Below are 144,179 nucleotides of genomic sequence, written 5' to 3'. Positions count from 1 at the left end.
GTCCCTTGAATTGTGCCTGGTGAACTTGTTGAACATGAAGTAGAATTTGACTTGGGCGTCTCTGAAGTAGGGAGAATGGAGACAAGGAGCAGGATTTGTTGTTACTGTGTGCCTTCTAGTCATTCCTGGCTTATGGCCACCCTAAGGTAAACTGTCATGGGGTTTTCTTGTCTAGATTTGTTCAGAGGAGGTTTGACTTTGCCTTCCCCTGAGGCTGAGAGCATGTCACTTGCGCAAGGACACACAGTGAGTTTCATGACTGAGCAGAGAATTTAACCCTGGGCTCCAGAGTGGTAGTCCAGCACTCAAACCACTGGGCCAGGCTGGGGCTCACGCATACGGTTTTTGTGGGGTTTTCAGGCTGTGTGGCCCTGTTCTAGAAGAGTTTTTTCCCTGACATTTCATGCCCATCAGTGACATTTACACACCTGATGTACTGTGTATATGCCAGTGAGAAACAGGCTTCAAAACAGTAGTTCTGAATTTTGCCTCCAAGGGGCAGTGGCTGTTCACACTAGAAACTGTGTTTATAGCCAGCATTTTAGTTTTGAATTACAAGTTCCAGGTGTGTGCGAAGGATGTTGCGATGGTAAAGAAAATAGTTCAGCTCAGTCTTTGTTTTGAGGAGAAGCAAGCAGAGTGGACAAGACTGATGCTTTGCGGATTTGCCAGCGCTGGAGACTAATAAAGTAACCCATCCCACATATGTCCCTGGAGATGTTGAGTGGTTTTGTCACAGCTATATAAACTAAATTTCTGGACATACACATATGTCTATCTGTGATAGATCCCTTTGTGAGTTTGTTGCTGCTGGAAACTAGTAACCTGTCCTAGCTAGTTAGGTACAGGTTTCTAGTTTCCAGCAGCAACAAAGCTAGCTAGGTAGTTTGCTTTTGCTAGTTTCTAGATAGATAGCATGTGTGTCCAGAAATAGAGTTTAACTAGCTGTAACAAAAACTACTCAGTGGCCCACCACAAATCTGACACTAGGTTTTCTATTCCCACCTAAAGGAGCTTAGGTTTTCCTTCTTGAGCAGGAGCCTTTGGGATTTGACATGCATTTATCTCTCATTACCTCAGTTCTCAGAGGATCTGGAGCTGAGTTTCAGAATACAGGGAATGTAGCCACGGTCGCTATGAGAACTCAGAGATAGGCCACAGTGTCTTCTCAGATGAATTCAGGAATAGGCAAGCTTTGGTGTCTTGCAAAACACTACCCCACAAAGAGCTCTGTGACACTTTAAAATTTGCATGGGACTAGACAACCTAAATAGGTCTGATTTATAATGAATATTTAATAATGAACAGAAATGAATTTCAGGGATTTCTCTCTTCTTCTACAAATATGCCAAAAGGCAGGAGGCTGCGATTATGGAGTGCTGAGGCAGTTGGCATAGTCACTGAGAAATGCTTTCCCAGGCGGTTGATCTCTCCTGCTCTTCCTAGGTTTCTTCATCCTCGGTGGGATCTGCGTCTCATACGGCAGTGCCTCCTACCTGGTCAGCCTCTTCCTCCTCCGCCGCACCATGATGCTGTCCTTCTCCACGGCGCTTCTGAACTGCACCGCTGTCACCACAGTGGCCCTGTTCTGGCTGTGCGCCATCTCCCTCTACATCGGCCGGCTGGAGGTGGAGATCATCCAGGACGACCCCAGTGACAAATGCCAGGATAAGAAGAAGGAGGACGGCAAGTCAGAGAAGTGAAGGCCAGCTCAGTGTTTGTGGACAAACCCTTGGGAATGCAACAAACTCTGTGGACTGACTCTGATGGCAGCCTACGCGACACATTTGGGTCCTTCTGCCCCTTGGGGCAAAGGGCAAAAAGGAGAGATGGCAAATGACAGTAGAGCGGGATGTGTTTGCTGCTTTGTATTTATTTCTGGTTTTCCAGATGAGCTCTGGAAAGTGACAGTTGCAAAAATCAGATGATTGGGAAGACAAAGAATTGCTCAAAGGGAGTTCTGCTGAGCTGGTGAGCCAGCCTCCCACCTGGAAGCATGCATTTTGGCTAAGCTGGGGCAACAGAACAAGGGACTATTCTGTTGAGGTCCAGGCTCTTGCTCTGCCCCCACTTCCCTTGCAAATTCTGAAGCCATGTTCAACTAAAAATATCCACATAATGGCCCGTTTCATTTGTACCCCCGATACACAGCTTGCCTCTGCTTTGCTAGTGTTACTTATGCTCCAAATCCATCATCATTGCATGTCAGAAGTGTATCTCTTCTGCCATTGCAGCACCCCCTCTCTCCACCTGTCAAGATCAGTTGAAATTTGTATTAAAGATACTAAACTCTGTCAGTTTGTCTCTGCCTTTTGGGTGTGGGAGGGGCAGGAGATTGGAGATGCTGCTTCTTCATGTCAGTTAAGTCAAAATGGATATACAGTCACCCCTCATGTTCAGCTGCTAGAGGTTGGTCATACAATCACGCTGGAGGACCTACAAATGCCTAGAGAAGTAGGAACCTCTAGGTTCTCCAGCACTGCTCTGTGGTCAACTTCTGGAAAAAGTTGCTCTGTGGGACCTAGAGATTCCTAGAGAGAACATATTAATACAAATAATCAAATCAAAGCTGCAAACATGGAGGGCCAACTATATATAAATGGGCTAAAGCAAACCTTGATTTGCCATTTTATATAAGAGACACCATTTTACTACATCATTGTGTTTACTGGGACTTGCACATCCATGGGTTTTGGTATTCACAGTGGGTCCTGGAACCAAACCCCAGCAGATACCAAGGGCCCACTGTATATATGCCATGAAGTAGGGCAAAATCTTACTGTCTTAACATGGTGGCTACATAACTTTACACATACATAGCTACGTAGCAGAAGCCTTCCCTGTGTAGCAATGTCACAGTAGCCCCTTGCTGAATACGGATATTGTACAATTGCTCAGTTCTGTTTCCCACCGATGTAAACCCCCTTATGTTGGCACAAGCCCCATATTACATGCCAGCCAGTATCTTAAAAACCACAAGAAAGAGTTTACCAGGTCTTCTGAAATCTGTTCAGAAGGCAGGAGATAAGAGTCCATGTATGTTTTATTTTCTCTGAAATCCCAGATTGCCGAAAGAAGCAGCCGAACGTCAACAAGTGAACAGTGGAAACTACATTCATCTATCCAATGAGAACAGTAGGTTAATAAAAAGAAAAACATAAACACACACGCACAGATCTTTAGTGACCAGTTATACAGAAAAAGGCCACAGTGTCCCAAGTGCTACTGCCTTGCTGTGGGTCTTCCCCCACATTTCCCACTGAATTGTCTTATTCCTCACCTTGAGTAAGTGCTAAGCATTGGGGCTTACGTTTTGAAAACCTTTTTAAGTGCTGTTATACCACACAATGGTCTCTTTATGTGCCAAATAGGATGGTGGGGTTGGGAAGGAGTTTTGCCCCAGGGTCTGGAACGTGGGGGCTTTCTCTTGCCTGATTGCAAACTGAAGTGAGACCCAAATTTACACAAAGATGGGAGAAACAGGAGCAACCTTGCTGGCTGGCACCAGCATGTTCACTCTTAGCAGTGGCTAAGCAGATGTTTCCAAAAGCTCACAAACAGGACATGCTATTGGAAACAGGCATCTTGTTCTCTACAGCATCTGAGGCTCAAAGCCAGACTTACATTTTTTTTGACCATAGCTAGCCACTATTGATGGATAAACAGGGAAAATAAAAGGTCCAATGTAGTAATCAGAATAATGGGTGAAGCACTGAACCGCTCTCTAATATGGCTTCCCAATGGTTCAGAATTGCCCATTCCCAGCTGGCTGGGAGTAGAGTGCTTGAACAATTTTGTGATCTAGAATTAGGAGTGAACAGCAACGTGGCCAAGTTTCCTCATGATGCAAAATTACTCTTGGTAATCCCATTCGATCTCGGAAGCTAAAATGGGTCACCCTCGGTTAGTACACGGATGGGAGGCTGCCAACAAATACCAGGTTTTGTAGGCAGTACAGCCAAGCCCTCCTTATCCACGGATATTTTATCCATGGATTCAAGCATCCCCAGTTTGAAAATACTGGAAAAAGTCTAAATTCCAAATAGCAAACCTTTATTTATTACATAAGGGACACTATTTTGCTATGCCATTGTATTTAATGGGACTTGAGCATCCATGGATTTTGGAACCAAACCCCAGCGGATAACAAGGACCCACTGTATTTCAGAGGCGGGAACTGGCCATACCACCTCTTAAGGATTCCTTGCCTAAGAAAACCCTACACAATTCATGGGGCTGCTGTATGTCGACAGGCAACCTGAAGGCAGGCGCACAGTTTAAACCACAAGGGCGTGCAAATAGCTTGAATGGAATCTCTCCAAACTTTGAGAGAAATGAGCATTAAAAAGGCAAATGTGGCTCAGTAAAAGCTGGGCTATTTTAGGTTCTTATAATTACTGCTTCATCTGCACTGTATTTTCTCACTTTCAGAAAGCTTTTTGCTGCTAGGCTAGGAAAGTAAGGCTGCATCCACACTGCAGAAATAATCCAGTTTGACACTGCTTTAACTGCCCCGTCTCAGTGATAGAGAATTCCCAAGCACTGAGCCAGGGCAGTTAAAGCAGTGTCAAACCAGATTATTTCTGTAGTGTGGATGCAGTCTCTCACTCATATTCTCTCATGTACATTTCACTCAAAGGACTTGTAATCTGGTACCCCCAACACTCCCAGCAACAATGTGCATTGCATTGCAAGGAGAGGCAGTAAGGAACCACTCTCCTCACTGATTGAAGTGCCAAAGATAAAAGGATAAGCTACTAATCCCTGGCTTTCAGAAGAGGGAAAGTACCAATCCAGCAAAGAGAAGTTGCCAGAAAGGAAGTAGAATTTGGGCAGGTTCACGCACACTTAACACATTCACCCCATTTCCCATCATTCAATACCTTATAGCTGAACATGGGATCCAGTCCCAGGCATATACCAAGGGACAGTGCAATGTGGACTGAACAGAAGCAAACATTTAAGTGCTAATGTGATACACAATGTAAACACATGAGAGAAGAAGAGTTAAGGGTACCACTGCCCTGCTTTTCCTTTGCAAATCTACACATTATATTTGGGCAGTGGCTTGGATAACACAGGAATGCCCAAGGCCTGAACATAATCCTCCCCATCCACCCCTCTGTTGCCGGTTCCCCATGGCAGTGATAGAGGAATACATGGATCTGGAGTAGCAAGCAGATAGACAGACAGACAAACAAACCGTGTGGGAAACCACTTTCCTCTGCTTTGCATCTTTCCCAGAAAGGTTGCACCGATTCCCATTTTCTGTTTACACTGGGCTAACTCCTGAACTCACCCCACATCTCACATCACAACAAACAGCAGCAACAGCAGCTGGGTGGTTGGGGACCTGCAAAGCAAGGATCAGAAGCAAGAAGACGGTTACTCTACCCTTTCCTGTAGAGGCTTGGAAAGAGCTACAGAAAAGGTAGATACACAAGGATTTCTTGGAGGACAAATGATTTCTTCTCCCCGCTTTCAGAACACTTGGCGGAACACATTGGCACAGCACCGAGCTATCTTACAAAACGCTCGTGCGAGATCTTTTATCGGCAGCTCTGCCTGGTGCAGAGTTTGGCCATGGCAGAGACACGAAGTTGAGTACATTTCATTCTCTGTGCTCAGTCCTCCTTGCGTTCCAGAGCCGATGCACTATGGAGCCCACCGCCGGCCACCGAGAAGGGCAGCGTGGAAAACAAGGAGTCAGTAGCAGCAAATGTTCCCCCTGAAATCTGGGCCAGGCCTGCAGAGTTCCCAAAGGGTGCCACCATGTTCAGCCGCTGCAAGTGGTGGTACATGAGTTCCCGGGACGTCTTGGCCTCGGTGCTTCCGATGTCCATGAGACTGAGTGGGTGGGCGGGGGGCAGCATGTTGCTCTGCATGGCGAGGGTCATGTCGGCAGGGGCATACCGGATCGTGCTGGTGGTATATAGGCCCTGAGAGCCTGTTGCGCTGGCATGTGGGTTGCCAAGCTGGTGGACCAGCGGCACCACCACGTTGTTCGTGTGGAAGCGCTGGAGTGCCTCCATCTCCGCCGGGTAGACTAGAGGGGTGAATGGCGTCGACGTGACCCTTTCTTCGCAGGGGGAGCCTGAGAGTGGGGGCGAGAGAGTGTCCGCAGAGGAAGGGGCTGGCGGAAGGGGCCGGGGGGAACTGCCAAACGGCCCTTTAGCTGCACCACTCTCCATCTCAGGAGGAGTGAGTACCGAGTCCGGGATGGAGACGTACAAATGGGAAGATCCATGCCTCATAGCAGGCTTCTCCAGGCTAAGTGCTTTGTTCACAGTGTAAGGGCTGCCCTTCTGAGCAGTCGGACAGGTCCACAGGCCCCCCTTGACTCCGGGGACTTGCTCAGACTTGATATTAAGTGCTGGGTTGGCTTTGGGAGCCAAACTCTTCTGAGTCTGGATGACCGAGGTGAACTCCGATGTGCAGGAGCGGCTGGCACCTAGGGTCCTCCGTCCGCCAACCTTGCAGCCGTTGACTTTCCTAACTAGGGTCCCCCTGGGCTGTGGGAGGAGGTCCAACTCCGATGCACTGCCGCTGTCCGAATCCTCAGAGCTAGCCAAGGAGGCCTCCTTTGCCTCACCTGGTGGGCTCTCCGGCTGGAACTCCAGTTTGATGCGCTTTCCGGGGGGCCCTTCTACGTCGCTGCTGCCCCCTTCTTCCGAAGCCTCTTCGTCTCGGTAGCTCATTTCAGGACCACTGGAATCGGTCTCCACCGTGTGGGAATGGGCCCCAACCTCCATCGCACCCCTAGGATAGGCCTCTGCCAGGGACCCAGGTTTGTTGGGGGAGTAAAGCTTCCTTTGGCTACTCTCCTTAGCAAGGCTGCTCTCTGGAAAAAGAAGATAAAATATGGGAAAATTCAACAGGTAAGGCAGCAGGAATCAATAGACTTTCACATGGCCTAGAAGGTGGATAGGTTTAATTTGGCAAATGAAATATTTATCATCAATAAACCAGAGGGGACATTTTCGATTTTGGTTTTGTGCCACCTGCATAGCTAAGAATCATGACCGCAGGTACAGAAAAGCACAGAAGCATCCATTTTGGCAAAGCGGGAACTCAGTCCCCTACTTTTGAGGAGGGTAAACCCACTTGGGACAGTCTTCACATACTTTCCATGCAGCCAAATGGAGAGACATCGAGCAGATCTCAGGAATGTATGCTGCTTATTTGCAAATGGCAGGATGCTATTCAAGGGTGAATGACGTATTAAAATGACCCAGGGAAAAAACGCCAGAGATGGTAAGCTGTACTGGGACCGACCAAAGGCCTCTCCTCCAGCCTTGTGTAGCCACAGTGGCTAACCAATTGACCCATTAGGAAGCCCATGAGCTTAGGTTTATTCACCTTTGAAATCTGCCCCCATTTCAGCCGTATCCGTCTGCTTTGCAGGGATTCCGGACAGTTGGAAGACATCCAGCACAGTGTTCTTATATTCAGGTTTGCTAGAAATACATAAAATAAAAAACAGGAGTCAAGAAAGGGAAAGGAAAGGATTCGAAGGCAAACATAAAAAGGGTGGGTGCGCATTCAACATTTAAGATGTCTTGCTCCCATGTCCCAACAAAGTGCATTGATCTCACTGGTGGGACACAGAGAAGACCCCCTCAGCCAACCTCAATCCTTGGGCAGACATACATGGGGAAAGGCAGTCCCTCAAGTATTGCAGCCTAAATTTACACCAGACCTTCCAACTGTCTTGATTTGGCAGGAATTATCCCGATTCATCCTCTGTTATCTAACCTTTTCAGCTGCTTTTAAAATGTCCTGGTTTCTCTCTCCTTGAAGAGGAGGGAACACTGTCAATGAGTAGAAAAGGAGAGAGATGCTCTGGCGTTTCCTCCTTATCAGTGCTTGGTCATCAACACCGGAGCATCTCTTTCCTTTTCTACCCATTTTACCAACCTACAAACAGGATGGAAGGCTGAATCAACCTTGGATCAACCTGAGTCAACCTCTGGGATCGAACTCAGTTGGATCGGTGCATGTCCAATCTAGATCCCTTGAAGCAGGGAACTGTGGCTATGTGGGATCCAAGAATCTGTGGCCAAGCATCCTTTTCAGAATTGCAAAGGGCTGTGAGGATACCACTGTGGTGCCACACGAGGGCACCAAATGCGAGTGCAGCCCTGACTGTGAGGGCGGTGATGCTGAGAGACCGGGACGAAAATAAACCCAGGCACTATCGAATGCCACCGCCTGCCGGCCCCCTCCCTCCCTTTGCAAACCAGAAAAGAATTGCTGAAAGCAAACTTGAATGCAAGCTGACACAACCAGCCACCTGCAGGCTGGAATCAGCAGAACAGACGCAAAGGGCCATTGGCACTTTATTGTCCAAGAACAAGCAAGGACAGATTGAAATCGCAAAAAAAGAAGAAAGGGGGGGGGGGGGGGGGAAGGGGGAGAAAAATCCAGCACAGCCGGGTTGGGGGCTTTATTGTCAAGTCAGCAAAGTTGGAACCAGCCCAAGAAAGAGTGTCTCTCCCCAGACGCCTCTGGAAGAACTGCCGAGGCAAAAGGAAAGCCACTGGGGGAAATCTGGTCCCAGGCCGGGGGGGGGGGGGGCTTCCCACCTCTTTGCAAGACCTAGGACCCAGTCAACAGGGATGTACAACTGAAACATTTTCCATAGAAAATTGCATGGGGCTGCAACTCGTTGTTGTTACAATTGTGCAAGTTCGAGACATTTCTGACTTATGGTGACCTTAAGGCCAAAGGTTTGGAAACCAAGCCTTATGAGAATGAATGAAGGAACTGGGTAGGATTTACTTTAGAGAAGAGAAGGCTGAGAGGTGACATGATAGCTATCTTTAAATATCATGGGGTTTTCTGATCAGATTTTGCCTTCCTCTGAGGAGGAGGGGTGCGGATTAGTACTGTGTCCAGTTCTGGGCACGACAAACAGAAAAGGATGTGGACAAGCTGGAGCATCACCAGAGGAGGGCAAGCAAAATGGTGAAGCGTCTGGAAACCATGAAGCCCTATGAGGAGAGACTTAGGGAGCTGGGTATGGTTAAGAGATGATATGATAATATGTTTGAATAGTTGAAGGAATGCCATATGAAGGATGGAGCAACCTTGATTTCTGCTGCTCCAGAGACTAGGGAATGGAGCAGTGGATGCAAACTACAGGAAAGGAGATTCCAGCTCAACATTAGGAGGAACTTCCTGACAGTCAGGGCTGTTCGACAGTGGAACACACTCCTTCCTCAGAGTGTAGTGGAGTCTCCTTCCTTGGAGGTCTTTAAGCAGGGGCTGGATGGCCATCTCTTGGGGATACTTTGATGTTGAGTTCCTGAGTGGCAGAATGGGGTTGGACTGTATGGCTCTTGGGGTCTCTTCCAACTGTATGATTCTCCATACTCCGCGCTGACTCTCCTTGCCTATACTGCTGGAGCATTCCTGAAGTGACCTCTTCCCCCTTGACCCCTTGAGGATGGAGACATTGGGGATGGTTGGGGTGAGTACTTCATCTTCATGCTCCTTTTGCATAGCTCTGGAGAGCTCAAATTCTGCTCCCCTTGGGGCCGGACTCTGCAGACATCCATAGGCAAAGAACCACCATCATCCCCCTTCCCCATTTCTTTGCCACATGAAGAGGCTGAGGGATGGAGGAGAGGGAAGCGAGCAGGTTTCCATAGCAGAGAGGCTGCAAGGAAGTTAATTAGCCTCTAATTACAGCGCTAATTAACTAAAATACTAATCACCCTGACAAATCATACATTGGTATCGGCAATTGCTTACAGGATTAGCATGATAATGCTTCCCTTTGCTTTGGGGGGGGAGGGAGGACAAGAGGAAAGCAGTCATTAATAACCATCTGCAAGGGCCATTCAAGTATTTCTTTTATCAGTTTGGAAGAAGAACGGGTGGAGCTGCGAGGGAGACTTCGGTGAAGATGATTTTAAAAAGCGGATTTGTAAATAATGCAGATGGGTGGACTACAGATCAGACAGCAAATGGAACTCAAAGTTTGTTTCCTGATTGAATCTCCCAGTATCCACATGGCCAAGAGATGCATGCCACCTGCATGAATACCTTTCCATATCATCTGAACTGAACACAACAACTACAACGCCTTGACCAAATGCAGGGCTATGGCTAACACTGTCCACTTTCTCTCTTTCTCCTGTATCACTTTAAACACCTTTGCCTGATGAAGTAGCAAGTGGAGCTTTGAAAGCTTGAAACATATATAACGTGCCTTTTGGTTGGCTTGATGAAGTTATCATTGTTCTGCAGACTTTGGGATGATATTGTACTTTACTATATTTTCCCATGCTGCTTTATGTGGGTTAGAAGGGTGGCACAGTCCTTGGCATGCAAATAGCTGGCTGCCCAAATTGAGCCTGACCCAACTATTCACATGATGCCACAAATCCCCATGCTAGCCTCAGGGTGAAACACCAGAGCTTCCCATGAATTGGTTAATTCTGGGACAAAGTTGGGTTAACCAGGGAAACCCGTGGCATTTCAACAGAAGTCACTGTGTGTCATGGAGACAGACAGCTCCAGCCTTGGGTGAGAATGAAATTTATATGAATAATCAGATTGCATTTCTATCCCCCTCCAACTGTATGAATATGCTTTATGTCTGAAGCCTTACTCCCCCTCAGAACTCCATCCAAAGAAGTGAGTTGAGATCCAGGAAAGCCCATGCTGCAGTAAAAACCAGTTAGTCTTAAAAGTGCTAACACATTTCACCTTCTTCTTCTTCTCCTGCTCCCTTTCTCTTTTTCAGGCTGCAAGAAACCAAGGGTGTGTCCATGCATTCAAACTGGAGAAATAATGCAGTTTGACACTACTTTCACGGACATGGCTCCATCCTGGGATTTGTAGTTCTGTGAGGCACTCTTGGGCAGAGAAGGCTAAAGACCTTGTAAAATTGCAAAGCCCAGGAATTCGTCAGAAGGAGCTATGGCACTTAAAGTGGTCTTAAACGGCATTATTTCAGTGCAGATGCACCCTTTCACAGCTACATCTTTGAAAATGTCTGTACTTCAATTTCACCACATGGGGGTGGCCTTTCTATGAACAAAGAAGAAAAATTTCTTCACTTGATAATAGAACCAGAAGGAAGGAAGGAAGGAAGGAAGGAAGGAAGGAAGGAAAGAAGGAAGGAAGGAAAATTGTGAACTCCAACTTAAGTTTCTACCATCAGCATATTGAAGGAATTCCTGTTCTCTAAACCAGTGGAAATCTGTCCATAAAGCAATCAAAGTCAGTCACATAATTAGCAATTAATTATGTGGAACGACTTTGGGAGTTGGATATGTTTAACTTGGAGAAGAGAAGATGGAGAGGTGACATGATGGAACTATCCTTAAATTTCTGAAGGGGGGATACTGAAAAGATTGAGGCAGCTTGTTCTTTGCTGCTCCGGAGACGAGAACCAGCAGCAACGGATTCCATTTACAAGAAATGACATTCCACCTAAAAATTAGGAAGAACTTCTTGACCGCCAGAACTGTTGAAGAGTAGAATAGATAGCCTTGGAGAGTAGCGGGCTCTCCTTCTTTGGAGGACTTAAAACAGCAGTTGGGTGGGCATATTTCAGGAATGCTTTAGCTGTGTATTTTTCCATGGCAGGGGGTTGGTTTAGATGGCCTCTGACACGCCTTTCTATAATTCCTATGAAAACGAAAGGTACTGTCTCACCTGAGGATGTAGTTCACCCAAACCATGTTCTTCTCACTTGGGTTCTTGACGTTGACCGAGATGGTGGCACAGGACTGGACCCACACGAAGCCACCGTTCTTCTGCAGCCAGCGGTAATACCGGGTGACCACCTGCCCCTTGTTCAACACTAAAAGGAGTGCAAGGAAGAAGGAAGGACGACAGCTATTAACAATCGGTTGCAGTTGGCATCTCATTGACTGTCTCTTACCAAATTTTTAGGAGGGTACAGTTTACACCATCTGCAGAATCAAGTGGGAAAGCCATACAGAAAGTAGTGGAGGGGGGCATTTGAATGCTCCTCATATAGAAATGCCTTGCAGATATGGTCAAGGGTAAATCTGAGTATAGACAATTACGCCCCAAACCTTGCAGAGCATCTGAACCGGTCCAACCCAGAAAGAGCTTTATCACTCGATGTTGCTGGAATGGATCCTTTGAAAGTCTGCTTTTGGACCAGGACGAGGTGGGGAGAGAAATGGGACCAGAGGATGGCTAAAGTGGTTCACAAAGATTCACCTTCTTGGCTTATCAGAGTGACCACACTTTAGAATTGCTTGGCTACACCTATCCCGCTTTTCATCTGTGAAATACTGGAGGGTATGAAATATTTGGAAGGACTTATTGACTATAAGGACTGTTTGACAATGGAACAGACTGCCTTGGAGGGTGATGGACTCTCCATCATTGGAGGCCTTTCAATAGAAGTTGAGTAACCGTCTTTCAGGAGTAGGTACTCCTGCATGGCAGGGGTTGGATGAGATGCCTTTGTGGGACCTTCCAGCTCTATGACTCTATATGTCCACATGCGTCCATAGCCCAGGGAGGGCAACAGAAACACAAAAATGCTGGTACATCTCTATCTCATCCCCGAGTAGATGGTGTGAGCCAGCCTTTTGTAAAGTGTAACTCACTATGAGGTGCTATCATCATTACTAAAAAAGTCAACATACAGTCCAGGTGGCTTTGCCGGATTCCTTCCACATCCTCGCCATGGATGAACCGGTAACAGCTTTTGCCCACCAGCTCCGAGGAACACAGGTCCATATAATCGCTGATCCTGAAATAAAATGAGGAAAGGGCAAGATTGTGGTAGAGGTTCACCTCCACCCCTGATCTCCTGATCTGACAATCCTGGAAAATCAAAATCTAAAACCTACAGAGAAGCCCCTTAGATGCATGCAGGCATCTCTCCCGATTGCATTTTCTTTTCCTGGTTTAAAGTTTCCGGTAAGAATTTTGTGCCACGGCTGCTTTTTCTTTGTTTTGCTTCATTTTTAGTTTGTTCTACTTTGGATTGCTACAGACTTTTTAGATGTAGCTAAGTGCCTCAAAAACTACAATGGAGAGAAAGCCTATCAATATTCTGAACCAAACATTAAGCCCTTGTAAATATGCAATATTAAAAAGAGAGAGAGAATGCGGTACAACTCAGGAACCTCATGCAAGAGAATTACGTGGTGGATTATGGCCCCTGTATATGTGGGGAAGAGAAGATCATTTAAAACATTTATATATTGTTTTTTGTGGGTTTTTTGGGCTATGAGGCCATGTTTATTCCTGACGTTTTGCCAGCATCTGTGGCTGGCATCTTCAGAGATATACAATGTCCTCTCTCTCTCTTTCAGTGTGTATGTGTGCGCATTTTCCAATCAAGCCATAGCGTGTTTTAGGTTGGCCTTGTGGCATCCCCTCCTCCCTGCCAATGACTCAGACAACGGATGTGACGGTCCAACCCACAACCCACCTGCTCTCACAGTACACGATCTGCAGGTCCATGTTGACCCGGAAGACAAACATGTGGCACTCAATGCGCACCTCGCTGAGGGTGGACGGAGGCAGGGTGTGGGCCAGCGCCACCAGACCCATCACGCGGCCCAGTGCCGAATGGGAGTGGGAAAAGGACGGCAGGCGAGCGCGGAGGCGCCCCGTCACATGGATCACCTGCAGAAAGCGAGAAGGCATGAGACATAGAAACAGGTGGGAGATGCTCTCTTCCAAGGCATTTCAAGCTGTGACAATGGGAGAGATTTGGGACAAGGAATATATAGCCGGCCCTCCATATCCATGGACTCTTTACCCATAGATTCAAGCATCCATCGCTTGAAAATATTCCAATAAATATAAAACTCCAAAAAGCAAACCTTGATGTTGCCATTTTTCTATACAGGGCACCATTTTACTACCTCATTGTATTTAATGGGACGTGAGCGTCCATGGATTTTGGTACCCTGATTTCTGGAATCTCCTCCCTAAACATTATTACCTCCTTAGGTAATTTTAAGTCTGAATTAAATACGACTTTGTTGAAGGAGGCATTTCCGATTACAGCCTGATATTTCCGATACCTTATAGCCAGACGTTTTGACATGAAGCCCTCTCTTGGTCAGAGTGGATTTCAGGCGGATGAAGAAGGAGCGTTCCAAGGCATTGTCTTCTGCAGCGCGGGAGTCAATGGGATCTAAGACACAAAGACAAGTTACGCGTCACACTTTATGGAAAGAAATGTCCTCCTGGACCACGGAGGACCTGTTCTGCAAGGCAGGACAACAAAGGAGCATGGGGAGATCCTGACCGGATCATCTGAGTTTTGGCTATCAGTCTTAGATTTAAAATTCTCCCAGAATGGAAAAACCCACAGAAAACTATGGAAGCCGGCTGTGAAAGCCTTCGACTTCACATTATATTATATTAATTATATTATATTATTTATATGTTGCCTTTTCTCCCGGGCCGGAGACCCAAGGCAGCTTCAGTAACAACAAATTAAAAACCCTTACAAAAAGTTTCAAACCAGTTTTAAAAACACCACTTTTTAAACTTAAAGGTTTAAAACCAGTTTGAAAACACCACATTTTCCAAAAAAATGGAAAAGGAGCATCCATCTTCACAGGTTGATGGTAAGGCAAACAACGAGAAGCAGGAAGCAAAAAGGGAGCAAAATCTTTAAAGGCACTTTAAGGGGATGATGGTGCAGATAGAGACTAAAGTATTTGCATCTGCTTTTGCTGGAAAGATCTGGAAGAGATAGGCCTATCTATGCCATTGTTTTCAAGAAGGGCATTTGAAGAGCTGTGTCGACTGGAGGTGACAACGGATGAAGATATAGAGCTAATTGACAAGTTACAAGCTAACAAGACACCAAAGCCAGATGGCATTTGCCCAAGAGTCCTTAAATAACTCAAAAGTGCTGATCTTTTAACATATAAATGCAGCATTAAAATCCCAGGGGAATGGAAGCTAAACCTGTGGAGTACAGCAGACCCTCGGTATCCGCTGAGGTTTGTTCAAGTCTCATTAAATACAAGGGAGCAGTAAAATGGTGTCCCTTGTTTGTCCGCTGATCTTGTTTATTCTTAATCAAACGCATTAACTTGTCTGTCTCAATATAGTCATACATTTTCCATAACCGCTGTTACTGAGGGGCATTCACTGAAGTTTGCAGATGGTCCAAAAATAGCTGTAGAATACAATTATAAAGGAGAGGGGACTGACACCCTACGCAAACACACACCCACGCAGCCCCATAACAACTCTATGGCTGGAATGTGGTCCTACTGAATGGCAAGGGGGCAGATGCAGGAGTGTCTGGGAAGGAGGGACCCACATCTCCATCTCAATGGGAGCATCACATTGTCTGGGCAGCTCTGTTCCCGATTCACACTGAGACGCTCTGCTCAAGTGTTGCCAGAGATATATAACAGAGAGCCAATCCATCCCAGAGCAAGGGAGGAATGGAAAACGGTTTTGATATAACTAGTTATTGAATTGCCAAGGGATCTCGTAGCACCTTTGAGCGAAAGAAGTGATAGCATGCTCTATATACTCGCGTATAAGCCTGGAAATTTACTGGATATAGTCGTGTATAAGTCTATCCATCATGGCAACCCTTTTAATATGCTACCATATTTAATGGGACTTGAGCATCCAGGAATTTCGGTATTTATTGGGGGTCCTAGAACCAAACCCCGGCAGATACCAAGGGCCCACTGTACAAGGAAAAATGAAGAAGAGAAAAGTAGCTACTGGGACACTGGACAGACGTGCTCCAAGCTATATTTTGTTGTCGCCTTTCACAGGTTCCTGTCTTTCCTTTCTTCTCTTCTGGCAGTCCTGCTTTGGTTCCTCCCTTGCTTAGCCACTCTAAATAGATCTTCCATGTCCAGAAGCAGCATATCTCTGATTACTTGGATGCTCCAGATGTTCCAAACCAGAGGACCGCTTCCCTTCTATTCTGACTGTAGGTTTCCCAGAGGGACGGTGCCAGCTTGTGTTGAGAAAAGGATGCTGGAACTAGGTGCCCTGACCCTGGTTGAGGTCCAGCTGGATTCCTCCCCGCTTCTCTGTGTGTTTTTTCCGAGAAGACACTCAGGGCACAATGCTTATCTTGTATTCTCTTTTACTATCCAAGGTTTGGTATAAATCTTTCACAAGTTCCCCAGATAAAAGCCATGGAGGCTGATATCAAATGAGCGGAGGGGGAGAGCGCAGATTCTCTTTCATTCCCTGACTTTTTGCTTGTCCAGGCGGAAGGAGGAGGAAGAAGAGGTAGAAATGAAACCCCAAAGGCAGCGGCTGACACCAGTGTTGGGTCAACCTCAGGAACAGCAACAGATGGAGACTTAGAAGTTTGGTCCTTTGCGGCACCTGGGACACTAAAGTACATCCCAGGAATGCAGATAGGGACTTACTCATTGAGTAAGGAAGGATCAAGGCCATGCAGAAGCTGGAGTCAGTATTTGGGATGTTCCCCTGCACCCATGCAAAACATATTGTCCCCAAATCACCCAAACAATGGGTGCATCTACACCAGTGGTCCCCAAACCATGCCCTTTAAGAGATTTTGGACTCCAGCTTCCAGAAGCCTCAGCCATGTTGGTCAACAGTCTGGGATTCTTGGAGCTGAAGTCCAAAATCCCTTAAAGAGCACAGTTTGGGGACCACTCTGCTCTACACTGTAGAAATAATGTAGTTTACACCACTTAAACTGCCATGGTTCCATCCTACAGATTCCTTGGATTTGTAGCTTGGTGAGGCACCAGCCCTCTTTGTCAGAGAAGGCTAAAGACCATATAAAACTACAAATCCCAGGATTCCATAGGATGGAGCTATAGCACTACTACAGCTAAAGCCCCAACAGTAAGGAATTCTGGGAGCTGAAGTTCCAAATGGAGGACCAAAGTTTGGGAACCACTGATCTAAGGGATTGAATGCAGTGAACAGGTTTACGAAATTGGAGCTTGTTGTGACAAAGTCATTTCTGTAGGGATCTGAACTCAGCATTTAAGAGATGCCCAGCTGAGTTTGCTCAAGGGTCATACCAGATTCGGAGGCCTCAGACAGCCCAGAAGAAGCAGTGGCGGCAATGGCACCTGCCACATGGGATGTTTTGTGGCGATTTGGGCGCGAAGGGTCAGAGGGCGTCTTCAGACCCAGCTGCTCAGCGACTTCCAGGTGGTCCCCAGGATGGACATAATCGAAGATGCTGCTTCCAGTCAGTTCTACCTGGGAGATCAAGAACACAAAGGTGCATCAAATGGAGAAGTGTGTCCCAGTGTTTAGGTCAAGCTATGGAGAAGAGACAACATGAGACCATTGTCCCCTCAAACAAAAATTCTCCCCCATGAAACTATTCTTCAGTCCCCAAATTTCTAGCATTGCAATCTATACAGACTGAGTCTCTCTTATCTGATATGCTTGAGGCCAGAAGTATTTTGGATCTCAGATTTTCTCCCTAATTTTGGAATATTTGCTTATATATAATGAGAGCTCTTGGAGAAAGGAACCGAGTCTAAACATGAACTTCATTTATGTTTCATATACACTTTACACATGTAGCCAGAAAGTACTTTTATACAGCATTTTAAATCATTTTGTGCATGAAACAAAGTTTGTGTACACTGAACCATCCGGAAACAAAGGCATCGCTGTCTCAGTCACCCAGGTGGACCTATTTGGATTTCTGAATAGTCTGGATTTTGGAAGGGAGACTCAACCTGTATATATTTATTGAAGTGATTAGCAAATAGAACCACAAATATATGAAATGAGTAAAACGTTTCCGTTTCCACCTTATTCTATTGCTCAAAATGAATCCGAATGATATCTTGGAGCAGAGATCCAAGACTAAACACAAAATCCATTTATGTTTCATTTGCACCTTATACACGGAGCCTGGAGGTGATTTCATACATAACATTTTTAATAACTGTGTGCATGAAACAAGGTACACTGAACCAACAGAAAGTAAAGGTGTCACTATCTCGGCCACCTCTGTTTACAAGGTTGGATTTTGGAATATTATGGATTTTGGAATTAAGGATAAAGGAGACTCAAACTCTGATTTAAAAAAAGAATTCAGACCTAAATATAAACACTGGGAGTTTCTGTGGCTCTGCTGGGATTCGAACCCTGGTCTCCAAAGTCACAATCCAATGCTCAAACCACTACTCTATGCTGGCTCTCAGTTGCAAAACTGCTGCATTGTATTCCCCACAGACATAAATCCATTTATGTAGATGTAAGCCCTATACTCAATTCCAGCCAAGATTTTCAAATTTAAATCAAACCATCCCCCATTTTTGTTTTTTGAGTATTTTTGGCAGCTTGACTACTTCTTGGATGGTTCCCAGGGGTAGAAAACTTGTCTCTAGGCCCACTCTCTTGCCTCCTCCATTGCAACTGGATCCTCTTGTCGCTTCATAGCAAAACAAAAGCTTTATTTAGGCAAGCAGTTTTCTGTATGAGAGATGGAGGAGCAGAGTGCAACTCAGGATGGAGCATTAGCTGAAAAACCCTGCTTCCTGAGAAGGTCAGCTCTCATTTAATAACAACAAAAGGCAAGTTGCTAGTCCTCATGGCTACTAGGATAGGTTTGAAACAAAGGCAGGCCACATTTGGCAAAACTTTGAAGTGTGGCCAAAGAAGGGGGTGGACTTTGAAGTCCCATCCTCTTTCTGTTTGACTGAGAATTACATGAAGAAGTAGTGACCTGAAGGTATGATTTGCACAATTCAAGATATTACGGGAGCTATCCAAGGTGCTAAAAAAAAAGGGGGGGGGATCAGCTGTATTGCTAGACAATATTTTGCAAGTAAGCATCAGAATGCAGATGTTGTGGTTGTTGGGTGCCTTCAAGTCTTCTCTGACTCAAGGCGACCCTATTATGGGGGTTGCTTGCAAAGATTTGTTCAGAGGAGGCTTGCCATTTCCTTGCCCTGAGGCTGAGAGCATGCAACTTGGCAAAGGTCATGCAGTCCCTGTTTTTAAAAAGCGTTTTACCTTTGCTGGAGGTAGAAACCTCAAGGAGTAAAGTCCCAATCCCTTGGCTTCCCCTTTCAGACGCCCCTGTTGCAGCTAAAATGTGGTATCTTCACATCCATATGCTGTCTGGGAAATGTGTTCAAGAGCCTGGGGCAACCACTGAGATGGCCCTGCCTCCCATATTCCCACCAGATGTACCATGGGGATGATGGGTCAGAAAGAAGGGCTCCCCAGCATGATGAAAACCTGGCATAAATTCACTGCACCCCTGACATGGAAGCCACCAACTGGGCCAGCATAGCACATGAACTATTCCTTCTTTGGTGGAACTGGCACCGGTATGCTTTGGGTATCTGAGTGACGAAATACCTGAGCATCAACCAATGACCTGTGCAATGGTGGAAGAGGCATTTTGCTGTTCTTCTAATGCTTCTGTCCCCTGTGGCTGCTAATATACAACCCAGCCTTCCTTAGCTGGCATAGCCCTTCCTTTCTGGTGGCATTGGGAAGCGTAGTGACCTCCATAACACTCTGCCCGTCTCTGGACCGAAGGCACCTCATTGGCATGCAGAGGCCTGGGGGAGCTGCATCCGCAGATTTGAATACTAAAGGTCAGCGCTTCAGGTTAACGTTCCTCACATCATAATGAAGGGGAGGAGGTGGGGAGATCAATAAATAATAACGCGGAGGTATTGGCTTCCCCTGGCAGGAGGACAGTCAGGTGCGTTTAAAGGAGCACGTCTTCAGGAAAGAGACGCCGCTGGCGATGTGCAGTTTGGCAGAAAGAATAAAGGGAAGTGAGTAAAGATGGAAAGAAAGGAAGGAAGGAAGCAAGCAAGCAAGCAATACAAAGGTCACAATCCGAAGCAGCGGCAGAATTGGGCAGGCCAAATTTGCTGGCTCCAAGTAGCCTACTTCTTTCCTTCATGATCATGTTTTTACTTCCTGCCCCCATGGCTGATTTTGGTGGTGTTACACAAGTGTAGTGAACCAATGGGAATCCAGCCACTGAGAGTGTGAGGTAGAGGATTTGTTTTTTCCTCCTACAGGATCAAATGTTTTTGAAGACCAAACAAGTCCCATTAGGGCTTCACTTCTGTAGGAGGTTCTGGGTTCACTGCCCCATGGACACAAAGTCACCAGCCTCCTCTGACTCTGGGAGCCGGAGCCTTCAGACTGACCTCTCCAAGCAATGCTCCAGCTTTACTTTGAAATGTTGTCTTCATCAGCTTTCCTAGTTCATGTCTTCAGCAGTAACAAAACAACCACAGGCCCAACTATCAAATGTGGCAGCAAACACCAGCAAATGGAAGGAAACATCCTCCAGGTATTTGCAAAAGCTTTTCTGGCCTGGGCTACCAGGGGCTGACTGGCATCCAAAAACAAACATCAGGATTAGATAGCCTCCCTTGGGCCATGCTCCCCCTGGCAGTCCCAGCACCATGAATCCTACTGTTTGTTCAAAACAGAGTTGCTCTGGTTGTTGTTATAAGCTCTCATGTTGGCTGTGACTTGTAGTGACCCTCTATTAGGGTTTTCTTGGCAGGTTTTATTCAGAGGTTTGCCATTGCCTTCATTTGAAGTTGAGTGTGTGTGCTTTGCTTAAAGTCACCCAGAGGGTTTCAATGGGTGAGCGAGGGTCTAAACCCTTTTCTTCCAGTCATACAATGAAGCCACTGCCCAAGCCAGCTCTCCCTAAACACAGAAGACCCACTGAGGTTTACCTATGTGCTGACTTTGTTATTATGGTTTTTTGTGTGTTTTTCGGGCTATGTAACCATGTTCTAGAAGGGTTTATTCCTGACATTTTGCCAGCATCTGTGGCTGGCATCTTCAGAGAATGCCATCTTTCTAGAACCCTCCTCCAGCACACTGTAAATGGGTTGGATCCTCTTTCTGTCAGCTTTCTTCACTGTTCACCTTTCACATCCGTAGATCAAAATGGGAAATTCTATGGCATGGATGAGCCTGACATTTTATTTACTTCTTGTTGTGTACCTTCAAGTCATTTCTGACTTATGGCAACCCTACTGTGGTGTTTTCTTGGCAGAATTTGCTCTCCGGGGCTGAAAGAGCGTGTCTTGCTCAAAGTCACCCAGTGGGTTTCCACGGCTGAGCGGAGATCCGAACCCCGCTCTCCCAGTGTCCTAATCCAACATTTAAACCACTGCACCACACCGGCTTTGTATATCTTAATCTGGAATACCGTGCAACAATCGATTCAGTGCATCTACTCTAGCAGAGAATAACCAATAAAATGCAAGTCGAAAAAACGGTTGCATTTTAACAGAAATATTAATCTTGCCTGAGAAAAGGAAAAGGGAGGGAAAAGAAGAGATGGGGGGAAGAAAAACAGGAAGGGGAAAAAAGAAGAATGAAATCGAGGCTGGTGGAGGAGGGAGATGAAGGCCAGGAGTCTCCAGAGTGTCCAAGAAAGAGTTGAAAGAGGAGAGTCAATCAGTCAGAAGCATTCAGGGACACACACAACACACGACAACCCAGCTGTTTCCCAGACCTGAGAAGAAGGGCTTTGCTCACCAGCCTTGCTGCAAACTGATGGCAGGATGTGAGAGTCACCTTCCTCCCAGAGACACACATAGACACACACAGACACACAACCTGCACACTTCCCCCCCCAACGCACAATGCCGGTCCCCTCTGCCTTCTTCTCCAATGGCCCGCGGCAAGGTCTTCCCCATCACGATTTAATGCTGTATCAAAGGCTGCCTTCTCCTTGCCTGAGGTTTGCTCCGGGTTTGGAATCTTCTTTGCCAGAGAAAAGGTTGAAAGTGCCCCGGTTTGTAAATGGGGGCCTTGGGGAGCAGAAATCCACTTGAAAAGGAGAAGAGCCTCCCCCCAAAAAACATTCCCAATTCCTTCTCGCCTTCCCATCCCATCTCAACCACACACAGCCAAACTGGCGACAACGGAGAACAAAACAGAGAGAGAGAGAAACAACCATAGGAAGAAGGCGGTGGTTGTGGTGAGAGTGATGACGCAGCCCAGAACCCATCTATTTGTGTGCAGGATTTAAAAATCACAAAGGAAAGGAATAAGTTTGTGATTGTAATGTATAATAATAATAAAAAAGCCCAGCAACTCTAAATGCTAAGTCATTTGGGTATGGATTTTGGCTGACAGCAAAGTGCAGAGCCAGCCTCTTATTTGCAAACTTCAGTAACAATTCCCAAACCCACAGACTCCAAAATATTTAATTATTTTTTCCTGATTGATTTTCAAGCCCCAAAGAACCTCCTCCAAATTTAGCAATTCTCTTGTCTTAAGCTCTACAATCTCCCTCCGTGGCCAATAATGGCCCTAAGGCAAAGAAGTAGTGATGCAATTTCACTTCCGGTGGCAAAAGTCAGAAGCTGTCCTTCCAACAGTTGCCCACCTCTGGCTTGCAAGGCCCACTCCTTTGAGATATTCCAGATTAAGATATCACAAATAATCACAAAAAGTATAATCACAAAAAGTCAACATGGGTTTCAGAGAAACAAGTCATGCCAGACAAACCTAATCTCTTTCTTTGATAAAATTACCAGCTTGGTAGATGAAGGGAATGCTGTGGATATAGTATATCTTGATTTCAGTAAGGCCTTTGACAAGGTTTCCCATGACATACTTGCAAACAAGCTGGTAAAATGTGGGCTAGACAAAGGAACTGTTACATGGATCTGTAATTGGTTGACCGGCCGAAGCCAAAGGGTGGTCAGCCATGGCTCCTTTTCATCCTGGAGAGAAGTGACCAGTGGGGTCCCACAGGGCTCTGTCCTGGGCCCAGTGCTATTCAACATCTTTATCAATGACCTGGATGACAGAATTGGGAGCATACTTATCAAATTTGCAGATGACACCAAATTAGGGGGAATAGCTAATACCCCAGAGGACAGGATCAAGATTCAAAATGACCTGAATAGACTAGAAAGCTGGGCCAAAGCTAACAAAATGAAATTCAACACAGAGAAATGTAAGGTATTGCACTTAGGGCGGAAAAATAAAATGCACAGATATAGGATGGGTGACACCTGGCTGAATGAAACTACGTGTGAAAGGGATCTAGGAGTCCAAGTAGACCACAAGTTGAACATGAGTGAACAGTGTGATGCGGCAGCTAAAAAGGCCAATGCTATTTTAGGCTGCATCAATAGAAGTATAGTGTCTAGATCAAGAGAAGTAATAGTGCCACTGTATTCTGCTCTGGTCAGGCCCCACCTAGAATATTGTGTCCAGTTCTGGGCACCACAATTCAGAAAGGACATTGAGAAACTGGAGCGTGTCCAAAGGAGGGTGACAAAAATGGTGAAGGGTCTGGAAACCATGCCCTATGAGGAACGACTTAGGGAGCTGGGGATGTTTAGCCTGGAGAAAAGAAGGTTACGAGGTGATATGATAGCCCTGTTTAAATATTTGAAAGGATGTCATATTGAGGAGGGAGCAAGCTTGTTTTCTGCTGCTCCAGAGAACAGGACCCGGAACAATGGATGCAAGCTACAGGAAAAGAGATTCCACCTGAACATTAGGAGGAACTTCCTGACAGTAAGGGCTGTTCGACAGTGGAATGCACTCCCTCGGAGGGTGATAGAGTCTCCTTCCTTGGAGGTCTTTAAACAGAGGCTGGATGGCCATCTGTCAGGGATGCTTTGATTTGGATTTCCTGCATGGCAGAGGGTTGGACTGGATGGCCCTAGTGGTCTCTTCCAACTCTATGATTCTATGATTCTATGATTCTATATACAAAATGCAGGAGCTTCATCACTTTGATGCAATGTGGCTTTATTGATGAATAAAGCTGTGCAACCCAATGAGCATGTGCTCATTTTGAGACATGTGCAACTCTGCCCTTTAATTCCATGGCTCAATGCTATGCAGTTTTGGAAAATCTAGCTTGTTGTGGCACCAGAGCTCTCTAGATAGAGAAGGCTAAAAGTCTTACAAAACTACAGTTCCCAGAATTCCATAGCATTGCACCATGGCAGCTAAAGTGATATCAACCATGATTGTTTCTGCAGTGTGGATGCAGCCATTATCTCTGGGTTGCAAGTTGCTCCTGGTTTTCCTGAAAGCAGAAGTGGGAGACAGGAGATGGAAATCAAGCTCCAAAGATGCGTTTCTTATTTCAGCCACCTCTCTCCTCACTACAATCAGTCAATCCCAGCTTGGAAGAGAGACCGATCATCAATTATCAGACAAAGCATGTTAAAGCCCTTGGTCTGTAGTGGAGATAATTACTACGATTAATTATTCATGCGTGGGAGATGGAAACCAGCAGGCCAAAACAACCCAAGACTGGCATTCGTCTCCATTCATTGGCAGGTGAGAAGCAGAGAGGTCGAACACAAGAAATGCTCTGTTAGGAGGCAAAGATACAGCTAGGGACAGATTCAGGTTTTGCTGGAAAGGTCCTTTTAACCAATACATCTAAGTCAAAGGAAGAAGCCTGTGGAGCTCTTAAGCTAACACCCCGAGTTGTAACACTGGTCTGTCACTCTTTCCAAAGAGAGAAAGCAAAAGAGAGACCTGCCAGATTATACCTCTTACATAAAAGCGGGATCGAGCTCTTTGCTAGCCCTCAACATAATACTTTTCAGAAGAGCCCCAATCTCTTCCAATTCCCATTTCTGAGTACTTTGCCAAGGAAATATAGCAATACAGTCGTCCCTCTGCATTTGCAGTTTTGACTTCTTCGGATTTGATTATTCACAGATTTGATTAATATGCTCTTTCTTGGAATCTCTAGGTTCTCCGGCGCAACTCTGTGGTCAACCTCCAGCAAAAGTTGTCCTGGAGGACCTAGAGATTCCTAGAGAGGATACTTCTCTAGGCATTTCTAGGTCTCCCAGCACAATTCTATAGACAACTTCCATTAGCTGCTGACTGCAGAGTTGCTCTGGAGGACCTAGAGATTCCTACAAAGGTGATCTCTCAGGTTAAAAAAATACTGTTTGCAGTTTTTCGGTTGGCCAATAAAGGTATCACTGATGGATTTTTGTTTTCATTACTGTACGATGTAAGCCAAGACTTGGCTCTTTTCTCCCAATGTTGCTGAGAAAAACTGGTTCACTGGTCACCATGTAAACAGGTCCAAGGTACAGGATCCCAGTATATGGGACCAGCAAAGTTTTCTGGGCATGATGGCAACAGGGTTGAAGTCTCCTAGCCACATATGGCCCAATGCTGGGCCAGCCACAGCTGTTCCTGGCTGGCCACATCGCTTGTCTTATGGCATCCAGCTGCAGGTCCTAAAGTATTTTTGTCTGAATTGCAGGTCTTCTGCTATGGAAACACTGCAGACAATCATCTTGGCTATTCTCAGCACACAGCCTGGCTGGCTGCATTACTCATGCGCTGTACATCTGGCCCTATAGAGTGGGTTGTGTGTGTGTGTTTTTATTTCCAGTCTGCGCATGCATTATTCAGGTTTTAGTACCCAGCTCACACAGCTCCTACCTGCGAGAGCCCGAGGTAAATAGACACCGTCTCAGAGATGTAAAGGAATTTTCCCTCTTGGTTCAGCACAAACACAAACCCATCCAGGGACTGTGGAGAGAAAGAAAAGAAACAAGGAGGAGATATATATATTTCAAACAATGCAGGTCACTTCTTTTGTCAAGAAGAGTGGGGATGGAAGCTAGGTGTTGCAGGGAGATTGCCAAAATCCTATTTCAAAATGGTGGGTTATTCTCTCCTAAGGACTAGAAATCCTATCCCAAATCAAACTCTTGGAGATCCACTTTTTCATGTTGGGTTGGTTGCCTCAGAACTGATCCCAAAGAACCAAGATATAGACCAACATTTTAAAAACAGCAGAGTGGAGCAAGTTTTAAACTGATTAATTAGTACATTGATTAACCATAGAATAAACCTAGTGCTCTGATTAATTAACTAGCAGGATAAACACCTCTTTTACGCTTTAGATTCCTTTTACTACTCCTTCATCCTACTTTTGCCCTGTGTTCATTCTCTTCCATTCCTTTCATTCCTTTACCCTTTTCTTGTTCTCACATCTCTCCTTTCATTCTCCATTAACTCCTTCCTAATACACTCGGCCCTCCTTATCCACGGATTTTTTTATCCACAGATTCCAGCATCCACAGCTTGAAAATATTCCAAAAATTAAGAATTACAAATAGCAAACCTTGATTTTCCATTTTTTAAAAGGGACACCATTTTGTTGTGCCATTATATTTAATGGGACTTGAGAATCTGTGCATTTTGTTATCCATGGCAGGTCCTGGAACCAAGCCTCAGCGGATAACAAGGTCTCACAATACTTTATCCTTTTCCCTTTCTCTTCCTACATCTCTTTCTTCTTCTCCTTCTCCACTCTTCACTTTCACCATCACTTACTCCAACCTTTTCCTACATACTCCTGCCTTCTTCTACAGAGGATAGTAATTTCAAGAGGCGGCAGCAGTGAGACAGTGGGGGAGAGAAGAGCCATAGCCAGCTGCCCCATTTCCAGAAACTGTTCTAGGAAGCAGGAAACCATTCCCTGGAGAGACCTGGGACGGAAGCCCTGGTCAGACAGTCCTTTGAGGCTTACCATGGCAAATGTTAACCAGTGCCAAGAAATGCCTGTTTTTAGGTTGCCGGCCAGCACTCTTCAGCTGGAGATCATGCACTCTTTTTCTTCCTTCCTAGGACAACTTTTGAGAAATCAAGTGCAGATAGGTAGGCAGGAAGAGAAGGATGGTTGCAAGGTATCATGCAGTCTAGAAGTGGGTCTAGGGAGGAAGCAGATTTTCTGCCCTCAGTATCCCCCATGAGTGACAGGATTGCTAAAATACGTTTGTTTAAAGAAAGGAAAAATGCCAAGAAAACTAGTTGCAATTAGAAGGAGTTGGGCTACAGCAAAACCAGCAATTATGATTAGTTCCATACAGGAAGGAAGGAAGGAAGGAAGGGTCAGTGAATATAGAATGACCGAATCAAGGGGCCACAGGGGCCCTTATCCCTCCTTCTCCCATGCAGAAATATACCATATATATGCGATTATAAGTCAACCTCATGTATAAATTGAAAGCAGGTTTTGGTACCAAAATTATGGATTTTGATATGACCCATGGATAAGTCAAGGGTAAAACTCAGGGGTATGTAACAAAGGATCTAAAGGATGACGCAAAGGAAAATGATGCCAAAGAACTTAAGAAATTCCAGCAGCCACAGTTTGTTTGTGTTCACACTGAAGGCTGGATGGATGAGAGAAGTAGTGGTGGATCAGTGCTTCCAGGACACATTACACTCTTGCTTTCCATCAGGAGATAGAGAGTTCCTTTATTAAAATAAGGAGTTAAAGTACAGCACTTATACTGAACCGTGGATAAGTCGACTCTGTTTTTTGGTCCATTTTTGGACTAGAATTTCTAGACTTATACATGAGTATATACAGTACAATATACAATAGACTGCTTTAAAAAGCATTTGTTCTGAGGTTGAAAAATGGGTTTCCCAAAAGTCAGGAAATCCCTTTGGGAAGAAAAACGGATGAGCCGGATTCTTCTGCAGTCTTTTCCCATTCAAATGTCCCAAAGTGTTGCAGATAAATTATTGTGCATTGGGGGTGAGGGTGGGGAATATATATATATATATTTTTTGGGGGGGGGGAGGTTTCAAAATCCTGTTTTCAAAGCATTACTCTCACCTCCTCCTTGCTTTGGGGAGCAAGAAACAGGGTCAGGCCCTGAAAACCGGGGACCCCAGCTGGTGATCCTGCTCCCTCCCAAACAAACAAAGTATCTTGTGTCTACAAAAATTTTGGACATGTCCCTAGCCCCATCCCTCCCGATGGAGAAGGGAATCCCCGAAAGCTTCTCTTTCTCTCTCCCCCATTGCTAAAGACCTGCCCTAACAATGCCCCTTTATCCTGCCAGAATATATTTGCACAATTACGACATTCCCTCCTAAAGGGGGAGAAGGGGAGAGAAACAGCAAGAGATGAATGGAAGCGACAGTCACTTTAACGTTCAAGCGCGTTAATTACGGCTGACAGATAAAATTGCTTTAAAAAAATAAGAAATAAAATAAAATCATCAAGCGTTTTCGATGAGACACTCGGAGGTCACTGCCGAGGCAATTAAACAGTTGACACTCCATGATGGGGACGTCTCTGTAGGGATAAAGAGACGAGGAGGAAGAAAGGTCCGCTTTGATTTACTTGGTTGGGATGAGCAAGTGACCCATCCATAATGCTTAGGACAGGTAGTAAAAGTAGAGGAATTCTAACAGGAGCAAGTCTAGATCTCGTCATTTCATAACAACAACAACAACAAACGCACACACACTGCCTCCATCCTTTATGGCACAGAGAAAGAAATAATTTTTCCTGCTGCTTTTTCTAATTTGTTGTTGTTCTTGGCTATTAAGTTAGCTTTTGCTTACAAGAGACTTGCTCAGGTCTTGCAAAGCCAAGACTGTGGTCCAAGATGCACTGTAGAAATAATCCAGTTTGAAAACCGCTTTAACTGCCCTGGCTCAGTCCTGGGAACTGCAGTTTTGTGAGACATTTAGCCTTCTATGGCAGAGAGCTCTGGTGCCACAACAAACTACAGTTCTCACAATTCCCTAGCATTGAGCCAGGGCAGTTAAAGTGATCTCAAACTAGATTATCTCCACAGTGTGTTATGGAATCAATCCATCTATAAAGTGGTCTTCCACTTTTCCCATTGCCTTCAACTTTATCAAGCGTTATCAGCCTTTTCCAGTGTCATGTCATCTCATGACATGTCCAAAGCATGACAGCCTCTATTGAGTCGGATTGGTTTCTAGCGAGAAGTCAGGCTTGATTTGTTCTCAGATTTGTCTTTTTGGCAATCTAGGGTGTTTTTACTAATCTCCTCCAGCACATTTCAAACCCATATTTTTTTTACTCTGGCAACCATATCTCCACCCCACCAAGAAAAGGATAAGACAGGAAAAATCATTGGCCCTGTAGGTTTCCAAACAGAGTCCTGCAAACTTCTTCTCCTGTGCTCAAAAGGGTTGGTGGAGTTTTCTTTGTACATGGAGGGGTAGGCCATGGAGCAATTTTCTGCCAACCATCTGTTGAATCCAGGTTCTCCCCCCCCCTCCAATAACATTGCCCCCACATCAAGCAAGCTGCCAAATTTGATTGCTTCCAAATAAAGCTGAATTAGCCCCATGGCAGCCGACAAGGAGCTGATGAAGACCCCCGGCCATACAGAGGCGGACAAGTGGAGGAATATATTTTGGAAAGGAAACGATCACACCTGGCCAAGGTGCCAAACGATATTAATGCCTCGCTTCACCGCTGTGCAGGGCTGCCGTGCCCAAGCCTCTAACTCAATTGATCCAGCCGCTGGCATCTGCACAGCTGCTCCTCCGGCCGTGGGTAAAATTAGGTTCACTTTGAGCTGCTGGGACCAGAGAAGGAGGCCGTCACTAGTGCTCTGCAAAGCGATGTCCTGGGCAAAGCAAAGAAGAGTAAGTCTTCATGCCATTTGTCATGGCAGGGGTGAGGAGAGGTGTGTAGTGGTCAGAGGAATCTGGCGGACATATCCTCCAATATGTCATAGATGAAAAGCAAGATGTATAACCAAGCAACATTCAAGTGTTAGAATTCAAAGGTATAGCCATGTTAGTCTGTAGAATCAGTATGTAGAGAGATCTTGAAGCACCTTTGAGACTAACTGAAAGAAAGAAGTTGGCAGCATGAGCTATCCTAGACAAAACTCTCCTTCTCCAAATGTATCTGAGGAAGTAGACTTAAGTCTACGAAACCTCCTGCTGCCAGCTTTTTCATTTAGTCTCAAAGGTGCTAAAAGATCTCTCTGCATATTGATTTTACAGACTAACACGGTTATATCTTTGAATTCTACCATTACGGAAAACACCAAATTTAGCCGAACTGAGTGGAAACCCATCAACCTCTTTATTTTTTGGCAAAGAAAAAGAAGGAAATAGAACATATTGGTAGAGGGGATTTGGAGTCCAAATGAACTCTCAGATCAGGTCCCCAGAAGCTTTTGCAAACCCAGAGAAGCGTTCTTCTTATCGACTCACCCTCCTCTGCCTTCCTGGCCCCGGGAGTCCTCCATCGATGCCAATCATCCCGTCAAAAGCAGGGCAGAGATGGCAGACTCCCGGATGGAGGCAGACCCTGGGTCAGCAGCTGTCTCTGGTTCTTCTGCCCAAGACAAAACCATGGCATTTTAAAAGCAGGATGGTCAGATGAACTGCAAAGGAAGGGCGGGAGGAATAGAGGGATCGCTGATGGACCATAGCAAAGGGGCAACCTTGGGTGGGAGGCCCAGAATCCCCAGGGAGAAGCTGCAAACCAGAGAACTGCTCTTCCAAATCTCACTGTCCATTTTTGACAGCGGAGAGTTGCAAACAAAAGAGGAAGAAGCTGGAGTGATACATTCGGTTCCTGGCACAGGAGAAGAACATGAGAATCCCTCTTGCAAGTGATGCACAATGCCGTCAATAGAAGGAAACTGCAGAGCTTAGAAAACTGGCCCTTCTTGAATGGTGATAACAACAACCCTGGCTTAGCCACAGTTGTTATCGTAAAATATATACTGTCTATACTCATGCATAAGTCTAGAAATTCTAGTCTAAAAATTGACCCCAAAAAACAGAGTCAACTTATTAAGTGCTGTACTTTAACTCTTACTTTAATAAAGGAACTACCGTATCTCCTTTATTAGTACATTCACGAAAGGCAAGAGTGTACTCTGTCCTGGAAGCACTGATCCACCTCTACTCTCTCATTCATCCAGCCTAGTGTGAACACAAACAATTGCGCCTGCAGGAATTTTTAAAGTTCTTTGGTACAGTTTTTCCTTTGCTTTATCCTTTAGATCCTTTGTTACATGCCCCTGAGTTTCACCCTCGATTTATCCATGGGTCCCATCAAAATCCATAATTTTGGACCCAAAACCTGCCCTTGAGTTATACATGAGGTCAACTTATATTCGAGTCTATGCAGTACATTCCAAAAAAGCATACCTTGATTTTTCCATTTTATATAAGGGACACCTTTCTACCATGCCTTTGGGGCTTCAGTATCCATGGGTTTGGGTACCCACGCCATGGGTGGGTCTTTGAACCAAACCCCAGCAGATCCCAAGGGCACACTGTATTTTCAAGCCATGGATGGTGGAATTGGTGGATGCAGAATCAGTGGATACAGAGGTCTGGCTGCATCTGTGATTTTAAAAATCTTTTGATGAAATTCTCTTAATGCTCTTAATATTCTTGAATATTCCCATGGTTGGTGGGTGGGTGGGAGAAGTGTGGTGACCCAGAGCCATTGCCCCTTCCCCGCTCTCCGTTTGCCTGAGCAAGCAGGTGGGCGTTGGCTGGGGATTGATAAATTGCCATTTAAACCATTACCATATGCCACTTCTGATAATTAGCTAACAGCCCCAGGAGACAGCGGTAATGAGAGCTCTCAAGAAATAATTAGCCCGATCCGTCCGCTTCACCGGCGCTTGCCCTCAAATGTCACGGCTCCCGAGTTACACTTGCTGCCATCTCCGCCATTGTGGCATCTGGGCACAAATGGGGTGGGTGCCGAGTCCCTGTGGCTGCATCTTCCTATCTTTCCACAAGGAAGCACCTGTACACTCACAAAGGTGGTACTAGCCAGGTAGGCAACTGAGTGCCGCTAGGCCAGTAACATTGGATCATGTCACGAAGATGATCCAGCTCCTTTTACCAAGGGCAAACAGAGATGGTCCTTAGTTTTCTGTGGGTTTTTCAGGCTATGTGGCCGCATTCTGGAAGAATTTATTCTTGATGTTTCACTTGCAACTGTGGCTGGCATCTTCAGAGGATGGTGGCATGGAAGAGAGTGAAGTATATATACCTGTAGGACCCTTGTTTTGGAGGAAGTGGTTCTACATGTTAATGGTGGAGTTAGTTTATGTGTTGCACTGTGGTGAATGGTGCAGCCTGGAGGTGTATTGTGTGGACGATATGCAAGAGGGATTGATAATTGTGAAGTCGAAGGCTTTCACGGCCGGTATCCATAGTTTTTTGTGGGTTTTTCAGGCTATGTGACCATGTTTGAGAAGAGTTTATTCCTGACGTTTCATGAGCAGGTGTGGCTGGCGAAACATCAGGATTTGCACAGGATGCAACTATGGCAGTGGAATCGTAACAATTGATCTGTATCCTGGGAAGGGTCTCCTAAAATCCTGTCTTAAATGGAGTATAGACAGAGGGATGGGCAGCCGGCCTCAGTCGGACTCACCTGCAGGATGTGGCCCCCCAGGTGCTGTTCAAAGAGCTCCGTCAGGAGTGGGTTCACGCTTCTCCGGCCCGAAGCTGTAGGAGGAAAACAAGAGACCCAACATCAGAGAAGCCATGTCTCAAACACCTCCGTTTCCTGCACTAATACCCCTCCAGATCGACTCCATGATGTCCACAATTCCTGGAAAGATGGGGGGACACATTGCAAAGGCCACTATAAAGTTGTTTCTTCTCTGACTCCAGAGAAGGTGGCTGTGGGTGGTTCAATGTACACACACTTGTTTCATGCACCAAATTATTAAAAAATATTATGTATAAAATTACCTTCGGGCTAGGTGTATAAGGTTATACAATTCAAAGATATAGCCATGTTAGTCTGTAGAATCAGTATGTAGGGAGATCTTGTGGCTTCTTTCTTTTGAGACTAAGAAAGAAGCTGGCAGCATGACTTTTGTAGATGCATCTGAGGAAGTAGGCTCAAATCTACAAAAGCTCATGCTATCAACTTCTTTACTTCAGTTAGTTTCAAAGGTGCTACAAGATCTCTTTACAAGATGTATACAAAACACAAACAAATTTCGTGTTTAGTCTTGGGTCCCACCTCCAAGATTATGCAAATATTCCAAACTCCCAAATGTAAAACATTTCTGGTCTCAAGCATTTTGGAAAAGGGAGCCTCAACCTGCATCCTTTTTTTAAAAAAAAACGATGAACTGCATCCTTCTGAGATGCAGGATAAACTTGGGACAAGGACTGTTGGTTGGCTTTTTAATCTCTCTCACACATACATATATATATATACACGCACATATTGAAGTCTAGGATGGCGCACACTGTGATGCACTCGGCATTCACTTTGGGGAGACAACCAGGATGGAGTTGGGGGTAGATTAAAAGGACGGGAAGCACGGCGGTGCACTGGGGGGAACACAGGACATGCCTTTGTGTTCTGCACATTCCTGGGAGACGGGATTAGAATACTTATCAGCTCTGTATTCACAACTCCCCGGGCAAAGCTGAAAAGCTCACAAGACCCCGGCTTAACCTTCCTTTCAGCCCACTTTGCTCATTGTAACTCAGGACGGCCAAGTTTCCCGGGCTCAGGATCTGAGAGAGGATGAGGAAGGAAGGGGAGAGAGAGAGAGACACCATCATGAGGATGGAGGGAAGGAGGCAGCAGAGGAAAGGAGGAATCGGTGCCAAGAACTCTTGGAAAGCTCTCCTTTTGCAAGGAGAGGCGTTAACACATGTTATGGTGGAAGTGTGGAAGGGATGCTCATCGCTTGTAGACGGATGCTGGGCATTGGCAGGCTCCAACTGCATCCCCTCCAACATTTCACAGACAAAAACTGGAACATATGTGGCCAAACAGCATCAGAGTGTGGTTAAAATGGCAAAAGTTATGAATGAGGAAGAAGTTGCAAGCTAGGAGAGGCTGCAGCAGTTTGCTTTTGCCTGAGACTCTTGGAAAGGACATGGCTCTGCTCCTTCCTCTTCTCGCCTCCTCCACTGAGTTAACAGGTCCAAAACACACTGCAGAAATAATCCAGTTTGAGACTGCTTTAACTGTCCTGGCTCAGTGCTAGAGAATCCTGGGAAATGTAGTTTTGGGGGACATTTAGCCTTCTCTGTCAGAGAGAACTCTGGTGCCACAATGAACTACAATTCTCAGGATTCCCTAGCACTGAGCCAGGGCAGTTAAAGAGGCCTCAAACTGGATTATTTCTGCAGTGTGCTTTGGACCCGAGTCAGCTTGGTGTAGTGGTTTGAGTGTTGGATCATGACTCTGGAGACCATGGTTTGAATCCCCTGTACATGAACTGCCTCTGTACATAAACTCTCTGCTGCAGAGCTCCTATAGGATCCAGGAGTATAGCTATGGGGAGGATGGGGCAAAGGATATTGCCTCTCCAAATTAGTATTTTGCCCCCCTGCACCCAAAATACAATTACTGTATATTTTGGTCTGTTGCAGTAGTTTGAACATTGGACTGTGACTCTAGAGATCAGGGTTCAAATCCCACTGGGCCATGTAAACCCATTGGGTGACCTTGGGCTAGTCATACTCTCTCAGCCTCAGAGGATGGCATTGGCAAAGAAGAAACTTGCCAAGAAAACAACAAATTGGGTTTGTCTTAGGATCACCGTTAAGTTGGTAATGACTTGAAAGCACACAAGAACAACAAACTGTTTTGCATTTAAAACTCCATTTGCAGCAACTAAATGAGCTCAAAACAACGGGGCTCACCCTCTTCATCCTCCCTAATTTCTTCTCACAACAAAGTACTTAGAAGTCCTAGTCAGAGTATTCTGGTGCCACACCAAACTACAAATCCCAGGATTTTACAGTTACAAATTAAATCACAGCAGTCTAATTGCATAGTGTGAAAAGGAGGAGCAATTCACCTTTTAAACACCTTGCAAAATCCACGCTGCACGGTTTTTAACACTAGTAAATACCTCTCAAAACAAGAAACTATTTCAGGTCTTGTTTTTGTGTGGGGTTTTTCTTCATATTTTTGGGCACCTTTGTATGGCCACTTCAGAGGGTCAAAAATAAAATGACCCCTGGACCTGAGACAGTTACTTATACCTGTCCTAGATGGGTCCGCACTACTGCAGTAATCCAGATTGACACCACTTTAACTGCCATGGCTTCTATAGCTATGGAATTCTGGAATTGTATTTAGTCTTCTCCATGCTCTGGGAATTGTAGCTTTGGAAAATGTTTAGTCTTCCCCATGAGAAACCTCTGGTGCCCCAGAATTCCATAGCATGGAGCCATGGCAGTTAAAAGTGGTATCAACCTGGATTATTTCTGTAGTGTGGATGCAGCCGGAGAGGCACAAAGCACAAATCTGGATTTAGAAGAGAAAAGGGAGGTGTGCAGAGGAAAGCCATCTTCCCCAATTGCATCTCAATTTCAAGGAGAAATATCATTTTTACAAAGAGTGTTTCGTTCCCCCCTTCTTTTTCTTTCTTTCTCATTTCTTTTCTTTTTTTCTCTTTTTGTAAAAAATAAAGGAAAATCGCTGTAGCACCCGGCAGCCTCAGAGATGGCATTTATAATGGTTGTCTCCGTTATCTGTACGAATTTACTTGTAACTAACAAACAGAGAACTCCCTTGACAGACGCACAGAACAATACCAGCCCCGCTAATTGCGGCAATTTGCTCTGTCATTTCCTTTAATTCCTTCATTTTCCCTCTCTGGAAATAACCCCACAGGTCAGACAGAATGCTCCTATAATTAAAAGCATTTAATGCAAGAATTAGAAAGCTGCAAGGATTACGGAGAAGGGAAGGGTAGCCAGCCTGGGAGGGTTTCATTTTATCTTATTTTATATGTTTCTGCAACTTGCCAGCTTTGAAAGCCATGAAGCAATTCCGTTTCCAAAGACAAAAAAGAGAGAGAACTTGGAAAACATGCACACATTTTAAAAGGGGGGGGGAACCCACCCTAAAAACTTCAGAGAGAAAGAAAGGAGAAGCATCATCGTTATGAAAAATCTGGACTCCTAAAATGATCAGGGCAGAGATGCAAGAGTAATACTGTTCAATGGTTAGAGATAATGGAGCAAGACCACAATTGCAGAACTGGGCATAGGGAAAGGATCACCACTACTTCCTCCTCCTCCTCCTCCTCCAATTATTATTATTATTATTATTATTATTATTATTATTATTATTATTATTATTATTATTATAGTTGGGCTTCCATATCCACGGATTCGTCATCCATAGATTCAAGCATCCATGGCTTGAAAGTATGTGTGTGTGTGTGTGTGTGTGTGTGTGTGTGTATATATCCTGCTCTTTTCCCAGGACTGGGACTCAGAGAGGCTATCTATCTATCTATCTATCTATCTATAATATAAATTCCAAAAAGCATACCTTGATTTTGCCATTTTATATAAGGGACACCAGTTTACTACCTACCCCATTATATATAATGGGACTGGAGCATCCACAGATTTTATCATTGGGGGTCTTGGAACCAAATCCCAGCAGATACCAATGGAGGAGGAAGAGGAGGAAGATGATGATGATGCACCATTATATATAATGGGACTGGAGCATCCACAGATTTTGGTATCCATGAGGGTCCTGGAACCAAATCCCAGCAGATATCAAGGTCTAATAATAATAATAATAATAATAATAATATCCCATTGTATGTAATGGGACTTGAGCATCCCCAGATTTTGGTATCCATGGGGGTCCTTCAACCAAACACCTGTGGATTCCAAGGGCACATTGTATCATCATCATCATCATCATCCCACTTTTTCCCCAGGCCAGGATTCAAGTCATTTTACAACCACTAAGACAAACATACTGTAGTTTGAAAACCAAATAAGATACGCAAGTTGAAAACTTGGAGTCAAAGTCAAAGATTTGGTGTACTGGTTCCACAGCCATGAATTAAAGGACAGCCAAAGAAAGTGAGGCAGTCCATTGTTCAACAGCTGTAATAGCGAAGGGTTGGATGCAGAGACAGCATGAATTCACACACACACACACACACACACACACACACACAGAGTCAGCCCTCCTTATCCACAGATTTGAGCATCCATGGCCTGAAAATATTAAACAAATGATAATTATAAATTCCAAAGAGCAAACCTTGATTTTCCATTCTATACACAGGAAACCATTTTGCTCTGACATTATATTTAATGGGACTTGAGCATCCATGCATTTTGTTATCCATGGAGCATCCTGTAACCAAACCCCAGTGGATAACAAGGTCCCACTGTATATATTAAAAGCCCTATACAATTATGAGGTCTAGAAACTTAGAAGCTTATAGTTGGAAGGGAACACATCCAACCCCATGCCATGCAAGAATGCGCAGCTAAAGCACTCCTGAATGATGTCCATCCAACTTCTGTTTAAAAGGCCTTCAGAGATGGAGAGTCCATTACCCTCCAAGGCAGCGTTTTCCACTGATGAACAGCTCTTGCAGTCGAGAAATTCTGCCTAATGTTTAGGTACAATCTCTTTTCTTGTAATTTGGATCCACTGCTTCGTGTCCTAGCCTCTGGAGCAACAGAAAACAAGTTGGCTCCATCGTCTACATGGCATTTCGAGAGAGGAACTGAAACCACAAAGAAAGCAAATTCTCCATCTCCTGCCTAGTAGGGTTTTTAATACCTCCACAAGGGCTAGAAGCTTGCTCTAGAATGATTTGCAGCTTTGATTTTTCTCTCCCGAAAGACATTTTTGAAGAAGCTGCATTTTACAGATCCTGCGGAATGACCCAAGATAAATTAGCTTTGCCTTCCAAACTCTCATCTCGAACGCTGCTAGAATATTGTTAAGAGGTTGTTGCTGTGCTATACAAACAGGCACTTGCTTGAAATGCAGATTGGCATTGCGTGTAACACACTGTCGATTTCCACCCATTTCTTGCTGTCATTTAGGGCTCGCTTGCTGCCTTATCTACGTGGGTTGTTTCTTTAAGGCTCTGCAACCAAGGGAAAAACAAGATTTTGCAATCCACGAAAATTAGGGGCGTTTAAGTGTATTTCATCCTATATATCTCTAGCACTCAGCTCCAAATCCTTGCTTTCTTTCAGAAATCCTAGGAAAACAATTTTTTTAAAAAAAGAAACCAAACAGGTTTTTTCTCTTTATTGTTATTTTATGAGAAAGATTTAACCTATTTTTAAACAATGGTAAAGTGTGCCTATCTCACCAGCCATCCTTCAACATATTTCCTGGGCACAAAAGCAAAACCTCACACCTTCCCAACTTCCCAAAGCATCATCATCATCACCACCACCATCAGTTCATGAAGGAAATGAGAAGAGGGGAGCAGGGTTGACAAACCCCACTTGAAAATTTGGAACTAAATTCATAGAGATCTGGGGTCAAAATGGAGCAAGGCATTTCAAACGGGAAGTTCATACATTCAAGTCCTATTTGATTTATTGCTACTCATATGGTATAAAGTCTATTTCTGGGTATAATTCAAAACGCTAGTGTTGTCCTACAAAACACAATATGGCATACATCCATACTCTCTAACTGTCCCAGTTTGGCAGAGACAGTTCTGGTTAATTCTCTGTCACCCCACTTTTTCAGCCACTTTTTAAAAACCCCAGTTTCTCCTTCTTCCTCGCACTTTCCTCCTTTGTTCACAGTTTGTTGCTGCAAATTGAGTCTAAAGTGCAAAAATAGTCTGTACTCAGTTAACTCATTACAGGGAGAGGAAAGGAAGGGCAGGTGAAGGTGGCGACTCCTTCAAGTCTGTTTTTCCTGCCTATTTCGGAGCAAGAGATAGAATCAACCCATGTTATAGGATGTTTCCACCTCCATCGCTGGAAAACTTGCCCTTCCCTGTAGTCTTAGGCAAAAGCAAACTGCTGCAGCCTCTCCTACTTTGTTCTTTCTCATTCATAACCTTCACCTTCTTGACCACATTCTGATATTCCTTGGCCACACATGTCCTGGTTTTCATCTGCAAAATGTTGGAAGGTACGCAGTCAACCATCCACCTCTGAAAAGACTCTGATAGTGAATCGCACAGATACTAGCAAGTTTCTTATTGGAGCCTTGCGATCTGCAAGAGCGTTCCATATGGCAAAAGTAGAAAAGTTGGGAATGGGCTGAACTCTGTACCCCAAATGAGACCCTCCAGATGCAAACCCGCTTTGCTCTTGAGCCCTGCCTAGCCTAATCCATCAAGCCTTATGTCTTCTACAAGAACAGCCCACTCCAAAAGCTTCGAGGGGGTTAATGTCAAAATCTGGCGGGATTATTGGAGTCGCAACAGAGCAAATTGTCCAGCGCTGGAGCAATCACCGAATTCTTCCCCCAAGTGTGTAATTATGAGGGAGAATAAAGCCGGCGGAATTGCTGCGGATTACAGCAACGCAGCTGCAGCGTGTCTTTTGCAGAGCCGAGCGGCGGCAGAATTAGCCGCAGCTGAATGCCAAAAGAGCAGCCTGCCTCTCAGCTCCTTTCTGGCAAAGTTAGAGGACTGAGCAAGGCAGGATAAAGGACTTGGGATTCAGAGAGGCAAAGAAAGGTGGGTTTGGAGGGGAGCAAATAAAACTCTGTGTGAGAAAATATCGCAGCAATCCTGTGATCAGTTTCTTGGAGCCAACGGATTTGCTGTTCCAAGTGCGGACACCAGATACAGAGAGATAAGACATTGCAAAATAATTAGCTTTCACCTTCCATGCTTCAACACTCGCACTTTGGAAATGTTCAAGGTACTTCTCATGCATTCTTTATCCTCTTTACAACAATCTGGCAAGATAGGATGCTCCTTTGCAACCAGTAACATAGCATGGTGTACTAGTTTGGCTGTTGGACTACAACTCCCGAAACTGGGGTTCAAATCCATGCCTGACCATGGAAATGCCCGGAGCAATCTTCAGCAAGTCACAATCTCTCAGCCTCAGAGGAAGGCAAAGGTAAACCCTCTCTGAACAAATCTTGCTAAGAAACACCATGATAGGTTTGCCTTAGGGTCAAATGAAGATGATAGTCAAGAAATCAAGAAATCTAACTTCCTATATAGAAGATTATAACTTATAGATGACTATAAAAGTAGTACAGTATTCCTAATTTCCACATATGGTTGCAAAAGCCAGAGAGTGAAGAAAACCGATAGGAAGAAAATCAAATAACCTGAAATGTGCTGAAGGCGAATTCTACAGAAACCATGGACTGTCAAAAAGACAAATAAATAGGGCTGAGATCAAATCAAGCCCAAACTCTCCCTGGAAGCTAAAGACTGTCATACTTTGGCTGTATCTTGAGAAGACAGGACTCACCAGAAAAGAGGATAACACATGGTAAGGCAGTAGGAAAAAGAGGAAGACTGCATTCCAGGTGGATAGATTCCATCAAGGAAGCCGCAGCTCCTCTGAGTTTGCAAGACCTGAGCAGATGACTACTGAGCAAATGGCTGCAAATCTTGGAGATCTCTCATTCATAGGATTGCCATAAGTCACTGCAGCCACTAGGATGTGAGTTCATTCCCAAGCAGGGCTCCAGGGTCCACTCAGCCTCACATCTTTTCACAGGTCACTAAAATGAATACCCAGCTTGGTAAGGGCAATTGGCTTACACAATGTAAGCCACTCAGGGAGTGTTAGTTCACTGCTAAGCGGTATAGAAATGTACTTGCTATTGCTAAAAATAGAGACTGCTACACATTGCTCTGAGTTCCTTAGAGGATTTGCAGGACAAGAAGAGGACGATGACAACAAAACCGTCACCATGTCCCTCAAAGTAAGCAGAGTAACATGGAAGGGCACAGCGGAGCGAGACGGATGGGGACAAAATGGGCTACTTTTCAACCCCTGTCTCTGCCCTTCTGTTCCATGCCACCTCCTGGGCAGTCCTTTAAACCTTCTCCTTGCTGCTCCCCACTTTGCAAGCCAGACGCATCCATCCTTCACAGATCTCAAGGCAGAGGCGGTGAGGAAGTACAAGAACAAGGGGTCTCCCAACACCTTGCCAATACAAGGCAGTCTGAATCCATTAGCTGAGTAGCTGGTGTGCAATCGCTCTCTGGACCGAGGCCAAAACTTGGGTGATTCACCTTTCTGGAGGGGGGATAATCCAGGCAGTGACTGTCGCCAACCCTCATTTTCTCCTTCTGACCATCTGCAGCTCTTTGCCGGACCAAAACGGCATTCACACTGCAGATATAATCCAAGTTGGCACCGCTTGCCATGGCTCATTACTATGGGATTTTGGGAATTCTGGTTTTGTGAGACCTTTACCTTTCCCTGTCAGAGAGCTCCGGTGCCACAGCAAACTGCTTTGGCCGAGTGACTCAGGAGGAGGAAAATGGAGAAATTAAATATTAGTCTCCCTTTTTACCCATTAATCTGAACAATTGGTCCCCCTCCAGATGTTTAATAAACCACTGATTGATTAATCAACCCGACCTTAATTTCTCTCCCCGCCAAAGCCAGCAATAATGGCGGAAGGAGCCAGGGGCAAGACTTGCTGTCAGGCATTTAAAAAACGCTGCTAATTGCACTAATGTGATTGATTAGGAAATTGGCCCCAGGTTAAAGATGATAATCAGGACAAGGAAAAATTTGGACAACAGTCTCTTTGGGAGAAGCGGTGGAGGGAGAATAATTTGCCAGTCAGGGAAGGCCTTGCGAATCAGGATTGCAGGGTTCCATCTCTTGTCCGGAGGAAAGAACGGTTTCCAGCACTTAGTGCGGTAAGAAGTCCCAATAAAAACAGTTTTCCAAGCTCTGCTTTGAGCAGAAAGTCTATAGTAGCTGTTCCAAAACATTCTGCAACATGGGGCAATAGACAGATCATTTTTAAGATGATGCACTTGTCCTGAGGTTCCTCTCTATTGCCAGAGAGGCCATACCTGGAAACCAGGTAGCCTTAGCTGGGCACTACAGTTCAAGAACATCTGCAAGGCTGCAGAATTCCCACTGTTGTTGCAAAAGATGGCTGGAATCTTGTTGGGGATTTACATCTTCGTAATGTAAGAAAATAATAATAATAATAATAATAATAATAATAATAATAATAATAATAACAACAACAACAATAATGATAGCTAGCACAAGCAATGAGGGACCTCCACTCAGGCCTCTATGGTGTGCAAACAAAAACATTTGGAAGCTCCTGACTCTCCAATTCCACCTGGGTCTGTGTGTGACCAGAGTTTCAGAAAGTTACTTTCTTGGACTACAACTCCCACAATCCTCGGCCAGCCTGTCCTTTGTGCACCCTTCTATTTTTAAACTCTCTCCTAAGATACAGCTGCAGCACAACAATAGAGGGAAAAACCCCTCCATGGCGTTGCGGAGTATTTTTTGCAAAAGTTCTGGGTGCTAATTTTTCAAAAGCCGACCGTTAATAGAATCTTTTCCCGACACATTTGGCTTTTTTCTCTGCAAGTGGGGCAGAGTAAAGGGGACGGGGGGGACGGGGAGGGGATCAAAGGACAATCGCAAGATGGCCCCTTCTCAGTGCTGGAATCTGGACTGGGAAGCGGGAGAAAAGAGGACCGACCCTCACCCAGCCTCCCAAAAACAATAGGCAGATGTTTATCCCGATTTCATAGAACACTCGTTATTGGGCTGATAATTACCCCGCGGCTAATGATAGTAATCAGAAATTGCTGCAAGCCTGTATTCTTCCAAGGCAGTTAATTTATTTAATTACACACTTTGCAGCGGCATTATTTAAATGGTGATTTATTGCATGGCTAATCAATGCTATTTTATCTGGGCAAGTGCCTGGGTGCGGGTGTGCTTGTGTGTCGGAATGGAGCGTCGCACCCGCCTTTGGGAGAGGATTTGGAAAAACGGGGGCAGAAGAGGCAAAGGAACGGACACAAGGCTTGGGGAAAGAGTTTCTGGAGAGATGAATGGTCCTTGGTTAATGCCAGAGCAAAGATGCCGTTGGACTGGAAGAATCGCTGGCCTAGGGTTCCAGACAATGTTGGCTAGTGTTTGCCTCCCTCCCAATCCCTGGCCTGAAAGACAAAATGGTGACATCTGCACCCAGGACTATTTATACCTTTAACAAATGTAGTGTAGTGGTTTGAGCATCCAACTACAACCCTGGGGACCAGGGTTCGATTTCCTACTTGGCCATGGAAACCCACTAGGTGACATTGATTGAGTCACATTCTCTCAGCCCCAGAAAACCCAGGGACAGGGTTGCCTTAGGGTTGCCGTCAGTCAGAAATGACTTGAAGGCACACCACAACAACAAAGCTAAGCTAAGCTGGTATAATGTAAGAGGAACAACTGCGATACTTGGGTATATTTAGCTTGGAAAAAGAGAAGACAGAGACATAATTCTTGTTGTTGTGTGACTTCAAGTCATTTCCGACTTATGGCAACTCTTATCATGGGGTTTTCATGGGCAAGATTTGTTCAGAGGAGGTTTGCCATTGCCTTCCCCTGAGGCTGAGAAAGTGGGACTTGCCCAGGGTTGCTCAGTGGGTTTCCATGGCCAAGCAGAGAATTGAACCCTGGTTTCCAGCGTTGTAGTCCAGCACAAACTACATCCTATGCCATGTTGGTTCTCAGAGACATGATGGCTATTTTTAAATATCTGAAGGGATGACATGTAGAAAACAAAGACAGTTTGCTTTCTGTTGAGCCATGGATTCAAACTGCAAAAAAAGAGCTTCCACTTCAACATTAGGAAGCACTGCCTTGGGGAGTGATGGACACCATCTTCCTCTCCAAAACCATGTACCTTTGCCAGCCGAGGAAGGGCCTTCCGCTCGCAAACTCCAAGGTGGGTCTCCATGGTTGGCAAAATCCCGCATCTTGAGGTAACTGATGGTGAGGCGGACGATGGAGGCTTTGTCCAACTGGCTGGTGATGGCTCCGGGCAACGGCAACATCTTGGCCAGTTCGTAGAATTCGAAGTTCTCCTTGCCCCGGCGGGAGCGTGCCGCGTTGCGAGATTTCTCCTTCCGCAAGGCCTGAAGGCTGGAAAGGAAAAGGAGAGAAGGAAGACGATAAGCAGCCATGACACTGAGGGATACTCTCCTCCCATCTTGAAGGCACTAGGGAGCCATCTTGTCCCACCTCCATTGGTAGCCCATGGCAAAGCACATGGCAAAGCAAGTTCTGCAATGACTGTTTTTATCATCATCACCACCATCATATATATATATATATATATATATATATATATATATATATATATCACATCACATGAACACATGAATAGTATTGTCAGTGTGATACATTCCATTGTGCTATGTTGTTGTTGTGTATTTTCCAGTCATTTCCAACTTATGGCGATCCAGTCTGGCACCACTTTAACTGCCATGGCTCCATGCTATGGAATACAGTACTGGGATCTGTAGTTTAGTGAGACATTTATCCTTCTCTGCCAGAGAGCTCTGGTGCCACAAAAGACTACAATCCTCAGAATTCCATAGCATTAAGCCATTGTAGTTAAAGTGGTGTTGAACTGGATTATTTCTGCAGTGTGGATGCAGCTCTGGAAGTACAGTCCATTTTCCCAGCTAATAAATTATTATGCCAAACAGCCTGCTGGCACCATCTTACCAGGGCACCGGTTGATTCTTCACCAAGAGGCCCTGCAGGAAGTCCCATTCGACGCTGACGCATTTCACCTCACTTCCGTACAGAGCCGCCATCTTGGTTCGGGAACCATCCAAATTGGTTGCTCTGCCTCAGAGCATCCTGCGGTCATTGGTTTCCTTGAGGGAAAGCCACAACCTAGTGAAAGAGAAAAAGAAAAGTTGTGGTCTGTTTTCCTTTCCTCTTTCCTTTCGTTACACATACACAACTCATTGCCCAAGATCTGCACAATAAACTTAATTATTTTATCGACTGGTCAGGAAAGAGTTTGCTTTACAGGTTGGGCCTCCCTTATCCGAAATGCTTGGGACCAAAAGAGTTCTGTGTTTTGGATTTTAGAATATCTGTATTTGCGTATACATAATGAGATATTTTGAAGATGGGGCCCAAGTCTAAACACAACATTCATTTATGTTTCAAAGACACCTTATACACATAAAAATACAATAGTTTTAATAATTTGGGGCACAAAGCAAAGTTTGTATACACTTAGGTAGACACCTATCCAAACTGTCTACAATTAACTTAATTCTTTTAGTAGTTCCACAAGGTTTGCATTACAGGTTGAATCTCCCTTATCCAAAATGCTTAGGACCAGAATTGATCCATATTTTGGATTTTAGAAACCTGCATTTGCATTTAATGTACACATTGAGATCTCTTGGAGATGGAACCCGAGTCTAAACACAACATTCGTTTATGGTTCATATACAGCTTATAAACATAGCCAGAAGGTAATTTTACCAATATTTTAAATAATTTGGGGCATGAAACAAAGTTTGCCTACATCAAACCATCAGATAGCAAAGGTGTCACTGTCTCAGCCACCTAGGAAAACCAAGTTTTGGTTTATGAAGTGCTTTGGAATTCTGGAGAAGGGACACTCAACCTGTATTTTATTGATTTATTCAATGTATTTCCCACCTGTTTCCCACCAAGAAACCTAAGCATCTTACAAAATTTAAAATGGAAGTTAGCCACAATGTACGTTGCAAAAGTTTTCACGAAACAAACAACTCCACAACAATTAAAAGCATATTATTAAAAACAGATAATTAAAACACAGCTTAAAATACATTCACAACAACGATGGACAACTGTGGAAGGCTGGGGGTCTGTCTGAGAACCCTAAACCCCTCTCTCTAAACTACAAATCCCAGGATTCCACAGGATGGAAGCATGAAAATGATAGTGGCATCATAGTGCTATTTGTGTGTGTGTGTGTGTGTGTGTTTCCAAATCACTTGTCAATTTATGACAATCCTATGAATTTCATAGAAGTTTCTTAGGAAAGGAATACTGTACATGAAGGAAGTTTTGCCCGTTCTTTCTAGTATCCTTTGTTGGTCTCCCATGCAAGTACTAACCATGGCTGAACCTACTTAGCTTCCACAATCAGACAGGAGTTGGTGCTTTTAGGGTACTTAGGCCACAACTGCAGTGCTACACCTGGGCAAAGTGAAAGGAGCAAAGTTGCTTGCATGCTCACAATTTTTTAAAAGACATCTATAGGGTGCATCTGTAAAACTAATGCATTTTGGCACCGCTTTAACTGCCATGTCTCCATCTGACAGAATTTAGTTAATTTGGTGCAATGACTCAGAAAAACCTTGTAAAACTACAAACCCCAGGATTCCATCGGATGGAGTGACAGCATTAAAAGTGGCATTGAACTGCATTTACTTCTACAGTGCAGATGCACTCATAGTGGACTATAAAGTGAGGACTTATTTGCAAAGACGAACCACTTACACCCTTCAGACACCTTTGGGCAGCATTCTGGGCACATGGGGTTGCCTTGGCTGGTAAGAGTCTGTTTGGGTCCCTTTGATTCTTATGCAAACCCAATGGAAAGAGGGTGCCTCTCATCCCACCCCGAGTCCTTCTCAAGCACCTTGACGCGCGCCATGCCTTCTTCGCCTCCTCCTTCACTCACAATTTCCCCAGTCAATTTCGCCTCTTGCTGAGCTACAATCAAGAGTAGCCAAGCAGAAAAGGAGGGCTGCGTGCCGAGCAAGAAATCCAAAGATCCGACTGCGCGGAGGATGGGGAGAGATATAGCAAACAAAACAGGGATGATCCGAACCCAGCTCTTTTCCACCTGTCACACCTCTGTCCTGATCACTATGGTCCATCCCTGGAGAATTAACCATCCCAGATTCCTCCATTTTATAGGCTGCATCTTGGTCTGGTTCCCTGGTCCAAAGCACAAATGCAGATCTCTCCCATCAGTCGGGGGCCAGGACTCACAGGGTTGAAACTCCTGGACCTTTTGGACTAACTACCTTCCAACTTAGCAACGACAACCCCAATTACCGTATACGTTCGACTATAAGTCGACCTCATGTATAAGTCGACAACAGGGTTTGGGGCCAAAATTATGGATTTTGACATGATTTGTCAAATTTTTGCCCTCAATTAACTCAGCTGTTGCACTAAATTAACTCAATTTTTGCACTCAGTTAACACAGCAGGAGGAGAGGACAAAATCCTGCCCTTCTCAACATGTTTTGTCTGTGTGTGTGTGTGTGTGTTGTGTGCCTTAAAGTCATTTCTGATTTACAGAGACCCTAATGTGAACCTATCATGGGGTTTTCTTGGCAAGATTTGTTCAGAGGCCTTTCTCTGAGGTCGAGAGAGTGTGACTCTTGCCCAAGATCACCCAATACCTTTCCAAGGCTGAGCCGGCATTCGAACCTTGGTCTCAGAGTCATAATCCAACGCTCAGACTATTATTCTGCTCAAAGACTCCATTTTAACCACAAAAGGAGCTCTTGTGATTTATAAATATTTCTAATAAACAAAACAAAAATTCATTATTTGGAGAGGCTGACAATTATTCTGCAAAATGTGTGGTTTTTGGCATGTTTAAAAAAATTTCCCGAAAGGGAAACATATTCTGCTAACAAGGACCAGCAATTTTTTAAGGATTCAATAAATCTCTGTCTGTCTTTTCCATCATTTATCTAGAAAAGGGAAAAAAAGATGCCTAGCGTCAAGATATTGACATTATACATATTTATGCAACTCGTCATCGGTTTTAAAATGGGAGGCTTCTCGGGTTTTCTTAATTGCCCTTTCTTTAAAACCCTCCGAACGCTATGCATCTTAAGAGCCGATTGTGTGGCAATGAAATGTACTTACTCCTCTGCCACCGCTGCGTTTGCTCAAACGGCAAAACTGTTCCAAGGGAGACGCGACTTCATAAATCCCAGCGCTTTGGGGGCACAGCAAGGATTGCTCAGGAACTTGCTGTGACTTGTTTGTTAAACACTTTGCAGATAAAACGCCTCGCTTCTGACAGCTGGGCGGACGCTGCTTCCCGAGAAAACCTGCTCCGGGTTCGAATCTGTACTTTAAAATTGGACATTTTTTGCTCATGCTATCTGAAAGAAGGAGGAATACAGCCTCTTATTGTGAGCCGATGTGTTAGAGCGGTTTGAGTCTTGGACTACAACTCTGGAGGCCAGGGTTCAAATCCCACGCTCAGCCATGGAAAACCCATGGGCAAGTCACACTCTCTCGGCCTCAGAGGATGGCAATAGCAAACCTCCTCTGAACGAATCTTGCCAAGAAAATGCCTCAATAGAATATACAGAATAGATGGTTAGATGGATGGAATAGAGGACAAACAACAAATAGCCTCTCATGCTGGAAATGGAAATAGTGGCTAGTAGCCACTGGTGATCCCATCATCCACAAAGGCTCTTTGGAAACAAGGCATTCCATTTTAACTACAAGTTTCTAGCCCTCCTGAGTATAGTTTTTATAAGTGCATTTCAGACCAAGGGTGCATCAATGCTGTAGGAATAATGCATTTTGATGCCATTTTAACTGTCATAGCTCTATCCTGCAAAATCCTGGGCTCTGTAGTCTCAACACCGTGTGCTGCAGTCCAAAAAGTAACTTCTTCAGGCCCAGAAGGGCTATCCTCAAATCATTAGCTGTGCTACTTTAGGATGAATCCTCCCTGTTTGGAGGCAGCAGCTCAAAAGCGGCATCCGCGCTGCAGAAATAACCCAAGTTTGACACCACTTTAACTGCCAGGGCTCAATGCTATGGAATTCTGGGAACTGTACTTTGTTTTGGCACCATGTCTTACAAAACCACAATTCCCAGAATCCCATAGCACTGAGCCATGGCAGCTAAAGTGGTGTCAAACTTGGATTATTTCTGCAGTGCGGAGTTCGATGCTGAGGTCAAACTGCATGAGAGAACTGTTGCCTTGCAAGCCATGTTTGGCCACCTCCGAAAGGTTGGCCCTGGTCTATGCATCTTCAACCTGATCAAACCCAAAGCTGCACTTGAACTCTTATCTTTTGGATCTGTGCTTTTGTCATTTGCAATTCCTTATCTAATGAGCCAAGACGTAATCCTAGTGCCTCTTTGGAGGCCTTTTTTGTATGAGTACTTATGGCAGGAAAAGCACCATAGACCACAGATATTTTGCATCAACCTTCCATCAACCTGGGCTCTCCAGTTGTGTTGCACTACAACTCCCAAAATCCTGATGAAAGCTCTGGTAACCATAGTCCAAAACAGCTAGAATGTGCCAGGCAAGGGAAGGCTTTACATGGGAGTTGCATCCTGAATCCCATTGTGGGAGAAAAGTGGGATATAAAATCCTTGAAATAAAATAAATAAATACAGGTGGATCTAATTCTGTGCCAAATGACTGAAGTGGTGGTGACAGCCCAGTTCCATATTCCCTTATGGCGACCCTAGTTTTCCAAAACCATTTCCATCCCACTAAAGGTAAAGGAGAAGGAAGGAATGGTTTGTCTTTGCAAAGGCATAAGAACAGCTGTCCAAACAGTATGACATTTGCATTGCAAATTCCCCCCCAGAAAGAAACTGAGTTTGCATACTTTCCAACTGTCCCGGTTTTGGCAGGGCAGGCCCTGATTCATCCTCTGCCGTCCCACTTTCTCAGCTGCTTTTAAAAGGCCCCGGTTTCCTCTCTCCTCCTCCCACTTTCCCCTCACTTCCATTCCTGCAAAGTGCAAAAGTAGTTTGCATTCAAATTCAATGAACACAGCAAGAAGATATATATTCAAGGGGCCAGAATCTGGCCTTTCCCAGTCATCTCAGGCAAAAACAAACTGCTGCAGCCTCTCCTGGGTTGCGTGTTCTTCCTCATTCACAACTGATGAACACAACTAGAACACCTTCAGATGTTGTTTGGCTGCCTATGTCCCTGTTTTCATCTGCAAAATGTTGGAGAGTATGCTTGGCACCCAAGGCACTGGCAGGCGAAAAGGAAGGGAAAAGCACCCTGACAATGCCTTCAGAGCAGCGGAGAAGAATCTGAGCCCAAGCGCAGGAATCTTGCTAAAAAGCCACTAATTGCAAAAAAATATTAATATAAACTGTGACACAAATTTAGCTCAATTACCGCCGACTCCTTTGCTGGAGTTATTAAAATCCACCCAGCGCTCGGTGCAACTTCGGGGAGGGAGAGAGGAAACCTTCCAAAAATAAAATTAAAGATCTGAATGCATCCATTTCCATCATGGACACAATTCTTTTTTCTTTCTTTTTGCTTTTGGAGGTGTGGCACAAATATGCCTAGCTTGGCCCTTGGAAGTCCCAAGTTCAGATCTTTGCAATGGAGTCGCTACTCAAGTTCTCAACTCCTGGCTTTGGAAAACCTAGTTAAGAATAAGAGCTGAGCTGTTTTGGACAATGTTTTTATTGGGGGTGGAGTGGCCACAGCCCCCAAGCAGTCCCATATTTTTATTAAATACCCTACATTTTTGTGGCGCCTTGTCCTCCTTTGTGGTTACAACAACATCTGGTCACCTTCACCTGGCAAGCTGCTCAAATGCCCTCTTCTATAGCACTATTAAAGATATTGCAGCACCTTTGAGACTAACTGAAAGAAAGAAATTGGCAGCATGAGCTTTCCTAGACTTGAGTCCACTTTCTCAGATGCATTTGGATGGCAGACTTAAGTCTAGGAAAGATCATGCTGCCAACTTCTTGCTCCCAAAGGAGCTGCAAGATCTCTCTATGTACTGATTCTACAGACAAACATGACTATACCTTTGAATGCCACTATTAAATATACAGGAGCCCTGTCCTGCATTTCACATGGCAACTTACTGAAATTCCCTCTTCTACCCTCCTATTCTTAAAAGTACAGGAGCCCAGTCCTGCAGTTAACTTGGCAACTCTATCCCAGTCCCCTGAGGATGATGGACGGAGGTGAAATCTGTCAAAGGCGGTCTAGTTTACCAGGGATGTACAGAACATGGTTCCAGGAAGCAAAAGAGATAAAACATTGTCTGCAATGGAGGATAACTTTTTTGAAAAGGGAACAATAACTCACTCCGATCCTTAAACACCAGGCAAAACCATAATTCTACAAGCCAACTCTTGCCGGCGGAGGCACGCTCCGAGAGCGGCACGTCCAAATCAACCCCCTCCCACATTTCCCCGCATCAAACGCGCGAGCGCCCACGCATACCGATCCGGAGGCACGCACAACTGCACTCGCACCCTCTCACACATACCAATACAAAACCCACACCTCTCGCGCATATAAAATTGAGATCATCAATAGACAGGATGCCTTGCGCATACCAATGGCCACCAACAAGGCAAGGCTTAGCCCTCGCTGAACACCTTGGCCGGCTCTGGAGGGGGTCCAAAAAGGTGGGGTGCAAGGACACTTCTTCCAAGCCATGGGGAAGAAAAGCCAAAACCCGACTGGGCCATGGCCGGCGCACCCCTGAGAGTCTGGAAACCACACAGCCTGGGAAGGAGCATTTCCTGGGCCAAGGAACCACAGCTATTTAAAAAAGAGACAGGGATGAAAAAGACAACTAAAAACTCTGCAATCTCAGAAGAAGAAGAGTGGAGGAGGCTGGGAAAGTCACGGCCCACTTCAGAAAGGAGATTAGCCTGAAGAGGGCAAAGCAAGGAAGGGCATGGATGCACAGGAGTTTTAAAGGCTGAGAGCTGTTGGCACAAGGGCCCTTCATTGCACCAAATGCCTGGAGAGACCTGCAAAGTAGCAAAGAGACAGAGAACCCACCAGAGGTTCCTAAAGCATCCCTGACAAGTTCCTTGGAGAAAACCATTCACTTTCTAAGCACTCAGAGGTACAGAATAGTATTCCCTTATTGATAAGCAGTTCCAGGACCAATCCAAGGAATCCTAAACGTAACCAAGAGGCAGGACCCGCACAGTGTGCCCCACATTTCCGCTGCAAAAGTCCATACCCTCCAACTGTCCCAGTTCAGTCTCAGTTCATCCTTTTCCATCCCACTTTTTCAGCTGCTTTTAAAATGTCCTGGTTTCTCTCGCCTCCTCTATCCTCTGGTTACTTCCATTCCTGCAAACTGAGCTCAAAGTGCAAAAGGTTGTTGCTGTTGCTGTGTGCCTTCAGGTTGTTCCCGATTTATGGTGACCCTAAGGCGAGCATTCATGGGGTGTTGTTGTATGCCTGTAAGTCATTTCCAACTTGTGGTAACCCCTAAGGCAACCCTATCCTGGGGTTTTCTTGGCAAGTTTCTTCATTTGCAAAATGCTGCAAATTCTCCTAGCTTGTGTGTTCTTCCTCATCCATAACTTTCGCCAACCTGACCACCTTCTGGCACCACGTGTCCCAGTTTCCACCTGTGAAATGTTGGAGTGTTTGTGCAAAAACCACAGGCAATACTGAACACAGCTCTCAAATCTTGCCCTGTCCATTGCATCTCTGTATCAGGGACCCTCTAAAGGCCATGAACAGTCTCCCCCAAAAGACATTCTGTTTGGAAAACTTGGTTTGGCATCCAAACTTTCATGCCAGGCTGGTCCATGTTTGTGGCATAGAATTGGGCTAAGCATCCACGCTTAGCAATAATGTAGAGGAAAGCCATGCATTCCTTTAAGCAGCAGCAGCACACACTGCCATTGCTTTTTGAAAGTATAAACTAGAACTTACTGTGGGGTTGAAATAGCCAAGTGAATGGTTTCAGACACAACAAAATCCCACAGTGTGGCTGAGCCTGGTCAAAAGGTTGCGCAAGGAAAGAAGTAAACGTTATGAATGAGAAAAAACAGACATCGCTATGCTTTTAAATCCTGGGTTTTAAGTACTGAGTTTAGGAAAGGGAAGACGCCTCCTCTTCCCCCGAAAAGTTAACTGAGCGCCAACTATTTCTGCACTTTGAACTCACTTTGCAGCAACTGAAGAAAGTCGAGGGAGAAAGTGGGAGGAGGTAAGAGAAACCAGGACATTTTAAAAACAGTTGGGGAAGTAAGTGAACTGGGTTTTTCCTGGCTAAACTGGAACAGTTGCTAGATCTCTCTTGCACAAATGCTCCAACATTTCACAGGTGAAAACTGGGACATGTGTGGCCAAGCGACATCAAAGTGTGGTCAAGTTGGCGAAAGTTACGAATGAGGCAGGACAGACAAGCTAGGAGCATCTGCAGCAGTTTGCTTTTGCCTGAAGCTACTGGGAAGAGCAAGCGTCTTCCTTCTCCTCTCCTCATTGCTGTGTTCCTTGAGTGCAAATAACATTTTTGCACTTAGTTTGCAGGAAGGAAAGTAAGCAGAAGTGCTGTTTTCAATTCATACAAATCCACCGACACAAAAATTGAGTTTGCTCCCACTTTACACAGGACTGAAAGTAATACATCCCAAGTGTTTGAAGCTAAATGGACCCTCCATATCAAGAGGCAATCTACCTCTGAATACTGGCTGCAGTGGACATAGCTCTCCTGACCACTGGGAAGATTAAGATAAGGGATTTGATAGTCATAATCCAGAGAAACAATTTCCATAAACTCTGACCAACAGGTTAGTACTTAAGTATCAGCATGCATGGGACTTTTTGAGGCCGATGCAAAAAGATATCCTGCAATCGAGACACAAATTTGTGTCTCAGATAGTTAAAACCTGGACAGAAATCTCAGCTTGCTATGTGTCTCCATCCTAAGCAAGGATGGTAGTTTGATAGGGAGACAGTGTTTATATAGCATGGGGACACTTAGCCATTGGTTTTTACCTTGGATCAAACAGGTACAGCAGAATTGTTCATGGTTTCAAAAGCCTGCAACTCCTGTTTAATTCAAGGCAACAGAGGACAAACCTCTTGGAAATGACAGCCTTTTCTTAGCCTTAATGATTTGATGGTTAACCTGAACTAAAGTAATGTGTGCTGCTTTGGGGACATCACCATTTTGGACTAGCTGGTTGGATCCTAGTCCAAAAAAGGGAATCCTAGTCCAAATCTGGGAATCCTAATCTGAAAAAGGCACTTTTCCAAGCTCTGCTGAGTCTGTCTCCCCAATCTGAGAAAGGCGTCATCTGCACTGCAGAAACAGTCCAGTTTGACATGGATTTAACCGCCAAGGCTCAATGCCATGGAATCCTGGGATTTGTAGTCTTGTGCAATATTTAGCCGCCTCTCTCACAAAGCTTTGGTGCCACAACTACAAATCCCAGAATGGAGCCATAGTGGTTCAAGTGGGGTCAAACTGCATTATTTCTGCAGTGCAGATGAGGCCAAAGAGACATTGCAAACCTTGATCCAATCGATATCGCAAGGGAAGGTGGGGAAAGAAAGAGGTTTCTTGACCTACCCAAGAGCGTCAAGCAGGGCTATGCAGCTGCAGCCTTCCAGATGTTGATGGACTGCAACTCCCAGCAACAGCCAATGCTGACGGATGCTGGGAGGTGCAGTCCAACCACATCTGGAGGGCTTCGTTTTGGCCACGTCATCCTTGGGGAAAACTGAGAAAGTGCCTTGGCAGGGTTAGAAGTGAACTTTAAGAAAGCAAAACTAATGACCACGTAACTTTAAAGCAGACAACAAAGACATTGAAATAGCTAAAGCTTTACTCTGCCTTGGTGCATTCATCAAAATGGAGACTGTGGTCAAGAAATATGAAGAAGACTAGGATCTATGATGATCCCATAAATTTCATAGGGTTGTCTTAGGCAAAGAATCCTCAGAGGTGAGGTTTGGCCATTTCCTTCCTCTGAAATAAAGCCTACAGAAGCTAGGATTCATTGGTCGTCTCCCATCCAAGTACTAACCACAGCTGACCCTTATTAGCTCCCAAGATCAGATGGGATCCAGTGCCTTTAATGTATTCCGGCACGAGGCAGATGTGTCTTCTTGCAAATCTCGCACCCAAAACCCTAAACATGGGGCATTAACCATCAAATACATGATGACTTCTGGTGCAATTGAAGGCCAAATAGAACAGAATACAGTAAACTAAAAACAGGGAGGCAGAGAATGGAGCTTTTTTTCTGATTTGCTGGACCTTTTTTAACACGAAGAGGTTGAAAGCTGCCCCAAAGCATCCCTCGTCCCAAGGGCTGTTTTCACCAATCGATTGATATTAAAGTATTTCTATCGCTGTATCAAAGCATCTCAGGGCAACAAGGTACCATTCCAATAAATTCAAACTTACTTATTAAACAGTAAAGAATCATTTAAACAGAGGAAAAGTCTAGTTAAAGGTGTGAAAGTAGGAGTGCCCAAGTTTCTAGCCTTGGCATCACTTAAAACTTTTGCCAGGTGTTTAGGAACAGTTTGGGCAAGGGGCAAAGTGACCCAGGGAATGGAAACACAGAAAGGGTTGAAAATCGTGGACCATTTCCAGAGACCAACTCTTTGCATGGCTAGGAATTGGGGGAATACATGAACATTTCATTTTGGGAGACAGGATGCCCCAAGCCAAGTGTCAGTGGCTTTTACCCCCATTAGAGGGGGAATAGGGGAGAAAAAGGCCACTTTTAACCCCACAATGTGGGCACGCTTGCATTTCTTGGCCTGAGTGGCATCAGGGTTGGAGTGTGGGACTAGGACTCTGGGGACCAGGGTTCGAATCCTGGCTTGGCCTTGGAAGTCCTTGGCCAAGTGGCACTCTCTCAGCCTCCTCAAAGGGAAGCCAGTGGCAAAGCTCTTCTCTTCAAATCTGGCTAAGAAGACCCCATGATAGGGATGCCTTTGGTAACACTCTCTCAGCCTCCTCAAAGGGAAGCTAATGGCAAAGCTGCAGAGATCCTGCCAAGGGAAGGATGCCCAGGGTGGCTCCAGCTTTAGGGCCCCCAGAGAAGCCAGAAATGACTTGAAGGCACACAGCAGTGAAGCAGGCTCTCTGCTCCCCCTGACCTGCAGCCAGAGCCCTCTTGAGCAGGGGATGCTGGGAGTCCCCAAAAGCCAACCACAGCCTGGAGGGAGACCCCCAAATGCCCCCCAAAAGGGGCTCCAGCCCCACCTGAACCTTCTCCCTGCACTCTCTCCCCATCATCCCCACCTGGAGCTGGACTCACCTGGGAAGAAGAAGAAGAGGAGGAGGAGGAGGAGGGCTGCTGGGGCAGCATCGGGGGCAGCATCAGCGTCCCAGGAAGGAAGGCAGGCAGGCAGCCAGACCCAGGAGGAGCCCAGCCAAGCCCTACACCGACCCTGACCCCATCCTTGCCTTGAACTCAAGCCCGCTCCAAACCTTCATCGGACCCCAACCTTGACTCAGACCCTCAATCCTGAACCCAAACCCAGATCCAGACCCTTCATCTGAACCCTAAGGGAAACTCAGACCCCAAGAGGACCCCTAATCCACCCCTAACCTCAACCCCAGCCCCTCCGGAGCAGATGCTGGAGCTAGAGCTGCTGCTGCCTTTCCTGCGGAGATGCGGGGCAGCCTCTGAAAGGAGGACCGCGAAAGAGGAGGAAAAGGAGGAGGAGGAGAGAGGGGCCCCGCCCCCGGCAGCAGGGAGGAAGGGAGGCAGGGAGGGGGCGCTCTGCACATGCTCCGGGGCCACGCCGCCCTCCAGCGCTGGGGCATCATGGCCAGGCTCTCCACCCACATTTGAATGACAAGTAGTGCAAGAATTCCCATCCCTGGGAGCAAACATTGATAGCAAAGAGGACTGCAGCCAGGAAAGCAGAGGAAGATTCAGATGAATGGGAAGGACAGCTAGGAAAGAACCAGAGCAGATCCTGAAATGCAAAGCTATTCAAACTGAGCACAAAAGTTAGACTCCTCCAAGTCACTGTATTCCTTCTTAGCAGTAAGGATGTGAGAGCTGGACAGTTAAGAAAAAGGATAGGAAGAAAATCAATTCACTTGAGAAGTGATGCTGGAAAAGACTACTGAGGATCCCATAGACAGCCAAAAGGACAAACCAGAGCAGATCAAGCTCGACATCTCCCTGGAAGCCAAGAGGACAAAACTTAGGCTGCTGTATTTTGGACACATCAGGAGAAGAGAGGACTCATAAGAAAAACCATAATGCTGGGAAAGGTGGAGGGAAGGAGAAGGCCACATGCTAAAAGAATGGACTCTGCTAAGGAGGGGATGGCTGTGAATTCGAAGGACCTGAGCAACAGATACCAATTCCAAGAAGACAAGATTCCCCCGAAAGCATAAGACCCTCCTGAGCATAAGAGGTCTTCCACAGCGGAATGGAGAGAGATGAGAGGGGCATCTTTTGGGGTGCTTTGGTGGTGGGTTGCTGCCTGGCTGGGGCTGGACCAGAGGCCCTTGGGGTCCCTCCCAACTCTGTGGTTCAATGATCTAAGCCCCAGGACCTGGCATAGTCCAGGACTGGCAGCACTAGGGGGGTTCTGAAGTTCACTTGACCTCCTCCTTGGCTGAGGTTAGGGGCACAGGAGCCCCGTGAATGTGGGGGAATCACAAATAACAGACACCTCTCTAGGAATCTCTAAGTCCTCCAGGGCAACTCTGTGGCCATTGCCTGAAGATGCCAGCCACAGATGCTGGCAAAACGTCAGGAAGAAACTCTTCTAGAACATGGCCACAGAGCCCCCCAAACCCAGAGAAAAACTATGGATGCCAGCCATGAAAGCCTTCAACTGTGGTCCACATCTGCCAGACATTGAGCATAGAGTAGCGCTGGAGGAGCCCCAAAGGCCGAGTGGAGAGCTCTCTCTAGGAATCTCCAGGTCCTTCAGTGCAACTCCTGGTTAAAGAGGAGCATAGAGTTGCGCTGGAGGACTTAGATACTCCTAGAAAGAACATATTAATAATAACCCCAGCAGTTGACGGGTCAGAACCAGCCGCCACCAAAGTTTCCATCAGACCATGATCTTCTCCTCTCCTCCTTGCTAAGAGTGAAAGCATGAAAGGGAAAGAAGGTAAAGAGAGATTCAATGGGGGTGGGAGCAGGGATGTGTGTGTAGCAAAGCTTTTGTCTGCGCAGCAGTAATTGGGCCTGACAGATGCAAATAAATACACATCTTCTCCTCCAAGCATGATTGGCAGCACACACCTTATTAATGCAGAGAGATTAGCAGATAATGGACATCTGTCAGCCATAATGACCAAGGACGGCCCGCCGTGTCACCCTGCACATGATTGACAGGTTGTTGCGTGGGGAAGAGGAGGGGAGGCAGAGAGCCATGTGGGGTGGGAGGCGTGCGCATACCTCCAGATGCAGTTTGGGATGGGAAGCAAGTTCAGAACATTTTGTTGGTGTTGTTAGAGGTCCTTGGGTCAACTCCAACTCATGGCGAATGAGACATCTCCAAGAATCCCTCTTCTCCACTGCATTTTTGTCCAGATTCTGCAATAAGCAGAATTGGGATGATGGGGGATACAGTGGCCTGGACCACTGCAAAAGCAAACGGCTGCATCCTCTCCTAGCCCTTGTTTTTCCTCATTACTAACTCCATTGACCATATGTTTCCCAGTTTTTATCTGAGAAATGATGGGTATATGCTGCCTGGTGGTGGAGTCTCCTTCTTTGGAGGCTTTTAAACAGAGGCTGGATGGCCATCTGTCCCAGGGCGGCTTCCATTATGTATTCCTGCATGGCAGAAAATGGGGTGGAGTGGATGGCCCTTTGGGTCCCTTCCAGCTTTAGGATTCTTCATGCACCCATACCTTCCTACATATTTGCAGAGATTTCTACGAAATAAGGTTATTTGAGCTCAGTCAAACAGGCCAAGCTGCCTAAATACCCCAAAGGCACCAGGTCCTGTCTGATTTGGGAAGCAAAGGCAGGCCCCTGGTTAGGACTTGGATGGGAGACCGCCAACAAATCTCAGGTGCTGAAGGCTACATTTCAGAGGAAGGAACTGGCAAAAACCAATGACATTTGTGGGGTTGCCATCAGTCAAGATGAAACTTGAAGACATGTGCATTCACACTGAGTCAAATGCACATGGAGGGAGGGATGTGGTGATGCCAGGCAGGCATGTGGGGAGGGGATGTGGGGCTGTGGATTCTGTCTCAGGAAGCCCCCCCCCCATAGATCCTGGAGGGACTAGGCCCAAATTTGACCTGTGGCTCGGCTGGGAAGGCCTTTGACTCCGGCTGAGGCACGGCTGTCAATCAGGCGGTTTCCAATCCATGTCAGAGCATCCCTGGAGGCTCCTGCGGCTGCTGCATAACCAATGCACCAGCTTCCAGACACCTCCAGTTGCTGACATGCGCCTGACCCCGGTTAACTCTTCCATGGCTCAGGTAAAGGCTGGCAGAGCAGCGATGCACCTCCTGGACGGCTCTGGCATTAATGTGGTGAGTCCCATAGCCAGCCCCAAGGAGCAAGACAGCAGCTACTCTGGTTCCTCATTCAGAGGTTTGCCAATATTCTTCCTCCCTGGCACAGCTGGAGAGTTGGGTTTGCAAACATGTGCACAGTTTGAGAGCCGGTGTGGCATAGCTGTTTGAGTGTGGGACAGCAACTCTGGAGACCTGGGTTCGAGTCTCAGCTTGGCTATGAAACCCACTTGGGCAAGTGACATGGTCAGCCTCAGGGGAAGGCAATGGCAAACTCCTCTGAACAGATCTTGCCAAGAAAACCCAGGATAGGTTTGCCTTAGGATTGCCATAAGTCAGAAATGACTTGAAGGTGCACAACAACAATTCTAAGATTCAGCCTGTTTTTCCAGTAGCTGTTACAAGGCTTATTGCACATGCTCAGGAACACTCTTTTGCCTCACATTCCCAACTCCAAGCACCAACTTTGGTGTTGAGGCTACAGCCTAGTGGTGTGGATTTAAATGCAACAAGCTAAGAATATATGAAAAAGGCACCCTAATTTTAATGGTTTCAGAGACTCAGCTGTGTTAGGTCTGTTTCAGTACCAAAAGAAAAGACATCAAGGAATGCAATAACACCTTTGAGGAGAGCCAGCATGGTGTAGTAGTTTGAGTGTTGGCGGCTACAATTCTGGAGACCAGGGTTCGAATCCTCACTCAGCCATGGAAGCCCGGTGAGTGGCCTTGGGCAAGTCACACTCTCTCAGCCTCAGGGGAAGGCAAAGACAAACTCCCTTGAACAAATCTTGCCAAGAAAACCCCATAGAGTTAGGTCTGCCATAAGTAAAAAATGACTAGAAGGCACACAACAACAACTTTGCAACTAACTAGGGAGGAGAGACATACATTTTTACGGACTCCGTTCATTGTGACATTTGACAAAGTGGGTCTGAATCCAAGACAAGTTTAGGCTAGAAATTTCTTCTTCCCAGTTAAGGTTCCTACTGGATTTAGGTTTGATTTTAGTGTAAAGTAGGGATGTTGCTTGGGGAGCGAGCAGAGACAGATCAGCCCACTTCAAAGGGTGCAAAAGGAAGGCATTGTCCCCCATAAATATTCTGTCCAGTGAATTTTTCCTTCGGTCCCAGATTTCTGCATTACCAAGAGGAAGACATTGAGAAGCTTGCACACTTAGAGCTTTTCTATATGCTGTGTTTGCATTCCCTTGAGAACTCTGTCTGGCCCTTCTGATGCCTTCCCTGCATTTCTAAATGCTTAAATCCATTCCTAGTTACTGTCAGGATAGACATTTGGGGACAGAAATCAAACTTAACCAGGGATTCAAATTCCTCCTGTCCCTCACTCGCCTCTAGTCTCAGTGAGAGGCTAGGAAAACTACATGAAATGAATACATCAAATGTACCTCTTGCTAGTTTCCTATTTGCAATCCAGATGTTAACCTGTTCTCCTTCACTGGCCCAGTTGCAAAACTGAACAATGGTGCCATCTTCTGTGAAGCAGAATTACTGACCCGCTCCAGGAAAAATTGAAAGCCATGCTCTGTTGTTGTGTGCCTTCAAGCCAATCCCAGCCTATGCTCACTCCAAGGGGTTTTCTGGGGCTGAGCAGTGATTCAAACCCTGGTCTCCAAAGACATAATCTGTAGTACTCAAACCACTACTCCACTACTGGAACACATGCAGTGGGTAAGCTGTGTTGGCCATTTAGTAAATGCATGCATGTTTTCTGGATTGTGAGATACCGCATTGTAGCTACAACAGGGGAACCCTGAAGAAAGAGCCTGCGGACTTGGACCTTCAACCAAAGTAAAACAATTTTTCTCCTGTTTGGTTTGTAACATCTTACCTGAAGAAGCCAGCGGAGCTTCAAATGCTTGCAACAAGTCTATTGCACATTTAAGTTGGCCCGTGTTTGTTGGGTTTTTGTTTGAATTTACTCCACTACAGGTTCACCATTCATATTGCATAATAATTTGTGCACATTGACTCTTATGAATGAGGGACCTCCAAGATCCTCCTGTCTTGCAACTCAGGGCAGCTGTGGCTTCCTCAGCTGAATCAATCTACCCATAATACGGTCTTCTTCTTTTTTGGAATCAGGTACATTATAGAGAGAGACAGCGTAGCACATTGGTTTGAGTGTTGGACTATAACTCTGGAGACCAGGGTTCGATTCCCAGCTGAACCATGAAACCCACTGGGTGACCTTGAGCAAGTCACACTCTCTCAGCCTCAGGGCAAACCTCCACTGAACCAAGAAAAACCCAGGATAGGTTTGCCATAGAAGTGACTTGAAGTCCCACAACCAACTTCTACAGAGGGGACTTCTGTGGGAGTGTGCTGCCATCTGCTGGATTCTAAATTTTCTGCACTCAAGATTTTAAAGCAAACTTTTTGGATTCCCTCCTCGAAGGAAAAGGATGGGAGCCAGGGATAAAGAGGCAGATGCCCAGGGTTTTCTTGAAGACCCCAGGCCTCAAGGGCAGCAGTAAACACATATAGGCTGCCATGATGGGATATGGCTGTCCATTAAGATTACTCACTGGGGCTGCCAAGAGGACCACGCAACTCCATTATTGCAACAGCTCTGTTGGCTGTCCATCCCTTTTGGAAACCAAAGTACAGTTGGCCTTCCACATTTGCGGCTTTGACTTTTGCTAATTTGATTACTTGCGGTTTTGATTCATATGTAAGGGCTGTTTGACAGTGGAACACACTCCTTCCTCGGAGTGTAGCGGAGTCTCCTTCCTTGGAGGTCTTCAAACAGAGGCTGGATGGCCATCTGTCAATAGGGATGCTTTGATTGAGAGTTCCTGCATGACAGAATGGGGTTGGAGTCTTCTATGTTCTCTAGGTATCTCTAAGTCCTCCAGTGCAATTCTGCTGGAAATTAACAATCGAGTTGTGCTGCAGAACCTAGATGTTCCTAGATAAAGCTCTTCTCTAGGCACTTCTAGATTCTCCAGCATGATTCTAGGATCAGCTTCTGGCAGGTGTTGGCCATAGAGTTGCACTGGAGGACCTGGAGATTGCTAGAGATAATAAGAATAGTGTTGTTGGGGTCCTTCACCCCTGACCCTGCTAATGTGGAGGGCTTGTTCGGTGAGTGTAAGGAAAAGGTCTTTCTCAGGGGCTGCTCCCAGACTTTCATATTCCCCCACATTTCACAGATGAAAACCAGGACACAGGTAGCCAAAAGCAACACCAGAGTGTGGTCTGATGGGAAATGGACAGGGAAGGCAGGAGAGGCTGTAGGACTTTGCTTTCGCCTGGGCCTACTGGGAAGAGGAAGACTCCAACCCCTTATCTTGTCTAACTCTCTGCTGAATGAATGAAGTACTTTTGCACTTTGAACACAAGTTTGCAGCAACTCAGTTAAGTGGCACACCAAAGTGGAAAAGAGAGACGGAGACACCTTCAAAGCAGTTGAAAAAGTGGGATGACAGATCAATTGGGATTCCCTCTGCTGACAAGTTGGGGGGTATGGGCTCCTTCCACTGGCAAGGGACTATGTGCAATGAGCTTTTAACAGTGTGCAGTGCTATTTCCCCCAATATTGTCTTTTATGGCTATTATAATGTGTGAATGTGTGTGTACACATGTTGACAACCCTAAGGAGGGCCTATCCTGGGGTTTTCTTGCCAAGATTTGTTAAGAGGTTTGCCATTGCCTTCCTCAAGATCCTGAAGGAACATCAAACACTGGATGTCTTTCTGGAGTTCCAACTCTTGTGGATTTGTGGGGCTGCGATTCCACTTTGTAGATTTGCCTTTGTGGAATTCCAGCTCTTGTAAAGGCAGAGGCACCAAGATCCCTCCATGTTCATTGCATATAGTTCACATGGTGAGCTTGGTAGCGCAAGAGATGTCAGGAAAAATAAGAATATGTGAAAGAGATGAGACCATCACCTTTGTGAAAACCTAACATCTTTTTCAACCAAGACCAGAAACCATTTTTTGCTCCACCAGGTGTATTGTTGGACCAATTTCCTTACCTTCCATTGCTTTTCACTATCAGGAATGGACAGTGTTATTTAAGACTGTGTTGTCTGAAAGAGAGGACAAAAGTGGATATACATGAAAGGTTTCCACTGTCCAGAAGACTCAGAACTTTATTCATGGAATATTACGCATTTCTCCAGTGGAGAGGAATGTAACGGGAGTCTCAGATAGTTTCGACTCAATGGGAAATACTCCACTTTGGGCATCACACAATCCTCTGCTGGACACATGCTTCTCCAAAACTGCCTTCATGGGCCTTGGACTTTTCCTAATCCCACCCACACTAATGTGTTTGTATGATCATTTGCTGCAGTGCTACTCAAAGTTGTGGTGTGTGGAACAGTGTTGGTCTCCAAGCCATTGGCTGCTAGTCCCCAAAGGCCACAAATATGGTGCCAGTGACTGGGTACACTGGAAAAATTGCTGGCTTCCTACTTAAGATACACTTCAAAACCTCCTGGAGAGAGTACAGCGTGCCCGTGTCATACACGGATGCGCTTTATGCGGCTTGAGCATACGCGCTCAAGCTGCGGGCGTGCGCGGGGCGGAGCGTCCCATTCAATTGAATGGGCGCACGCCGCCGTGCACGAGCCCCATTGTTTACAATGGGGCTTGAGCATAGGCGGAATTCGCCTTACGCGGAGGGATCCGGAACGGATCCCCGCGTAAGGCGAGGGCCCACTGTATTTTATACAACCTCAAAATCTAAGTGGATGTAGATTTTCCGTTTCAGTGTTGTGCATGTATGTATTTGTGTACTTTGAGGTCTGTGTGTGCTCCAGCACGGCAATTGTAGAGATCCTGGAGGCAGAAAGCCCACTCAAGTTGCCCACTCCAGATTGCCAGAAGTCAGGGTATTTTTTTCCAGGGGACAGAAAATACAGTGGTCCCTTGTTCTCCGCTGGAGTTTGGTTCCAGCCAGGACCCCTCATGGACACCAAAATCCATGGATGCTCAAGTCCCATTATATACAATGACAAAGTAAAGTGGCATCCCTTATATAAAACAGCAAAATCAAGGCTTGCTTTTTGGAATGCATATATATTTTTGAATCTTTTCAAGATGCAGATGGTTGAATCCATGGATAAAGAATCTACGGATTTGGAGGGCTGACTGTAAATGGGTTTGGATTTGGCCTGAGTGTATACAGTACTTCCCCAGGGACAGATCAGCAAGTCAGTGACAGATTACAAACCATGGGTTTTATGGTGGGAATCCTAGTTCTGGGCCCCCGTTTAGAAAAGACCAATCATTTGGCAGCTGTTTGGTAATTAATTCTGCCTCTGGGTAAAAAAATCAGCCTTGGCAATGTGTCTTTCTCTAGGTGCCTTGTACTCTCTCCTACTGAACTCTCCCCAAATAACAGCGAAGTGTTAAGATGCAGGTGCCTACCATCAGCAGAGAAGTTGTGAGGAGCAGAGGCTCTTTCCTAGCCAAAAAAGAGGACAGGCAGAATAAAACAAAGGAAGATGGTTGCAACCTGCGCCGCCATGAGTTGGGGTTCCTCCCCGCCTCTCGGTTCTTTGTACTCCATTCTTCCAACTCTCTCCGCAGTGCTAGGGTTCCCCTACCGGGCTGCAAGATAGCCTGCAGCTAGCCAGCCTTTTCTCTAGAGGAGACAAAGAAGCAGAAGGAAAACAAAGCGTTGTGGTGGGGGAAGAGAGCATAGAAAGCACATGAGCCAAAGAAAAGGCACATGGGTGGGTTTGGAGGGAATCGTTCCTCTCTTTTTGTTTTGTACAAGATTGATTTATTAACTATGATACATATCACGTAAGGCCTTTAAGTTTTTACACCATTCCCAATGAGACACATACAATACTCTGTAGCAAATACATGATTTTTTTTCCTTTTAAACTCAGCAGAAAAGGGGCTTTTTTCTTCTTTGTTTGCCCAGAGCTTTCAACATTATCATGCACTAATTGGATTGGCCTGGGATGGGGAGCGGAAAAGGAAAGGCGGGAGAAGGGAGAACCACAAAATTGTTAAAAATGTCCTTTAAAAGAAGCATTTTAAAAAAGGAAACATATTCTATCACCAATAACGCAAGGATGTTGTTAGGCTCCTAAAAATACAGAGGAATACATTATACTTTACATACAGATCTTTCAGGAGGGGAAAAAAATTGTACGCTTCCATGAAGAATGATTTGGGCACATACTTAGCTGGAACTACTAAAACATTTTATGACCATTAATATTTATGTTTTCTTCTTCTTCAATTAAAAAAAAGTTAATTCAACATATACTGTATAGAGATCATTTTACATGTGAAAATACAAGTACCGGGGGAGGGAGGGGAATATAAGCTGAGTGCAGAACTAAATCCAACTTTTCAGGACAAGTTTTATTCCCATACAATTTGAGAGACAGACAGGGCTCTTCTTCTTTTTAATGTACATGGGGGGGGGAATAATGAGGGGTTGTTTTTTTTTATTTAAACAATAACTTATGCCCTGCGTGGAACTACATTTAAAATACAATATTTCTATTGCATTTCAATTTTACAAATAAAATAAAATAAAACGGGAGAGTTAAACCTAAGAGGTAAACTATGACCTATTACACAGGTGGTGCGGGGCACGGATCCCCGCCACTTCATCCCAAACCTCCTCTGAAATTGTACAGCAGACTAACTGAGCTGAACGGAGTTGCAGTCCAGGCAGACAGACAGAGCTTCTGGGCTGCTGGCGGTCACTGCGCTTGGCCTGTGGGCCAAAGCACATCCTAAAGGCTAGGTGAAAGACAAATGAGAAACGAAAATCAGACGTAGTAAGGGGAGGGGGTGTCAGAGAAAGCTAAGCCAGGCTTTGAACGACTGATGCTGAGCCATCGAAAGGATCCAGATCAAGAACTCTCCCTCTAGGGAACCGTCCAAAACCACATGTGTGTGTCAGCTGGCAAATCAGTTCTGTCAAGAAACAGGTTGCCATCTTGAAAGCCTTGACATCTCGGTTGTGTTCAAAATATAGGAACGGATCGATTTAGTGTTATTTTCAAAAGAAAGGCGAGTGACACAGATTTGCTGTGCACCTCACAACATAAACACCTCCACAGAGTAGCAAAGCCCAGTGTGATTCCAGTAAAGGAAAGATGCAGCAGATCTCACAGGGTTCTATGAGAATGCCCCAGAGAAAATGGTCCAATCTGTGCAAATGAACAAGCATTCTGCTCCTTCCATGGATGTCAAAGATGCCAGCATGGAGGGACAGAGCTTTCTGCAAAGAAAGCCAGAGTGTAGCTGGACTCTTTTGTGTTCTTCATTCTTCAGTGACATGGATTCCCCAACCCCAATCTATATGACACCCCACACAGTTGTCTGGATTTCTTATCTCAACTGTGGACAAGGAACATTTGGGCAGCATGTAAGTGATGTCAGATCTGATGTCAGATCTGTGCGGACATTGTAAACAAGACAATGGTGTGCCAGTGAGGCAAGGTGTGGAGATATCAACCCCTTTAGCATGTAGTGCCTAGCCTCAAGGATCCCCTAGTAACTGAGGAGATTTAGGTAGTTTAACTTTTTTTCCTTGTGGGAAAGGAGAAGGGGGAATGAGATTTACTCATTCAAAGTGGGCACCAGAAGTCACCTAATGCAAAATAAGGAATGGTCACGAGCACATGCAACTTCTGCTATGCACCCACAATATGCTGGCACACCTTCCCTGCTAGTCCCAATGATGAACCTAATTTCTCCAGCTGTCTTGAAAGATTACCAGAGTCCCATAAGGAACTAGGAAGGGGAAATCCACTTTTCGACTCTACATACAGAGCAGACTTTCTTAGCTCACCGCATCTAGGAAATGAGGCAGGACCAGACAGAAACACATCTCTCCCTACGTCCGCTTCCTCTTTCAAGCGTAAAAACTCAGGTTAGAATCACAAGGCCACAGAGTTTGGCAGCTAAAGAGAACCAGCCCAGCGTGCACCAATGCTTTATGTCCATCCACCCAAGTTCTGTTTTCAGAGTGGGTGCGTGATGGGGAGGGAAGAACCACTGCCTCCAAAGCACAACAGTAGCTGGACGTTAGTTGGCAGCAATCGCTTTGTGTGAATGGCTACAAGCCATCAGGTTGCAGAGGATCCAGACAAGCAGCAAACAGAACTATGTCCTGCATTGAATAAACCTCTCCAAGATAGAGGTTATAACAGCAAACAGCCCCAAATCCCAACAGTTGTTAGTAAGAGATCTTTTGGAGGGAGATGCTTACCATCAGACCCTTTGAGAAGGCACAGAAGCACACCGTGCAGAAACAAAAGTACCCTATCCCAAGCAGAAAACAACAACACCACTTTCTCACAGGAACCCAATGGATACTAGTCCAAGATGACCCCTCAGCACAGGAGAAGTGACCCTCATTTTGGTCAGGTGGGAGATCCGAGGGGAATTTTTCCAGCCCTATTATTATCCCTCTCCTCCCCTACCCCTGTGGGATACTGTCTGAATCCTCTGAAGGAAGCTGGGATATTCTACCTTCCTTTTAACAGTCTCAAATAAACCAAAGGTGTTTCAGTTATTTACATAAAAGCTCAATTTTTAACACATGAGAATATAAAACTGGGGGAGGGGGTGCTTGCAAGGGATGCTTTCAGGCACATGATCCTGACACAATACAATTTTTAAAATGTGATTCTCAAGTAAAAGTAGTACATAATTCAGCTTATTTATAGGAGAGAGTCAGCTTGCTGAAGACTGGGCTCTTAAATCCCAGAAAAGAGCAGAATGAAGGTAGAGTTGAAGGTAGAGTTTGATTTAGGAAAAGATTGGGTTTTCTCCATCCCCCCCCCACCCCCAAACACAGTGTAACACAAACATCCTTGAAATGCCAAAACCAGCAATAAACCACAGGTTCTCCTTTAAAGTGCGAAGAGACAGAAAGGATAGCATAGGGATTACTCCCTTGTGTCTTCCTAGTGGTACCGTGGAAACTCTGGTTAGAATTGCCCTGCTATCAAGACGGTGCAGACCTTACCCCTTCCTTCCTTTCCCCCTCATTCTCTCTCTTTCACACACATAGGGCACTGCTGCCATACAGCCACCATTTAGTTACATGGTGTCTGCATGGAAGAAATATCACCTGGCTCTCCTAGTGGTTCACTTCTAGCTCTTCCCTGTACAGGAACCCAACACAATACGTAAGGAAACAAGCCCAGGTAAGGTAGGCAGCACAGCCAAGTGTACTTCATGACAAACAAGAGCCCGGCCTAGGAAACAAGGGGGAAGACCACAGATTAAAGAGGCTGATAGGAACATACAGTGGCTTCAAGTGTAGGTAAAGGGGAAGAGACAAGTGCACTGTGCACGGGAACACCAAATAATTGAGCCAGAGCACAGACTTCTCTGCATGCACAAGTGTCAGCATGTAGGCTGAATGGAAAGAGAGTGGAAGGAGGGTGCTTAGAAGATGCTCAGGAACAGTATATAAACAAGGCTCACATGCCGCATTTGTTAACACACTGATCATTTCCAGTGGTGCTGGCATGGCAGGTAATCCTAGCAGTTAAGATTTGGCCTCAAAGTTTTTAGCAAGCTGCCACCAAATTTAGCCTCCCATGAAATCTAGTCACTTTCCAAGCCTCCTCCAATGTCACAGGTGTCATGTGAGAATTCATGCCCTGAGCAGCCCAATGTGAGACTGGATTGGGAATCATCTTCCCTGATGCCCATAGGCCATTTTCAGGTCTGGCATGAAATGGTCAGAAACATCAGATGAGAAGATGGGGGGGGGGAGAGAGGTAACAAGGTGTGTGTGTTCCTTTTTAACAAGTATATCCAGCTACGTTCTGGGCCTCCAAAACACTTACTTACTCATCTGCTCCAGAAGACCACAGTGACAAGGTTACAAGAGGCTTTCAAAACAGTTCTGCTGTGCTCTTCTTCTGGTCCCATCTTCTCCAACTAAGGACTGGGTGGGGGAAGAAGTTACAGGCTCACACTTCATTTAATTCCAGCATCATGTTTTACACTTTGAAACACTGGCAACATTTTCGAAAAAGCTGTGGTTAAAGCCACTTTGCTTGCTTCTAACCCCATGTCTGTGCCTCCCTCACACACACACACAAAACAACAACAGTTTCTTTGCCAACACGCTGTGTGCCAAAGGACTGAAATTTCATGTCAGACAAGAAAGCCTTGACTTTGTAAAATTTGCACATGCGCACACACACATACTTGTCTCTCTTCTTTCTCCTCTGTTAAGTGCTAACACCAATATTCTGATCGGAGGGAGGAGGAGGAAGGGTAACCACAGATATGTTGCAATTTGTCAAATGAAGACAGCAGAACCTGCCAGACCAAACCTGGACTCCCTCAAACCCCCGCCCCACCCCACCCCACCCCACCGCCCACCAGGGAAACTCTGCCATGCACAAATTCTCTGCACAAGTAAAAAGGAGCGAAAGTCCCACACAACCTTGCCAGATTAAAAACAGCTGAACCAGCACATGATGGGAATGCCCCATTTCTCTAGGGTTCCTCGTTCATTTCAAGAGGGAGCTTCCTTCCCACTTTGATTGGCCATTATTTAAGAGTCAAGAGAAAGTTACATTCCAGCCTTGCTGAAACATAAAACGCTTTTCTTTCAGAAGCGTTGGTCCAGACCTTCTGAGCTGCTAGGCTGGGATGGTGCGACTTGGGCCTGAGCTGAAATTATGGTCCTCCGCAAGATGGTCGAGATGTCCAGCACTGCAGGGGAGGCCTCAATTACAGCTTGTGGAATGTGTTGCTGGGGAGGAGCTCTTACTCCTGTCTAGCAGCACCCCTCTGTTCATGCACAGGCCAAAGAGAAGGAGGGACAGGAGAGATCCCCAAATACTCATCTGAAGCCAACAGACTAAGACTCCATTCTCTGAACTTGACAATGTTCCCATGAGTCCCACGGGTTTGCTTGGGTCGGAATTGATCTTGATTGAACGGAGCCAGCACTGAAAGAGAGAGGTCCGTATCTTCCCTGTTCAGGGGAAGGTCCTACTCTGCCCTCGATCCAGCAGGCCCTTCAGCACCAGGCACTGAGGCAGAACCAAGGCTTCACACATGTCCAATGCTTCAACTTGCCGCTGCTCTATCAGGCCACAGAGTGGAATGGGGAGAGAGAGAGCCAAGCGATGCCAAGGCTGAGTTTCCAGTCTCTGTTCTGCACGTGAGAACAGCAGTAGACTTCGGCTTTCTCCTGCACCCAAGTTCACAGTGTGTGCTGCTCAGCTTGAAGCTGGGGTGGAAGAAGGGGCTGGAGAGGAGACTGCGGCGAGGGAGGAGGAGTCTGTGGAGGGGATGGCTGGGCCATGATAGGTGTGGAGGACAGGAAAGGCGTGCTGGCAGGAATGGCAGAGGGAGAGCTGGGCATGGCACCAGAAGGCTCGATGATGGGGCGATTGTAGAAAAAGAAGGGGCATTGCTGGATGAAGAGTTCTATGATTGTCTGATAAATGCGTGTGGCAGTTAGCGCATCCATGGTACTGAAGTCAGGCCTCATCAAAGTAGGCCAGAAGCAAATGGAGAGGTTCTCACTTGTCATCAAATTGGTTCTGTTGTTGTGGCTCACTCTGTAAGACAAGGAGACAGCACCACACATAGTTTAAATTTACGGCGCTTTATAAATAAAGGTTAATAATAATAATAATAATAATAATAATAATAATAGTTAGCCAGGCCTACTCACAATCACAAAAGGGGCCAAGGAACTCTTCAAACATATACAACCTCCACCCTAAACAATGCCAATGTACAACCAAAGAGGACAGTCCACAGATACTGTGCATTCAAGAGCTGTTGGTTAGCCTATCCTTCACCCCACACCCCAGAGCTACTGCCTTTCCTTGTATCTGCGGCTGCTGGCATATGTAGTAAGTAGGGAAACAGCACTACATACTGTGATGCTGGTAGTTATCTGAAGAGGAAGGATAAGGCATATGTGCAATGCAGGTGGAGGAGAAAAGACAGAGCCAGAAAAGAGGGGCCTTTGCTGGCTGTTCATGTACTAACCAGGTTTTGAACTCTTATATTTTTATTCATACCAATCAGAAAAGAACAGTCAAAAGAATAGGAAATAGATTGAAACACAGTCATCACTTCAGGTTAAAGCATACAGACTAACATGGGTGTGTAAAAAATACATGTAATCTTAAAGAGTGGGGAAAAACCCCACATCCTTTAGTTGCCTTGTTTTTCTCAACTAGAAGGCTGTTTCGATTGATGCCAAGAACACACCTTCAAGTGTTGTGGGGTGCTTACAATCGCCATTAGAGGCTGTGAGAACAGAATCCAAAGGGCTGGTGTTATTCTGCACTCATTAGCTGGGAATGTAAGAGCACAGCCTTGAGAATATGACCTCTGCCAAGCAGCAAATGCCCTCTGGACGTGGCTAATGAAAGTGGGGAGACAGCAGGCCTAATACAACCTCCGCTAGAGCACTGCTGCCAATTTCTGGAGGAGCAGGATTTACCAAACTTAATGAGACTCCTGATAAATGCAGGCCTGCTTAATTGGAAGAAATGTCAGGGAACAAATTCACTTCAGGCAGGCTCCACTGCCCCATTGTGGCTGTGAAATGACCCAACGTTTGCTATGCACAACTCCAGCGCTTGTTAGGAAGGCAACGGCTAAAACTAAGGTGACATTCCCACCTCCCCATTTGCATTTCAGACTGATGAAGGAACGCGCATTGCACATACTTGTTCAAATGAGAGATAACGTATTTGAAGACCTCGTAGTTCTCCCTGGGAAATTTTTTCAGCACCTCTTTAAGTGCATGCAACTTCTGCTCTCTATCGTTGATCTCTGTTTAAAGGGGAAAGGAACAGAATTTAGCAATTTTCAAGGAGCAGTTTAGGTTTTTGTAATGTGGTTAAGACGCCAATTCTGACGATTGGAAGATCAGAAGGTTGGCAGTTCGAGGCCCAAGTGCTGCATGATGGGGTGAGCTCCTGTCACTAGTCCCACCTTCTGCCAATCTAGCAATTCAAAAGCATGCAAATGCAAGTAGATAAATAGGCACCACTTCAGTGGGAAGGTAGCAGCGTTTGGTGCAGTCATGCTGGCCACATAACCATTGGATTTGTCTTTGGACAACACTGGCTCTTTGGCTTAGTAACAGAGATGAGCACCCTCCCCTACAATCAGCTACCACTAGACATTCATGTCAAGGGACTACCTTTACCTTTACCTAATCCTTGACTAAGAAGCCTATAGCCACTGATGTTCACAGAGAAAATACAAGGATGAGAAATCCTGCAAGGCTCTTCCCAACACACACACCTGACAATTCCCTCCAGGCAAGAGAATCATCTCTCAACACAAAGAACAATGCAGACCATTTACTACACACTGAACGTTTAATGAGGAACAATCGCAGCTAATTTGCAGGGATTTAAAATTATTTTATTTTCTTCTCTGTCACTGCCATGACAGTACACAGACTGAATGTATTCTGCTGCAGTTCTTGCAACCTTCAAACATTACAAATTTCCCTCTAGTATGGGGGGCGGAGGAGAGAAATATAATGGAGCTGGAAACAGCCGGGTTGTTGAAATATAAACAGAACTTCCTATCATTTGCCCTCCTTTTCTATAGCCTGCTCTACTAAACCATGAAGGTTTGTGTATATAGACAGACAGACTAAAAAGGAAACTGGGATGATCTGACTTCTAACAGGAGCTTAGGAGATAGTTTGCTCTGAGGATGACCTATTAAGCATACCTCCTGTGGAGAGAATTAACTGTTTGACTGGTCAACCTTTCTTATGCACATGTTTTTAAGATTTAAAACCAGAAAAAAAAATTATGCTTCCTTTTGGTTTTCAGGGTCTCCAGTATTTCATTATAAGAATCCCAATTCTCTACCAAGCTGGAATTTTCCTAAAAGGCCTCTGTATTTCCTATGTTCACGCATTTTAAAGTGTCCAAGTATTACGGTTATTGATTCAACACTTGAACAGTATGTTTTTTTGTTTTGCTTTATTTTAAAATATATTTCACTACAGCAGTATGAAATATATAAGCACGACTTCTCAGAAATCCCATGCATGTTACCTTGGTTCAACCTGGATGAACTAAACTCAATAATTAAATGTTGGTCAATAGCAAGTCATTTTCAAGCTCGGATAGCTCAAAGCCTGTCTGAGAAATGGAAAGAAGGATGCTGGGCCCCTGGCAATGTCTCAGGAGAGCAGGGGTGGGGAGATTAAACCATACATTTAACCACTTGGTCGGTTTGTATCAAGGAGTGTTTAAAAGCTGAGCATGTTTTGAAAAAGTGCAGAATAAGATGGAGGTTCCAATTTTTATTATTTGAAATTAGTCAAATGGCACTTAAGAAATCTAAAATCATAATTTTGTAGAACTACTGACAATGATTACTAATTACACCAAGTAAATTACCCAGCAGGGACTGCTGTGACACTTCTAAAGACTGAGACTATATGCTTCTGATATTTGGGGAAAGTTGTACGTTTCTCTCTAGGTGTAAAAACCTATGCTTTGAGCAAACAGAAACTTCAACATATCTACAAGTGCTAGCCTGGGGTAACACAGGGACTGTGCACAATCAGCACAAACCTGTTGACACAAATCTGACCCTGCAACCTGAACTGCAATACTGCATACTGTAAATTCAGACTTACAGTGCCATCACTTTTGGTGTAACAAGCGCACCCCATTTCCCTTTGAGCTAGCCCAATTCAGTACCTGGAACGCCTTTTCATATCGCCTTTCCCAAATATCTCTGGATCTCTGCATTTCCTCTGCTGAGAACTGTCTAAGAAGGGCCAGAGCAATTCAATATTTGGATCAAGTATATACAAATGTATTCATGACCACTTGTACTCTGATTCCAAAGTATAATTCAAATCAGCTTACAGAAAATGCCTGCCAGCAGTATTTTTCAAAGGATCATGAAAGTATATCAGTTCATCTTTAACTGGCATGGATTAACCAGGTACCTTAAAGATGAGCTGGCATACTTTCATTATCCTTTCATATCGTGTGCAATTCGCCAGGGGCTCATGCAAGAGAACTTCCCTAAAAATTGGTCCCCCGGCTCTGGTCCATTGCTTCCCCATCCCACCACCATCAATGGGACCCAAACCGTATAGCTTGAGGCTGTTACCTCACTTTGCTTCATGATACACCTGTCTTTGCTGGAGAAGACTTTACTCAGAGCTTATACACTTTCCTACTCTGCCAACAAATTTCATACATAAAGTTGGAGTCATCTGATTTTTATAAAAATCCAGAAGATGCTTCCTCAGCAATTGTGCAACACAATGCAATTCTTTCTCATGCTATTATATTATCCAGCTCTAGATGGCACCATAGAAAGACTCACACCTGTCTACTGAATCCCTTTAGGGACAAGGAAAAAAGAAATAGCCGTCATAAAGACTGAAGAACCTTCAGCTCTTCCGGATCTTTTGGGTTTGTTTGTTTGTTTAATAGTAAGCCTAAAGGAAGCACTGGAGTGTAACAATTAAAATTAATAATTAAAAAAACAATTTTAACAGCAGTCCCCAAAAATCTTGCCAAATCCACTGCACAGATAAAATTCAAAAGCAAGCCTGTGAGACCCAGCTTTCTCTTACATTTATGGTAATTCTGCGAATTCTCCAATCTGAAACCTAATTTCTTGTACATTAATTGCTTAAAACGTAGACTCTTAGCCCTTTTGTTCTAAGTCTTCAACTCTTGCTTGTTATTCTTGTACAAGCCCATTAAGCACTGGAAATACTACCGTATTAAAAAAAATACTAGTAAAATTATTAAAGTTAGAATTATAAAAAAAACCCCATATAACAAAGTTTTCATGGGGGAAAAATGCTTCCAGTTTCTCTGTCTTCACCACTCTCAGACTCTTTGTTTGAAATTTTCAGCATATCTCCAGGTCATCTAGGTCTGTTTTGCTTAAAAATAAATAGACACTACTTCAGAAAAGTAACTTGGATCAAGTGCAATCCTAACTTGGATGCTTAGTTTTTATATATGTGCCTCTCAATGCTCATTCCATGGCATTAATTCTTCAGTTGCAGTTTTCCTATTACAGATGAGAAACAAACATGGATCTGCAATAATGGTCACAAAATATAGGAGTTTTGTGGTTTCCTCTTTTTTCCCTTCATGTCAAAGTGCTTTCAAGCCACTGTTACCAGCAGCATGGAGAAGGACAAAGTGAATATGCTTTTCTTCATGGAGATAATGAGGCATACTCACTGTGGGCCTCCACCAGTTCAATCTGCATGTTGTAAGGTACCAAGGGTTCAGGCAACTCTGAAAAGAAGCTCTTCATGGCTCCAGCTACAGCGTTCACAGTGAAGTCCTTCTCTACAAGGTCCAGATTGTGATCTACAAGGAAAATAGGTAATGATTACACCTTGCCAATCACAGCTACCAAGGCAAACAACACACAGGGCCTTTGCTGAAGCACAGCATCACCCAAAAGGAATACTACCAATGTCTGCTTGCTGCTAGTTGAGCTGGACTATTGGTGTGGCTATAACTCCTCTCTGACAACAAGAGGTTTCCCTCAACCTCTCCAATACCCCCATCCCGCATGGCAGCAGGTCTGAGAGTAGTAATTCAAATACTGCTGCTGTTGTGGCTGAGGATGTGCTACTGAACAGTATGGGAAGTCACCTGCGTGGATATCAAACAAACAAACCTCACAGAAACCCTACATTTTTGCCTAGGCAATGGAGAGATCAATCCAAAAATACTCACTTGCCTATTACTATGGTGTTTCATCACATCCCAGGCGATAGCGCAGAGATGGGTCTTACCTTGATCAAACTGCCGTTGTAAACTTTCCATCTCAGACTTGTTTCCACTCACCCGGTAGATACCTTCTGTACTTAACCCTGGCAAAGGGAAAAAAGAAATTACTACGCAGCAAAAACACAACTCTGCAAGGATTCACCGCCACCAGAGGAAAAATATCTTGAGAAACAGAGAACAGAAGTTCCTGGGGGAAGAAAATGACTGCACAGATTAGCTACGTCATGACAGTTAGGCAACTTTGGTTTAATATTTCATACTAAATTTGCATTGCTCTTACATATTCAAATATATCAAGCGAGATGAGAGATGACTCAGCTGACCTTTACTTTCTCTCTATCCACTAAAATGTGCTTCTACATATTAATTTGCTAAAAGGAAAATAAAGGCAGAATTCCAGAAGCAGTAAACTAACCAAAAAGATCACAGGAACAGATTAAAAAGAAGAAAGAAAGAAAGAAAATACAACAGTGATTAGAAAATACAATCATGTAGCCTTAACATCTTACATTTTGTGAAGGTTTTAATTAATACAAGCTGCTTTGGGAGCTCATCTTGACTGAAAAGCAGGCTCCAGTAGATACTTTTCTCTTGCAAAAATGGCCCAAAAAATTACATTATGTTGTTATATTGTTAAAAATAAAACTGCATAAAGGCTATTAATGACCTACAATAAAGCTCTTGCAAAAATCTGCTCAGATCTAGCTGCAGAAGCAAAAAAACGTACAGCACTTGCAAGAGGAACCTATGATACCAGGACCCACCCAAGATCCTTCTTAAATGGAGATGTGGAGGGTTAAATCTACTGTAGCCTTGGAAAGAATGCCCTCTATCACAGGATTCAGGCCCCTTCAAAGTACAGTGCTCCCTCAGGTTACGAAAGTAATTCGTTCCGCCGCCGCTTTCGTAACCCGAAAAGCATTCGCAAGCCGAAATGCCATAGGCGCTAATGGGGAAAAGCCGCGATTTCGTGCGAAAAAGCCGAAAAAAGCACCAAAATTTTTTTCGTAACCCGAATAAACATTCGTAACCCGGAACAATTATTTCCTATGGGATTTTTTCGTATCCCGGAAATTTCGTAACCTGGGTATTTCGTATCCCGGGGTACCACTGTACAAATATTTAAACGTAAACAGAAATACAGGTTAAGCTGAGGCTGTTGTATTTTGGCCACATCATGAGAAAACACGCCTCATTAGAGAAAACAATAATGCTAGGGAGGGAGAAAGAGAGGAAGACCACACTACTCTCAAGCATGATATAAATGTCAAATACTATGATAAGGTGAGTCACAGCATGCCTGTTTGTGTCTAAGGTTTAAGAAGTTTCATCTTTCTAGCTTAGGGACCGCTCACCCTAAAGAAAAGGTTGGCAATTTTAAATGCTGTATGTAGTTGCTCTAACCAGAGATGTAAGAAAGCTGGCAACTCTACTTGCAATATATAAAAAAGGGAAGACCCAAGAGGGCAAAGGTGATTGCTCTTCCTCCAAGGAGGGCCTGCCTCAGTCAATGTATTCCCTGAAGGATCTGGGGAGGGGCAGCACAATGCCTCAATTAAGCAACTGTTTTAATTGCCACTTTCTGCGAAGCCAGCATTGGATGAGATAAAAGCAGAAGGCCTGCTTGCCTCCCAGTGCAAGGGTAGATTGATGATAGGTGAATCTGGGCTGAAGAGGATTTATTCAGAGTCCAGGTCATCAATTGCTGGGCTTAAAAGCTCTAATTGCCACCGAGGCAGCGGCCTGGACAGGGACCTCATTGCACAGAAAGCAATTCACCTCATCGGGAGGGAAACTGGGTTAATGGACCAGCCCAGAGGGCCGTATAATTTCAAGCCTGGAACAAAAGAGTCACTGTGCCCAGGCACCAGGGAGAGGGAAAGGAGCAGCTGCCGCCGCCATTTGTCTTCCTTTTGCTTCAAGTCCAAACAAACTTGTCAATGGACAATGCAGGAAAGATTAAAGTACCTGCACTGTCCACTCAGAGGCAGACTTGACCATGAGGCAAGGTGCGCTGAGTGCTTCAAGCACTATGAAGGGCAGAAGTGGAAGAGACCCATATACTGTATCTGTTTCGCCAAGGTTAACCCAGCAGCAGCCCCACACCGGAGTCTTCTTCAAGTCTCTCTGAATGGGTTATGCCACTGGAGTATTTTGTGATTGGGACAATGCAAATCCTTTGGCCAGCTCCACTACACAAGAACACCACAAAAAAACCCGTGCTTCCCCACCCCACAAGAGTCTGACATTCAATAGTTCAGCAAAGGCAACACCTATAGGAGCTTCTAGGCTTTGTTCATCACTCTTATTTGTGCCTCTCTCAAGACACATCGCACAATGCTACCTTTCTTACAGTCTCTTCCTGCGTTTCCTTGTCATTAGGACATCTTCCAACATGCCATTACTCCACCTCTGAAAAAAGGTGGCTAGTTAAGCAACCACCTAAAATGGCTGCATTTCCATACCCTACAGGACCCAGATAGAAAATCAAAAAGGCAAGTGCATAAACTAGAAGGGGAAGAAAGGAACCAACCAGAGACATGAAGGGCTGTTTGAACGCACTAACACAGTCATTAAGCCTTTGCGAGCTCTCTGCTCTGGTTAGCAAGCCTGACCCCAAACGCTCCCCGCTGCACTAAACTGAACAAAGCTAGCCTCATTTCTAGAGGAGGAGGATATGGGTGCTATGAATGATATCCCTGATTGCTTCACGGTGCAAAAAAGATCAAAATGGGAGCAATTTTTCCTCCTAAAAGCCAGGCTATGCTGAAATGTGTAGAACAAGCAAAACACACCTTGGGACAAGAACATCTCTAAGAGGGCTACACCAAAACCACACAATTAATGTAGAATGCACACACTTTTCTACAATGTTAAGTTTCCCCCACAGATATGAAGCTATCCTATTCCACAGCCAGTTAAACAGAGACAGCAACAACAAACTTCAACTGCGTATGAGAGGAAAGACATATGCCACCTTACAAACCATACCCTGAACTGGGAGGGATGCAAGTCAGTTGTGAAAGGCACTCAACTTCACTGCATAGAAAACAGCAGTGTTTAATAAGAGGCTCAATATTTCCTGCAATCTACTTCCATGTTTATGTTATAAAATCCTGTTTTACACCAGTCTTGGTCACATGCAAAGCCAGGCAGGCTTCATATACTAAGAACAGTATGTGAGCTATTATAATAAGACTTGTGCATGTGCCAAAACAAAGCAAGAAAGGAAAGAACAATGAGCGACAGCTCTAAAAACTGATAAGCTGCCTTGGCTGTCAGGTTTATCTGAGAGAGTATGTCAAATCATACAAACCGGATTCAGAAGTGGGTTGAACACAGACAGCTGTTGCCAATGATCTGTTCACTCGGGACCAGAAGTGTATATAATACAAAAGGTGTTGTTTTAAAAAGCAGCCATGGAGACTCAAAATTGAGCCGTGCCTTCCCTCTTCCTGTATGGATTTGAGTCACACCTTGGGGGGGGGGGATGGAATTTAGGTCTAAAATGCTAATTTTAAGTCCAGGTGAAGAATATGGTATGAGTGGACAGAGGCCATCCCTTCCCTACTCTGTCACATCTCATGTCTTATGGGAAGATCCACCACCAAGTAGCTGACTCTGAAATATGTGTCATTGGGCCCCAATGTTAGAATTGGTGCACTTCTTGTCAATAAAGCAAAAATAAGTAGATCTGCATCAAACTGAAGAGGTTAAGAACTCCCAGCTGTCAGACAAGAGACAGCTTTGTCATGACCAGCATCACAAACCTGTATCAAAGATGCCTGAGTGAAATTTTATTCAGACAGGTCCAGCTTTTCTGACTCACCCACTGGTTCAAAGCCAGGTTTCCTTGTTAACTGGTTGTAATGACCCGCACCCCTTGGCTAACCAGAGCAAGTAGCTCTTGAACCAACAAAGCAAGCTTCCATAATATATACGTAAGGTTCCATGCTCCAGTTGCAGTTACCGCTCTGGTTTCCAGCAGCCCAACTACAACTGAGCATATACACAGAGAGAATACACAAACAGGTTTACACCAACGGACAAGTTTTACCAGTTTTGTTTAGGCACAAATAAATTCCAGCACGTGAGTCCAAAAGACAAGACACAGAAAATGAGCAAAGCAATTGGGCATGTCTTTCAGAAAATTTCCTTTTCACCTTTGTCTCTCTTGATATCATCATCACAGCTTGGACATTTAATAAAGGACAGCATCTGTCAAGGACAAGATCTTATCTTTTTGTACTTTCAGTATTTGAAAACTCAACGGGCAACAGATCCTACAATCTCAGGCCCAAGAAAATCCCAGGAACACATTGCTATTTGTCATGGCTGTATTTCAAGCCGTAACATATAGCTACAGAAGGCACTCCAGATTAACCAGAAGGAACAAGGACTGCATGCTTGCATAATGTTCCTACAAGAGTCACACAATGTCTGAAGATGAAAAAAGCTTCTGCGCTTCCTCTATCAGTTTCAGAAATCCTGAATGCACAGTCACCACAGATCTTTCTTTAAGCAGAGCATCTTACTTCTCTGAACCTCCTAGACTACAACTGTAACCACCGATCACGTCTATAGGATAGCAGAAACCTATCACCTTCCTTTACCAGAACTGAAAAATATGGAGCTAGTCCTTACTAAGTATAAACAACCACTTCTCCTTGGAATGACCATCCAGACAGATCACTTCCAGTTCAACAAATGCCAACAGCCTTTATGCATCCGCCCTGGAAACCACTTTTACTTGATACAATTGGTAAATGAGGGAAATAAGCTTAATTTGTAGGTGGGGTCTCATTTCAGCACTTACAAGGAATCAAGTGGAAAATAGTAAAATAGTAAAGCTTGTTACAATCTGTAAAAAGGCTCATTATTTTTCAATCAGAGGTTCAATTAGAAATGGAGGGAAAATTAACCACTCAGGATTTGTCTATTCAAATCTTGCCAAGGTTGCCTGAGGCTGATGCCATCCCACATTTGCAATTTGGGGATAATACTGGCCTAGCTAACATGGTTGTTGCGAGGATTACAAGAAGACATATGAGAAGCGCCTTGGATATTTGTGCTCTATGCATGCTAAGTATTATTAGGACCTAAGGATGCTCAAGATTACAAGCGAGCTTATTTCAATTTATAGCCCATTCTATCCCACATCATTGGAATCAAGGGTCCTTGGTCTAGTACCAGTCGACTGCATCCAAAATCTGTGCTTTCACATAAACATTTCAATTTATGAGACTTGCTCATCTGCCCTTCAACACTTTGTTAATTTTTATTTATATTTAGCTTTCTTTCTGCAGGGTTTCGAGTCAAAAGACTTCAGCTGAAAAATTTAACATGACTCACTGGATCAAATCTGCAAACATTTGCCTTCGCATTAAGCAATATTTTAAGATATCATCCACAATCAAGGAACCTTTTCTTATGAAGCACAAGGTAGATTAACTCTTTCTTTTTGTTCATATTTTTAAAAAGGATCTTTAACATGAAGTCATCTGCTATGAATTTAGGAAAACCTAGGAGAAATGGGCCCTGATTTTTTTCACTTCCCTCCCCATCTAGCTCCTCTGTTTTACACCTACCAGCCTCATTTAAAGTCTGCAAAATGTTCACAGACTGACCATGCTTCACACACTAATTTTTTGACAGATTCAACCCTGAAGAAAAGCGTCGGCTAGAAAACCCACATCATACCTGGAAGATCACATGAAGCCACTGCCTATGGACTGTTTTGTGCCTCTCCAGAAGTGGAGTGGTAGGAGACAGTATAGGAGACAGTATTTTAATGTGTGTAGAAAATATCTGAACAAAAGATGAAAGAGTAGGGCTGGCAAACAGGCCCATCAAATATTACCATGTACTTCATAAAACCCAAAACACCAGCAGAAACCAAGGGTCAACTGTACTAGTTGCACAAATCCCCTGGGAAGACTCAAGATCCGTTCCTCTGAAAGCAACACTGCAGTGAAGGGAACTCTAGTGATGCAGAGGATAATACAGTCCCCAAGATGCATTTCTTGGTGTGGTTTTTAGTAAATTACCAAGAGGAGGTGCAGGCTCTCTTGTTTACTGCTGGCATTCCTCAAGTCCCAGTTCTTCTCCCAATGCACTGGGGCTCTTTCACACGACACAGTGATAGCATTATGCCTGCCAAGGCTCCTTCCTATGGAAACCTGGGATTTGCAGTATAAGGAGACATTGTTAGAAATCTCAGCCCGAGAGCTCCAGTACCTCACCGAACTACAACCCCAGAGGGTTTCTACTTGGTTTGGCAAGTGTATTGTTTTAACTGTATTGCCTTGCGCTGTATTATTGTGTCATAGGAGGGTTATTTTTATGGAAATGTTAACGTTTGATTGTATGATGTATGTGATTGTGTTGTAATCCTGCCTCGGTCCGTAGGGAGAGGTGGGAAAAAGAAATAAATTATTATTATTATTATTATTATTCCACAGGCTGCAGCCATGAAAGTTAAAGCAGAATCATACTGCTATAACTAAATGGTGTGAAGGCGTCTCCAATTACCCACAAGTAACATGCAACACTTCGTATCCCTCTTTGCTCCAGAATTTTGTACCACATATGTTTCATTGTATATATAAAATAGACATCATAAAAACAGTGCTTTTGGGGTAAAGGTCTCTTCTTTTACCATCTCAACCATAGATTTAAGGATTTCCATATTTTATATTGTTTTACTTGAACAAATCCAGGATTCCGGCTGTTTAAGAAACGCTTCTCAAAACCAGTATGAATCTCCCAATAAAAAGATCTGTGCATGGCATCCATTTCTGCAAAACTCCACTCCAACTAAATCACAATGGCATGCCAAAATTCTCCAAGGCTTCCTGAAGCTGTCAGCTCCCTTTCCATTTTCTTGTCTCAAAGGCTCTCATTGATAGCTCTGCTGACATGTATAAAATCTCATCCACTAGAACTATTAAAAAAAAAATTTAACGTACCCAAAATACTTTGGCGGGGTACAGACCGCCGCCGCCATTTGCTCCGCGCGGGAGCCGCAGCAGCCAAACCGCGCGACTCCTGCGCGGAGCAAAAAAGAAGCTCCATTTCGGAGCTTCTTTTTGCGGCGCCTCAATGACGTCGCGAGGCGCCTGGCGCAGACTCGCGACGTCATAGGCGCCGCGACACGTCTGGACGCTGTGCGTCCAGTACGTAAAGATGGCGGCGCCCATGTAGAAGGGGCGCCGCCATCTTGTACGTATACAATACGTACTAGGGTTAGGGGGGTGCGGAAGCACCGCCCTTTCCTAACCCTAGTACGTATTGTATACGTACTATTTGGCGGTCTGTAAACCGCCTTAGGGATAAACAAGGTCACTGGCAATGATTGGTAGAAAAACCCACCCCAAAACCCAGAAGTCTAAACACATAAACAAGTAACTCAGTGAACTTCAAGAGGCACCGGGGAGCTTGTCAATTCAATTATTCCCTATTCGGAGCCATCTTTTAAGCCACGGAGACTTCCCACGCCAGACCCCATTTTGATGATGCTCAGCTGGCTATTATGAAATTTCTTCTGCAACATACAAAATCTAGGTGCATACCAACTGCAAGGAGTGTAAGTCCTTCATCACTAAATATCCCAGGCTTCTAATGAATCAATTAAAAGCCATTGCAGTCAAAATTATGTTATTTGTGTTTATATTCTGCTTCTCAGTCAAATGTGGGTACCAACGTGGATTACATTTACATCTTGCCTTTTCGGAGAAGAGCACAGCCAGCATTCATGGTCTTCCTTTCCCCATAATGCTCTTCTGACAGTTGCTCTGTAAGGTAGATTTGGCTGAGATATGGCAGTTGATCCAAAGCAATTCTGTAAGTTTCCTTACTGAAAAAGCAGTTTGAATGCAGGATCTAACAATCCTAGTCACTACTACAATTCTCAAGTTCTTATGGAAAAGCTTCCAAGCAATACCTTACTTTGGAATACTTCTGCTTATTTGCTTCTGAAGAAGTGGGCTGCAAATAGTCCTTCATGTTTTACTCTCTCTTTTTGGTCTAATATTAAAGCCCAATGTAAAGAGGAGCAAAAGAAACACACATACACAGCCACAAACTGTGTACTGTTTTATACATTCAACTGGCCTAAGTTCACAATAAACTAGAACAAATTATGTTTCACAGGAGCCCCTCTAGCTTATAAACACAAATTTAAAATGCATTCTGCTCAGAACAAATATTGTTTGCACACACAAAACATCATAAGCTAGGAATAATGGAAGTATGAAAGTTTGAGGCTGGATATATGAAAGATGCATAAATCACGTGTGTGTGATGGACGGCATGATTGATGACAGTGCTCCAAGTTCCAGACATACCAGCTATTCAAATGGGCTTGAATGTAGACAGCAGAAAGCTACAAGCTGCACGTAATTTTCCCAATTTCAATATTGTTTTAATTAGGCTTAACAACAAATGAGGCCACTTCAGCAACGTGAAGGAAAACCATTTGGATGCCACTTCCCACAACAATGCTAATCATACCTTATAAAACCTGGCATGTGGAACATTTAACTGCTTTCTGTTTTTACTGGCGGAGGATTGCCTTAAGACATGGCTAGAGCCAGGTGTGATGATGAGGCAGGTGAATTAATTATTAGCATGGCTTTTGGGGACCTCTCAATGTTGGAACTTTATTGGACATTGTAAACTGGCTTTTTTTTAAATGAAAAAGAAATGATGGTATACCGATGTTCAACATAAGCATGCTTTCATCCAACAATGTCGGGCCACAGTCACCACTGTTTGGGGATATAACTTGAAACATGATCTGTAGGATTGTAACCGTAGCCTGGATGAATCAGAAAGCCCTATATAGAGTAGTGTTCCATTTCCCACAGAGGCCAAGCAAACGTTCTCCTCATTAGTTTTTTGTGGGTTTGGGGGGCTCTGTGGACATGTTCTAGAAGAGTTTATTCCTGATGTTTCGCCAGCATCTGTGGTTGGCATCTTCAGAGAAACCCACAACAAACTATGTTCTCCTAATTACTGTACTAGCGATAACCCTTTCCATTCTCACCAGGCTGGGCTGACCTAAAAATGTTCCAGATATACTTGCTTAAAAGCCACTCCTAAATGATTTACTTAGGAAATACCAGCTTTTCAAATCTGGGGGCTGGCACTGGAGGTAGCAAAAAACGACAATCCCATCAATACAAAAATCAGCATCTGCTCCAGTTCCTTAAATTACAAAGACAGGCACCAGCCACTGTTAGCTGAGAAACTCAGGTCTTCAAAGCATAGAGAAGTAAAGAACTACAACAAAGGGAGCAAGAAACCAGAAAAGAACAAATATAACCTGGTGACACTGCACATGAATTGCATGTAGATGTTTCCTAGCTCAGTTCCATCGCTTCCTATTCAAACCATCAAGGAAGAGGTGAAGGGAGAGGTCTCTTTCTCTGTAAAAAGCCATTGCCAGTCAGAGAAGATATTCCTGGGCCAAACAAGCAGACTAGTTTGGTCTATCATGGATGGGAACTGGGCACCTCTTGGATCTCCCAGGCTTCTTTGGGAACAGTGCCTTATATCATGCTCTTTCATGATGTACTGAAATCCAAGAAAACTGTTCTCCAACCTCCTATTGACTAAAATGAAGCTAATGTATGCTAAGGAAAAACCAATAGTATACAACTGGGATCCCAAGAGCTGCTTTAGGGCAACCCAAGAGCCTACATATCCCTAGTGAGGTTTCTGATGTTTCTTTATCTTTGAAAAGCAAAAACCCACCATGCTGTATCAAACTGCTCTAAATTTAAGAAAATGATTTGCCCTGAGGCACAGAGGACTGCTGTGTGAGAGACCAAAGTCAATGGTTTGCTGAGCAAATGGAACTGGTCCCATCCTTATTTAGATCTTCACCAGTATCTGCTGATGGGAAGCACACTGCTCTCCATATACTGTATATATATATATATATATATATTGAAGTCTGCATTTTGGGTTAATATTCTCAAACTATTACAATCTTTTCAGCACATGGCCTGAAAATGCTATTACAACTTCAGTGTATTTCCACTAGAGATCCAGACATCTGAAAATTGCTTTCTGAAAAACGGATATTACCAAGAATTATAACAACATTATTTGGCATCATGAGTACCCTCAGAACAGTTCAGATAGAAAAGAAAGGTTGCAATGATGAAACAGAATCTATGCTAATTCAGTCCATGTCTCTTGATGGAAGGCCCATGCAGGCAAAGATCTTGAAAGGAGATTTCTAAATGACTTTCTGTCTTTTCAATCAAAGCTGGTATCCATTCAGCATTTATTGCTGAGGCTAATTGCTAAGGCATGCTCCAAACACAGGAGAAAACAAAAAAGCATCTTTACTGCAGAGTAAGTCCTGTGCATCTCAGAAGTATTGTATTGTAACCTCAATACAAGTTAATGGCAAGTAAAGATATTAAACATGCATCTGAGGAACTAGGCTCAAATCTATGAAAGCTTATATTATCAGTTTCTTTCTTTTAGTTAATCTCAGGGTGCTAGAAGATCCTGTTTCATACTGAGAATAACTGGGTTGAGGCTTTAACATCAATTAGTTCTATTAAGGTCTCTGGTTTTGCAGACAGTTCCACAATAAAGAAAAGTATAATTTGAAAGCATGTACATTCACACAAAAGCACTCTTCTCATTCATTGTGGCACATGAATTCAGAGAATAACCAGCACTGTGTAAAATTTAAGTCCAACCTTTCTTTGCAAAAGGAAACAGCTGGGGCTAAAACAAAAACTATGTGTGATATACACAACTCAATTAAACACAGCCATTTATGTTCAACTCAGGTTTGCTGGAAAATGCCTATATCCTAATCACAAATATGCTCTTTATTTCTTGGCACTGACTGTTTTATGCATTGATGCTTGTGCATTTATACCTATGTTAACACACTCAACTCCTGCACTAATCACAATGCCAACGGGTAGTTCATCTCCGCAAGAAGTTCCAGGTTATTCGTAATGATCAGGGCGATCAGCAACCTTGCTTTTAAGCTGGTGGGTTAACAAAGCAGTACATCAACCACCGGGGAATGAACTGTTTCAATAAGTAACCACACAAAGCCACAAGCAAATACCACTCATACCACAATGCGAAACCACAGCCAACAACCCTCCTTATAAGGAGGAAGTGGGGACTCAGCTAGAAGGTTAAGTGCCTTCTTTTAGTCCTCACAGCAACTAACCTGACATTCTTATTTTTGATGTAAATAAGAGAACAGATCTGTCACTTACGAAGTCTGCTTTGCAGCTTTTGCCCCCCTGGTTCACTGAGCATTTATCCTATGGGGACACACATATGCAAGGATTTCTTTTAAGGCTTCAAGATCAACCTGGCTAATAATTAAATATTAAAACAGTCCACAGATGTTATCCAATTTCACCTACTGTTGCTGCAAGGGATAAAAAGAATCCATATTCTGTTTGAACTTCCACACTTAGGCACATTATGTCAATTATTGATGCAGCAAAGAGGTGAGTTGATGAGGAGTGAAGTTTGAAAGACTTCTCAATTGGGCGAGGCAGAGATTTCAAACTAGGAAATTAGGGTGAAGGCATTCATGGAAAAGTAACTATTCCTTTTTACCCTACCAGTCCCCTACATCAGCTAGACCAGTGATTCCCAAACTTTGGTCCTCCAAATGTTTTGTACTTCAGCTTCAGAACTCTTGATTGTTGGCTAAACTGGATAGGACTTCTATGAGTTGGTCCCAAACACCTGGAGGACCAACGTTTGGGAAACATTGATCTAGATTGATCTAGGTAATGCCCAGGCTCCGCCATTAGCTTATTAGAGTTCTCCCTCTAATACAAAGACCAGCAATGGCAGAGAAGTTTGCACATGAACTTACAGGAGAATGTAGCTGGTGTTCCTATATTTATTTCTAAATGGCTTATAACAATTTAAAAAGACATCATTGAAAATCCAAATGGCGCTGGGCTCAATCTGCATCATGTTCTCAGTTCCTAGACAGTGATAATGGCGTTCTCTTGGGATCGAAAGCTCAGCATGATCATATCCAAGGATTCTCTGATAAAGTACAAGTTAATCAGAAAGATGTGTTTGTTTCAGATTTTAAAAACACTGTCCTAGCAACAGGAAGTGCCTGGAGCCATCCTCCCAAAAGCATGCGGATTATGTGCCGAAGCAAAACAGTTAGACTAAAAGGTGTTCAGTTTGTATGTCTCCAAATGTTATGCTGACGCTGAGGAATCTGAAATATTTATTCAGCGCAATGCAAGGCTGTTGCTTAGAAATGTGAAGCTGGCTTCCACAAATATAATATTCAATGCCTAAGAATTCAAAATAGTCTTGTCAGCACTCACTCTGCTTTTGGCAAAGGCCCTGAAAGTACAACCTGTCAAAAGACGGATCTATTTCTACAGAGTCAGGGGAAAAAGGACCAAGAAACAAGGAGAATATTACAGCGTTCAGAATTATGCATCAGAAGAAAGTAAACTGTGGTGCTATCTATAGAGTGTTTTATTCTAACAGAATGAAGAAACACTAAAAACAGAATACAGAAGCATTAAAAATCCCACCTTGTTGTCGCAGCTATTTATACATTACTGTCTGAATACATTAGCACCAAATACATTAAAAGCAGCAGAAGGAAGCGGCTTTCCATGTAATGTGGAATCGTCTTTCTGATCTCACAAGAAACGGTAGGAGGAGTCGGTAAAAAGCAGACAAACTCGAGATGCACAAAGCAGACATCTAAAATTCGTTCTGATATTGTCAGCACTCAGGATTCGTACATATAACTTAACTGGGAAGGCAACAGCATTGTATATTACCTACACAATACTTGCAAATCACCAAATTCATATCCAGAACAAGTAACGGTGTTACCTTTTGGTTTGGGGACCTACAAGAAGCACTTCAGTAATTTCTTTTTTTAAGAAAGGAAGAGTAACTGCTGGTAAGGCTGCTGTTTTTTACTAATATGTCCTTGTTAGTATTTCTCAGGGCTTTCTGGAGGAATACAACTTGTTCTCCAGGAACATTCTGAAACTTAACATTTAATGAGCAATATAACAAATCCCTCCAGAAGTGTCAAGAGCAATAAACTTCCCACCTTTCTGAGTGAAAGAGGCAGCTTTTTAATGGGATATAGAGCAAATTACGTTTAAAAATAACTTTCCAAAGCTCTGTTCAAATCCTCCTGGTACAGAAAAGTCGCAATATAGTACCAGCCAAGGATTTATGGTTCATAACTGAATTTAGCAGCAATGTAGACAAATCCTTTCCTGTTTCTTAAAGTGGTATAGTAACCTGGGATCTCAAACTTCCTTCCTTAACAACCTTTGTTATCGCTAAAAACCACAAGATCACTTAGTTTTTATGCCAGCTATAAACCAAAAACAAATAGAATTATGGTGGCTGGTCTACATTTAGAGAAAAGATTTTTGTTTTCCATAGCTCTTTCTGAGTCATTTTTGAAAAGGCCTTTGGGTACTGAGGTTACGCCAAAGGCGTCCTTTTTCTTTTTAATCAGGTGCAGTTACCTGTTCTCAAAATCAAGGACAAAACATGAGAAAACCCCTTTATTGAGCTCCATTTCCAGAGGTGCTTAGTCAGCCACTGGAATGAAGCAGGAGCAAAGCTGGAAAGCCCTTGGCCAATTTAGTTCTTAAGTGCATAAACATGATCATTATCACAATTAAGCAAAGGGGAGCAATGTCTGCAATCCCAAGCAACCGAACTATTATCCATGTGACTCCAGAAACCTTAGAAATGGATTCAGAGTGAAAAACTGCAGAGGGTCACCCAGAAGTAACATGGGTGCAAATTCAGGACTGAGATCAATGCTTCTGAGGAGTCAGTAATTCTGATCATGCAAACAGGCTCCATAGCATCTCCTCATCCTCTAAGCCTGCCTTAAGTCCTATGATTTTCAGGAGAAAGCTTTGTCTTTATCCCCTCATTTTCCAAGTTTGGCTGGCGAGGGCATGGGAGAACAGAACAAAATTCTAGTCTAGTCAGTCATACAGTATCTGTGTGTGGCTCTCTACAACAGGCAAGGGAAACAGCAGCCTGAATCCTTGACTGAATAGCAAGAGAGAGAAAAGGAAGAACTAAGCCTGCCTCACCAGCTCCCACCAGCATCTTGGCAAAGCACTGCTCTGTGCATTTGGTGTGCCAGGAGAAAAGTGGAGGCTAGTGAAAGAAAGAAAAAGTCATGCCTAGATGCATTTGTAAAGAAACTTTCAAGAATGTTGAAAATGTTTTCATTTACTTACGCAAGGCTTCCCTGACCTGGCTGCTTCATTTCGCATGTGCATATTTGTCAGTTTTGGATAAAAAGTTTGCTGAAACATGTTGAACTGCTTTTCATTTTTGCAGTAGAGAGACCTATCCCTATTCTTTCCATGTCACTCCTGCCCTGGTACCAATTTTCTGTTAAAGAAGCCGTGCCCAGGAGCACATCTCTTTTGTCAACTGAGCTTTTGGGAAGCAAAACGACACTACCTGAAGAAACACCATCAGCTTCTTAGATGCAGAAACGTTACTGTAGAAGGAATAAATGGAGGGTCCTTCAAGACTTTTTCCTCACACTGAAATGCATTAAGCAAAAGTCAGCAGCTCTCCGCCTGGCTATAATGGTCTTGTCGCGTGCAAAGGTGTTCGGACATAGCAGTAAAAAGATCAGGGTTAATGAGAAAGCAGCCCTTCACTCTAGGAAGGAATTCATGTTGACAAACCAAGCAAATAGGATTGAGTGGGGATGTTCGGTACCCCCGATAAGTACCACTACAAACGCTACCATCTTACTACTGTTTTCTTGTCTGCCCAAAAGGAGAAAATCAGTTATGTTTTGGCAGCAAACAAAACATGAGGATTTACATAAAAAGATTAAGTTATTTCTAAACCTTCAGTCTAACAGAAAACAAAATAAAACAGGACCTACGTCTACAGACTGTTCAAGCTTAGATGGCATTAATGTAGAAGCTTGCAAAGCACAGCAGGCATTTCTTTCAAGTTCTGTTGAAATAATAAACTGTTTCCTCTCTCTATTGATGCTAATATTTTTGAGAATTATTCACTTTTAACTTTTAAAGCCAATACAGAGGAACCAGATTTTAAAAAAAGCATAGTTAGAAAATGTTCAGCACAATCATTCTCCAGATCTCTTTCCAAGAAGTTGTGAATATACAAAAGTGGTTTGCTTTTTTAAATAAGCTATGCACTTCCACGGCAGCAGAAACACATATTTCTAAGACATCCACTGATGTCTTAGACATCTTTCCCAAAATAAAATACACAACCACAATACTATTTTATCTACAGTTTCAACGGTGCTTGACTAGAGCAGCATACATGTTATTCTGTCAAAACAAGGCCAAGGGCAAGAATATTTAGCTACTGAAAAACATATTTTCTATCACTAGTCCTCATGCACAAATACAGCTATAAACACTTTTATAAATGGCTCTGTTTTAAGAACTGATGATCAGAAAGCATAGTATTCAATGGCAAATAGTCATTGGTAAGGAAAATCTTACCTGTTGCTTCAATGTACTCAATACATCTCTCAATAAAAATGGGAATTGGTTTCTCTGGTGTCACTACAGTGGTCAAAGGCACCCCAAAGTAACTGCTTTCCCATGTAGCCTTCGTGATAGATGGCCGAGGCTTAGGCTTTGGTTTCTGTAAAGAACAAGTGAACCAAGTTAACGGTGAGAAACATGCAAAGTTATAAATAGTGGGTTTAATGAGGCTTCAGCAAGGGAACCATAAAAGTACAAAATATAGTCCTAATTTGCTATACAGCTACACTTTCTATTGTTTTTGTATTATTAAAGAGCACATGACTATATAGTCTATTGAAAGCAAACATTTGAAATGATACCACCAGTCGCACAGCAAATACTAAGTGAGTTGTGTGTTAACAAAAAATAACATGAACACAAGATACCTTTATACATGACTAGCAGAGACTAGAAGAGCCACAAATACAAAACCCAACAAAATGCTAATGAAGAAGCATTTTTCATTTCTTCCGAAATAAGAGCCTACCTGCAACCTGCATTATATTCACCAGAGAAACACTGCCACAAATCCAACAGGTATTTTCTTCCCTCAGTGAATAAAACACAGCAAATGAATAAGGGCTGTTTTGGTCCTAGCTAGTCCTATATTCAAGGAATAATGTATTAAAAACAGCTCGGAGTAACAGCTGCAAGGGCATAAAACAGCAGGTCAAGTTACAGCTTTAAACTCTGTGAAGCAATTTTATGTGGAGCACCAAGGGAAAACCTGCGAGCAAGGAGCAGAACAAGAAGGCAAACTGACGGATAAATGTGACTGGTAGCTATCTCAGAATATGGATGAACCTTTTCCTGGGAGACTCACATGAAGGATTTTCAGCACTGTAACAAGATATACTATTACAGCCTCATACAGACAATTCCTTCACACCTGACCTGGGAAATCTAAGTGCCCTTTCCCAATGGACCTACTTTTGTCTTCCCAGCTCCCAACTCAAGGTAATGTCTACTCAATACCCAGCAGAATGGAAGTAAAAACCTTTCCATGAATGGGAACCCCGATGGGAAAAAAAGTATAATGAAGCAAGATGAATCACAGAGGCTTTCAGATCTGGACGGGCAGAGACATGGGGCAAGACTTGTATGTATACTCATGTCCCTCTGCTCTTACAGCTCATGTGTGGAGGCTAAATGCCCCCATAAGACATTTGAAATTATGTGAGCCCATTCACTGCTTCTAAAGTATTTTAAGTTCTCAGGAGAGAAAACACTCAATTTTCAGATATCCTTTTAAAGGCAAGCCCCCTCTGAACAAATCTCGCCAAGAAAGCCCCATAATAGGTTCCTTTTAGGGTCGCCGTAAGTTGGAGTGGACTTGAACAAACACAACAGCAATGGGGCCTGACAAGTATTGTGCTATTAAATCCTCAGCTAACTTGCCTACCCTTTTTTTTAAAGCGTGTAAAGACATCCAGACTCAAATAAGGTAAAAGGAAATGCAAGGCGGCTCTATCATTTCTATTATAATTTTTGTACATTAGAACTGAGCTCCATGCTTCTGTTTTTCTCAGGGGCAGCTAGCACAGGACTAATTTCCCCTTAAGCTCTGAGATCCTATTTCCCCATGTGGTTGCTATGACCTATGGTCACACAATAAATTATATACTATTACTACTTTTCCTGTGGTGCTCAGCTGTTGGAAGTAGACACAAGAAAGGATAAATTTACAAGTAACACAGGACATATGTGACTGATCTCCTGTAGTCTTTTTCTTTTGCTAAACGTAGACATTTTAGAGTACAGCTGTAGTTAACCTTTCTCTCTGCCAATCCAAACTCCCCCCCTTAATGTGCTGTTGCCTTTAGCAAAAGGCTGATATTGATATTGACTAACCCATATCTTGACCCTTCACGCTGGATTTAAAAATGGAGAGAAAGGGTTAAAAGCAGAGTCAACACAAAAGCACAAATTTGCCTGATGCAATGAGAATAAGGGTCTGGGGGATATTTTGCAAGCTCTCATTTTCTGATCAGGAATGAATGCAACCATAAGAGCTATTTTTGATCATATGTAATTTGGAGGTTCTTGATATCAGTGTTAAACTTCACATACCTGTCTTGGTACTGTTCACCAAGAAGAATGATTACACTTCATCTTTAAAATGTTCTTACAATGTTCTCTCTAGATGAGAAAGTTGGCAGGAAACGTGAAGAAAATAGGTACTCTGCAGTAACTGGCATAATGAATGTAGTATATGACTCAAGCAAGAAAAGAAAAGGCTTCTCGCTTGACAGTAGTATTATACAGGGACAGGTGTCTTGTTATTTTGAGCCCCAAAGAGGAGATTAATGGGGCTGGAGCAAGTCAGCTTCCCTTGAAAGACATCTGTTCCCCCATGTAGCCCTAGGAGACTTCCACCCACTCGCCTCATCCATTGTCTCGGCTCCAACCCGAAACCAAAATGATCACTTCCTGTTTAGTCTGTTTCCATACAACTTCCTCCTCTAAAGTCCTGCTGTCCGAAGGATACTTAGAACAATTCTTGGTTGCAGCAACAAGGGGAAAGCGTATGGCCATGTATGACAGCTGAAGAAAACAGTTTTCCTACCAAATGCATTAGACAGTATATTAAAGAAACCAGGTAACCAAGTCCTAAAATAGCACCTAAACCCTATCACTTCCTAACAGGTAAACCATTCATCAGCCTAAGTGCACTTTGTCAACCCGGGTTAATATAAAGTCGCTTGCATTTCTATCTAGATTGCATCTGCAGAAAAGAAAAGAAAATCAGCAACTAGTTTAACATTACAAAAAATATTACTATAATTGACTTGGCTGAACAAAAGCACATTTAGATCCTTGACAAGCAGAGATAAAGTGACACATAGGGTTTTTGTGTGTCTGTGTAGTGTTGTTTTTGCTTGGAAAACCTTATTGCAATGTTAAACTAATGGCAGATTAGGTTACGAGATCAGATGCAAGAAGAAGATGCCTGTAGTGGTACACATGTGCATGCATGCACACACACAAATTCTGCTACCAACAAACAAATCCAACAGGCATTATAAACAGTATCACATATTTGATCATGGCCAAAAGGAACAACAAAAGAAATCCAGCCTTTTAAAAGCTGGATCAGCAATCAGCAATCTGCAATCAGCATCTCAGCAGTAAAAAACACAAAAAGAAAGATAAAAAGATCTAGCACTGAGATGAGATAGGAAAAGCCTAATTGTAGTGTCTTCAATCAGTGAAAGGTTCTCACATGGAACATCATTTTAATGATGTATAGCACAGCAGGAGGAGGAATGACAAAATCTTGAAGCTTCTGAAATGCTTTCTCCATCTATTAGTTCAAGGCTGGGAACAGAGTGCAACAGAACTGTGACCCACAAGACGCTTCCAGCCTTATTTTCTTCACCAGAATACTCCTATGGCAGAACACATCTATGTAAGAATGAAAAGCTAGAATGCCTCACTCAGCCAGTCACTGTTATTGCTGTTGTGTACCTTCAAATCATTTCTGAGTTACGGCAACCTTAAGGCAAACCTATCATAGGGTTTTCTTGGCATGTTTCTTCAGAGGGGGTTTACCATTGCCATCTTCTGGGGATGAGAGTGTGTGACTTGCACAAGGTCACCTGGTGAGTTTTCCATGGCTGAGCTAGGATTCAAACCCTGGACGCCCAGTGTCCTAGTCCAACACGCAAACCCTTCCACCACACTGGAAGGGCCAGATGTAGTTGTGACTTCCTCCAGTCTCAGTCTTGTCAGAAAAGCAAGGCAACTTGGGGGCAAAAAAACAATAACTAGCCAGAAAGTATGCCTTCCTACTCCAGTGTCTTCATCCATACATTTCTGCCTTAAGGTCCCATCCAGCACATATCACTGCAATGTCGTTACAGGAGCGACTCACAGATAAGCAGTAAAGGAGCTGGTTAGGGTTAGATCAAGTCTGAGGATCAGTTCCAAGCATCCCCCATTAGAATTTGTCAAGCATGTTAAAAAAAAGTTGTTCAGTTGAAAAGACAATACAGCTGGCCAAACAGCCTGATATAAAATAGTTTCTTATGTTCCTATTGTCACAAGGATCCTATGCTTCAGTCATCCAAAGGGTTAACAGCACGGGTTCCTGCTGGAAATGCCATTGCTGTAGTGTTTGCCAGATGTCTAGTGGTTCAAGCCTGCTGCCTTCAGCCAGGCAAGTGTCTGTCATTAGGGAGCCATTAAAATGCTACACAGCAGCAGCAGGCCTTCAGCAAGGAGAACACAACACTATTCCACTATCTACCTCCATTTAGCCTTGCTAACTCTTAGCTAGTTCTTAGCTTTAGGAACATAGACAGGTACACATTTCAGATCTAGGGAGGCAGTCGCATAGGGCAGGACCAAGGTCACCCATCACTACCACTATTAAACATTACTATTTTAAGAACTGTCCATGGCCATCAGATCTGAGACAATTCTGACAGAATTCTCTTCATATACTCATCCAGTTGATCAGGAAGAATATAAGGAGCAGGCAGGCCTCGCGCTTCCTTTTGCATGCTTGGTTCCTATAAAAGCAGCAGGCGTCTGAACCTCATCCCAGCCTTTAAAATGGCTGGGAAAAGAAAAAGAACTGCATGGAATCTCTCTCTCTCTCTCTCTATCTCAGGACTCCTGTTTCCTGGCTGGGGATAATGGGTACAAAGACTGGAGAGCATATTTAACATGCTAGGAAGGACCTACTTAATGCAGGTGCCCAAAGGATTCTCAAAGCAAAAGCTGATGTCACTGAAAAACAAGATATTAAGTAACAACAGCAACAACCATCCCAAGTGTATGTGGGTATTGCCTAAAATCTGATACAAATCACAACTTCTGTGGGCATCTGAAATTCCTCAGCGAGTAACATTTAACTAAAATAAATAATTGCTGCTCCCCAAATAATTTTCCAGCTGTCTTCCTAAGTGTGTATATTGCTTATTAATGAAGCAATTATATCAAGATCTAACAAATCATTTGCAAGACATAATTAACCCTATTTAGATATTTCAGAGACTGTTCACATGGCCTAGGATCCTATGGGCTACATCAGTAGCAAAGCTATGCCAATAAAACAGTGAAGAACAAGGCGGCAAGAAGGAAAGAGGAAAACAGTAATGGTGGGAAGGAAAGAGCTGCTCTCCGTTGCCTGTTTCTTGCATGCCTGGCATCCAGGGTTGGCTCATGGAGATGCTGGCTAGGACAATCACCTTCCCACAGCACAGCCGACTGTCCAAACCAACTCACGACTCTATTGCCTAGGCTCTATGGATGTCTCCTGAAAGCCAGGCATTCAGGAAACAAGTGGCACAGATCCGGCAGCCCTCTCTTCCCACTGACACAACCTTCTCCTGTGCAAGCTCAAGAAAATAAAACTGCTAATGTAATGGACAGTTACAAGTGGCCCTTGGTATCAGCAGGCTAGCCATCTGTGGACTGGGGTATCCGTGGATGGCCCCAACCCATTATTGTCAGCGGCTGCGTGCAAATTGTGTGTTCACTGACAATAATGGGACTTGAGCTCCTGTGTTTTTTGCTATATGCAAAAGGGTCTGGAACTGAGCCCTGCAGATATGGAGAACCAACTGTACAAGAGTATACCACCCCATTACTCTGCTCATCCCGTTGTCCTATTTTATCTGCGTTTTAATCATTACATATAGGTAAAGAGAGGTAAAAACTAAAGTGTAAAGTGGCCTCTATTTTCTCTTTCTGTGTGAACTACAATAGGGGTGAGCAGCTCCACAGAAAATGTATTTCGCATGTTTGTGTGAACACATTTTCCCTAATACACTACATGTTGGGTACTCCTTATCTGAAATGTGCGAAACTAGAAGTATTTTGGATTTGGGATTTTTTCAGATTTTGGAATGCAAGTAGCAAGTACAAACCTGAACTGTATTTTCAAGGCTGGTGAGAGACATGAGGCTGTCCATGATCTGTGAAATGGTGGGAGTCCAAGCATAGTGCCTGGTACAAATCCATGCTTCCTGCCATTTCAGAAATCCTTGCATCTCTCAAAACTGGACAGCCTGAACAAAAATATATAAGCCAGATAAGACACTACTAATAGGTGGTGGGGGGGGGGGGGGGGGGAGTTTGCTACCTACTGGAGTGGTACATAAGAGATGGATTACTATGCCCTTTGTCTACTAACTCACATGATTTTTGACATGGCTTGCTCTCTCTCAGCTCCGCCAACCCACTTATCATCTGTGTGGGCTGCCAAGGAAGGGTTTTCTTCCCATGCAACCTGCACTGAAATCAAGCCGACTGGTGAATGAGGGATGAAGCAGGTTTGACTAAAATTGGTGACTTTTTTAAAAATGGGTTTTTAAATGTTAAATTGGATTTCTAAACATTTATAACATTTTACAATTTCTTCAAAACGATCAGTTAAAAAAGAGCCTAAGTAAAAGATATTACCATGAATACTAGTTATACAACTTCTAATTATATTCTAGGAATATATATTAACTGCAGTTTGATGAGATGGGAGATAACCCTGATTAAGTCTATTGTGCAAGAAGTGTACATGAAGGGCATGCACACACTCCCTTCTCCTTCAGCCTCTTAAGGCTTTGCCTCTCTCCAAGTACAAAGACACAGACAGTCAGTGAATAAATAATTTGGGGGAGACAGAGTGGATTTGAACAAGGGGGAATCTAGACATAAATGCAAGGGCTTCCACATTTTGATGAACTGAAAAGTAACGTGAAAACAATTCAGAATAAATGCTTAGTGATTACTGGCTTTCCAATGAACCTTTATCTCTGAATTAAGTATAATCTCTGCTGGAATTTTGTAAATTCTTTGGCATCATTTCCTTTGCTTCATACTTTAGATCCTTTGTTACTTGACCCCAAGTTTTACCCTCAACCTATCCACAGGTCGTATCAAAGCCCTTAATTTTGGCCCCCAAACCTGCCCTCAACTTATACATGAGGTCAACTTATAGTTAAGAAGATAAGGTAATCAAACTTGAGTGGAGCAATCCGTCCCTCTTCCCCCAGTTTGCACATCTCCCTGGATAGAATTTCTTATCACCTATACTGACCAGACAGAGATGAAAAAGCAATTTTATTAGAATAACATGTGCATTTCTAATGAATCCTAGTTGCATTTCTATTCGAACAATGATGAATTCTTAACTCTGTATACCCTAAGGATGTTGGCAGGGGCCAGATATACAAGGCGGTGGCAAACAGATGTCATTTTACGGTGTAGACATCTTGCTATATTTCCTTCCACAAGTGAGTGAGATTGATGCTTGGCAAGGTTCTGGGTTTTCAGTATCTCCACACAGGTATCTTATGTTTCTTTAAGGAAGCACTCTACTAGGTTTTCTATACATTCTGTGTTTGGTGATCAAAAAGCTAAACATGGCTGGATCCAACTGGGTCCCTCTATTCTTTGCTTAGCATACAAACAGTATGCTCACAGCCAGTTCATTCTTTGGCTTTTAATGAGGGGATCAATGTTAGGATCAATGAGTGCCAATGCCAATGTGTGTCCACAGACTCGTCACAATGATTCAGAGCAAAACCAATTACTCAATTTTGGAAAGGCAAAGTTTGCTAACGTTTCTAACTATGATCCAGAGGTGGAGTCAAGGTAACCTACTAGGCTGCGTAGTTTAATTGTCCATGATTAAAAAGGACTGCTGGGATTTCCCCATTGTATTTAAATGAGAACAACCGAGCAAATTAAGTCACTGTTTCCATGTACAACTGGCTCAAACTATATGCTGAATCAGCTATTGAACTTTCAGTCTAGGAATGCAGATAAAAAACAGAAGAGATTTATTGCCTCAGGCGGGGCAGGAATCAACGTGACAGAATCCAATGTAAAAGGCACCTGAGATTAAGCCTTACGAAGTTTCAGGTAATGGAGAGTTTATGCATGTATTCTGAACAGATCCTGTCATATATTCAAACAGGATTATAATATAGTATAATGGGGGGAAGATATGCATGCATGTAAAAGGAAAAAAGTATGCTCCAAGACTGCTTTGCCATGAAATAGGCACAAAACGTAAGGTGACAGCAAGAGGTCAAATGTGCTATTCTGAGATGAACCCATCCTCTTGACTACCACGTTGGTCCCTTGAATGTGGTGATCATGTAAATCTCAATCCATTGTAATGGACATGTTGTACTCCCCTGCCATAAGCTTTTCACATTCATCCAGACAGATGGGACATTTTAGGTGTGAAGAGTCATGGCAGGAATATTAAGACATGGAAAGGTGCAAACCATGTCCCAAGTGCCCTGTACATTTTTGTTTTAAGAGATAAAACTAGTGGGACAAAAATTCTCAACAAAATCTACTGCATCTGTGATGGTTACGCTTTTTGCAAATAAGGAAAAAAAGAGCACTGAAATCTACTCTTTGGCTGCCTCTGCACTACAAAAGTATTCCAGTTTCACACCGCGTAAAGCACCAAGTAAGGTACAGAATTTGTAAGGAGGGCAATGCTAGAACAATCTGAACACATTTCAATACAGGCCATGGTTCACTTACACTGAGGCAGACTGTTCTTTTAAAAAGTACTGTATGCCTGCCCCACTTTGATTCTCTGCTTTAACATTAAACCTGTCAGTTGGTGGACGCATGGACATTGCTGGTGATGCTACAAGACACTTGGGCAGCAGGAGAGCATTTGTGCTGTTACTGGGCAGATACTGCTGCTGGAACAAGAAGCCTGCTTCTGAGCAGGGAGACAGAAAAGGGTACAGTCAATGGCTTTCCCTCTGAGGACTCCCAAAGAAAGTTCACCTGTTACAACATTAAGCGCTCCAAAGACTATTAATACGATTAAGTATCCTTGTTTAATGGATGCCAGTGTCAGTGTCAGTCAGTTGTTTTTGATTCTTTAACAGTACAACTCTTTGCCTAAATTGTCTTTTCCACCCTCGAACAAGGACGCATTTGAGATGCACTCCCAGCACTTCCAAGAGAGCTTTCAACTCACTTAATTGTTCTTGCATCAGCTTTAAGCTTTACTAATTTTATCTGGCAGTTAACTTGCTCTGTCGATTATGTAGCAGGTTAGCACCATCCTTGCTTCCAAGCCCCTTAAGGATTTCCCCTGCCGTAAAAGCACTCCAATCAGACTTTGTGTTCTTTTTCTGATGGTGGGCTGGCATTCCTACAAACAGCTTCTCTGCTTCTGGAAAATACTAAAAAGCTTAGATGGCTAACTTTTCCTTCCTGAAAAAATTAAGTCTACCATCTTCCCTTCAATGGCAGTTAAAATAGGTGCCAAGATACAGAAGTGGCATACACAGGTTTCACTATAATGGAAAGGAAGAGTTAATGATATTCACATCCTTTCTCATCAAGAGATGTTTTCCCGCTGGTGATCCAAGAAAGCAGGACTGAGTAAGGTTTTCTAAAAATAGGCATGCTACTTTTTCTGCTGTCAGCTTCCACTGCAAAGCCATAGCAGAATTTTGAAATAACAGATCTTTCTTTTTCTACTTCTGAAAAATCTATGCTATTATTCAAAGCTTCCTCAAAAAGAGGTTTGCCAGACCAGTCTGCCTTTGTTGTTGTTGTTTTCCCCCTCTTCCAGGAACAGGGCTCTAATGCCAATGAAGAGAAGTATACCCTGCTGGCAAGAGGACAGCTGCTGCAAGTATGAAATCACCACTGTTTTGCAAAGCAGTCACGACATTGTTTAAAGAGACAAAAGTCTTTGCATGAAAGAAACGAACCTACTTTTCTGTTCAGTAGCCTTTTGTGCTGCAATGGAAAAAGCCCTTTACAAAAGCCCAGGTTAAGAAAATAACTCAGTTGAGAGCTAAGTTAGAGATCTATTAAAACTCATAGGAAAAAATAGGTCTCTTTCTACATATAACTGAAGTTTGAATGGCTTCTCAGCGCATTTTAGAAGTCATTCCCTCTCAGAATAATTAAGCTTCCAAACGGTGAGTTTAAACACAAGGTTCACACAGTGTGTGTCAGACAACTGTCTGTCAAAATTCACCATTCCTTAAGGGACCAGCTATTTCTTGTTCCTAATTTGTTTTCAGAAGCTAGATTTGACAGGATACTTAACAGGAGATATAGTTTAGAATCTTCCATTAAAATCTATTTCCCATAATGACTAAACAGACACCTCAAATCTCAATCAGAGGAGGAAATCAGCAAGAGTCACCTCAAAATACGGAAGCAGGAATAGGGATAATATGTTGTGCTCACTTGGGGATAATCTGCTGGGAGTTGTGATTATCTAAGGTACATAAAAGGACAAGAACTGTTTATATCTCACAGATGTGAAGCAACGTCTCTAAGACTTGCCTAAAACAGCAGCTCTCCACTGTAACAGAATCACATCTATTTCCTATTTATGGTGGATTTATAGGAGATTCAAAAACTGCAAATGTTCTTGGAATATGGGGAGTTTCCTTACTTGAAACAAATCCCTTTTCCTTGCTACTCTCTCACTCATTGCTTCCAAAGAAGTATTAGCTAAAATTTGAGAGAAAAAGCTGCCAAATAATAGAAAGTAACCCCCCTTTCCAAAAACCATGATGTTACCTTAGTCGTTCTCCTCAAGCTACGCAGGATGTTCCTTTTCCTGGGGTCTTCATCAGTAGTCTCATATGGAATTACAGCATTATCTCCCTTATAACCTTGCGATGTCTGGTCTTCCTCTTTCTTCCTAATGGGCCCCAATTCATCATCACTGCCCACACTGAAACTGGTCCTGAAACTGGCAAATCTCCCAAGCCTTGCACATCTTGTCCGGTACAACACTGGTTTACTAATGATAGACACCTTGCGGCCACGTTCTAAGGAGCTTGTGTCCATTTCACTGTCTGACCCATTACCGCTTCCATTGGATTGGGTTTTGTTGATGTTTCGAATGGTGATGATTTTGCCTTGGGTGCTGTCGTGTGGCACCGAGTAGATGTTTTCCTCCTCGTTCCTTGGTTTTACTACTGCATCCATGGGCTCTGCATAGTCTGAAGGGTCAAAGCCATCTGTAGGAGGCCAACTACTAGAAGACACAGACTTCCTCTGGCCATCCCTATGCCCTTGCTCCAAGTAAGAAAGATCCCCCTTTGTAATATCAAAATGGACAGGGGGCTTTGGTTTCACTGGTGGAGGTACTTTGTTGTTCAGTTTGCTTTCAAAAGTGCTCATAACAGAAAAGACAGACAGACCATCATTCCCCTCCAATTCCATGGAAAGTTTAGAAAGATCTTTGGACAAACTGGGCAGCGATGTGTCCTCTCTGAAAGGGCTGTAGGTTGGAGGCTCAATATCTTCTTCTGAATCCTGAAGGTTTGAATTGCAGAGAGGTGAGCCGGCCCGGGGGGAATTAAACACTTCTTCCGTTGTGCTGCAGGCTTCAGCAGCATTATCATACATGTGGGTGGCTTCAATTATGTTTTTTCTCTCCACAACATCTTTGAAAAACAGGTGGAAAATTTCTAGTTTATGTTGAGGCTGACTACTAGGGATAGTGGTAAACTTTCCTTCTATATCCTGGGCAATTTCTTCTCCTTCAGTTAACTGTTCTCTACTTAAATCATTGTCTAGAACATCTATCGAGCCCTCTGTGAGTGCCACTATTTGAACAGGGATAATATCCTGCACTTCAGAAAGAAAGGCACGTAACATAGCCAGAGATGCTTTACGTTTAGCCGAATAAAACAAAACATAGCCATGGACTAACCAGCTTTTCCTAATGCTAAATGAGGAATGGTATGAAAGCAAGAAGAGTTCTATACGTCTCTTGTGTGGTCCTATGGGATATTCAAGTAACACAGAATTACTGCTTCCACAATGGGAAGGCCTACAGGTTTGGGACTGAAGAATAGGGAGGAGTATATCATCTGCACTGAAAGGATCTCCGCACAACAAACACATGACTATCCGAAGATCAATGTCGGCCAGATCTTTAATACTTGCTGTTGAGCTCATAAGATTTAAGTTGCGCTTCGAGTCTAGCAAGCCTTTCAGAACTTGACTGATTTGCTTTTCATTAATATTACGCCCATAGCCAATGCCAGCAGAAGCAGGGTCGAGGAAGACACACTGAAGCTTACTGGCAATCTGCTGTCCTTGTTGTATTAAGCTGTGCAATGTTTCTCCACTGGTATCGCCTCTCTTGTTCACCAGAATGAGAGTCAGAGGAAGATGAACTAAGTGGTTGTCCCTTCGACCAAGAGTCGACTCCCTACTCTTTTCAATACTTTCAACTACATAAGACAGAGATTCCTTGGAGTTATAGAGACAGAGGCAACCATGAGGCTGAAATGTTGGTGTCTGGAAAGAATTCACAGGAAGCCTGACATTACCTTCTATCGGTCTCAAGGAGAGCTCATACATTTTCCCATCTATCACATACTTGTCATCATTTGTGCAAAGAGCTCGAATCTCATTTGCTAACTCACGTGCGAGTCCATCTTTACCAAGAATTACTAGGTTGATTCTATCTATATTGGAATCAGAAAGTAAGTTTTTCTGATTGCGATCAGAAGGCCTTATAAACCTGGAACTTATCAAGTGCTCAATTTTAGCATCTATGCAAGCTGGACAGCTGGGGCAGGTTTCCTTTGTAGGGTGATACACAAAATGAATGTGTTTCAAGATCAGGGCATCTCGTTCAGCTTGTAGCTTTTGTAGTGCTTTAAATCTTTGTTCTTCGCCCAACACATCCTGGATGACACCCATTTTCTCTTTGCTGGGTTTGGCATCAAGCTCCAGCTCATAGAACAGTTCTGAGTATTCTAGAAGCAGCTCCTGAAACTCTTCCTTGGCCTTCTCTATAATCTGCTTTTGATGTCTACTGTAAATATCCATGTACACAGACTCTTCAAGCCACATATAAAAATCTTCATTCATAATGAAACTACGAGCCTCCTCCCAAGGTTTTCCTGGCGTTATGAAAGGGGACGTCTCCAAATTCTCTTTGAAAGCCCTTCTCATTTCTGCCCTTTTCCTCTCATTCCTCAGCTTCTCTAGATGGGCCTCATAGAGCTGCTGTGCAGGCAAAGTCTCCATCAGGTCAAATGGAATGCGTTCATTCTCCATGTTGTCTATGTGGTTGGTAGCATCCCAGGGAGTCTCCTCAAGAACAACAAACCACTTTAAGAAGTCTGGCTTAGACTCCAACAGCTTCTCCACTTTTATGCAGCTCAAATGGTTTATATCATCCAAGTCTGGAATAAGGGCTTCAAAAGCAAGAGGCAAAGCAGCAAGATACATTTTTCTCCGGCGCTCTATATGTTCTTGTTTAAGGCGATGAATATGTTGCAAGAAGAGCTTCTTGGCTTTTGGTGTCCCTTCCAGATAGACATAATCCTGGTACTCTGGAGAGGACTGCATCTTCCGTGAGACATTTAACCAAGTCTCATTGTGGTTTTTAACAATGCGGCTCACCAGCCACTCATACTTATCTTTTGCAGCAGCAATCTGTTGGCTTTGCTGCTTCAAAGCCTCAAAGTAAGGGATAATTTTAGTCTTCCCCCTGCTTTTGTCTATCAACTGCACTAAAGTGCTGAAAGCCAAGTCAACGTTCACATTGGATCTGGCAGACGTCTCTACCACCTGGAGATTCTTTTTGCTTAAGGCAAAAGTGTGTGCATCTCTAATGTACCGCTCTACCCCTTCGTCACACTTTGTTAGAACTACCACAGTGGGCTTTTTTGTTTTTGTGAGTTGATTGTATAGGTTTGAAACAAACTTGAGCTGATCATCAAAGTTCCTGTTCATACCCCGGCTGACATCAATGCAGAGAAGAAAACCATCGATCAACAGCTTCCCATCCGGCATCTGCTTCTGTTCAAAGTCTTGCTCCAGCCCAAGCTGATCAGTGCAAAAGTACATGAGCTTTTCAGCCGATGCAAGTTTGGTCGCAGCTGCCCTTTTGATATAGGGCTGCAGGGCTGTGCTGCGGTGAGGCTGAAAAGTCTGGTCATCAATAAATTCAGTCTGTTCCACAACATGCATTTTACATTCCACACAGTCCTCCAGAGAACGTGCCACATCCCCCCAGTACAAGAAGTGATCATTGTTGACCACTCTTCCTCCAAAGTCACTGGTACTGAGAACTGAAGTGTGGTCCAAATGGAAGTCATCTGCCCTGGGTCGTACAAACCGATTGCACAGGCAAGATTTCCCAATGCCACACTGCCCTTTCTCTTTCTCTGTCCCAGACAAGCCGACCACACTGATGTTGTAGGTGGGAATGCGGACATCTTGCTTCCTTGCCATCATCATCGTCCAAACATCCTGTTAGCCTTGGCTGCTTCCGAGAGTATTAATATCAGCTGTATTTCCATGCAATCTCAATAACGGATGGGTTTGTACTAGCAATCCATATGGATGATGGCCAAGACAGTGGAGATGGCTGTTCCCATGCTGTGTGTACTAGCAGTGGCTCAGTTATCATTGAACTTCACAACTGGATAGGCAGCATTTCTCCCTAGAAGAAAGGGTGGAAATGATTAGTTTTAGAATGACTCAAGTTACAGCACAAGTGCAAGAGATCTTTCATGCAAACATGCATCCACATGACAAAGAGATACGTTAAGCTTTAAACCCATTTCTATACCAGATTCAAAAGCAAAGTGAATTCAAAGTTGTGTCCTGAAAACTTCCCACAGATCTCCATACAGGAAGCAAGCAAGAAAAGCCTCTGAGCGTTGCTTTTAGGGGAAAAGATAGATGTGCTCTAAAAAAACAGCATTTGAGGGACAATCTCCATCTCTTCATACACTCCAGAAAATGAAAGAGACCACCATTTTGGGTAGCAAACAAGCAGACTGTGCTCCTTTGCCAGACCAGTATGAAGGCAGCAGTTTTATCTCATAGGCAAGATACTGCCCAAAGCAAGCAGAGCTGCTCATCTTCCTGCTTTGGACTGGGAAGAAAAAGGGAACATGCTTGCTTTTAACAGACTCAGCAAAGCAGCACTTCTAAATGCTGTTTTGGGGCTCTCACCATTTCAGTAAGGCTGGAAAGGGGGGGAAAGCCTTGCATGCATCTTTAGGAAGTTACTTCGTACTGAGGCTTCCAAGAAAAGTTTCTCTCATAATGGGGAGGAAGGGACGAGAAAGCCTTGCCCACAACATCTACAATGCAGCCCTGTTTCAATACAGGGGCAACATCATAGAGGCTGCATTTGGCATAAAGAAGAGCTCTATTAGCATTGTGCTGTGCAAATGAGCCCTAATGCTGTGGCTTTTCCCCTGCTCTGTGGGGGAGGGAGGGAGCACTGCTCATGGGGACAGAGAAAGGAGTATCAATGGAATATGGAACAGGGTGAGGATCAGAAAGACTTGAGTGAGAAGAGCAGAATGGGCAATTTTTAAACAACTTTATTTCAGGGGCTGAGCTACAATGTCTTTTTTTCCTGGCAAAAACCCCATGTCTTCAGTGGGCAGAAATCAACAAGCACAGCTTTCCCGGGCACAAAGATGAAAAGTTCTTTATCTAATGGGCATTTACATGTTGGGAAGCTGATAGAAGGCCAGAGACTAAAACAGAGAAAGAGCACATCCTTAAATCCTTAACCCATCTTTAGGGTTAAACATTCACATTAGGAAGAGTTGTGGTTTTTTAACTATTGTCTACAGAGTCCAGTGATGGCACTACTGCTTGGCTCTTTCCCTAAGCAACCACCAAAGCAGCACAACTTTCAGGAAATAAATCACTGTATACAGTATATGAATAAAATACATATTCTAAGAAACAACGTTTTCTTTCACTAAGGCATTTCTAGGGGTTTTTTCAGCTGCTTTCAGTCCCCCACAATAAAATGCAAGCAGTATTTTTTTTATCATGCACACTGATTTAACCTTTTATCTTGCTTTCCTTCAAAATAACTGCTGTAGGTGGATGTGCCCATATGCTGCTGATTTTTTTGCCAAAGTCTATCCAAAATATAATGGGAATTTAAGCCCAAACCAAATCTAATACCCTTTGTACTGGAATGCTGTGGCCTGTTGTTAGAATTTAGGTTTTGGAGGTTCTCACGAACTAAAATGTGGTCAGTTACCATTTCGGTTCATATGTACCCCATTCCATATGGATTAAAACCCCTTAGTTTCATTTCCACCTTGCTGCTCTCACTCAGCTACCTACTCTGGTAGTTTCTCTATCTCTTTACCCCAAAAAGTGCTCTCCTTCCACTTACACACCTGCCCAGGTGACCTTTCTGTCCCTTCACTCCATGCTCTCCTTCCCTCCTTTTTTCCCCTTCTGCCCCCTCCATTCTTTTTGAGAAATGAATATGCCAAGTCTGATTCAAGCCTCCTCTGCACTGGTTAACCATATCCTTCACCTAAAGACTCAGGATGGTACATCAGGCTAGAGAGAGATTTGAATGAACTAAAATTAATCCATCCATTCTTTAAAATGCAGTGGGCCCTTGTTATCTGCTGGGGTTTGGTTCCAGGACCCCATGAATACCAAAATCTGTGGCTGCTCAAGTCCCAATAAATACTATGTCAAAGTAAAATGGTGTTCCTTATATAATGGCAATATCAAGGTTTGCTTTTTGGAGTATTTTCAAGCCATGGATACTTGAATCCATGAACAAAGAATGTGTGGATAGAGTGGGGCAGCTGTAATGAAATAACCATGTGCTGGCCATCCCTGGGGTCACCTTAGCATACATCACATACAAATACACATCACATACAAATACACATACACACTCTCCCCTTTACTAGTATAAATAATACTTTCACTGTGACCATTTAGGCTTAGCATTGCTTAATACCTGAAGATCACTGCCACTCAAAAGTTTAGCTGGCAATATTCTTGAAGAGCAATATGCTTCCATGAAGAATAGTTTTCACATGACTCAAACCTACAATATCAGTACATCTGGGGATCACCTATTTTGCTTTAGATAATTTCAAGGGACAGAGGATGCATGCAAGATGATGAGCCATGACCACTTTCAAATTCCCTGAAACAAATCTGTAAGACAAGGTGACTAGATAATCCAGTTTACAGAAGGAGAGTGATTCTTGTTCACTGGGCAAAGGGTTATGCCAACAAACAGTAAAAAGTCTCCTTAACTACAAATTAACTGTCATAAGGTGTGAACATTAGTCATATGTCCACTTTCTGTCTTTGTCACCTGGCTACACCAGACAGTTCAACTACTGCAGCAGTACCAAGAAATGTGAGAAAGGGAATGTGAAAGCAGCAAGAAAAGCAAGTCTGCTCAATGAATAGCATGGAGCAGCTGAAACTGCTGAACTACTCCTACATGCCGATATAAACCTTTCTGCTTCCAGTCTTTCCAAAATATTTCATACTTTCCAAAACCAGTGTTGCCAATACAGAACACACCAAATGAAAGCAATATTTGCTTTTTGGTTTAAGGTCAACAACGGTATCTGATTTTTCCTTTCATCAGGAAGATTATGTTTCCGCAAATAGACAAGGCTCAGTCTAATAGGATCACAACTGTTAAAGTGTGGAAAAGACCTAAGTCAGTTCTTAAGAGATATTATTGTGATGCATTAACCAGGATTTAAGTACTAATGCAGAGGTTATCTTAAATTAAGAAACACTTGGGAAATTTCACAATTATGTTAATTTTGCAATACATTAAGCATTCGGCTTTTCTTTTAAAATGGTTATAAAATGGGGTTGGGGAGGACTGCCACACAGATGACATTGCTGGCCTTCATAGTTACAAAAAAACCCTGTTGTCAGAGAATGTGGACTTTGAATCTGCAGCCAATATAAATTATCCTTTGCTTTGATGGCTGAATAATGCAGTTTAACTAGTTCTTCAGTTGGAATGAATTACAGAAGACAAAAGGTTTGCTGTAAGTTTGAAAACGCTATTGTGCGCTTGACTTAGAAAAAGAAACCTGGAACATTTGATCTTAAGAGCATTCAATTTTTCTAAGAGGTAGTTTAAAAAAATCAGCTGAGTCACCAGATTAAGAATTTGGAACATCAGCCAAAACCAAACCAAAAAAAGTGGGAAAGAGGAAGCTGACACGCAGGGCAAATTTAAGACAGCTCTGAACCGAAGGCCAGCTGGGCATTTATCTTAGTTAAGTACAGTTGTAATTCAAAGGTTTTCTACCGGTGCCAAGACCCCAATCAATGGGGCTTGTATAAGTGACACATTCTGTAGAGATAGAGTTAACAGCACATACCCAGAAACTTTTCCTATATATAAATGCCACTGCACTTCTTTTCTGCCCCCCAAAAGTACCTTCTTGCTGCTGGAAGTGATTAAGTAATGCACTTTTAACTCTTTCTTTCTTCCTCAGGTGATGTTCCATCAGTCTCAGAGACTGACCAGGAAGGAAGTGCTTACACAAATGGCAGACACAAAACCATGATCTTGCATGGTCATAGTCTGTGGGATAGTTCTGCAAATCCCAATTCAAAGGTTGTAGTGGGACCCCAAGCCTACAGGTTATGGGTTACGGTGGGAATAATGTGTGCTCCAATATACTACAGACAGTAAAAAGAGCCGGCATATAGGACAAAACTGATTTGCCTCTAAACGAAACCAGGAGAAGCACCTCAACAGGAGGTCCAACCAAACCCTCAAGGCAAAGTCAAAAGATAAACTTGAGAGCAATCTTCTCCATACTGGACCTCCAATGCTAGCTGGTTGAACTGCTAAGAAGTGCCCAAAAGACATCAGCCATAACATAAAGCGCTAAAAGCCAGCATGGAAATGACTGAAGCAGCTGATACTGGAAAAAGCTGAAGGCTACCCAAACAAATGAGGAATGCAGAAGATTGGCCCAGCACTAAAATAAGATGTGGAAGACTTTTAACTGAACAAAACAGCAGGATGACACATGCAACAAACTGATGATACAGCTAAACAAGGGCAAGCAAGGCCTCTGAACTGAAAAGCTTCCAGGTAAACCACTATCATTATGTAGACTATTTTAAAGAGGAGGCTGGAATCATCTAGCCCTCCAGATGTTAAAGACTGCCCATCCCATCAGCCCTAACCAACATACCCAACGGTGGGGAATGCTGGAGTTCACAAATACCTTGAAGGCCAAATGATTCCCAGCCCTGTTTAAAGAAATAAATCTTGTTGGACACTGAACTTCTCTACCGCTAAAACTTTCATCACAAATATACTTAATGGGGATCTGCTGAAACATTTACTTGTGCTTAATGAAGCCCTGTGGCTTTGGGACATCCAAACACATGCTATTCTTCTGCCTAGACTTTCCTGTGCATTTGTAAGAGTAAAATTATGAGCACAGAAGACTGAGTCAATGTGTTTAATACCAAGAAAACTTTAAAAACCAAAACTAAAAGAAAATGAAGTGATAAATATAGGCATCTCAACATACAACCAACTGAACTCTATCTTGTTTTTCTTATTGCCCTTCTGAACCACCAACATATTCTCCTCCGCCTAAATGCTGCCATTCTTGCTGCTCCCTTCATTCCAAGCCTGCAGAAATTCATCTCCAAAACAGATACGCTATATATATTTCTGCTAGTACTGTATCCAGCAAACAACGACAGGTCTGGGTTTGTATATTTATGTGCTTGTGTCCAATCCCCTTATTTCACTAAGTCACTGTGCAATGAGCACTGAATTAATGCATGACATAATGCCCAAAGCATCCATGCTACCAAACAAGCAGCCTTAGAGAAAACTATGAGAAAGATATTGATTCCGAAATGCCGTGCCCAGTAGCATGCAAAACCATGTACATCCTAGGAAACCAATGTGGAGTGCCATATATTTTATCAGTCTTCCAAACTAAGGTTTGTTTAACTGAGTGACATACTATGTAAACAGTGTATCTTAAGGATATATCTTGCTTGTGACAGAAAGTTCTGCTCCTTCCTTAGATACCACTAAAATTATAGGCTTTAGAACTTCCTATCACAAGCAAGATATACCTTTAAGATACACTGTTTACACAGTTTGTCACTCAGTCAAAGAAAGCGTAGTTGACCATGGTTGCTTTGATCCGAGGTGGGAATGGTCCTCCAGAAATGGTTGAAGAACCACAAATGCCAGCGTTCATCAGCATTAGCTACGCCAGCTCATTTGATTAAACCTTGCACATCGACAAAAACTATTTTGAAGAACATGTGCCATTTGGTTCAGATGGGCCATGTGTGTTGCAGCATGCATCATCTCAGAAAATAAAAGCAAGGAGAAAAGGCAAATACCTTTCCTAAAACAACACCCAGTACCTGTAATTTTTGTAAGTACCTATGACTTTTTAAGTGTTAAAGTCAACCCTACTAAATCCTCCCTTAATTACAAGAAATACCACCTTATATTACCATATTTTATTGGTGGAAAGGAGCAACGGTCCCCTGCTGCAAGTAACTCAAGGTTAAATTATCTTCACTGTTTGCTGGATACCATTCTTATGCAAAATTAAACACATCCCAGCTGAGCAGTTTAAAACATACCACAAATTAACCTAATTTAAGGCCTATTGGTTGCTGCGAACAACACTTGTGCTATTTGTATTTAATGCTAGCCTTCAGATGGATGCAGTTTTAATGTTCAGAATTGCAGACTGCTGAATATCACTTTGAACAATGCAAATGCCAAGTGACTCTGAAGCACAGCAGCGCAAGAGGTGCCGCTCCAGCCCACTGAATATACTGTATGTGTGACAATGAGGAAAGGATTCCTTCACTGAGTTGTAAATTTTCTCACTGTGCCACAGTGGCTCAAGTGCAGAAAATCTCTGAAATGGGTCATTTGTATCTTTGGAAAGGCTGATTTAAGCTTTTAACCATCTGGATCTAAGACATTTAATCTCTGGCAACAGATGGGCCATTCTGAGATGCAAGGTCTACATGAGCTTTCAGGCCATGTGCACCAATAAGAGAGCCACCTTGGCTCAGATTCCTTTGGAAACTCACTGGTACAAGGAGAGAAACTAGGTATGGACGCTGCTGCATTACTCCCACTTTGTGTTCCTGAATAGCTTTCCCTAAAACAAAGGCTGCATCACAGCAAAGAGTCTCCGCAGTGGATAGAAACCATACAGTTGCATATATAAAAGCCATTTATAAGAGACAGATTTTTTAAAAATTCCTTAGGCTTACTTAGCATAACTGTACTCAATGTAGTCTCCAATATATCTAACATTGGCTAGAACCCCTGAAACAGAATGAATGCTCTGGTTAAATAAACATATTGCAAAACTTAAGTTAACAAATCCATGCCATTAGTAGCTTGCCCCTTTCCCATTCCTAAAGTGGGGGAAGGGGGAATGCAGACAACCCTTCTTCCAGTTCAGTGAAAGATTGTGCAATTCCCTTACAGTACTCTGGATATGAGCAAAGAGGAAGCAGAAAGGTTTTTGTGCCTGTGCCCAAGCGCTTCTACAGCTATCTCCATCAAGTAATGGAGTCCTGCCGCTAGATCAAATAATGCTCCAGAGGCTCCTGTGATTTTGGAATTGGCTTTTTAAATTAACACTGGGAACAGCAGCAGGAAAAGGATGCTTCTCAGAAGCCCCACTGAATGCATTGAGATCTATTACAGCATAATTTAGGCCCCACCTGGGAAGTTGCTACTTCCGTGAAAGAAATTAAAGGAAAGATTGGATGTTTGCTGTCATTTTTAAAGTGTTTGTGTTGTGTGCTTTAGGCTTCAAAATATTTCATTCATATCCAAATGTGGTTTTCATTCTTACCCAAATCCCATTTCCTTCAATAGGTGGATGTATCCAAACATTTGTGTTTAATGCAGAATATATTCATAGGAGTCAGCGCTCAAGCAACAACATCTGTAAGGCATTAAAAAATCTATGCAAGGCAAAGGATTAATGTGCACATGCTGATTATGAATGCATGATGCACAGACTGCTGTACAAACACTCCTTGCTTTGAGCTTTTAGGTCTATGCTTATCAAACAGGAGCCGATACCATTGTCAGTTCCTATGATAGGCAGCGATTCCTCTTGTTTCTTTAGCAAGGAAAAAATTTTCAAGCACCATTCAAAAAGGAACTTTCTCCGCTAATATACATGAGAAGAGGATATGAAATGTTAAGATGATCAAAAACCAGCACATGGATTCCTTACAGGAATAAAAAAAGGCTTCTGTTCTTACCAGGGTCATAACATTTAGCAAGTAATGCGGTGCCCCAAATGCTTCACACGCTTTTAATGAAATATAGAAAGGTTCTCTCTATAAACAGTATGCATTATGACCAACTATCCATCTTAGCTTAGTTTAAAAATAACAGGATTCTCTATTTAGATATAAATAAGGAAGTCTCCTATTAAACATAACTTAGCAGACATGAAATGCACCATGAAACTTAAAAGGAGACTCACCAAGTTGATGATTTGCTAGGACTTCTGTAATTTGATATATAATCAAACTACAGACGTCACACCACAAATTGAATTTTAAAGTGGGATTGTTCTATCCATGTGCTGGAACTTCGAGTCTAGCTTGGTGTGGGGTTGGGTGCCAATTTATACCCACACCATAAAAACTGAACTCCAACGGAAAGGAAAAAAAGCCATGTTTCTCGTTTAATATTTCTGCAATTAATTGCTATATACAGTTAATAGGTTGCACCAGGGATTGGATGAAGATCCCAGTTATTTCCCCCCATTTTTGTCTTGAAGCAAAAGGCCTCCATATTGCACACATACAAAATGTATTGGAGACTCCTTTCATATTCAGTTTCCCATATGGGATTAGGAGTAAAACAATGCCTGCTTGCCATAGAAAATATAAAGGTGGTTTGAATCAATTGAACTGTCTGCTACCAGGTAAAGGATTCCAACCTTTGGAAACAGGGCCGCTGAGCACTTTTCATAACTACTCAGTGACTTCTTAAATTTATGTGCTGCCAAATGGGCCCTTCGCCCCTTTTCCCATTGAGAGAAAGAACTGTGTTCTCCTAGACTGTTTTAAAAAGAAACAATGGGCAATTTATGCCACCTTTGTGCTTGGCACCTAGACCAGCAGATGGGATACCGTCTCGTTGCTTTGTTCTGCAGGCAACAAAGCCCCATAACTTTGGCAGTACTGACTTAAAAAGATAAATGAGGCACAAAAGGGAAGACAGCTACTTGAGCTACACTTTATATTTCCCAGACATAGCAAGCCCTCTGGACCTCAAGAGGGCATCTCTCGAGGACCATGTTGTCTTCACAATTTTCAGATCTTCTCAAGAGCTTTACGGAGACCTTAGGTACCATTGCACCCCTTTTCCAAAACGTTCCTCCCCTTCTTCCAATATTCAAATAGACTAACATGGCTATCATTCAAGTTATGTGACTGTTCACATAATCTGAGGCATGAATATTTGAACTCTTCAATTCATGTGAAGAGGTGGACTGTAATCCACAGAGGTTCATGCTAAAATAAACTGGTCAGCCTTAAAGATGCCACAAGACTCCTTTTATTTCGTCCTCCCTTCTTTTTTGCTGAAACCTATTTACCCTTCATATCACTGGTAAGGCTGTTAGGATGTCCATAGGACCTACCTATGTTAGCATGAGCCAGAATGTCTTCTGTTTTAACAAGGTCAGATAATCTTCCACACCCTTTTATTCTTCACTCAAAATAGAGTTGTATGAAATTCAAAAATTGCTAGTAGGTGTCATGCTACAGTCCTTGCTTGAATCAGTATTACTTATCCATTTTAACCTGCTTAATCATACTGAAAACTGTTCATATATTTGTTTTTCTACCATTTGAACCCATACTCAGATAAATTAAAGGGTCCCATCTGCATCTGTACCTAATTTCCCCCCCATTCCAACAAAAGGAAGCTAAAGGCGCATCTGAAAATACAACAGCATCACACCTCCTCAGTAACAGCAGGACAAATCTGTTTCTAATCTTTAAAGAGCTATTTTTACTAATAAGGCTGTTCAAGTCTTTTTGTATCACCAAATAAGAATGTGAAGAATTCCCACTGTACAACGTGGGTATATCAGGATGCCAATTAAAATGCAGAGGCATATGCACTAAGTTTTGAAGTCTGTTATCGTCCTGCACTCCTCAGCCCTTCTGATGCTACTTAGTGTGCAAGGCACTGCTACTGGCAAACAGCTACTCATTTAGCCAACGTATTTCAAATAATGCCCTACAGAGCCACTCAGCACTCTGCAGGGCCAAGCCTTTCCTGTCCATGATGTTTAAGTATACAGTAGTAATGTGCACTTTTTGGGTCATCTGTACCTCCGTGTTGTTACAGCTTACTGAGCTATGAACAACAAGGCTTTTCTTTTAAATTCTGTCTTGGAAAAGCTGAGGAAGCGCCACTCAAACACATCTGCCACTACCACAGGAAACTCTAGCTTCCACACCAAAATTCAAGATGTACAAGAGAATGAGATGAGCTGGATTTGGCCCTATTATTCCAATGCCTTATTATAACCCTAACCACATTCTCAGGGGAACAGAATTAGGCTTTAAACCTGTAAGAATCAGGCAAATAATGTGAGACATTCTATCGCCTGCTTAAGCACTGCTGCTGTCAGTGTAGCATCCCAATACTCTGAAGCATCTAACAGCTCAGATGGTGGAAGATTTGGAAAGCGGCCAAGCAGCCTGGATTCTCTCCCCAGCTGGGTCAGTGTGTGTGTGTGTGTGTGTGAGAGAGAGAGAGAGAGAGAGAGAGAGTGTCTTCAAGTCGCCGGTCTTATGGCAACCCCATGAATTTCATAGGATTTTCTTAGGCAAGGGGTATTCAGTTAATTTTGCCAGTTCCTTCCTCTGAAATATAGCCTACAGCACTTGCATTTGTTAAATCTCACTGAAGAGCCATGACATTTCTTAAAGACTGCCAACCCTTTACAGACCTCCTGAGAAAAAAAAGGGAAATTGACAGGGTAAATGTTGGTTTTGATGATTAGAAATAATAGACTGAAAGTTTTTTGTGGGTTTTTGGGGCTATGTGGCCATGTTCTAGAAGAGTTTATTCCTGACGTTTCGCCAGCATCTGTGGTAGCCCGAAAAACCCACAAAAAACTATGGATGCCGGCCATGAAAGCCTTCAACTTCACAATATATTGAAAGGGAATACGATCTAAATTTGTAGAGAAAGGTACAAATATATGTATCGGCTGAAAAGAAGACTGAAAGTAACTTTCCCCCCTTTTCTTTAATCCTCTTCCTGGTTTCCTTACCTTTAGAGGTATCTTCAGGGCCCATACAGACAGGCCAAAATAAAGCTGCTTCGGGTCACTTTGGAAGTATGCTGTTTTAATGATGTCTGCATCCTAAGATGCCGGAAGCTGCGCCAAAGCTATGCTACACTCCTTAGGACTGGAGTGTGGCTTTGGCATGGCTTCTGGCCTCTTAGGACGCATGCATCATTAAAACAGCATATCTCCAAAGTGACCCAAAGCAGCTTTATTTTGGCCTGTCTGTATGGGGCCTTCAGTGACCAAAGGTGTTTTTCCCCTTCCAACACACAAATGATTGCTACTGAAAAATAATTCTGCAGTTATAACCGAACAACTAACTAGAACCTGGCATCTCAAAATGACAGATGTAATGTAGCAGATGAGTTGAAGAGAGGCAATCCACTGGGAAACGCTACCTACATACATCCCAGTGAAATTAATAGGTGCTGCACAAGAGCACAGCTCTCACTTGCCTTCCATTTCACAGGGACTTGCAATCAATATGTTCCCAGAGGATTGTGCACTCAATCTGCTAACAGGTCAGCTAACAAGAAGTTGACATCTTCCTACATTCAAGAATTCTTCTGACATCCTCTATTAGCAGGGTCAGCATGAAATTCAGGGCAAAAAACAAAAACCCCAACCACCTCTCAAAAAAATCTACTAAAGCAATTATCCCATAAAAATAGAACCACTTCTAAATCCAAATCTGGCCATGCTTGCCTCACTTGAGCTTTTCACACATTAGCAAAAGACCAAGAGATGGCTTTCTAGGTTTGTAAAGTCAACTGAAGTATTTGTCTCTGGATTCACAAAATGAGTATAGGGTTTTCAGAAAGACTAAGCTAAGCTCCATTTCAACCTCAAATAACTAAGAAGCTGCATTCAGTTCTCTTGCCAAGCCCCACTGATCTGGAAGCATCTCAGGCTGTAAAAAAGAAAAGAGAGAGAGAGAGAAAAAGAGAGAGGGGCTACTATTATGTGCTGCAGAGAATTTAATGGTGTGTGTGACCAGCTCGACACATCGCTAGCCCTGGACTGGAAAAGAAAAAGAGGGCTCTAACTCCTGGAAAAGGGTCTTCACATCCCTCTGCAACTGAATTCAGCCAGTTCTTCACGTCTTCAAACACTTCCTCCTATTTTCCTCAACAGAGGTGGTACAAGCGGCCCACCAGGATGGACAGTACCTAGGGCAAGATTCTGGATGGTGCACAAAGGGCTAGTGAATATCTGTCTGCATTCATCCTAAAGAAAATGTATGTGCACATGTGCCACTAAAAGGATTTCAGCAGAATGCATTCAGCTTTACTTCTCAGTCCAAACCCCACCAACCTATTGGGTTTGTGACTCAAACTCTGGATTAACAGAATTTAGGTTTTTCAACCCACTGGGTGACCTTGGGCAAGTCACAGGCTCTCAGCCTCAGGGGAAGGCAATGAATGGCAAACCTCCTCTGAACCAATCTTGTAAAACAACAACCCATGATAAGCTTGCCTTAGGGCCTCCATGAGTCAGAAATGATTTGAAGGCACACAATAACAACAAAAAAATTAGCTGACACTGACTTTTTCCAAATTTTGTCTTGGTTACTTTCCAGAGCAAACTATTCACTCCCCACCATAACCTTGAGAGTAGACAAAATATGGCCTGGTCGAATTTTCAGGTACTGGCTACTTAAAACCTCAACACCAAGCATTAAACTGCTTACTCCAGAGGCCTATTGGTTTGGTTAACCTTTCTTACAGGCACACTACTGTATCTTCTACCATCACTACTACATGGATGTTAAAGAAGCTGTCAAACAAGCATTTAAAATGTTGCTGAAATATATTTGGAAAATATCACAGAGCTCTATTATCGGTGCATGTAACAGCATTAGACATTTTACTCCTTCAAGCTACCCTGAAACCACAGCTTTGTAAAGCTTAACACTGTGAATGAAATGTAATGGTACTTAAGGTGAACCTTTCTGAATATCAAATACGCATCATGTACACATTCATGCAAAAGTATGGCAAGGGATTGGTTCTGCACTGTCTTTGCCCATTGATTGTAGATGACAACCATGGCATCTGTATGCCATTTTTAAAGAAGATATTTAAAAGGTATTAAGTTCTACTGGCATGGATTTACAAGCTGTGCAGTCTACACATATAGTCTTGTATGCAAGCCTGACAGCCAATATGCGGACCATCAAAAGGGTCCCGAAGTGAGGCAACCTAGTGTGGAGCTTAGAATACACATTTACTCACTAAATCTGCATAAAGCTAGTGTAAATCAAGTACTGAGTAGCTTTAAAAAGTGGGCAATGTTATTCTAAACGAAAACACCTGGCTGCAAGTGCAACCTTTTCAGAAATGTAACAAGGAAGCCAGTGAAAACACTTTGCCTCTAAAAGCTCATATCCGATACTGGCCTTAATGAGATAAGAATGCAACCATCTTTATCATTAGATCATCTTCTAAGCTAACTTTGCTTCTTCCTGAAGCACAAGAGAGCCCAGTCTTGGGTTAGAGACAAATGATGAGGCTGGCTCTGGTTCAGGAAGAAAGTCTCTTCTTGCTGCATAAGAGACAAGCGTGACGGCCAGTTCCTGTCTCCCACTGACAAGCTCCAAGCCCACACACATTATATCACTGAGGAGCTTTCAGATGGGAAAACACAGACCCAAGGGGAAAGAGGCAGACAGCGAGATCATCAAGAGTAACCTCTCTATCCAGAACAGCAACAGCCATTCTGCTCTTGGGAAAACCTACCTACTCCCCACCAGAAACGAGAAACAAATGGCCTGTGGATCAAATGTGACTGCATTAAACACAAGACACATTGCAAAAGGGTGGAGTAATTGTCCAAGATCTTTCAAATTGATCCCAAGAATCTAAAACACTCGTGATTTAAATAAACACCAACAACCACAGACTAATAAACTAATTCTTGGATATTAGTCTGTGGATGTTAGTGTTTATTTAAATAAACACTGAAGATGCCAGCCACAGATGCTGGTGAAACCTCAGGAAGAAACTCTTCTAGAACATGGCCACGTAGCCCAAAAAACCCACAAAAAGTGATGGATGCTGGCCATTTAAACCTTTGACTTATCATTTATTGAAATCATTAGGGTTAGGGTTTAATAAACTATTCAGGCCAGCTCTAAGATGCAAAACAATATTTCCTTTGGGCCAATGAAAAGGCATCATCTTACACTTTTTGCCATGTCCCTTAGCGGTGCAGCATTGTATACTACATATACTGATTTTTGTGCAAGTTAGGATTTGCCAGTAATTCAGAAGAACTGTGTATCATAGGCAGCAACCTGATTGCTATACATGCCCTAAACAAAGACAAAAACCTCACTTTGGTTTCATTTCATCAGATAGCGCAAAATTAGACCTCATTTATATTGGTGTGGCTGCCACATTCTGCACTGCAGAGGAAACATTTAAAAACCCGACTGCTGTGACAAACAGAAGAACGAAGAACGCTTACTGCTGTCAGACACTGCAGGCACTAGGCAGAAAATGTAGGTTTGACTTCTTATATTAAAATGGCACGACATCACTAAGACATCTAACCCACCCACTCCCATCACAAATATAACAACAAATAGAAGAAAAGGTGTAACTATTTGGTAAGGAAGAGCAAAACAGAAAGAACAGAAAATTAAGTTGTTCTATAAGAATACCTAATAGTGTCATCTATGTGAAACAGGTTTCATACAAACTAGAAGGTTCATAGCTTACACAACGGTTCACGCTGGCTACCAGAAAAGCACTGGTTTTACAGTTTGTGTATGGCAGAGATGTTGCTATATAATGGCAACTGGTGCTGTCACAGCTCTGTCTTATCTGGCTCCTTAATTTACTTGAGCATAATTGTGGTCCAAAACATCTGGGAGATCCCTGGTAGCCTTCTGCAGGTATACATTTATATGACCCATACTCTAGCCCTCTAAGAATCTCACAGTTTGGTGGTCTCAATTACGGTTTTGTACTGCAAGTCCCAGAATCTCCCAGCCATCATGGCCTTTACCATGCTATCAGGGGAGATTTTGGAAGCAGTTGTTCAAAAAAGTAACCTTTCCAAGGTTTCAGGGCAACTCTTGAGGCAAGCACTCATGGACTCTCTCCTCCATCATGCTTATACTGATATGGACAAATGTCTTCCAACATGTCAGTTACCAGTGTGAGCAAGAGTTCTGGCAATACAAGGCTCAGGGGGAACAATGATGGTTCCCAGGAACCAGGGTCAGCGGAGAAGAGCAGTAAGGCTACACGAGGGAAGGGGAGACTATGAACAGGAGGCTTTTTCACATAGTGCCAACCCAAGTTTGGTCTTGTGTCTGAACCAACCTGTTATTTTTTGAAATGCTTAGTCAACAATACAAATCTAACCAGGCTTGGGAAAATCCTATGCATGATGATTCAAAACATTAAGAAACAGCATTGCCAAAACTCTTGCTCACACTGGTAGCTGACATGTTGGAAGACATTCATCCATTACAGGGACCATTTATGTTACATGGCTTTAAAACAGTTGGTGACATCCTTCCAATTCCAAAGATTACCCAGATCTGTCCTCAGTAATGAACATGTTGTGTTATCTCTGATCCATTCCCATAAAATATAAACAAAGTTTTAAGTTTAGCAAAAGGATGTAATTTTTTTTAAAGGAAAACTTTATGAGTTTATCTGTCAGCCACAATAACTATGTTATGTCAAACTGCAACCAAGATGTTTCTTGATAAACATATAGGACAGGAATTCAATTTCAACAAAAGGAAAGATGGGGAGACTTTTAAAAAGTAGGCTATTTCAGGCACACATTAAAATAGCTCAAGAATATACTTAAAGCTGACAACATCCCAGCATCCTTCAAAACAAAAAGACAACCTAACAGTCGAGTTCCAGACCATGTTAAGATCTCTCTGCTGTAATAAATCTGCAAGTAGCCAGTTACATAGTTTAATATAATAAACAAACAAAGTTAAAAAACATTTACACAAAGCATTCGCACCCAAGTGTCAGTTTGCTCCTGAAACCCAGCAATTCAAACTATTCATTCAATTGCTATTTGGAGACAAGATCAAAATGGCTCCGTGAGAAACATTTGGCACTGTATGCATTTTTAAACATGCTTAAGCTGCAGCCTTAAAATGCTTATTGCTAACATAAGGAAACTGCATTTACTTCCAAGGTACAAAAGCAGTATCATGTTTGGACTGATTTACAGAAAGTGATTAGACATGCTTTTTATATGAAATGCAAATACAAAAATGAATATTTTTGTATTAGCCAAGTATGATTAACATATCTAGTTCTATTACCTCAGAATGCCTTTTACAAGAACACTATTGAACTTACCAAAACTGCCAGACTTCCAAACACTGAATTCTAAATTATTATTTTTGCAAAGATGACTTGAAGCAATACCTCATTTCTTACCCCAGCATACTCTGAACACCCGACTTTTACCTACCAAAGGAAGACCACAACCAAAAAATGGGAATCTGGGTCCGAGTCTTCAGTTCAGGAGGGGTGAAAAAAGCTATTTACTGCCACATCCTAAGAATTCGCTGCTGGCAAATCTTCAGAGCTTGCTAAAGAGAGAACAGCCTTACTTCTTCAAACCAGAATGCCCTGTAACTGAACATTCAGATGCACACGGATCTAAAAAAACCCTTTTAGGACTCAATTATTTTCCTACTGACTGCAATTAACCAGCTTTATGGGAAAGCGCAAGTAATGTTGTGCATGCACTCTGGGCCCTTGCTGAGATTTCTCCAATGCCATCTACAATTTGAATCTCATGACTCTCCCACTGATCAAAATTACTTTGAGCGGCATCACAAAGAAGCATTTTTGCCTGGCGGCTGACCCAAAACATAGCCAGTGATGTGTACAATTACAGGTACGTACGCCCATTTCTAAATTTAAAACAAGGCTCTACGTGTTTTGAATTGAAGGATCCTCCATATAACTCTCTCTGCAAATGAACTTTGTTGGTCAGATCCCGTTGATACCAAAATCAAGGTGTACATCCAGGATATTTTTCTCTGCTCAACATTAAGGGAATAGATGCCTCAAACTCTTAAAAGAGGCATGTGTGCAGAAATTTAACTCAAGGGTAAGTGAAAAGAACCTTTGGAAGGGCTAGAGAATGCATTTATGCAACTCATTTTATAACACCAACATGTTCAAGTCCCAACTTCCCATCCCATTTTGAGCAGTACTTATATACTTATATATCTTATATACCAGGTAGTGTTTATTAAGGGTTCTTCTCAAAACCAGGTGCACACTCAAAGCAAGGTGCTAACTTCTGAATATACAGCCAGGGTCCTTGAAAGGCAATGAATGGCTGCAGAGAAGACAGCAGAGATGGACAGCCATCGCTTGTCATTCAGCTGCATGCTTTCCAACATGTTTGAGAACTGGCTGTGAAAGGGCTGCGCCTGACTCTGCCTCATCACAGAAGAAGGCTTAAAAATAAAGAAATGAACAGGGAAATTTAAGTATTGAAATAATTGGAGATATTCATGCTGGAAGAACTATCTTTCTGTCAGATGATCAGGAAGTTCAAAACCCAGCAGTGTGAAAAAAAAGAAGTTCCACCATGACCCTTCCTTAATCCTGGAACAGAGAAAGATGGCATTGTTGCATGTTACAACCCATCACAAAGCCAAAGAGTAAACTCCTCCCCCTAAAACCCTTGAACAGAAGAGACTCTAAACCAAAAGGCCACTGGCTCCATGGTTACACAACCCCACCCTCCTTTAGGAAAGCACCATGGCAAGAAGGTATGTATGATCCAGGGGACAAAACTATCCCGAAATTACACAATGATACAGAGGTGGGGAGGGAAATCTGGTTAAAACATCATGTTGTTGGGAAGTCTCAAAACTGGTGGCGATATTCTCTTAAGACTGCATTCCCTCATGATTCTCACATTCCTCTGCACCTGGATACCTTGTCAGGCTATTTTGACATAACCTTGGGTCCCAATGCAACAATAGGCACAGTCAATGGGAAAGAGTACACTCATCCCTCCATGTTTGCCACTTCCATATTTGTGGATTTGACTAATATGTTCTCTCTAGGACTATCTAGGTCTTCCAGTGGAACTCTATGGTCAACTTTAACTAAAAGTTGCACTGAAAGACCTAGAGATTCCTAGAGAGAATACTCTGCGAGGCCTTTGTAGCTCCTCCAGCACAAGTCTATAGTCAGTGTCTATTGGACGTTGACCACAGAGTTGCCCTGGAGGACCTAGAAATTCCTAGAAAGGTGTCCTCTCAGGTAAAAACACGGTGCTTTTGTTATTTGTGGTTTTCCATATTCACAGGGGTCTAGTGAATATGGAGGGAGAAGTGTACTTATACTTCCAGGTAGACTGGGCACTCACCATTCCACCTTCTGCTGGGCTATTCCCACCTTCAGGATAATTCAGGTCCCATACAGACTGCCAAAATAAAGCTGTTTTGGGTCACTTTGGAGGTATGCTGTTTAAGTGATGTATGTATCCTAAGAGTCCGAAAGCTGTGCCAAAGCTGCACTCAAGTCCTTAGGACTGGATTGTGGCTTTGGCGTGGCTTCTGGACTCTTGGGACACATGCATCATTTAGACAGCATTCCTGCCCAAAGCAGCTTTATTTTGGCCTGTCTGTATGGGGCCCCACTTATCATTATGATACCAAAAAATAAAACCCCCATGAGCTTGACTATATATGCCCAAGTTAAGAAGAACCTCTTACAATCCTTCACAGCATTAATGAGCAGAGCTGCGCATAGCAAGAAAAGTATGTTTTATCCAGAAGACTCAAAAGGCATTCCATGTCAGCAGTGAGAAAGAAAAACACTGGAGGAAACCTACCACTCTCAAATCTGCAGGGAGACCAGGAGATGCTTGAAGACAAAAAACAGAATGACTACACTAAATATACACCATTTGATCTAAAGGAGAAGAGTTTGGCATTGAGGGAGCAGCAACGCATTGACAAGGAGAAGACCAAAGTGTCCTATGGAGTCAGGGCAATAGGCATCATTCCCAAGGAGCACAATGGGAAGAGCCACTTATGGCTGGACCTCAGCACAACCAAAGCCCCTTCCAAAGTGTGGGGTTTGGGTGGGAGCAGGGAGAGGTTCACTGCTTCCCAAGGGAACTACTGAGGGAAAGCAAGTGACAACAGATGGCCCTTTGCCTCCATCGAGTCACATCCATGAGGCAGGACCACCGGAGAGGAAAAGGAGAGCCCTTGCTAGCCAGGATCCTCCAGGGTTACTCCTTCCTCCCTGCGCCCAGCCCTGGCCCATTCCCCACCCCAAGCAACAGCCCTGTCTGAGTCCCTGGGGAGGAAGGGGAGAGAGGAGGACCAGGGCCTCTTTCCCCCAACAGCTCTTGTAGGGATCCCCAGAGGCTCCTCTCAGCCAAGCCTTAGGCTGCAGTGCTTCTCAGCCTCTGGTCCTCCAGATGGTTTTGGCTCCCATCTCCCAGGTTCCCTCATGGCTGGCCATGCTGGCAAAGGCTTCTGGGTGCTGGAGTCCAAAACAGCTGGAGGACCAAAGGTTGGGAAGCTCTGCCTTAGAGGATGCTCTGTAAACCCAAAGGGGAGGAGGGTCTCCTGAACTGGGACCCATGGACCTCCCCCCCAGACCAGGCTCCCAGGAAGGGAAGGGCTCAAGTTCACGGGTCCAAAGAGGTCGTAGGGATCAGGGAAGTGGGAGGAGGGTCTCCTCACTGCCCCAATGCCCCCGAAAGGGCAGGTTCTGTTCTCTGGTGCCCTCCATGGAGGAGAGAGAGTGGACTTGCCCTGGGGAGAAGGGGAGAAGAGGATGAGAGGGAGCAGGTCTATACTGGGGGGGGGGGGGGAGGCTAAGAGAGAGAGCGATCCTGGGGAGGAGGAAAAGGGGTTGAGAGAGAGAGAAGGGTACTGAGAAGGGAAGGGGGAATAGATCTCTATGGAGGAAGGGGCTGAGAGAGAGATCTCTCCGGGGGATGGATGGAGGAGGAGGAGGAGGCCGAGGGAGAGGAGAGTTATCCTGGGGAGGAGGAGGCTAAGGAAGAGGGGCCGGGAGAGGCCGAAGCCAACGGAGGAGGCCTATCCTTCAGGGCGAAGGGGCTCAGAGAGAGCAGGCCTCTATTGAGGAGGGGGACGGAGGGAAGGGGCCGTCTTCGAGGGAGGCCTTTCCTTCGCAGTGCCCCCCCCCAGAGACACAAAGGCCCCTGGAGAGCCCCCTCCCCAGCCCCTGCATCCCTTCCCCCGAGATCTGCCCCCGGGGGAGGGAGGGAGGGAGACACACACCCCCCCCGAGGGCTGCGCTCGGCCCCTTCGGGAGAGGAGGAGGAGGAGGAGGGAGGAGTGGCGGCGGCGGCTGGAGCGGCGTCTCCCCTCGGCTGCCCATTGTTCTCCTCCTCCCCTCTCTCTCTCTCTCGGGCGCCCCTTCTTCTTCTGGCTGCGACCAGGCTACCTACCGGAGCGGCGTCGGGCCCGGGCCAGGCTGGCGGGGCGGGGCGGAGGAGAAGGGGGCCCGGCGGCGGCGGCGGCGGCCTCGGAGGCTGCGGCGGCGGCGGCGGGAGGAGAAGGAGGCGGCGCCATGTTCCTCTCCCTGCCTCCTCCTCCCTCCCTCCCTTCCTTCCCTCGGAGGCGCTGAGGAGAGGAAGACAAGGCGGAGATGGCGGCTGCGGAGGAGGAGGAGGAGCAGGGCGAGGCTGCTGCTGCTGCTGCCGCCGCGGGAGAGGGAGGGCGGCCTGTAATGGCGGCGTTGGCGTCTGCTGCGCCGGAGGCTCCTTCTTTCCGCCCGGAGGAGGAGGAGGAGGAGCGCCACCGGCCCCTGCTCTCCGCCAGCGAAAGAGTCAGCGGCGGACGGGGCGCGGGGACGACGCGGGATGCGCGCGCAGCCTCGGAGGGGGAGAGGGAGGCGCGCGCCGCCGCCGCCGGCCTCGCGAGCAAAGGGGGCGGGGCGCAGAGGGGCTGCAGCGCGGCGCCCGGCGACACAGAGAGGGAGGGGCAGTGGGCGGGGCTCACTCCGCCAACCGCGAACTGGGTCTCTCGGGGCTGGGGGCGGGGCTTGCGCTGCCTCCCGCTCGGGCGCGAGCGTAACAGACAAGAATGGCGCTCGTGCAGCAGCAGCAGCAGCAGCAGGAGGGCGCCTCTGCGCGTGCGCGTGTCCTGTGTACGCGGCCGCCGAGGTTCTTGGCCCAGGAACGAACCTCGCGCCGGAGGAGGGCGTCTCTGCGCGTGCGCGCGCCAGGGAAGGAGCTCCCTGAGTCGCCTGCGCATGCGCGGCATCAGATGGAGCTCACCCGCTCCGGAGGGAAGGCAGCGAGCAGCGGAAAGAGAGGACGCTTCTTGCCTCTGCCGCGCATGCGCGCTCGCTCCCTTCCAAAACAAGGCGCCCATCTCGCTCTTTCCCTCCGCGGGGGTTTGCACGGGTCTTCATCCCCACGTTACGCCAATAACCACCCACTTCTTGGCTTTCCCCTCTCTAGGTCGCGCGCGCGCGTTCCCGTGCACACGACCGCTACCACGTGCACGTTCCCCGCGCCGTGCCAGGCGCGAGCACGCAAAGGGAGGCACCCGATCGATCAGTCCGCGCGCGCAGCCTTGGTCCCCGGCCTCCGTCCTGGAATCCCAAGGAAGGACGACGTCATCGTGGCCGCATCCGCACTGCAGAAACAACCCGCTCCGACACCGTTTTAACTCCATCCTGCACAAATCCCGGGATCTGCGCTTTTGGAAAGACGCTAGCAAAGTCAGTTTCCCAGAATCCCCTAGCACTGAGCCAGAGCAATTGAAGCGGATTGTTTCTGCAGTGTGTTTCGGACCTTATAGGAATTAATACACTAGGGCTGCATCCACACTGGAGAGATAACTCGGTTTGGTACCGCTTTAACTTGCTATCTGGCATGAGATTGTCTGCTATGGGTCCCACAACATACTCCAACTCCCAGAATTCCATAGCCTTGAGCCAGGGCAGTTAAAGCAGTGCCAAACTGGGTTATTCCTGCAGTATGGATGCAGCCCTAGACTAATCTACGAAGGCCCATGCTGCCAAAGATGGCTGGAGTGAGGGACACCCATAGAGCTGTAGGTCTGGATACCCAAAACAGACCGCTTTGTAAACCAAAGGGAAGAGGAAGAGGAGGAGGAGTTGGCCATACTCCATTTCGTTACTTTTCAACCCGTCGCATGTTTTTAGTGACCTTTGTGACGGCAATTTGCATCCCCCCCCCCCCCCCCCCCCTGCCCTGGCCTGTGTCAATATTCCTCATTTGGACGCGTCGGACGGTGCAATCTGGACTCTGCTCTTCTCAAACTTGGGCCAGAAGTCTTGAAAAGAAACAAAGACAACATTGGCAGATGGTGGTTTTTAAAAGGAGGCTCACTTGCCAAGAATGGCTCACGTCGAAATTGCTCTCCGATGCTGCATCCGCACTGGAGAAATAATCCAGTTTGGCACCACTTTAACTGCCGTGGCTCAGTGCTATGGAGTTTAGTCAGCTCTCTAGCCTTCTATCGTCGGAGAATTCTGGTGCCACAACACACTACAGTTCCCAAGATTCCACAGCATTGAACCAAGTGGTGTCAAACTGGATTATTGCTGCAGTACGGACGCAGCCCAAGATACAGTTGGTCCTCCCTATTCACAGATTCTGCATCCATGGGTTTAGCCAACCACGGCTCTGAAATAGCCACAAAAACTCAGTCCAAAAGGCAAAGCTTGATTTTACTACAGATTTGTGTGTAATAGGACTTGACCATCCATGGATTTTGGCATCCACTGGGAGATTTGGAAACAAACCACAATAGAGTTCAACTCCCAGGATCCCTTAGCACCAAGCCAAGGCAGTTAAAGCAGTCTCAAATTGGGTTATCTATTATCCGTTCTGCATTGTGTTTTGGACCTAAGAGTGGGAGGCAACTGTCAACTGGCATTGGGAAGCTGGCATGTTTATCATCCTGGGCACATCTCACCAAACGCCAGCCTTAGGCCAGGAAGCTGTACATCAACACAGATAACAATGAGTAGGATTTGACTCATTAGAGGAGTTCGCAGGCGGATGTCCCGGTTTTAGGGTGACTGAGGAGGGAGGGTCAAATATTACAGGTTTTGTTTTTAAGTTCAGTGCTTGGGATTCTTTCTTTTCTTGCCAAATTATTGTGTGCGATGATGGGGATAGCACCAATGCCTCCCAAAGTATTACAGCCATGTGAAGTCGAAGGCTTTCACGGCTGGCATCCCTAGTTTTCTGTGGGGTTTTCGGGAATGTATTCTTGACGTTTCGCCGGCATCTTCTGAGAGTGTTGGCATGGAAGTGTCTGGAGTGAAGTTGGTTTTGACTTTGGTGGATTGGATCATTTGCAGTTTGATCACTGTGTCCTCTCTAGGGATCTCTAGGTCAGTGGTCCCCAAACTGTGCTCTTTAAGGGATTCTGGGCCCACAACAATTTGACCAATTTGGACTCCCAAGACTCCAACGCAGTTGAGGTTTCCTCGGGGATTTTTGCTCAGAATTGCCCTGAACGTTTTGGGCACCAATGGCAAAGCATTATCAACGAATCATTTCATTTCACTTATTTCATTTCATCTGTTACAACCAATAGCCAGCATAAACGATACAGGCTGAGTCTCCTTTATCCTAAATGCTTCAGACCAGAACTGTTTTGGATTTCAGTGTTTGCTTGTTTTATGGATCTTGGAATATTTGCCTTTACTGGTCAGATGGAAATGTTTTACGTTATTGCATCAATCATTTGTTAAGCAGAATAGCGTTTTACCTAAGAACGCCAGATATTAAAGATTATTTGCAAATAAAGATTTTAATCATTTACTTTTCCATCCTCTTTCTCCTCAGGAGGTTATTTCCGCCCTTTCTCCTGAGGCGAGAGCGTCCCCTTCCGTTATGGCCAATTTACCACCCCTTGGGCCCAGAGGCCTACTAGGCCTTGCCAAGCCTGGGGCTCGAGTAAAGCTCTGCCGCCAAAAGTGCGAAGAGCCCGGCTCCATTCCTAAAGGCCACTCCCCGGCTTCGCTTCAGCGCCGCGTGACTCGAGCTCCCCCTAGTGGAGAGCAGCGGGAACAGCCTCACAGTCTATGAAAGAGTCTACTGTATTCCTAGTCTGTCCTTCTGCAAGGCGCGAAAAAACTACACCTCCCAGCACGCCTCGAGGTCACCGCGCATTACGTCACCGCGGAAGCAAGCCTTTGTGGGCGGGGACGCTTTCCTTCACTCTCTTCCTCTATCTTAGACTACAACTCCCGGCATGCTCAGGGGCGAGAAGCAGGTTTGCCGGATATCCGGTGGAGGGGAGAGGAGCCAGCTGCCCCAGAGTTCCTGTGCGGAAAGAAGGCTTAAGGGCAGCCACCATTATGGTGAGAAGGGTGTCTCTTTTTTATGGGAAGGGGTCATGTTTTAGGTTTGGGGGGCAGCCTCAGCCAGGGAAGGGGGCACTTCTAAGGTTCCCAAATGGAGGGAGGTAAGAGTAATTAAAGACTGCAAAGTAATTCAGATATTTTCCTGCTCCCCATCATCATCATCATCATCATCTATATCTATGCCCCATAGGCTCCTTGGCTCCCTGGAAGCCAAGAGGACTAAGGTCCAGAACACACTGCAGAAATAACCCAGTTTGAGACCGCTCTAACTGCCCTGGGCTCAATGCTAGGGAACCCTGGGAAATGTAGTTTATTGTGGCACCAGAGCTCTCTGGCACAGAAAGCTCAATGTCTCACAGAACTACAGTTCCCAGAATTCCCTAGCATTGAGCCAGGGCAGTTAAAGCAGGATTATTTCTGCAGTGTTTTGGATTTTGGGATATTTTGGGTTTCAGAATTCCAAATAAGGGAGAGTCAATCTTTTATTTGTGTAGTAAAGAAAAAAGGGGACCCCCCCCCCAAAAAAAATGGCTTACTAGAAATGTTACATCTATCTGTCTGTTGCACTAAAAGAATCTTATTAAATCTGTCTGATGCATTTGGCACTAAGTCTGTGTTCGGAGGTTATGTCCAGACCCCTTTATGAGATGGGAAGAAACTCTAGCCACCCGACACAGCTTGGCTTGCTTACTTGGAATTGCCTTGTCCTCAGATGGTTTAATGTGAGATCTCAGGAAATAAACGGTGGATGTTTTGTGTTGGAGTTTTGGACTTGATTTCACATGGATCCTCTGCTGCACAATTTGAAACCAGGATCATTCTCTGCACAGATTTTAGCATCTGAGTGCTAAAAACAATGTGAGTTACACATATTCCTTGAACACTGGGTTCTTTGGAAGCATCTGTTCTCAGAGAGAAAAAGATATAGCCTATTCACAGCTTATGGATCTGTGGCATTTCTTCTCTGGCAAATTCCTGCCGGGGGAGAGAAATTTGAAAGGGAAGAAATATGGAGGAAGTTGTGTAATTCTCATTTCCCTTGTGGCTTTTCTGTGAAAGCCCTTTTCCGTTATATCAGCCCATCAGATAATCGGGACCGCTTTTCTTTGTGGTATTCTTGAACCTCTGCCACGGCTGCTGCTCCATGTTAAGAGCCAGGAGGCCTAGGCCTGTGGGATCAGATTTACACTGCCTGCCTCTTCTTCTTGTGTTGCCCTGAGACTTGCTCATTTTCTCATCAGAGGAGCCCCACTCATATGGCCTGGCTGCGTCTCTACTGCTGCCTGCATTGGGATGGCATCCTCTCACACTTAGTGACTGGTCCTCTTGGCAAGAGATGCGCTTTTGTACAGGGCCTGGGATGGGGAGACGGCTTGGATGCCTTCCCTGATGAATCAGGAGCCCCGTCCACATGAAAATGGGTGCCCAATGTGCCGTTTGTTCTGTTTTGGCTGTATAAAAGGACTTTTCTTTGTGTGGTGCTGGAACAGATCGCAAGCCGTCGGTTGTTTGTCTTTGCTGAGTCTGCAAGACTGGCTCTTTTCATCAGGGTGGGTCCCTTTCCTATCTCACCAACACACTCAGCAGGAAGAGGAGCTACGCAAGCATGGAGTTACACAGAAGCAGGCTCCTCTTCTCTCTGAGAGACGCTTAAAGGATATCCCCAATGAACAATCTACATTTAATTCAGCAACGGATGTGGAAGGAAGGAAGTTGCTGCTAGTATCAGGCAGGAGATGTTTGACTTGTAGTAGTAAGTTTTCCCAATATGGGGAGAGGGACTTGGAAATGCTGTGAATATTATACCCCAGAGCTGCACATTTTTACAGTTACATGGCCTCACCTGGTAGTAAATGCCACTGAAGGCAAGTGGACCTACGCCAGAGTAAGCATGCATTAGATCAAGCTCTAAATGCTAGTCATTTCCATCATGCTTGTAGGTCACTTGGGTGTTTTGTGAGGGGGGAAAAACCCCCAAAACATACAGTGGGTTCTTGGGTTCCGGTGGGTTTTGGTTCATGGATTCCTTGCGGATACCAAAATCCATGGATGCTCAAGTCCCATTATATACAATGGGGTAGTAATAATGGTGTCCCTTATATAAAATTGCAAAATCTAGATTTGCTTTTTTAATACATCCAAGCCATAGGCGGTTGAATCCATTGATATAGATGCCAGCTGTACTTGGAGGAAGGTGCTTGCAGCATCTGTTCCTGAATATTTGATCTGACCTCGCTTTCTTCTAGTTGGTCTGCATTGATAGTATTGCAGCCTGTGCACACACCTGTAAATGGGATGAGGCAGTCCGTTCCAGTTGCAGCCACTGAGTAGAATGACTGAGGCTGGCCTTTGTGTCTCTGAATGTCTTCTTGCTATGGGCTTGTGTCTTGACCCACAAGGCATGCATGGAAATGTTCCTTATTACCTCCTTGTAATGATAGAAGGTTCTCTCTTTTTGTATTCTCTAGAAGCAAATTGTGGTAGTGGTTATAATTTGGATAAAAAACATACCTGAGATAGTGGTAGCAGGAGGAACACCTCTTGAGTCCCAGCCCTCTCTAATCCATTCTCTTCCTTGGTTGACAGATCCGCTTCATTCTGATCCAGAACCGGGCCGGCAAAACACGCCTGGCCAAGTGGTACATGCAGTTTGATGACGATGAGAAGCAGAAGTTAATTGAAGAGGTCCACGCGGTGGTCACTGTCCGAGACGCAAAGCACACCAACTTCGTTGAGGTAATGTATCCATGCAAATGGACTGTGTGTGGCTTCCCTTGCCATCTGGATCTGCCATGCTTCTGGGAGGACTCAACTTGCATTTCCTTGTAGTGCAGTTGCATTGGATGGCTCAGGTTATCAAAGACATAGCCACATTCATCTGTTTCAGCGTTGAAAGATAGGAAGGAATCCCATAGCACCTTGGAGACTAATTGAGCAAATGAAATTTCTAGCACAATCTCTTGTGGACTGATGAATTGGGCTGGAAACCACAAAAGTGTAGGCTACAAAAGTCTTTCTTGCAGTTAGTCTCTAAGGTGCTACAGGGTTCCATTGCGACTTTTAATGTGAAATGTGCTACTTATACAGTGCTTTAAATACCACTTTGGCGGTTATTGGGTGGCTATTCCAGTACTGAAATTGTCTATAACTGTTAACTTATTTGAAGATTTTAAAATAAAGAAAAATGGGGCTCCATGTTCTATAAAGAAAGCATCCCTCAGTCCTGCACAGCTTCATCCACCTGTCCAAGGCTAACTTAATTCATAGCAAACACTCATGATGTATATCCCATCATCTTTCAACAGCTGTCTTTCTCTCTTTTTCTTCTAGTTCCGCAATTTCAAAATCATCTACAGGCGCTACGCAGGTCTCTATTTCTGCATCTGTGTAGATGTGAACGACAACAACTTGGCTTACCTAGAAGCCATTCACAATTTTGTGGAAGTGAGTTTCTTCTTCGTGGTCTCTGCAAATCATACAAATGGGTTTCACTGCACCTGCGCAGTGCTGTTTACCATGTTCATAGTAAGGAACATTATGAAAGCCAGCATGCTGTAGTGGTTTGAGTGTTGGTCTAGGAGACCAGGGTTCAAATCCCTACTCAGCTGTGGAAACCTACCGGATGAGCTTGGCCATGTCACAAACTCTTCACCTCAAAAGAAGGTGGGATATAAATGAATAAAATGATGGTCGTGTTGTCATCACAGTTTGAGTGGAATCATCTCACTATAATTGCTTGGTGTGAAATGGCCCAGAAAGTGAAGTTCCAGAGTTTGCTTCTCCAGTCTGCTTCTGCTGCCAGTGGCTGGCTGCATCTTGACTGGAGCAGGAGGTCTGGCTGTTTGTACATTTTGTCCATCACTTCTGGGCCACTGAAGGTCCCAAGGAGAGGAAGGTAGCTTACTAGGGAGTAAATGGATGATTGCATCCAGGTGGGGGGTGCTCACGATAAACAGGAGGTACAGCCAATATTGTCTCCTCACAGGGAAAGGTTTTCCAATTAGGATTTAGCTATCATCCCTCATGCATTCCTTTTTGGTGGAGAGGCTGGTGATGGAGCCATCTATGTGAGAAGCAGGTGCGAACAGCCTCTTAGCCATGTTCCATTTCCTGAAAACAGGGTGTGTGCAGAGGCTTTATTGGCAGTCACAGTAGTCGCCCTGCACACATGCACTGTCCTAACACAACACAGTGGCTCCACATGAAAACCTGATTTCTTTTTCTGTAACAGGTCTTAAATGAATACTTCCACAATGTCTGTGAACTCGACCTGGTGTTCAACTTCTACAAGGTGGGTTTTTGCCTTGAATCTTCCCATTAGAAAATTAAGGGAAAGGCTGGTTTCTCAAGAAAACCAAGGAATGTGGCACCAGTGAGGGACGGGTTGGGAGTGCCAGCCCTGCCACAAGATGGTGTCTGTAGCCATATAAGGCTGTAGATCTTTCTCATCCACAAGAGTTTGGTTCTGAGGGTCCTTCCCAACAGATAGGCAAAATACAGGTACTCAAGCTCCATATTATTCAGTAGGTGGCGACATGTGCATTTCCACACTAATGCATCCACAAGCATGCAGTGGCATTGAATAATATGGGCCTTCGTGGGCCATGGATGCTGCAGTCTGTAGATAGCTAGGCCTTGGATATGGCAGGCCCACTATACTTAATGTAGTGGATGATGGAGAGGAGCCTTTACTCTAGGGGTAGAAAGAATATCCCAATAATTTTTTGAAGATAGTAGAAAAATGTGTTTCTTAACTGTCACGAACAGGACCCCACCAATATATGGGAGCATAGAGAAAGTACCGTTTTCTGGAGAGCAACTCCCAGATGGCTGAGGTTTCACAGTGATTCCGCCAAATTAACATTCTTCTAAGCTCAGGGAGTGTAGTTCCATGATTCCCCACTCCAGCTTCCCTGCTGCCTGTGGCTGGCTGTGCCTTGCAATCCCTTCCTCCCTCTCAAAGCAAACGAGAGCAGTTTTTGGTGCACTCTATTCTGTCTTTTTCTTATGGCACTCCTGGCTAAGTGGAGAAATGTTATTTTCTGTTACAGGTCTACACCGTGGTGGACGAGATGTTCTTAGCCGGGGAGATCCGAGAGACCAGTCAGACCAAAGTCTTGAAGCAGCTCCTCATGTTGCAGTCCTTGGAATGAGACGCAGCAAGTCTGGAATTGGTCAGGTTGGAGCAATCCTTGCTGGATCTCGCAGTCCCTCCACCCCTCTGGGCTCATCTCTCTTCAACTGGTTCCTTGAATGAGTGACTTGCTCAGAGCAAATTTGGCCACTTAACCCATAGCTGGAGGTGGGGATCAGGGGAGCCGACGTGAATTGGGGGTGTGTTTAGATTTATAGCTCCGTTCCCCCCCTCCCCCCAAATGACAAACAGGTGGGCAGGTGGAGAGATTCCAGGTCAAGAACGAGCTGCATTTCTGTAAGGGGATTAGAAGTGGAGAGAGCTCCAGTCCACTCCCCTCTGGCTGTCATCCACAACCCCACCTCTCTCTGCCCACCGTGTCACCTGCCCGCTGCCCCCTTCCTCACTCATTTATGTAAATGTCTTGCGCCGGGTCTGCAGTAGAAGAGGGACCATAACCGTGTCTGTGTCTGTGTGTATGTTTGTGACAAGCAGTTGTACTGCCAGTCAAGTGATGTACTGAAATAAAGCATCTATGGAACATTTAAACCCAGAATAATTTTTCCCTGTGTATCTAGAAGAAAGGGTTTTCTTGGGGCTTTAGTCCTGTGGTGATGAGCAGAGGGACACTAAAAACTGGAAGAGACACTAAGGATCAAACCCCAGTGGTGTAGGGATCCACAGTTGATGCATCCCAAGAGGTGGCCTATCCAGTCTCTATCTGAAATGTTTTAGCTGAGGATTCCTACAGCATTTGGAAGGGTTGGGATCAAATATACTTCACAGCAGGAAGGACTGTAGAGACTGAGTTCAACTCTCCAACTCAGCCGTGGAAACCTACTGGGAGACCTTGGCCAAGTCATACACTTTCAGCCCCAGAAGGCCTGAGGATTCCATAGGTGAGAAATGGCTTAAAGGCACACAGCAAGAACAAGCCAGGTCCATACAGTGATGGAGGTCAGTCAGAGGTGGAGTCAAGCTCTGCACTTAAGTGTTTCATACATGAGTGTGGAAGAGTTAAGCTCTTTGGATAGTCCATGCTAAGAGTTGTAGCCCAAAGATTCACCCACTTTCCAAAGCTGGTTGGTACAGGCCAAGAGAGCTTGTCTCAGTTCTAGCAGCTTTAGGGTCATGTTTTTATTAAATTAAATTTAGACAGATGATCAAAATGTCATTCTGGGAGTTGCTACACCCCTTCTCTTAAAATGGAAGGAGGCATGAGAATCAGCATGGTGTAGTACGTTGAGTGTTGGACCCTAGGAGTCTGGGAGACCAGGGTTCGAATTCCTGCTTGGCCATGGAAACCCACTGGGGCCCTTTGGACAAGTCCCACTCTCTCAGCCTCAGTGGAAGGCAAGGGCAAAATTCCTTAGAGCAAACCTTTCTAAAAACCTTCTGAGAGGATCATAATAAATCAGAATCGACTTGAAGGCAAGAGCCAGTCTGATGCAGCAGTTTGAGTATTGGACCCAGGGAGACCAGGATTCAAACCCCTGCTCAGCTATGGAAACCCAGTGGATGACAAGCCTCAGAAGAAGTCAATGGCAAGCCACTTCAAAAGAAATACTGCCAGGAAACATCTGTGTTATGTTCACCTTAAGGTATGTGTAATAGGAAATGATCTGAAGTTGCACAACAGCAACAGCTATTCTTCCTTGTCTGGAAGTGAATTCTTCCTTTTTCTTGGTAACCAGCCATTCAGCCCACCCTTCTTTGGTAGGTCTTGGTCATGCTCACTTCTGGGGCACCTGGACAGAAGACCTCTTGCAGAAACTGACAAGTGTACATGCCTGCCCACGAAAGGTTACTGCCAGGACATACCTCTCACCCCAAGTCTAATGCTGGAAGGGTTTGGTTACACCTCTGATCTTTTTGCCTGCAATCCTAAACCCTCCCAAAAGTCAACGTGACCTTGGAATCTATCTATCTTCTGATTTTAAAGCCGTATATAAACAGGTGGGTCACGAGGCTTCCAGATTGGCCATGATTGCTTCAAAAAGGGCTAAGGGCTTGCAAATTGCATCCTTGTTTGCCTTGTGTTATCTCTGCTGTCTCATGACAAGATTCAGTCTCAAATACAGCTGCCCTGAGCCCTGGCTGGGCCAGAGCCAGTTGACCCAACCTGACTCCTGGTGACCAGTGGCAAAGTTCACCTGGGTTAAGGAGCCAGCTTTCACCATTAACCACCAGAGGGCAGCCTTAATGCCCAAACTGCTCCATCCTATACTGCAAATAAACACTGTGCTGGACCTACATTTCCAGAGCAGCCTCCTTGGACCCTGGTGCACTCCAGAAAGATTGGACAATGACACCCAGCATCTCCATCCAGCACACACTGGAGGGCACTGGCTGTACTGTGCATTATTTTAATAAGATGTTGGGTCTGCTGTGTTGCTTTGTTGTTAATGCTGGCTTCAATTTATGCTCATAGAATCAGAGAGTTGGAAGAGACCCCAAGGGTCATCCAGTCCAAATCAGAGAGTTGGAAGAGACCCCAAGGGTCATCCAGTCCAACCCCATTCTGCCATGCAGGAATACATCATCAAAGCATCCCCAACAGATGGCCATCCAGCCTCTGTTTAAAGACCTCCAAAGAAGGGGACTCCACCATCCTCCAAGGCAGCATCTTCCACTATCAGACAGCTCTTACTGTCAGGAAGTTCTTCCTAATATTTAAATGGAGTCTCTTTTTCTGTAGCTTGAATCCATTGCTCCATGTCCTGTTCTCTGGATAGGATTCTTTCTTTCTCAAAGGGATTTCAAATTGCAACTACTGGCACCCTTCTCTTTTTTCCCAGGACATCCGTTCCAAAGAGTTGCAGCTCTGTTGCAAAGTTGCTTGAACAGCCAGTTCTTCTGGCTAAGAGAATGTGACACTTGCTTCATTTACAGAAGGCTCTCACGTCAGTTGTAGCACTGCAAGTGTGACCTTCAAGGAGGAGAGATGCGGCTGGGGCATGGAGTTCGAAGAAGATTCGTTCCCTTGATTCTCTGCCACTGTCTGAAATGTTAGCAAGCAATAGTCCTGCAATCTCTGGTGGGAAGTAGCAGGCACTGATCATCCTTGACTTGGTCTTTTCCACCCTTTGATTCTTTATAAGGAGAGGAGGGGGGTACAGTTTGTAATGGTTTTTTCTTGGCAAGATTTGTTCAGAAGAGGTTTGCCATTGCCTTCCTCTGAGGCTGAAGGCGTGTGACTTGCACAAGGTCACCGAATGGGTTTCCATGGCTGAGCGGGGAATTGAAGCCTGGTCTCCAGAGTTGCAGTCCAACACTCAAACCACAAAGCCACACAAGGAGGGTTGGCTTTGGGTACTTTTTTCTTTTAACTGGCATAGTGCTTGTGCCTTTAACAGCAGACTGCTGTGTAGAAGTTAAACAGGTGATGTTTTCATTTCCCCCTTATCTTTGTTGGGTTTGACTAGCTTAATATCTATATGTGTTGTTAGAGAGCTCTTGTAGCACCTTTGCAACTGAGTTGGCAGCATGAGCTTTCGCAGACTTCAGTACTTCCTCACATGCATTTGGTTAAGTAGACTTAGGTCTAGAAAATATCATGCAGCCAACTTCTTATGCGACCTCTTCACAACTCGGTGCTGCCCTAATGTGTCAGACTTCAACTCCCATCAGTCCCACACTGCTGGAGGGCATCAAATTAGGAGAGGCTGAGTTAAAGTGTTGTCTTGGGACACAGATTTTCAGGTTGGTGAGTGAAGCAGCTGTGTTCATCTGTTGCAGAACAAAAGCAGTTGTAGCACTGGATGAAATGGAGCACAGACCCCAAAAGTGTCAGATAAAATCTGCTAGCCTTTAAAATGCCACAAGACTCTTTGTTGTTGTTTGTTCTAGAATGCAAGAGAGACCCAGGGAGTATCCACATTGCAGAAATAAAGCAGTTTGACACCACTTTAACTGCCATGACTGTGTCCTGGAGCACAGATGTCCAGAGGAGGGGAAGTGGGGCTCAGGGTGTGAAGCTGGGCAGGTTAGCTCAGCTGTCTCTTGGGGATATCTTGCTGCAGGATTCAAGAACTGCACTGATGCAACTGAGACAGCTATTTCATTGCTCTGCTGCTAGTGGCGTTTTGTGGCTAAAAACCTGTTCCCGGATCTCCCACTTCCTTGACTGGCTGATGCAATGAGTCTGAGAGATAACAGCTGGACAGCCACCAGCCATACATGGCTGAAAAGATGCAGGGCAGCAACTATTAGAAGCAGGGGACCCAAGCTTATGAATTTTGATTTCTTTGGACTACAGCTCCCAGAAAACTCCAGCTAGGTTGGCCATAGTCAACACTGCTTAGGCAATTCTGGGATTAATAATAATAATGACAATGACAATAATAATAACAATAACAACAACAATAATAATAAACTTTACCAAACTCTCCGGTGTCTTATACTCCATCTTATACTCAGTCTTATTGAGTCTTATACTAAGGAACATTGGAAACACACTGCAGAAATAACCCAACTTCAGACCACTTTAACTGCCCAGGCTCAGTGCTAGGGAATACTGGGGATTGTAGTTTGTCATGGCACCAGAGCTCTCTGATAGAGAAGGCTAAATGTCTCACAAAACTACACTTCCTAGAATTCTCTAGCATTGAGCCAGGGTAGTTAAAGTGGTCTCAAACTGGATTGTTTCTGCAGTGCTTCTCAATATATATATATATAGCCTAATGTGTCAGGGACTGAATCTACTTGTTGTTGCATGCCTTCAAGTCCTTTAAAGCTCTCTGGGGTGCTAAACCCTCTCCCCAAAATAGGCTCAGCCCCCCAGAAAGCTACTTGCAAACTATTCCAAACCTGGAGCAGATACAGTGCCTCACAGACATGGCAGTCAGCAAACACGTTGAAACAAAAGGGGTGTGCACCGCCTGAGATTTTACAAGCAGCAGATATGATTATTATATCTGAAATTATACCCTGCAACAACTATGGTATCTTCCAATATATCTTTTCAGCCCCAAGAACGATTGCATTCTTCACTTCCCATCCAACGCAGGGAAATCTAGGGCAGGGCCAACTCTCTTACCATTTAGCAGAGAAAATAGTCCTTTTGGTAAGATGTGGTTGTGGGGTTGGTGAGCCTGAGGAAGTGATTCCTAGTTGCTAAAACAGGAGCCAGGCATAGGTGTGCACCGAGTTTCGTAAGCGAGATGTTGGCATGTGTGTGCTACCATAGAAATTAAAAAGGCACATTTAAAAACAGCTTTGGGCTGAATTAGCCAAAACCTGTTTCCAAAACAATGAGGGGGGGAAAGCATTGTGAAATGAACAGGTGCCCTAGCAGTGAAAGGACTCTGGAAAGTATGCTGAGACATGTTTTGTAGCCTGAAGGTCTCACGTAAGAAACAAGAAGAGGCATCTGCCTTCGAAAGATCTCTTGTTGTGCACCTTCAAGTCATTTCCAGTTTATGGCGACTCTAAGGTGAACCTATCATGGGGCTTTCTTGGCATGTTTCTACAGAGGGGGGTTGCCATTGCCATCCTCTGAGACTGAGATAGTGTGACTTAAATGGCTGAGCTGGGATTCGAACCCTGGTCTCCAGAGTCATAGTCCAACACTCAAACCCCTACACTGCACTGGTTCTGCAGAAGATCTACAGTGGGGGAAAATATGATGTGCGGGCCACATGCAGCCTCAAATGTTTCCTTGCCTGCCTTCATCTTCAGTCTTGATCTGACCCTCAAGCTTCCCGGCCTCCCCAAAAAATATTAGGAGAGATAACCCATATCTGCTGTCAGCCCACAATGGATGCCAGTGCTCTCTGCCTAACAAGGGTGCTGGTAAACACCGAAATTAGAACCATCCAAGCCATAGTATTCCCTATCACTATGTATGAATGTGAGAGTTGGAGAGTGAAGAAAGCAGACAAGAAGAAAATAAATTCATTTGAGATGTGGTACTGGAGAAGAGTGCCAAGGATACTGTGGACTGACAAGAAGCCAAACAAATGGGTCCTTGAACAGATCAAGCCAGAAATCTCCCCAGAAGGCAAGATTATCAAACTGAGGCTGTTGTATTTTGGCCACATCATGAGAAGGCACACTGCAAAAGACAATAATGGTAGGAAAGGTGGAAAGAGAGGAAGGTGTCGAAAGTGCAGAAAGAAAGGAAGACCATACTCTGTTAAGGAGATCACAGGTCTGAGGATCTAAGCAGAGCAGTGGAGGACAGAAGGTCTTGGAGATGTCTCATCCTCAAGATTGCCATGAATCGGAGTTGACTTGGGAATATGTCCCATTTTTCATGTATGCAATGTTGGAAGGAATGTGATATTTGTATTTCTGAAGGCAGACATAGGCATAAAACTAAACTGGCAATAATAGTCTCTGGAGCCGTTCAGTTGTTGGCACAAACAGCAAGAACACGATGATCCATTCAGCAGAGAAGTCCTACGTCGCAGGCAGAGGCAGGTACCTGAGCCGCCACACCAACCGAACACATTGCAAACCAAACCCAGCATTGGCCTTTCCCTGGAAAAATCAACAAACAAGAAGGGCAGAGGAACAAAAGAGCCTGAGTCACCGTGCGAAATGAAGCCGACTGAGCAAACTCTGGTCGCTGCCAGGAGGTGACCTTTTCACTGGGGCGCAAGTGATAGTTCAAGGCCGAGGGTCAACAAAACCAGTTTTTCCAATGAGAAAATTCGCAGGCAGGTGTTTTCAGGGGGAATGGAGCCAGACAAGCTTGAGGAAAGTCTTTCCCTTTCCTTACGTCTGCTATGCAACAGATTCCATGATGACGTACAACTTGTGGTAGGCAAACAGAGATGACACTAAGAGGCGGATTTATAAAACAAAGGTAGGCAAAGTGCAGCTCTGGGATCACACAAGCCCCTCATTGCATTTTCATGGCTGCAAACCACAGAATTCCAGAGGATGTTTCCATGGCAGTTAAAGCGGTCTGAAACATTGTGTTTTGGACTTTTGCTAGCATGTGACTCTTCTTCAGCAATGGATCTCATGTTCTGAATTGCACTTCCCTTGATCCAAGGCCCTCTGGGCACTAATACTGAAGATCATTATGTCCTTCCACTGTTCCTTTCGGAAGCCCTACAAGTTGCAACATACCCAACTGCACATGATGGGACCAACAATCTTGAGTAATACAAACCATCTCAGTGCCCACGTTTTCTTTTCCAAGAAGCCTTTTGCAGGCTGTGGTATTCGAGCTGTGCCCTGGCATGATGATTTTGAAGGATGGGCAAGAGCGTGTGCAGTTAAGATGGAGATGAAAGGGCACAGCCAGGGTTTAATTTTCTCTCATTGGCTTCATCAAAGAGAAGGGAGCCTTTCAGTCCTGAAGCGACAGGTCCAGAGACCACGAGGATCCCATCAAAGCGTTGTGCCCAGGCAGGAAAGGAGGGTGCTATCGCTTCTGCTGCTGCCCTGTGGCTTATTTGTGCACATTCCTCCACCCGCTTTGTAAAATGAGGAACAATTAAGGCACATTTTTCTTGCTATGTCTTGTGGAGGGAATGTTTGTTGCCCCCTGAGCGAGGGCAAAGCTGGCAATTAAGGAGGAGGTTTGGTAATGATTGTGAGAATGTGGGCAATTAGGCAAGTGCAGGCCTTCTCCCTTCTTCCTGTCAACCTCCAGCTCCTGATTTCATGCCTCCTTCCCTGGAACCATCTGGAAAAGCTAAGCTCAGGCCAAGGGAGGAGACGGCCCAAAATACAACCTTCTCTCTGCGTCTTTTCTCTGCTTCCACGCTCGCTGGCAGAGTTCAGCTCTTTCCCAAAAAAGCTCTTTTAGGTCCCTCTGAAGATGCCAGCCACAGTTGCAGGCAAAACATCAGGAATAAATTCTTCCAGAACAAGGCCACGCAGCCTGAAAAACTCATGGAAAACTCCTTTAGATTTTCTGCAGCTTCAGGGAAACCCTTTCTAGAGCTTGTGTCAAATGGCTTATATGTGTCTGTATATGAAATACACCATCTTTGCTCTCTTCCTTTCCTTTCCTGATGAAATTTCTGCTGTTACCCAAGTACAGAATCATACTGTTGGAAGAGACTACTTCTGCTTCCATACTTGCTGGTAGATTTCAGCTCTTTCCCAAAAAAGGTTCTTTTAGATTTTCTGCAACTTCTGGGAAATTCTTTCTTGAGCTTGAGCCAAATTGCTTTTAGTGTCTATATATGAAATACACCATCTCTGCTCCTTTTCTTTTCTTCCATGATGGGATTCCTGCTGGTACTCAAGTAGAGAATCACAGAGTTACAAGAGACCCCAAGGGCCACCCAGTCTGACCCAATTCTGCCATGCAGGAACACACAATCGAAGCACCCCTAACAGATGGCCATTGAACTTTTGTTTAAAAACCTTCAAAGAAGGAGACTCTTCTAAGCATTCGCTAGGTTTAGAACAACCTCCAGTGTGGTGCAGTGGTTTGAGCATTGGACTACAACAAGGTTCATGTCTCTGCTCAGACATGGAAATCCGCCTGAGAGGGAGACAAAGGCAAAGCCATCTCTGAATAAATTTTGCCAAGAAACCCAGTGATAGGTTTGACTTAGGGTTGCCGTGGGTCGGAGCCAATTTGAAGGCGCACAACAACAGCCAGCAAGGTTGTGGTTGAACCACTTCAAGCATGTATTGAGATCCCTGGCTCCATCTTCCCGGCACACAAACTGGGGAGCATTTTAGAGAAATGACTTGAAGGCACACAGCAACAGCAATAAATTTTATAGGTCCTGAATCCAACTTCTCACTTGGCAATCCAGCCATGATATTGTTGGAAGATGTTCTCATGAACTATCCAGGGTACTGATCTCTGAATTCTCTTGTTCTGCAGTTTATGCCTCCAGTTCTTGGATGAGATTGTTATTACTATTATTACTATTTCTGTTATATCCTGTCTTTCCCCCAATCTGGGACGGAAGGCATCTTGCAAAGGTTCAAATAGCAAGGACAGGGCTATCCTAGGGAGGGACTTTGAGCAGCTGCTGAGAAGGCCTTCTCCCTTGATTCCATCAAATGAGCCTGAGAAGGTCCTCTCTAACAATCTCAGAGGTCTAACAGACTCAGAAAGGGAGATGCAGTTCTCTGAATATCCTGGACCCAAGCCATATAAGGCTTTATAGGCCATCGCCAGCTCTTTGAACAACAAAGACACTTCTGAGTCGGAAGCATCTCTTAATGAGGCACATGGCTGCCAATTTATCCTTCCAGTTTCTAAATTTCAAAACTAGGATGCGCATGGTCCAAGGGTTTGCATGCTGCTGCTGGATTCAGCCAAGCCTTGAGAACAGAAGAGGTGGCCTTGACAAAGCTACGTGCCTCGAAAATGTCTGCCTGGCAAGGGATCTGCATTTTTTAAAATTAATGAGCAACAGACTCTTCTCATTAATAGCAAATCGGCAAGCTGACCTGTCCACATCCCGAGAGGCGATTTCCAGACAAGGTATCTGGCACACTTCTGAACTCGGGTCATTTCAGGCTTACTGTGAGAAGAATTAAATACATGCCTAATAGGAATCAGAAACCAGAAAAACTTTGTGAAAACCTTTCTTTCTCTTTCAAGGG

At 44.3% G+C, this 144,179-nt stretch overlaps 4 protein-coding genes across 6 annotated transcripts in view; 2 read left to right on the top strand and 2 right to left on the bottom strand.

The window, feature by feature from the left end:
- Positions 1–2,294, top strand: part of TMEM160 (transmembrane protein 160) — a 4,110-nt gene extending 1,816 nt beyond the window's left edge. The window contains exon 3 of the mRNA XM_042441193.1: positions 1,447–2,294. Coding sequence (XP_042297127.1) covers positions 1,447–1,703 — 257 coding nt within the window. The 3' untranslated portion in view covers positions 1,704–2,294. The remainder of the gene's footprint in view (positions 1–1,446) is intronic.
- A 2,246-nt stretch (positions 2,295–4,540) lies between these two features.
- NPAS1 (neuronal PAS domain protein 1) lies at positions 4,541–51,580 on the bottom strand. Of its 2 annotated transcripts, none has more exons than XM_042438847.1 (12): positions 51,474–51,580; positions 44,212–44,385; positions 43,385–43,623; positions 32,171–32,244; positions 25,402–25,491; positions 17,010–17,193; positions 14,037–14,149; positions 13,436–13,632; positions 12,642–12,748; positions 11,671–11,818; positions 7,360–7,457; positions 4,541–6,841 (listed from the first exon to the last, which is right to left on the bottom strand). In XM_042438847.1, the coding sequence occupies exons 2-12, from the start codon at positions 44,301–44,303 to the stop codon at positions 5,625–5,627; spliced, it is 2,559 nt and encodes an 852-aa protein (XP_042294781.1). In that variant the 5' UTR covers positions 44,304–44,385; positions 51,474–51,580; the 3' UTR covers positions 4,541–5,624. The 2 variants fall into 2 exon arrangements, with proteins under 2 accessions (XP_042294781.1, XP_042294780.1); XM_042438846.1 differs by lacking the exon at positions 51,474–51,580 and adding an exon at positions 47,392–47,672.
- Positions 51,581–64,456: 12,876 nt separating this feature from the next.
- ARHGAP35 (Rho GTPase activating protein 35) lies at positions 64,457–125,671 on the bottom strand. The gene is made up of 7 exons (XM_042440759.1): positions 125,607–125,671; positions 101,572–105,469; positions 91,015–91,159; positions 75,487–75,564; positions 74,921–75,052; positions 71,393–71,498; positions 64,457–70,264 (listed from the first exon to the last, which is right to left on the bottom strand). Exons 2-7 carry the CDS (start codon positions 105,262–105,264, stop codon positions 69,904–69,906), a joined length of 4,515 nt encoding a protein of 1,504 aa, XP_042296693.1. The 5' UTR covers positions 105,265–105,469; positions 125,607–125,671; the 3' UTR covers positions 64,457–69,903.
- Positions 125,672–126,624: 953 nt separating this feature from the next.
- AP2S1 (adaptor related protein complex 2 subunit sigma 1) lies at positions 126,625–135,194 on the top strand. 2 transcript variants are annotated; one of them, XM_042440761.1, is made up of 6 exons: positions 126,625–126,886; positions 129,385–129,508; positions 132,098–132,247; positions 132,842–132,955; positions 133,743–133,802; positions 134,563–135,194. In XM_042440761.1, exons 2-6 carry the CDS (start codon positions 129,506–129,508, stop codon positions 134,662–134,664), a joined length of 429 nt encoding a protein of 142 aa, XP_042296695.1. In that variant the 5' UTR covers positions 126,625–126,886; positions 129,385–129,505; the 3' UTR covers positions 134,665–135,194. The 2 variants fall into 2 exon arrangements, with proteins under 2 accessions (XP_042296695.1, XP_042296694.1); XM_042440760.1 differs by lacking the exon at positions 126,625–126,886 and having other exon boundaries at positions 127,788–129,508.
- Positions 135,195–144,179: the final 8,985 nt, after the last annotated feature.

The sequence above is a fragment of the Sceloporus undulatus genome, chromosome 9, assembly GCF_019175285.1.
Source record: "Sceloporus undulatus isolate JIND9_A2432 ecotype Alabama chromosome 9, SceUnd_v1.1, whole genome shotgun sequence".
Classification (NCBI taxonomy): domain Eukaryota; kingdom Metazoa; phylum Chordata; class Lepidosauria; order Squamata; family Phrynosomatidae; genus Sceloporus; species Sceloporus undulatus.
This window is presented reverse-complemented; position numbering and strand designations above follow the sequence as displayed.

Bases quoted from the DNA above. Each gene is read 5' to 3' on its own strand.
- ARHGAP35 (XM_042440759.1), bottom strand. From the start codon at position 105,264: ATGATGATGGCAAGGAAGCAAGATGTCCGCATTCCCACCTACAACATC. The intron at 75,565-91,014 runs GTAAGATTTTCC...TCCCTTTGCCAG, and splicing joins TGAGTACATTGAAGCAACAG to GGTTAAGTACAGAAGGTATC. The intron at 70,265-71,392 runs GTATGTGCAATG...CTTGTCTTACAG, and splicing joins GTTATCTCTCATTTGAACAA to AGTGAGCCACAACAACAGAA.
- NPAS1 (XM_042438847.1), bottom strand. From the start codon at position 44,303: ATGGCGGCTCTGTACGGAAGTGAGGTGAAATGCGTCAGCGTCGAATGG. The intron at 17,194-25,401 runs GTAGGAGCTGTG...TTGATCTCCCAG, and splicing joins TTTACCTCGGGCTCTCGCAG to GTAGAACTGACTGGAAGCAG. The intron at 14,150-17,009 runs GTATGACCCTTG...TTTGTGTCTTAG, and splicing joins GTCTGAGGCCTCCGAATCTG to ATCCCATTGACTCCCGCGCT.
- AP2S1 (XM_042440760.1), top strand. From the start codon at position 129,230: ATGAAAGAGTCTACTGTATTCCTAGTCTGTCCTTCTGCAAGGCGCGAA. The intron at 132,956-133,742 runs GTGAGTTTCTTC...TTTCTGTAACAG, and splicing joins CCATTCACAATTTTGTGGAA to GTCTTAAATGAATACTTCCA. The intron at 133,803-134,562 runs GTGGGTTTTTGC...TTTCTGTTACAG, and splicing joins TGGTGTTCAACTTCTACAAG to GTCTACACCGTGGTGGACGA.